This window comes from Corvus moneduloides, chromosome 23 (genome assembly GCF_009650955.1).
Source record: "Corvus moneduloides isolate bCorMon1 chromosome 23, bCorMon1.pri, whole genome shotgun sequence".
Taxonomy (NCBI): domain Eukaryota; kingdom Metazoa; phylum Chordata; class Aves; order Passeriformes; family Corvidae; genus Corvus; species Corvus moneduloides.
Window position 1 is genome coordinate 2037591 of NC_045498.1, and position 141356 is coordinate 2178946.

The following is a 141356-nucleotide window of genomic DNA, read 5'->3' on the forward strand; positions in this document are numbered from 1 at the left end:
AGTGAAGGACAATGCTGGCATGGTGTGTAATCATCCTTTTGCTTCTAACTGGGTTTTGAAACAACACACACTGTAAGCTATTTTTTTTTAACTATTTTTTTTTAATCAGCTTTTGGGAACTGCGTCTCTTTCCACCTCCAACAGCCTGAATCCCTGCCCATGCTTCTGGTGGCTTCAGCTGCTGTAAAGATGCCTGTAATGAGGAGAGGGAAGACCATCCGCTCCTCCCGCCTGAGCCACGCTTCCCAACAGCAGTTGCTGATAATCCGTGCCACGGTCAGCTGTGCAATCTGGAGATATTTCACCTTGTGAATGTGCTGTCAGGGGGACAGGATTGGGCAGCCAGAGTTCAGCTCTCCCCTTCTGCCAAGCAGGAGTCACCTGGAGAAGGTCTGGCAGGATTTATGGCCCATATAAAGGGGCAGGAGTTGGATGTTTGCTGTTATTATGGGCTGTATTTCTCTCCTTCAGCAACCTGCAGCCTTTACCCCCTCCAGCAGGTTGCTGCTGCCATCCCTTGCTGGAGCCTCATGGGGTGGGAAGAGCTGGGTTTGGGCTCACACAGCCTCATCCCCTCCACTCGGGGAGTGCACAGCACCATGGTGCTGCAGGCCCCACAGGGGATAGGAGGGGACTGGGTGGGACCACATGGCCAAAGCCCCCTGGGGCACCTGTGTCCTTCTCTTCCTCCTGCTGCCAGCCTGCCCATCCCCTTGGAAGGCACACCAGACCACACTGGGGGCCAGGAGCTCGGGGTTGGGAAGAGCTGCAGTAGCACAACCCAGTCCTGGACCCCTTCTCTGACTTCCAGGTGAAGTAATAAATGAACCTGTAATAAATGAACTACTTGTGTTAAAAGTGACACCACCCACCCCACGCCTGTGGGTATTGTAGGGCCAAAGCAGTCAACTCAGTCATTCTTGAGTCAAAGAGTAGGAACTGAAGACTGTGCCTCGGCAGTGTCTGTTCTGGATGTCCCCTACAGGCCTCTCTGCAATAAAAGCTACATCAGGAAGAAAATGACAGGACCATGCAGAGCCTGGAGAGCATATGGAGAGCCTGGTTCAGTTGCTGCCTCAGTTTCCCCCTCTTGGGCGCTAAAAATTGTCCAGCAGCAAAGATTCAAACAAACTATTCCCCGATAAGCATCTGTACCCCATCTCAGACCAAGCTCTCCAACCCATCTTCTTTTCCTTTTCCCTAATACAGCCATGTCCAAGGCTCTTCAAGAAGCAGCCTCAGCTTCACCCACCCCTCCAGAACAGCCCAGATCTTCTTCCAGGCCATTGCACCTGCTGATGGGTTGCAATCAATTTTTTGAAGGAAGGAGAGGAGGTAGCTGGGAGCTGTTTGGGTCAGAAAGCAGGTCCTTGGGATATAAAATGTGCTGATGGCAGCACCTCACCTTCCCACCTCCAGAGCTTTGTGGTCCCCAGGGCCATGGAGAGCCTTGCTGGCAGCAGCAGCACAAGGGGTCACCCCTGCACGGATCAGGAAGGAAGGAGTGTGGGCAACAAGGAGCTGAAGTGGCTAAAATGAAGCTAAAGGAAAATGAAGGACATTTAAAGACATTCAGCCGGCACAGGAAAAGACTCAAGTGCACCTTGAAGATTATAGAAAAACAGCAGATTTTTTTTCCCAAGATTGAGAATATTTATGTTCTGAAACACTGCCCAAAGCACCAACCTCCCCTTCGAGTGAGGGACTCTGTGCAGAGAATTGTGCTGAGCCAGGGGAGCTTTGCCCAGCACAGGGCAGGTGTCTTAGTGTGTGGCTCTGCCCAGGCACACACCAGGTGAGGGCAGCTCCAGGTTTCAGAGGGACCTGAGGAATCTGCAGCTGTGTCTCCACTGCCACGAGCTCACTGCAAACCCTGCTGGCTCCAAATACCACAGCGGAGCAGGAGCCACACGCTGAGAGGCTCCAGCAGTGATTCAGAGCAGCGAGGGATGAGGGACCCTTTCCATCACCTAACAAACGTGGCTGGACCTGGAAGCAAAGGAACAGCCCCAGCCCAGTCAAGGTGGCAATAAAGCCAGAGTCTGCATTCCCCTGAGCATCACCTGCACCTCAGTCCAGCTCCCTCCAGGTGAAGCACCTGTGCCACCAGCTCTGCAGCACAGCAGGAGCTTGGGCAGTGAGACCTTTAGAGGCAGCAGAGATATAAACAAGCTGTGGATAAGTTTGAAACTTCCAAGTCATGCCTGAGCCCACCGGCTGGGGTTGGTTCCAACTGGGTGTGTGAGAACATCCTCTCGGATGGATGAGCTAAAGGTGGGGATGCTCTGATGGTCACAAGAGCTTTACTACTTTTACCAGAGCTTCAAAATTGTCCTTCTCTCTGCTCGGGCTGGAAAAATGCTCCCATCTCCAGCTGTCCTTCTCAGTCCAAGTCCAAGAAGCAAAGGCCCCTCTGGTTTTGCAGAAGAAGCATCTCTCTGCTGCCCTGGGCACCCCGTGAGCACAAGATGGAGCTACCTCAGCCTCTACTTTTTAACCTGACTCAGAGGAGCTGCAAAACATAAACCTTCCCCACTCCCAAAGCAGCAACATGAGCAGTGCTGGTTTCTGGTGCACCCCTGGCTCCTTCACAGCCCTTTCAGCACTCACAGCCTGTTTTTTGCAGCTTCTCCTACTTACTCCATTCTCCAGGACAAGGAGGAGAGTTCCAGCCTTTGAGGACTGTTTCAGCTGAAGGGAAAACAGCACTTCATTTTAAAATCCTGATATCATTAATCCCATCAGTTTCAAAAAATAAGTTTTTTTCTACCCTACGTTTGAATTTTTGTTTCCCTTTTCTCTTCTAAGTGTTTCCTCCTCTAAGTGTTTTCTCCCCCTTCCACCATCCTGTGCCTTGCTACCAAAACACTGTACCCTGGAAAGGATGAAAGCAAGACCCCAAAACTGCCTTTTCTTCATGCCAATTTTGTCAAATTGGAAATGTAAAAGATAAGCTTCTCCAGGCTTTTTTTCCCCCTCATTTAACCAAAGGCACTGTGGCAGGGGAACATCCCTCTGAGCAGCTGTGCTTCCAGGCTGCTCAGCGTGTCTCCTACCTGTGGAAGCAGATGGAGGCCCATGGCACCTGTGAGGCGTTCATCTCCTATCTGTTGTTCTCTCTCTTTTTCATGAGCATCATGTGTTTATTCCCCCTTTTAGACTCTCAAGTCCCACTGGAGCTGCCCCATATTTTGCCTTATTTTGACTCTTCCATTTTTCCCACATCCCATCCATATCCTGATATGAACTCACACATCAGTAGATTGTTCTGTCTAGGATTTTTTCTATGGGCTTGTTGCAACTCCCTTACTAAAATTCCCCCAGGTTTTCAGCTCCACACTGCTCAGAGTGCTTCTCTTCCCGTGCTTAAGCTGCCACAGCTGCTCCCAGACAGAGTCTCTTGGAAAGTGTCTGATCTCCGAGCACCTCCTAAAGCTCATTTCATTCTGCCCTTCCCACACAGACACATCATATTCTTCTGGATTATCAGTGGGAAATCCCTGCTGGACACACTCCACAATGCCACGAGCAGCCACAAGCTCAGCTCATCACTATTTTTCCCCTAAAATAAAGAGCTCTTTAAAAAAGAGCAATTTTTTGATTTTCGGCCCCTGCATGAACACTACTCCAGTGTCTTCTCCACCACAAGATTTGGGTCAAAAAGGGACCTGCCCTTCCCTGACCTGCTGAGGACCAGGAGAGTTTTTCCTTCCTTCACATCAGGAGCACCCCTCACCTCCTGCTCATCTGGCTCATTTCCCTAATTTTTGGAAAGCAGGAGCAGGAACTCAAGGCACTGGCAGTGCCCATTCTCCTGCCTCCCATAGGCTCCAAGGCCCCATGTTCAGCATCCTGAAAATCTCGTGTCTCTGGCACAGTTCGTGACACTGTAATAAACACTGAAACTAATAGCAGGTATTTGTGAGCCATGTTTTGTTCTCTGCAAAATGTTAATAGAGAAAAATCTGCAGCACCATGCCAGGAAATCTTTTTATATCTTATTTCCAGGCTACCCTAATATCAATTTATATCTGCAATTCAATTAATGTTCTGGGAGAGGCAAATTAGCATCCCCGGGTCCCTCCTGTCTCAGCAAAGCAAGTTCCCATGGAGAGAGAAAGTCTGGCACAGCCTCTCCCAGGGGCTCAGAGTGGATCAGTGCAAGACCCCAAACACATAGAGATCCTCCAAATAACCAGGGGGTAGCTTCAGACATGCCCCAAAACACCTTTTGTATCATAGAACAGCACTTAACCCCCCCTGAAGCTGGTAGTGGGGTGCATGACACTTCACCTGTAAATCTGCCTGCTATTAAGTGCATCGTATTTGAACTCTGTAGATTTTAAAATATGATTCAGATCAGATGATGTCACTCAGCTGTGCATGCATCCGCTGGATTTTATGCTCACAGAAGCAGCAGGATGCTGCAATTTTAATTTAAGCAGAACTAGGGAGCTGGTCTTAAAAGATAATCAGGGCCCGTTCTGAGCCTTCTGAGGACACTGCCTCAAGTTGTGCTAGGGGAGGTTTAAATTGGATTATAGGAAAAAGGGCGAAAGGGTGGTCAGGCATTAGAAGAAGCTGCCCAGGGCACTGGTGGAGTCACCATCCCTGGAAGTGTTCAAAAAACACGTGGATGTGGCACATGGGGACACGTCTGAGTGGTGGCCCTGGCAGTGCCACAGTCCGAAGTGTAGGGGATAGGAAAACCCCACCTCCCTTCAAAATCCCTACACAGCACCACCCACTGCAGGCAGGGTGGGACCCTCTGCTCCACGCTTTGGGCAGAGGCAAAGCCCTGGAAATTAAAAAAGCTCCTCATGCAAGTCTCCTCAGCATGCTGGCAGCGTCCCGAGGAGAGCGAAGACATTACATAGGAAAAGCACTTTTGAAAGCAAACAGCTCCATTTCCATACTGAACAGCCGATCTCCGATCTCCGAGTTCATGTCCTGAAATAGCCCCGGAGCCATTTCCCAGCAGGATTGCACAGGAACCTCCCCCTTTCTCCAGCACAGTCTCTGTGCTCTTACCTGTATTGATGGGCAATAAATAACCCAGCGACACATCTGCAGGAAAACACAGGATGCCCTGGAAAACGCTCCAAGCCCAGGAGCTGCCCCTGGCCCCCGGTGCCCACGTGTGTGGGAGCCGTGTCCCAGAGAGCCCGGCCACCCGTTAATAATCGTAATGAACAACTCACAAATTAATTCACCAAAATGATTTTCCAACCGGCTTCGAGCTGAGCACGCAGTCAAGGATCTGCTGCAAGTGGTGATGAGGAAAAGGCAAATGCAAGGTGGAAATTGTTGCCAGCTGTTGCTCCAGGGAGTGGGCAAGTTGGGTGGGAGCAGCCCTGCTGCACCATGGTGGTGCTGCTGGAGCAAGGAGCCTGCAGTGGAATTCGAGCACTTCCCTGTAGAAGAGCAGTGGAATCCAAGCCCTTCCAGCCCCACAGGAATGACCAAGGGCTGGTCCTGCTTTCCCACCATCACTAGGTATAGGATCTACCCACCACAGAGAAAAGGAAAATGGCTGAGGTCTCTTGACCTGGAAGAGGCTCATCACATGCAAATGGGAAATAATTCTATTTAATTTAGAAGACATGAATGGGCTGTGTGGCTATTTCTGAAAAAAAAAAAAACAAACACAGAAAGACTGCAAAAATTAAAGCCAAAGTAACTGTTAGAGACCACTTACTGCAACTTTTATGTGTCACAAGTCTCACCCAAACACTCTCTGCTGAGCCCAAAGACTGTAGTGAAGCTGAATGTTTCAATCTTGTAAAACTCAGCTGTCAGAAGAAAGGGACCAGCAGGGCCACTGGAAGGGGTGGGATCCACCATGATCCCCCCCAGATGAACATGGTAAACCACATGCTTCAAGTGAGATGGAAGCCCTTCAGGTCCCTGTCAGTCTGAGGAGCAGGTTCCTCCCAGGGTTCGTGCTCCATTAAGAGACATAATAGACAATTCAGGGCCAGTGGAAACTCTCTGTCACAGGTGAAAGCATGGTCCACCATACTCCACCTCTGGGTGGGACAGACCTGCAATCATTTGGAGAAAGGAAAACGCAGAAAGGCAGGACAAGTGTTTCTGCAGATACAAACAGAAGCTCAGTGTGTGCTATTTAAACGCGATCCCTGCTCTAGGGCAGGAACTCATCTCTTCAGCCAGGATCAGTGTGAAGGGGGAGAGTCCCAGAGTGAGAAGCTCAGCTTCCCTGGCCCCAGTCAGGCCACCCCTGGCACTGACGTCCCTCCCCTCTCTGCACCATCCCCGTTTTCATTCCCAGCCTCTCCATCTCATTCCAACTGCTTCCACACGAGCAGGGCACACGCCATGGCAAAGATCCTTCAGCTTCCTGTGCCGAGCATGAAGAACTCCTTGACCCCAAGTCAAGGAGGTTTTCTAGCCCCCAGAAGATGCTTTTTTTTCCAGCCATCTTTGTGCTTCTACAAGCCCTGTCAGAGGCTGACAGCAGAGCTGCCGTGTTGTTCCTGGAATAGCTTTTCCAATGCCGTGTGAAGGATCTAGGTCACTCCTGACTCCTTGCTATTCCCCTTTTTATAAACCCAGTGTCAGGCAGATACACAGAACGACTCTGAAGCTGCCCTGAATGATGCTTTGTGAGACAGAATCTCTCATCTTGGGGTATGCATTTTCCAGGCTCTCCGGGGTGGATTGGTGGATGGCTCTTCAAATACAGCGGCTGGACTGGGGCTATTTAACAGTCCTGAGGGTTTGGCAGCCAGAACCTGCCCTGCTCGGGATTTTTGTCACCTGCAACCCTTACTGTAGATTTTATGATTGTCATCATCTTTACTAAAATTACTTCACAGCTCTGTCTTCCTAATTTCCAGTCCCAGTAGGAGCAGCACCTCTCCTTCATCTCAGTGCGTTGGCGTTGGTCAGAGGCTCTGTCACAAAGCCAGGCACAGCTGACATTTAACATGCATTACAGCATTTTTACAGCATTAATGATTTCCTTGCTGGTGCTGGCTCCTCAGGGATTTGTATCCAGCCTCCCCAATCCATGGTGCTGCCAAGGTGCTACTTAGAACTGCTCGGACATGGCCTGCACCAGTGTGGATATTTCCACCAGCCCAAATCTTTCACAGCAAAGCTCACGAATCTGTCCAGCCAGAGCTACTTTCCATACCAAAAGCCATTAACTGTGCCAGTGTGTAGCTGCAGGAACTCAATTATCCCTCCTACCATCTGATCTGGGTTCGTGGCTTCCTTTCTCAAACCATTATGACAATTGTGTAGATCCCCAGTCCTCTGGGATTTTCCAAGTTTTCAAGGCTTGCTAAATCTCATGGTTCCCAACTCAAGCAGCTTCCCAGCTGCCGCCTTTGTGTATCCCAGGTTTAGACTTTCCGGAGTGTCAACCTGAAAATATTGATGTCATTGGGCTTCCACCCTCCTTAGTTCAGCATGACAGATTTTCCAAGGAAAACCAGCTGAACTGGAGCAGTATTTCATAGAATCACAGAACCACAGATTGGTTTGGGTTAGAAGAGACCTTAAATGCCATCTCATTCCCACCCCCTGCCATGGGCAGGGACACCTCCCACTGTCCCAGGCTGCTCCGAGCCCCAATGTCCAGCCTGGCCTTGGACACTTCCAAGCATCCAGGGGCAGCCACAGCTGCTCTGGGCACCCTGTGCCAGGGCCTCAGCACCCTCCCAGGGAACAACTCCTTCCCAATATCCCGTCTAGCCCTGCCCTATGGCAGGGGGAAGCCATTCTCTGTGTCCTGTCACAAAGAAAATCTTCCCAGGAAGACACATACAACTTTCAGTCACATGTGGACTCTACATTCTGGTTTGTTGATTATGTATTCCTTCAGTTCGCTAAAGTAATTAATATTATTTTGCATTCTAAAGGGATATTCTGTTCTGAAGGGAATAGAAAGCTGCCACACTCGCTGGAGGGTGAGTCCAGCCAGCAGCTGATGAAGGAGCTGTGAGCTATTGGCCGTATGTTTTAGGAGCAAAATTTAGTCAGAAAAATTGAACGGAGATGGAGACTTCCTGGTGAAACTTTTTTTTCAGGTACTCAAAATGGTCACATCATTGTAAGGAGAGCAACAGCTGCAATCCATCCTATTTCACTGGAAAAGGAGGGGGGAAAATTGTAAATTGATAATCCCAAATTGAGATGTATGTGTCAAAGAGCAGTAAGGGCAAACAAATAGCAAGACATATAAATAATAACATTTTATATTGATCAGTGAGTCCAAGATGACCCTGAATCTGAGCAATGCCAGAAATTCAATGGGTGGTTTGAGAAAAGATGACTCAAATTTAATCAATACCTTGAGCTCTTTCCTCTGCCCAATAGTTTATTACGATTCTGAAAAATCTCTTGCTTGAAATTTTTTACAGTAATTCAAGAAGCTGAGCAGGTGCTGTGTTGGAGAAAATGGCAAAAAGGAAAGAAGGGAGAAAGCTCAAGAGGAGGCCTGAACATGAGATCTTCTAAATTAAATTAAATTAAATTCCTCAAACAGTTGGTTTCAAAGTTTGGGTGGGAGTGGAAAGGTCAAAAAGTGATGAGAATTTTCTCCCAGCTCTGACCTGCTGGGTGTCACGGGACAGGACTTAGGGATGTGATTTACACTCTCCCACATGCCTTGGGAAAGTTCCCTCCACTCTCCTGGCACGAACAAGGCACAGACACCGGATACTGAGCAGTGAGTGCCCAGCTCTCCCACGTCCCCGCTGCTCCATCCCCTCTGCCCCCACCCCTTCCCTGCACCCCAGTGCTGCTGGCTGGGAGCCCAACAGCAGCCACCACGCTAATGACCTATCACAGCAGCTTGTCATGTCCTGGGGAACGGCATCTCCTTCTGATATGTGGATCAAAGAGGACTCTGGAGCCGTGAATCCCTCCGGGAGGATGAGAGGTCGGCTCGGATTAAGACGTGCAGTAATTTGTGAAGGGTACGAACAGAAGAAATGAGCTATTAGGGGAAGGATTCGTGGCTGGCAGGATCAAAGAGCACCAGTAGGAAATGTTTAAAAGGCGCTGGGAACAAAGGGAATTCAAACCCATATGAGTCTATTAATAGACACAGGAAATTTATTAACAGCAGCAACAAATCAAGTGTTCAATAACTTCCTAAATTCTGCTTTTGCAGAGAAACCAGATCTTTTTTCATAAAGCTGATGAAGGACTTGCAAGACTGCTATTAGCCAAGAAATTTAAACAACATATCTCAAAATAAACTGATATTTTACACCAATACCTGGATAACCCAAACACAATCATCCTTAAAGTGTTGACAGAGGCATATAGCAGGCTTTGGAAATACCAGACAACTGCTGAGTTAGGACTGAGCTATTGTGACAGTCTGAAATCAGATAATTATGGGTTGTATATTGATATTAAATAATAATAAGATAATAATTTCATATTAGAATAACACAAGGATTACAAATATGTACCCAAGCTTGGTGAGGTGCTAAGCAGCAAAGGTGGGGTGGGATCAAGAAAGCAGCAACTCTGGGAAGAAGTTCAGGATGAGCAAAGCAGACCTGAACGGCAAGGAGTGACTCTGTAACAGAGGGGGCTTAGCTTAAATTTGGGTGTATATACTGACAGGAACAGGTATATTTAACCAGGAGAGGGGGTGCGAGCCCTGGACGTGACACAGTGACACCCTGGCACTTTGGACCCAGTCTTGGCATCCACCTGGGATGTGGAGAAGAGAAATAATTGCAAAGAGCCATGAGAAACAGGAGAAACAGATGTGTTATGATGAGAAAATATGTTCTTTTGCCTCACAAGGATATTGGGGGCTCACAGGGGTCTGCAGCGGGCAGCTTTGTCAGAGGGTCACTGTGCAATTGGACAGGGAAAGGCAGAACTGCCTGTAAATGTCTGGCACATGAGGCCAGGAGATTTCCCACTACCAAGAGAGCGCTCTGGTATTCACAAAGGTGATTTTCTAGGCCATGAAGTCTTCAGAACAAAAATGGGCTCTTTGGGGCAGACAGACCCAAAAATTCAACAGCTGGTCTCAATATGAGATTGTTTTGGGAAAGGAAACTTATGGCAGGCCCTGCAAAATGATGTGCTGATTGTTGGGGCTTTAATCTCTGTAAATAACCTTTTCCTCTGCCTTTTTGAGGCATGGGGAGGAGCTTCCCACCTCCTCTCCCCAAGAAAGATGTCAGGTCAAAGAACATATCTATGAGAGAAGCAGGAATACTGGGTGCACATGTTCCTTTAGATCTTCCTCCTCTACATCCATGCCTGTGCCCTCTTCTTCACCTTTTTATTAAGTATCATATTCAGGATAAAAAGGTCATGGACTAGAGGACATTAGGCTTTTTCTTTCAAGCAGAACATGCTCTATATTTTCATCCATGCCAGACTGAGGATCAATTTGTGACAGAAAACAAAGTTCATTAATGGGGACACTGCAAAGAGTGGGAACCAGCCTAGGAGGATATTTGATGCCAGATCGCTGCAAGGCACTCATGGGGAAGGAAGAGGGAGGGGAGAAGGGAAGACAGCAGGAGATTTTCTTCCCAGTCACATTTCCTTATATCCCGCTCCACCCTCTCCTTCTGCAGGTCCTGCTCCAGTGTGTCCAACACCCCATGCATCAGGGTACCGGTGCCCCTGTGAGGGGATTCCCTCCCAGCCGTTCATCTCCAGGAGCTGGCCCAAACCGGGCTGCAAATGTGCTGAGCTTTTCTGGCAACACTTCAGAATAAATTGCAAACCATTTCTGCAGCTCGTTTCCATTGTAGTATTAATCAAACTGAATTCCTGTGGTGCTCATATGGATATCATATGTAAATCCCACTGAACTTGGCTGCTGCTCATTCCACATTAAAGCCAATGGGGAAATTTCGCTCCTGTTTCCATCTTGCATCTCTGAGCTCTTGCACATTTATTCCATTCATGAAATCCTGACTACTGTGGACAGGAGGGAATACCAGAGTTGATGACACCCATGAGAAGCATTGGTAATGCTTGTGAATTTATAGAGAAGGTGCTCAGGTGCAAGGTTGAAGCAAACATTCTTCCATGTCCTACCTCAACCAAGTACTCCTCATCTTAAAACAGAAGCCCTCACCAGCATTTCAAACTGTCCATCCCTCAGTGTGAGTTTTTCAGAGCAAGAGGCTTTCCAGGCCAGTGCTGGGCCTCAGTAGTGGCCAGTGCCACCATTCAGAAGAAGACATGAAAAACCTCCAAACAGCAGCTCTGCAACAGTTTCAAAGAGTTTTCTCTCCCACTATTAAAAATCCCACCCTGTTCGATGAAGTATATGTCTTTATTTATAATTTTTTTTTGTGGTGAGAGACAGGCAAACACAGGTTTATTTTGCTCTGAGAGTACTGATCCCTTTTTTCTCTCTTTGAGAAGGGGGTCAAAGAGCTGTGGACTAATTGCTGGACCTCAGAAGCTAGCTGTCACTCAGGCAGAAGCCTTGGGCTGGACTTTCAGCCTTGCACCTGCTGAACCAAGTCCAGCATCTGAACTAGGACAGAGTGAGCACCTACAGGGTGTCTCTTGACTTCAGTCCAGCCATCAGTTTCAGTCCCTTGGGAGCACTGCAGCCTTCAGCCCATCACAGTGATGCCATTCTTTTCCCAGAGGAAAAGGGAGGAACACAGGAATGGGCTGAGGTGCTTCCAGCCCTTCCTGAAAGGCTGGGCAGTGGTGGGAAGGTCCCACCCTGGAGCCCTTGCCCACCCTGTGCTCCCCTGGCTGGCATCAGATTTGGCAGTGGGCAGTGAGCAGATGACTCACGGCTTGGCCTTCTCTCTGTCACTGACAACAAAGCCATTTACTGCAGGAAGCCACACATATTGCAGGGCTTTCCAGAACAACCTTTCCAGACTCCAGCGAGCCCTGTCCACACCACGGGTGTTTGCCTTTCCTTCTGATCTTCTGCCTCACTTTTGACCTAAGCCACTCAAGTTTCCATGTAATCCCCCAGAACAAGAAATCATTCAGGGGGAGACTCCTACATTAGCCATGTCACTACAAGTACTTTGGAAATTGTTCAGGTGCTTTTTCCCTGAGAGGACTTGTCGCACTTGTCTATGTCACTCCAAAAATACGTAAGAAAATATATTAGGAGAAAGCTATTCCCTAGGAGGGTGGGGAGGCCGTGGCACAGGGTGCCCAGAGAAGCTGTGGCTGCCCCATCCCTGGCAGTGTCCAAGACCAGACTGGACAGGGCTTGGAGCAACCTGGGACATTAGTAGGTGTCCCTGCCCATGGCAGAGAGGTGGAACTGGATTATGTTTGCCTCCTCCAACCCAAACCATTCTGTGATTCTATGGTGTCTCCCCTGTCCCAGTGAAATACCTGGGTCATGAGAAATCACTGCTACCCCCAGAGGTCTTTTAGATTTACTGACCGCTCACTTGAGTAGCTTAAAAGATGTGAACTGAATCTCCAAAACACAAGAATTTTGTTGGGATATTTTTTCTGGGCGATCCAGCAAGCAGAGCAAGGACAGGATCTCCTGCTCTGTGTCCAGCTGCAGTGTGACCTGGTTGCTATTTAAGATGAACAGCTTCCTTCAGCTGTGATCCCTACAGTGGAAGCAGGGTCCTCAGCACAGCAAACCCAGCAGCCAGGATACTGCACAGAGCAAATGGGAAATGGCATCCTCAGCTGGGAACCTGGAACACCGTGTCCCGACTGCAAGGGTGGGAGATGGCTGCACCAGGAGTAGGGTGCAGGGCTTGGGGGGAACAGAGGGTGGGCTCTGCTACAGACAGATGTGTTGGTGAGGCGGCTGTGGGGGTGTTGGTGCAAGGGCTAAAGGGATGGTGGGGGGACGACACTGGTGGGGGGCTGTGGGGACAAAAGTGGCTGTTGCAGTAGCCCATGTCACACAGAATCACCAATTGTTTGGGTCAGAAAAGCCTCTAAGATCAAATCCAACAGTTACCCTGGCACTGCCAAGGCCACCACTAACCCATGTCCCCAAGTGCCACATCTACATGTCTTAAATCCCTCCAGGGATGGTAACTCCACCACTGCCCTGGGCATCCTGTGCCAGGGCTGGACAACACTTTCCATGGCGATATTTTTCTCAATATCCAATCTAAACCTCCCCTGGCACAACCTGAAGCTGTTTGCTCTTGTTCTGTCGCTTGTTACCTGGGAGTTCCCAAGATAAGGGGCGACAGGGCATGATTTTGGGGTACCATGAGTAGGCTCTGATTGTTCTACAGGACAGAGAAGGACCCCAGCAAGGTCCAAGTCTGGTCAGGATGCTCATGGATGCTCATGGGGCCAGCTTGCACAGGATTCTCTCCAGATGGAACCTGGAGATGGTGTGTGCAGGTAATGAGGTACAACAGTGGTATGAGGGATCATTTTAGCTTTGGGACTCCTTTAGGGAGTCACAGGGGTCTTACTCTGTTGGGGGGGGGGGGGAATTTGGGGACACTGAGTCCCCAAATACATGTGTACATCTATGGTGTCTCTGGCTGGGATGGCACAGCAGGGAGAGGTCCTGCCCAGTCTGGGAGGAAAGAGAGTATCTGGGGGTTGCCTGTCCCAGCATTTGGCTGCGCTGCATGGAGTCCACGCCAATCCTGGCCAGCCCCAGTGGGGAGCCAGGGAAGGATGGACATGGCTCTGCACTACCCGAGGGGGTCTCTGGTGGGAACAGGGGGTCCCTCAGGTCACAGTGGGGCTCTGCCCTATGCCCAGAGCGTCCTGGTTGGGAACTGGGGCACCCACTCCCAAGTGTGGAGATCATGGTGGGGGTCTGCCCCATGCCCATGTGTCCCGGGTGGGCATGGGGGGGTCTATCCCAAGGCTGGGGCTCGTGACAGGGAGCAAGTCTGTCCTGTGCCAAGGGTCCGAGCACAGGGGAGTCTGCCCCCAGGTTGGGGCTCACAGTTAGGGTCTGCCCCGTGCCCAGAGGGTCCTGAGACGGCATGGGGAGGGCTGTTCCCAGGCTGAAGATCATGGCTGGGGGTCTGCCCTGAGCCTGGAGGGTCTCTTGAGGGCACAGGGCACTGAGGGTCTGCCCAGTGCCCAGAGTGCGGGGTGAGGACAGGGGTCTGTCCCTGCGTGAGGACGGGCCCGAGCGGGCATGGCCGGGGGCGGCCCGCGGGGCGCAGCGACGGTGCGGGGGATTGTGAGCGCCGAGCCGAGCCGGGCATGGCCGGGCCGAGCCGAGCCGGGCCGAGCCGGGCCGAGCCCGAGCCCGAGCCCGAGCGGAGCCGTGCCGAGACAAGCCGAGAGGAGCCGAGCCGAGCCGAGCCGAGCGGACCTGCACGGAGCCAGCCGAACCTCGCCGAGCCTCGGCCGATCAGCTGCCGGGCCCCGGCGTTGGCCGGAGCCGTGCCGGTGGCGGGGGCGGCGCGGGGCCGGACCGGGCCGCCGGTCCCTCCTCCCCGATCCCCCGCCGCTCCCCCTTCGCTCCCCCCCGTTCCCTCCCCGCCTCCCTGCGCAGCGCGAACATGGCGGCGGCGGCGGCGGCGGCGAGGGACTGAGCAGCGCCAGCGCTCGGCGGCCGCGCAGGTGAGGGGGCGGCCCGGGGCGGGCGGCTCGGCCGGGCCCGGTCCGGCCCGGCGCGGGGAGGCGCGGCGGGGGTCGAGCGGGGGTCGGGCTCGCAGCCCAGCCCGGATCTCATCCCTCCTGTTAGCGCGGCCCGGCCGCCGCCTCAGCGCGGTGCCCGGGCCGGGGGCGGCTGTCACCGCCCGCACCTGCTGGTGCCCGTCCGGGACCGGCCCTCCCGGCGGCGGGGCAGCGCCCCAGGGGCTCCCCGGCCTTACGGCTGCTCGGCCGGGCTGTGCCTCCCGGGGAAGCCTCTTCCAGGGCTTTGTTGTTCTGCCGGGTGTCCCCGGGCAGGGCCTCGGGCAGCCGCGGTACCGCCTCGCCCCGAGGCCTCGGAGCGGTTCTTGAACCGGCCGGAGCCGCCCCCCTCCCCGGCGCCGTTCGGTATCAGCCGGACGCTCCTGGCAGGAAAGGGGAAGCGGGACCGAGCTGCCGGAGGTTTGCAGGAGGTGGCCCTCGGCTGCGGGCTGTGCCCGGGGGGGTTTTGTGCCCCTTCTCCCTCACGAGCCCTTCGGGGCTCGGTGACACCCCGTTGTCACTCCAGTGCGTGGAGCTGGTCCCTGGTGCTCCGAGCAGGATCCCCATGAGATCCTGCTGCTGGAGGTGTCAGGGGTGACCTCGGGGACCAGCCGGAGAAATCCCATAACCACCATGCCTGGGGAAAAGCTGCGCCTCCTTCGCAGCCGCCCCGAGTCGAGTGCTGGGATAGAGCTGGGAGTGAGGCAAGATTTGAGCGTTTCGTGCACAGTGAGGTGTTTAAAAATAACCCTGGTGACGGCTGGCTCCTGCCGCGCAGGTTTAATCCGCAAGCTCTTTGAAGCTCCCGTGTAAAACTGTGGCAGCACTTTGGAGTCTGGATGACTGAAGGTAGAGCTGGCAAATCCGAACAGGTGGCTTGAGTTTGAGATGCACTGAGCAGCTTGGCTCCCTTGGGCCTCGGATTGTTTAGGTTCAGCAGCTGAACATGAAACTGATTATTTCGGTGGGGAAAGTTGGAATGTGGAGACCCAGCTCTGGGGTCCCTGGCTTTGATTTTTAGGCTGAGTTTCTGTTTACTGTTGTTGTTTATAGTAAAGAGCGTGCACTGAGTGGCTGGGAACAGCCATGTGGTCGCTGCAGTTCGCAGCCAGTAATATTGGGGGAAAATGTTCTCCCACTTCGGTTCAATGCCTGAGCGATGGCTGCGGCAGGCTGGGCCTCCTCCTCTCGCCTTCCTCTCCTCTTACTCTCAGCTTCTGCTGGCCAGACTGTGTTGTCCATATGTGTTTGCTGGGAATATTTGGAGTATGGAATGGTGGTTTCATTCCTTGTGCTTCATCTCAGGCACTGGCCTGTGGCTTGGTGTTAATATAGGGAACAAAACTTGGCTCATGGGGGGCTCAGCTTGGGACAAGCTGCCATGGGATACCGCCCTCATGTGCTGGTGGGTAGTTCAGGATCTGCCCAGTAGATGGTATGAAAATGCAGATGGAAATCAGGGAGTCCCTTGCAATGGGCACGAGGGAAATGCAGATATTTCTAAGCTATTTAAAGTATTTATTTAATTTAAAGTGTGAGTGCGTTTTATTTGAGAGAGTTGTGCTGAGCTTTGGTCCTCCTGGTTTGGTTATTTGCATCTTAGCAAGTGACAATTCTGCATCTTGATAATCTGCTTTTCTTGAGGCACTTCTGTGGAAACCTGCTGAATTTTGCAGGACAATATGGAGTCTTTAAGTGAAAGATGCTGTTAGGGTATTAAATGATGATCTTATTCATGGAGTAGCTGTGCTTCAGTCCAGAGGTGAGTGCTCTGGGATCTGTATCCCTGCCCTATGTCTAATTTAAAGAAAACTCTGAAACTTTGTTTCATAGCCTTATGCATTGGGGACCTCCAGAGATGTCCTCTTTGTATCCCATCTCTAGTTAAGGTCGAATAGACTTCTAAACCCTTCCTGAGTAACAGTTCTTCTTTTAAGGCTCTTCCTGCTGGCATTCCACATCCTGTGTAGCTGATGTATGCCAGCACTTAGGCCTCCTCATCATTGGAGAGACTTCTCAGGATGTTTAATCTAAATCTTTGTCTTGCACTTTAAACCTGTTCTTTTTCTGATCTCCAGAGCACGTGGAGAACACCCTACTCCCCACATTGCTCCACTTCTTACATGTCTGCAGCTCAGTTTGAAGCATTTGAAGACTTTTTTTCCTCTCCCCGAGCTGACCAAGATCAGTTTCTCTGTTCTTCTCACATGGGCATGTCAGCCTAGCTGACCTCTGCCTCTCACTTGGGTTCTGCTTTCATTCATACTTCACCTAAAGCGCTGTGGTCAGTCAGGGTAGGACTGTGTTAGTGGGGCTTCTGCAGAGCAGTTGTAATAAGTGGGCCCAAATGACCCCATTTTGGGTATGTCTCAGCACTGTTATGTGACAAGGAGTGCAGATCACATGTTTGCATATTTGTGCTTTTAACTGTGTGTTTGTGACAGAGGTCTTGGCATGCTCGGTGAGCTCCTGTTTGCAAGTCTGGAGTAGTGTACTAGCAACAGGCTGAGTTAAACCTTGGCATGTTTGGGGCTCATGTCTGAGCTGTAATGTTTGCATCTAGCACCCTGTCTTTTCTCCTTTTCTTTTCCTTGCCTGCAACTGAAACTCAGTTTTTGCAATGAGACAAGCAGATTCTGAGTCGTTTATACATCCATTTATGTTTGAAAAGTTTCCTAACAAGGAGGGGTCCCTGAGACATGCAGGAAGTTGTATTGAGGACAGAGCAGCAACTCTGGCTGTCAGCTTCTCTTGTGAGGTGGTTAATCTCCTGCATATCTGTAATTCAGAGACATGCCAAGGTAAAAATCATCTCCACAACTGAACTCTCAGTGTAGCAGAACTGTAACTCTGACCCTTCCTTCACCCCAGCACTACATCCTGGTGTAGCACCTGCACTCCAAGCTGGGACATGAACGTTTCATCCCACTTCATCTGCAGAATAACAGAGCCTAATCCTAAAGGAAATGTTTTTTCTGGGTTTAAGGCAGTTGTAAAGAACTGCTTTCTTACCCAGCTTAAATATCTACCAATTGAAGCTGTTATAAAACATTTGCACAACGTTTAAACTGATAGTGCAAATCTGAGAGCATCAGGAAGCACAAGAAAACTTCCCTGTATATCACCAGGTCTCACTGGGCTTGGAGTGAACAAATACAGTGACCTGGACTGGTGGTATCAGAATGGTATCTGCTGGGGACACCTGAGCCCTGGAGATCAGCACCTCCTCCTCTTGGCAAAGTTGTGCTCTGTCCTGGGTGGCACTCTCCCTTAGCAGAACGTTTCAGAGGTGGTTTCAATTGTGAGCAGAAGGATGGATCAGTACAGGGACATCACTGCAGCCTGGTTGGTGCTGAAAACCCTTAATTCCCAGAGATCTCTATCTTCATTCAATTCCCTTTAAAAAACAGTGTAATATTGAGCTCTTTTACCGAGGTTTCTGACATGCACCACCTCTAGCACATTTAGACACTGTGATATACTGTTTGTAGTCTGCAGGGTTCATTCAGGCATCTACCAAATGTTTCTGCCGCTCCGGCAGGGATTTAAGCAGAGTTTGTGTCTGTGCCTCTGCTCTTTCTGGGCTGAGTCTCACACTTTTATGCAGACTCATCCTGAACAAAAAAATCAAGAATTTGGCTGAGAACTGAAGGAAAAGATGAACGTCCGTTTCGCTGCCTCTGCTGTTTGCGTGGCAGCCTCGTCCAACAGGCCAGATGGACGGGTGATGTCTGAGCTGCTGTAGAGGAGTCTAAAGCACTTGGCTTCCTGAGAGCTGACTTGATCAGAGGAGGGAAGTCACCCCTGCAGCTCCACTGTCTGGTTGGTAACAGGTCACTGGAGATAAGGAAACAGAGCAGAATCAATGTGGCCATTGCCAACACAAGGGAGCTGACATGGGAGTTCAGGGCAGGACTGTTTTTTCCCTGGGACCAGCTTGTGCTTCTGCCCCTCTCTATTTCTTGCTCAGAAGTTTTTCTGTTTGTGTTATAAATTGACTGGTGTTATCACCAGTCAGAAACTAAACTCCTGCTGGAGGTGCCTGTTCCCAGCCGATGTGCTCGGAGTTACCCAGCTCCAATTAGCTTGTACGTTTTCCAGACTGCCACAGCGAGAACAGCCCAGAAACCTCCCCATGGCTCAGGTTTGTTTTCAGCAACAGAAACTGTAGGAATAGATGCCAGTGGAAATTTGTGATGCTCAATCTTTGCCCACTAAGTTTCGTGCAATTCCAGTTTCACTGGACACTGGGCCGGGTCCTTTCTCGTGGGTATCATGGCAAGGGAACAAGTTTGGTTCTCCCATTGCTGGAGTGACATCTGCTGCAGTTTGCTTGGGGATGGGGGGAAGTAGGTGCACCCTTCTGATTCCCCAGGGTGCTGCTGATGTTTGACTCCAGGAAAAGGTCCTGCCATGAAAAATGGGATTCGTGCCTGGGGGTAGCTGGAGGACACTTACGATGTTCGAGTTCAGTGTTGGCAGAGGCTGCACAGGGTGAAGCCCAGCTGTGCTCCACTGAGTGAGCCATGGTCCCATTGGCTGCCACTTGCAGTCACCTCCCTGTTGCCCGCCTGGACAAGGCAGTGCTGGAACTCCTGCCACCCGCGCCTGACCAGCTTTCATCCACTCTGCCCTCCCCGTGCCACTGCTGCACGGTATCCCTGCTCCTGGGCCTCCCTCCCTTCCCGTTTGGAGCAGCCCCTGCCTTCTCCCCCAACGCTGAGCCCTCAGCAGTGGGATGCGCATCCAGCTGTGTCTGCAGTGAGCAGGAGGGCAGCCTGTGTTCCCTGTTCCCCCTCGCTCCCTCCTGTCTGTGGGAGCCTCCCTGGGCCGCTGCCAGGGCCTGCCTGCCCTCCCTGTGTCCCTGCAGCTGTGGGGAGGCCAGGCCAGGCCAGGGGGCCGGGCTGGGCTGCACACACCGTGGGGGACACAGACGAGCAGCACTTCGGGGCAGGAACCCGGGCTTAGCTCTGGCTCCTGGTGGCACAAAACACCCCCACAGTGCAGCTGAATGTCCCTGAAACCAGCTGCTCTGAGAGGTGATGGCTCAGGGTGAGGGTGGCTACCCAAGCTCGGGCTGAACGCACTGGGGGGACTCTGCAGCATGTTGGGCATCTCCCAACAGTGCTCTCTCCCTGCGGTCACTGCTGCAGGGCCCCTCCCTCCCCACGTTTGCCTTTCCTGCCCAGCTGGCACACATAAGGTAGGAGAAATCTCTGCTCTATACTCGTTAGTTAAGTGAAGGCGTAGTGAGCAGGCAGAAGAGTTGATGGAGTCTGATGTGGACCGAGGAGGAAGTTGTACCAATTCCACTTTCTAAAAATAAGTTGAGTGACTTATTCATGCAGCCGAGAGACTGCTGCTCTCTGTACGCTGACTGTACGCTGTGGTTGCTTTTATTTTTTCTTTGTCTTGTTACAGCAAATCTTAGATGCACAGTCCGTTAAAATTGTGCAGTGGCTGTGTGATCAGAGAAGTGCCTATGGAGAAAGTCTTGTGGTTTCAGTGTTTCTAGAAGTGACCTTGAAGGATCACCTATACATAATGTTTCCTAGCGGTTTCTCTAAGGTGTTCTAAGATTTCCAGTGATGGTGATTCTGACTTTCCTCAGCAATCCACTCCGGTGCCTGACTATTCTGAGATTAAGGAGCTTTGACTGATTTCAGCCTGGTATTGCTGCACTTTAACCCCATCATTTTGACATCTCACCTTCTCTACTGGCAAGCTACCAAAGAGAAGAAAAATTCTGTAAATGTAAAAGTAATCATTATGTAGTGTTCAATCTTCTTTTCTGCCTTTCCCTTCTGTGCTCAGAGAGCATCTGCTGGCTCTTGGGCAGTGCTGTGGATTTAATGACACATGTGTGGCAGCTGGGCAGCCCCAGTCCCACCTCCCCCTGTTGTGTTGGCCATGACTAACAGTTCTTGATCTGTGCTGATGTCACTGAAAATAGGGTGCTTGAGGTGGCATGGGTTTTATTAAAATTGTAAATCATGAATTCCTGAGTTGTCTTACACTTCAGTAGCAAAATCTATTGTCTTGAACATTTTTAAAGAGTTTTTGGTTAGTGGTATATTTTATAAAAAGCAACAAGATTATATTAAAAGTTATATTATTTCAAAACATGTTTTGTTGCCCAGAGAAGCTGTGGCTGCCCCCGGATCCCTGGAAGTGTCCAAGGCCAGGTTGGACAGGGCTTGGAGCAAGTTGGGATAGTGGGAGGTGTCCCTGCCCATGGCAGGGGGTGGAACCGGATGAACTTTAAGGTCCATCCCAACCCAGGCCATTCTGTGATTCTGTGTGTGCATACGCCAGCTCTCCAGACCTGTGAGATTGGTGAGAAGTACCTGGCAGGTGCCCAACTCCCTGTTTTTTGTTGGTAGCAGGTCAGTGTGAGGCAGCGCTGACCCAGGAGCTGTGTGCTGCTGCCTTTGGGCTGATTGCAGTTGTATGATTTCAGCTCAAAGTTTCTGTGCCTGCCTTCAAAAAGACCAGGGAGACATTCTTATCATCAGCTGGTGTCCTAAGTTTTTAGTCAGACTCTTACAGAAAATAACTCTTGAGGTAGTACAGCATCATTGAAGAATGTTTTCAGGTGTGGTGTCTGTTAGAGTATCAGCTGCAAGTGAAGTACTGTAACCTGCTGATGTGGTAAAGGGCCATCAGCCACCAAGTGTTGTAATTGTTGTTCCTTTATATCTATGTCAGGAGTGGTTCCTAGTTCAGTAACAGTGTGTAATACATGGTTCCTATGTAGCTCCCTAGGTGATAGAAGTTTAGATCTTTCAGGTTTTGGTCCTAGCCATATTTCTGTCCTTGTGTGCAGAATGTAAAATGTCAATTTTTTTCCTGTAGCTGAATACCTGCTGTACCTCTTGTTATGTGCAGTTGACATTATCTAGCAGATACTGGCCACTAATGGGCAGCAGGTATCAGTTCTAGCCAGCAAAGCTACCACCTTGCTGCTCACCTGTAGCCCTTAACTCCTACCACGAGTGGAGTAAACCATGACAGCTGGCCGACCTCCTGGTTTGCCATGTGACTCCAGAGGTGAAGTCCATGTTGTCATTTCCACAGCCCCAGACTGGAGGGCTTTGGGTGGCTGCACAATGCCACGTGTCCCCAGCATGGCAGGAGGTAGCAGCTCACTTGATGGCGAATTGCTGTGCCTGGAGAGGGCAGGCAGAACTTGTTTCCATTGGGCATTATCCAAGCCCTGCACTGTAGATCTGGGCAGTCCCACTGTTGTTCCAGCATTATGGTGGGGCTGAGGGATGGCTTTTGAACCTCAGCTCCTTTTCCATCACCGTGAGCTTTGGTCTCGTCTTGTGCACTGCTGGCAGTCTCTAGTTGCGTTAGTTGTGTTTGTGTGTGTGTGTGGTAGTATCTGTTCAGCGTTAACCTTGTGCCTGACCAGAGGACTTGGTGTGTTCTGGAGCTGCTCAGTTATTTCATATTGTTGTCTGCTGGAAAATCTGTAAATGCCCTGTGGTATTTTATGGCTTTATAAGCTGTACAAAATGTCCATCAGGTACTTGAATGTCAAGCAGATACAGTCTCTAAGAGTGCCTTGTTTTCATTAGCTCCTTGGCAGACACTGAACATACTTGCAAAGCTGCAGGATGGACTTTTGGTTGCTTGTGGTCATGGTTTGGGGTTTTTTTATTGGCATCTACCGTGTGTTGTACAGAAAACAGTGAAGGGCCTCACAGTATATTTTTTAGTTGTCCAAACTTTTGGCCCTTCAGGAATGTAAAGCAGCCTAACAACTTTTGCTTTACATAATTAACAGCAATCTGTTCAGGGTTTCCTGCAGGAACTGGATAGTGATTTTTCCTCTCTGGGAGTAATTCTCCTGAGCTAATATTTCTATCTACGTCTAGACTGCTCTTTCTTTTGTTATTAAAATTGAGTATAATCTTGATGAACATGTTAGAATTTTTCTGTATCCAGACTTTGTACCCAGTAGAGGATATTTCTCCTATTTGAGTAGATACATGGTTTTGAATCCTGGGATTTTAGCTTCTTAAGTCACAGACGAGACCAGAGTTATACGCAGGATAAAAATAGCAAGCAGTAATTAATACCCATCCTCGGTGAGCCTGGCTCTTCTGGTTTCTCTTGACATGTTGCTCTGTAGCAATTTCCTTTCTTTTTCCTAAGAAATAGACCAATTAATATCTTTCTACAGGAGTGAGAAAATAAAACAAAGATGCTTGTTTCCTGCCTTAGCAGAGCATTCCCTTGGGGTACAGTGAGTTTGTGGGAGCTCTTCTCCTGGGCAGCCCTTTGCCTTGATTGGGCTGGAGCACGCCAGGGCCAGGCACCAGGAGGAATGGCACAGCCTCTCCCTTCACTCTTCCAGACATCCCTCTTTCCTTCTATCAGGGCTGGATTATCTCTGTCTCAGTGCTCCAAGCAGCAGAGACCAACTCCTCTTCCGCTCTAACAGGGGTAAATCCAGGTTTTGTGGCTCTGCTCCATACCCTGAGGGTTTGGAGATTTTATCTTTCTCATTTTTTTAGCAGATGGGGCAGATCAGTAGGAACTGTTTCTCATCTGTCCTTTGTTTCCACAAAAACAATCAGCTGCTGGAAGTGTTGGAGGGGAGTCTGGCTGTGCTGCATGGCAGAGAGACCCTGAGTTTTGTCAGTCTAAGGGTAGATTTTTATTTTCATATATATATGTATACACATTAAAGGGATCGTTTCACCTTGCCTTCTCTGAGAGGGCAGGTTCAGGAGGGCGGAGAGAGTTCTGTTTGGAAGGTTTGGGAAGATTGGCTGTATGGATGCCAGGGACAGGGATCTATGAAGGATTCAGCCTTGAGTGTGACTGGAGTCATGTCCACCCTCTGTCAGTAGGGACATGTCTGTGTTGGCGCTGGACCCCAGGAAGGTAAGAAATACTTAACTCCATGGAAGGTCATTCTTTTGCGCTGGATGAGGAAAGAGAGCACTTTAGGCACCCCAGGAACATGCTCAGCGATTGCTTTGATGCCATGTGAGGCTTGAGGGTGAGTTTTCATCCAGTGTGTTTTCCCAAGGGATATTGCTAAGCATTCCATTTAATTGTTAGGATTGGTTACAGAAGGAAAGCAGAAGGAAAATGCAATTCTAGGTGTATGTAACCATCATCATCCCCCACGCCTCAGTATTTAGCTCATTAGAGAGTGGTGATTTTGTCCCTCGCCTTTTCTTCTGGACTGGTTTGTTCTCCTCGGCTCCCTGAGCTCTCATCTCCCTCCCTGCCATTTCAGTGGAAACCCTTGCCCGTGCGTCTCTCCCTGGAAATCACCCTCCTCCTTTGTGAGATACAGGGTACTTTAAAGGATTGGGTCATCTCCTTCCCCTCTCTTTCCAAGGTTTTCCTCATTTACATTTCTGTTGTGTCCCCTAATTACCATCCCTCTGGTTTTTTATTCCCCCTCAAGCTGCCTTTCCCTGTTTGTGGTCTCTTGAGGATGTTCTGCTGAAACTTTATCAAACTTACATTACTAGAAATAGTTAATGCAAAATTTTCTTTGAGGAATTCTCGCATCCTGCTTGCAGCATCACTGCACAGTCTGTCGTGAGATTTCCAATAGAGACACAACTGGAAGTCGTCCTTTCCTTCTGGATTGCCTCCTGTTTCCCCTTGCATAGGGACATAGGAATACATTGTCCTCCCATATCTTTCATCCCATAAAGAGTTTATTTTTTAATAGAGTCCAGTAGAGAATTAAGTATAAGGTTGATTAAACATTTTATATATACATGTATCTACTGGGTGTCAACCAGAGACCCATGAAGAGTGTATGCACTGGAGCCCATTCTGGGGCCACATACATCACATATGTAACTGCTGTCTGGGAGAGCAGCCGTGGCTGACTCTGCAAGGGGGGCTGTACTTGCCTGTCTAGGTGTGATATGGAAACCATGTACTGGTTTTTAATGTAGCCCTGTTTAAATTCTTATTTAAAGGCTTTGAAGCATCCTATTGTGTGCTTTTGTGATGGGTGACTTTGTAATTGCCTTGGGCAGAATCCCATTTCAAGGTCTCCTGTAAGCCATCTGCTTTCAGTAACAGCTCTTAGCTTTGGCATGTGTCTCAGTGCAGGCTGAAATAGCCACATTGCTGCAAAACTGTCTTTACTGCCTGCATCGGTTTGGGCTTCCCACTGTGCCTTCGCAGGCTGAGTGCAGCCGCGGGGTGTTCTGCATCGAGCCTGCCCTTGGGGTGCACCCTCCAGCTTGTCCCCAGGTGAGGGGGTCCATGACCCAGCACAGGAGTGTGGGGTGCACAGTCCTGCACCTGTCCGTGTTCTGGGATTGCCATGTAAGGAAACTCAGGTGATTCCAAAACTGGCCTATGGCCTGGTTCCCAGTCACCAGGGTGTCAGGGTATGATCAGAACATGCTGGGATCAGGCTACAGAGCCCCCCATTTGTGATAAACCTTCTGTACTTGCAGATGTCCTCAGTGGATTGGGTACACTGCTGTGCCAATCTGCAACCCAGGCCATTCCTCTTCTAAAGTCAGGAGACTTTAACTTTTAGCTATGGGAGTCCTGCTGACACAAAGTAGCTGTAACACAGCTGGTTCAGTGTTAGAAACAGCAGCCTTAAGCACAAAGATTCAATTCCTTGCTTTGGCATGTTCTTCCCATATGGCACTGAAGTCCATCAGTCCTTTGCTTTTCTATATGTAACAGGCACCTTACCTGCCCAAAAAGCCAGTCTCTGTGTTAAGTTTTGTTACAGTGAGTTTGGGAGAGCTCCATGGAGGTACAGTGGTGGTACAGGTCAGAAATGTCTCTGCTTAACACCCAGGAACAGAGATCTGCAGCTTTTCCCAAAACTCCTTCAGAACACTTGTGGAGAGCAATGGTGTTGGTGGCATCTTTCACACTGGGATGTGGGACACGGGCATTGCTCACCTCAGAGGCAGAACCTCAAAGTGACTTCAGCAGTAGGACCAGCCATGAAGGATTTGCTGAAATAATTCTGGAGCACAGTGAAGCTTCCTTAACCCCAGCTGTTATCACAGGGGATTTGTATGATTAGCTAAATCTGTGCCATATCATCCTGTGTTCATGGTGGGCCACTCGCTGTCCCTGGCAATGGGAGGCAGCCCAGGCCTTGGCTCCAAGCCTTGAACATGGTACTGTCTGGGGAGGAGCAGCACAGGATCCTCTGTGTGCTGTGAATCCCTGCCTGTGTCAAGGGGGTTGGAACAAGATCCCATCTGACCCAAACCATTCCACGATTCCATGTTGCCCTGCATGGAAAGGCTTTAGGTTTGGCACTGTTACCTTCCTATTTGAGTGGGCAGGGGTTTCTAAGAAACTAATCAATACCAGTCTTAAAAGCAGCTCTGATTTTTCAACAGTGTGTGGACTTACAGTCGAGCAGCAGCCGAGCCCCATCTTCCCAAGGAGGATTTGCAGGGCTGGAGTGCTCACCCCCCTCACTACAGAAATGGCAGCCACGGAGCTGTAAGTCCCAGCTCATCAGTAAACATGTCTGTACTGAGAAAACTCAGTCTGTTAAGGGTCTTCCTTTAGCAGACTCAGCAGATTTAGCAGATTATTTTATTTGGCTTTTATTTTAAGCCCTTTCATCTCTCCATTTCTCTCAGCCTGGGTATCCTGTTCCTGGAGTGTGCCAAATATGTTGTCTTTATTGCAACCTCTTCAGTCTTCATGGAGAGCAAGATCTGCTCACAGTGATACATGTCAGGATGTTTTTGGTTTGATCCAAGGCCCATGCTGGTTTTGTTGGGTTGTTTTTGGGGTGGATTTTTTTGGATAGGGAAGGAACCTTTATTGAAATCCTGCAAGGTTTTATTTCATTTCCTCCATGATCATGAGCAGTGGTAACTGTTGTAGCTTTGCTCACGATGGTCCCTGGTTTTCATACTCACCCTGAGGGTGATCTCTTGAGCTTGACTCAGCAGTATCTGATGGTCCAGCTGCCATTTCCTGGGAGGATGACCTATCTCCTCTCCCCAGCAACCTGAAGGTGTTCAAAAGGAAGTCATGAAGTCAATATTTTCATCGTAGAAACATGGTCTATCCAAGTTTTTCACGTGTTTTTGTCTTTTAAAATATGTACTCCCGTGAGACTTGGCTCAGGGACTGAGGAAGTGTGTTACTTGTGATCACATCTTTGAGACACCTCAGTGTGTTAACACAAGAATGTGTTTGTGAGGAGCCTGTCACAAAGTCTGGAGTTTATCAGTCCACTTCTTACACTGTAGAAAGATAAAATTAATTCCAGAGAATGAGAGATGTTGGAAATGACAGAAAATCCTTCTGGTAGAAAGAGGAGTACTGGTTTGCAGCTGTCAGGTATTTCAGATCACACAAGGGGATCAGTACTGCAGATGGAAATACCAGCATTCATTGTACAGTGTTACTTAGAAATATTCCCTGCTATGAATGTAAGGACTCTCTAGACCTGATGAGGGGAGATGCTTCCAGAGGTGCTGTTTCTTCATCAGCCTTCGTTTGGAGCTGCCAAAAACGTGACTTTGCACAGACAGGGAAAATAAAACTCCAGTCTTGCCCAGGAGGATGGTAACAGGGAGGTGGAAGGAAATAAAATCATTGGTTAAGATAAATTCTGACTCACCTTTTCAAACGTGGAAGCTGCTCACTCCCAAGAGTTTCCTTCAGGTCCCACGTAAGCATTCATTTGGCATTTTGGTCTAGGACTCCTTGCCTGCATGTCTGGCTCTGAGAAGGCTGGTGCTCAGTCCTGGGAGCTGGTCTTTGGCTTCTGCCCAGGAAAGGGGTCAGTCAGCCAGCTCATCAGAGCATGCCTTGAGAGCAGGAACTGTGCTTTAGACCAGCAAAAGTTCTGGTGTCCACAGGTCAGGCAGAAATCTGAGGAGCCAATCCGGTGTGAAAACCAAAAGCAGTAAGAGGTGTCAGATCATGCACTGACAGCCTTTTGATTTCTCAAGATAGGCTGAAAGTGCTTTTCTTTCTCCACCATAGAAACTAAAAATGGCAAAAAATACATTAAATGAGAAACCAGGCTGAGTTCAGAAAATGTTCTTCCCCTAGAGGATGGTTGGGCACTGAACAGGCTTCCAGGGAATGGTCACAGCTCCAAGGCTGCCGGAACTCCAGGAACATTTGGAAAATGCTCTCAGGGACAGGGTGAGATTGTTGGGGTGTCTGCAGGGCCAGGAGCTGGACTCGATGATCCTTATGGATCCCTCCCAACTCAGGATGTTCTGTAATTCACATAACGTGCTCATCATGTGCCTGGTTTTCTGATAGCGTTGAGATGTCACTGGATGCTCCCATGGTCACATAGGGGCTTCCAGAATGGAGCTGAAACACGCCAGCAGAGAGGATGGAATGGCAGCACCACCATCACCCACAATAGGAAGGAGCTTAGAGTGCTGCCCTCACATTTCCTGAGGGAATTTGTAAGGGACAGCTCTTTACTGCTGGAAACATTGATAGTGTTTGATGGAAAGATAACTGTGAAGAAAACCTCAACTGAAGCAGGGGTTACATGGAAGGGATTTTTAGTGGCTGCAGTGGTCATGGTGCTCCAGACCCATGCTTTTGTGGGGAACAAATCAAAGACTGCAGGCACTTTGCATCGTGAGAAACTGTCAGGATTCTCTTGTGGCAGCCCCATGGGATTTCCAAGAAGCGACGTTCTCGCAGTCCTCTGTCAATATGCGGAGTTTCCTTTTTTTTCCCCCAATCCTAATCTGTGGAGTATGTATCCAACCTAATAAAACCATTTTTCAGCTTCGCTGTTGGTGGTTTTCTTCCTCTTCTCTCTGAAATCCTCTGGCCTGCTGGCAACGGCATTGTCCAGCAAGGTTTGAAGCCTGGCATGCTGTCAACAAACCTTCACATTCCCTTTCAATCAAACATGGTAGTGCTGAGATCCGACTTGGATTCCATCCCAAGGTTCACCATAATCATCCTTGTATAATAGGAAGTCCAAACAACCCCAGGAAATAATTCAGATGTGACTGGTGCCCTGAGTGGAATAAAGAAGTGCCTAGAAGAGACATTAAGAGCGTCAGCTCTAACTCTTTTCATAATTATGCGCTCTGAAGGAGCGGAGGCTTTGGAGATCAAGGGATTACATGCATCTCATGAGGTCTGGAAAGATGGGACAGCATCTTCCATCCACATTTTCTCTTTTTTGTTTTACTGATATTGCAGTTGCCACATTTGGTGGAAGAATATTGCAGAGCAGGCTCCCCTCTAACCCTGCAGTTCCCTTCCAATCTGGCTCAGGTAAATTGAATCCGTCTGCCCTTAGGGATGAGCTTTTGGAAGAGCCTGTTGGCAAGAGCAGTGGGGGGAGAACTTAATTAGATTAAGATGCATTTCTACAGTGTTTGTGCTGTGGGCTGTGCGGTGCTGGAGAGAGCAGCGCTCGGAGCTGGGGATGCCCTGGGATGCTCTTCCAGCTGCCTCTCTGCTGCCTGAGAAAAAGGAAAATGCATCGGAGGTGTAAATCACAGTGTTACCCAGCACAGGGCTTGCCAGGGTGTGAACAAACCCTGTCCTGAGCCGGTGTCCTGCCCCTGGCCGTGAGCCGGTGTCAGCAGCCTGGCAGGAGGGCAAGGGCTCAGCTTCTCCTTGCCACAGCACAGCAGCCGAGGCAGTGATGTGCTGGGCATGGTCTGGCTGGGCACCCAACCTTCATTCAGCTCTTGCTTGAGGCCTGGGTACCGATGGCCCATGGGTCTCATACTTTGATACCCGTACAAATGCTGGTTTGCTTTTCAATGCCTTTCTCATTTCTAAGGTTACTTGTTTACTTCCCTTGACAACTTCCTCCATAAGGAAGTTGCATGTCTGTTAGTTTCCAATGAACATTTCCTTCTCCCTGGTATATACTTGGCAGGTTTTTAGTTTTGTAGGTTTGTTCTGCTGCACTGGGAAGGGATAATTTGGAGTCCCCAGTTCTCTCTCTTCATGCTACTCATTATTTTATATGCCTCTCCTGTGGTCTCTCTCCTTTTCATTACTAATCAGGTCTAGTCTTTTCAATCCTCCTTTGTGTGATAGTTTCATTTTACAAAAGCTGAACTGGTTTCTATCAGCTCAGTTGATGTGATCTTACTCATATCAAAGGTGTTTAACAGCCGCAGTCCCGTGTACTCACTGCAAGCTGAACTTAAATTGTGTCAAGTTCTGTGCTGCTTTGCAAGTGCAAGTGGGAACGTTTGTTACAGCTGTCTTTAAATTTAAATTTGGATGTTTTAAATGAATTAAATATGAACATGAATAATGCAGCTGGTAACATAGGCTTTCTGCAATTAAATGCAAACTTTTTCATTTTGTCTCTCTGCTTTCAGGTTTTGCTATGCCGCAGTGTTTGTACTGACTCTGCTGTCTTGTAGGAGTGATGGGGAACTAGAGCCCATGACAGTTCAGTGGAGCCCTTGGCACTTTTGATATCTCGGTGAGTGAAAGTTGTTTGAAACTCTAGGAGAGGCACTTCATCTGCTACTAAAGGCAGCAAATCAGTTGGTCTTTTTACATTTTTAGGGTAGGATCCTGCTGAAATGAATTTGCACATTGATCTGCCCTTTCAGGTTATAAATTCTGGAAACCAACACTCCATAATGCTGTAGTTCATGCTTGGGAGATTATCTTGATCTCCACAAGCAGGAGAAACACAGCTTTTGAAAACAAGGGGAGTTTTAACTGTGATGTGCAGCTCCGTGCAAGTGTCAGGCTCTGGAGATGGAACATTGCAGCAGGTGCTGGGCTGTGGAAATCCCAAAGGCTTTATGTGATGCAACAGTAAGATTATGTCCTTTGTGCCATGGATCAGCCAACAGGTCCTCAGCAGGGGCATGTTTGTGTCTGAGGTGATTCTGGAAGATCTGTGTCTGTGGATAGCCCATTTTTCCCCCTTGGATTCTGGACTGTAGCTATTTATTACTTTCACGTTTTTTCAATCTTCAGTCCCTGAATGGAGTAAAGGCCACATCCATTGGTACTGCAGTGCTCGTGTCCTGCAGTGCCTGTGAGCTTGTCTGTTCTGCTGTTGGCTTTCTTCTCTCTGCACTGAAGTCTCCTTACAAGGCATTTCAGCCTTGTCAAAACCTATAGAGTGATTCCCCTTGCCATCCAATCCGTTGTCAGTGAGATAAAGTCCCTGGGTGTTTCAGGTTGGAAGGAGCTTTTGGAGGTTGTCTGGTCCAGTGCCACACGCAGACAGAGATGGGCTCTGAAGTCAGACTCAGCTACAAGGTTAGATCAGGCTGGCAGGGGAGGGAGCTGGTGATGTTTGGAGTATCTCCAAGGGTGGAGATTTTATAGCTCCTCTGGGCAACTGTAAATTACAGTCAGTGGAATTCATCAATTCCCAAGCCCTGTGTTAGTAAAGCCCAGGGGCAGCAGAGGGGCAGCTCCTATTTCTGTTCTCTGTGACCAGGGACAGGACCCAAGGGAATGGCTGGAGCTGTGTCAGGAGAGGGTCAGGCTGGACATCAGGGAAAGGTTCTTCCCCCAGGGAATGGGCACGGTCCCAAGCCTGCCAGAACTCCGTTTGGATAATGCTGTCAGGCACCCCCCAGGTGGGATTGTTGGGGTGTCTGTGAAGGGCCTGGAGTTGGATTTGGTGATCCTTGTGGGTCCCTCCCAATTGTGATTGTACCAGTTTCAGGAGGGCTGGGGTACACAGTGTCTGTCTCCATGGCTGAAGAAGGGCATCCCTGCATCCCAGGGCAGGAACTGGTTCCTGGGGTGCAGTGAGGCTGGTGGCTCCCATCGGGCTGTGTAGGTCCAGCTGCCCCTGCAGCAGGCAGGCTGAAGCCGTGCATCATGGGGTTTGGTTCTGCCTCTTCTCTAGGCATTACATGACTCTGAGCACACTAATTGTTTTGCTTTTTTTCTTTTCTTTTCTTATGATTTTGCGGGATTTACCCACGTGTTGCTGTCCTGTGGTGTGAGACGTACGGGAGATCTGGGTGGTGCAGAGCTGTGGTGGAGGCTCGTGAAGGCTGGCAGGAGTCCAGCAGGGGCTGTTGCATTTGGGCAGTTTCTTGGAAGCGTGTTTTGGAGTGCAATGTCCTTGCGCTGGCACTCATGTGGCTCTCAGCAAAGTGGGACTCCCCATGCCGCTTAAGTCTTCCTCCTTTGAGGAAGAGTCACCATTCATTTATTAATTTAAATAGGGCATTTACAACATCTGGTTCTTTTCCATGACATGAGATCTTGCTGAGAGCCTGCTGCAGTGTTGGCTGAGGAATACCAGCAGTGAGCTCTGTGCTTTATCAGTATCACAGAATTATAGAATCATTAAGGTTGGAAAAGACCTCCAAGATCATCAAGACCAAACAACCACCGTGTCCACTACAGAGCACCAGTGCCACATCCAGCCATTTCTTCAATACACCACCACCTCCTTGGGCAGCCCATGCTGACAATGCTCTCCATGAAGAGATTCTTCCTAATGTCCAACCTGAACTTCCCCTGGCACATCTTGAGGCCTTTTCCTCTTGAACTGTCCTTGTTACCTCAAAGAAGAGACTGATCCCCACCTGTCCGCACCCTCCTGTCAGGGAGCTGTAGAGGGTGAGAAGGTCCCCCGAGCCACATTAGGGTTATTGCCACTGTGAGGATGGAGGGTGCAGAAGTGCACCCTTGTCCTGGGCCACAACCGTCCACAAACCCTGTCTGAGCAGCTCAAACACTGTCGTAATTTTTTTTCTCCCAATACTTCTGCAGGGAAGCAGTCACACATCCCTCCCAGCAGGACTGAGGTGCTGAGGCTCAAGCAGCTTTTCAGAAGCCCTCAGAGGGGCACAGGAACTCCTGTGCCAAACACATGAGATTTATGTGTGGGGGTACTTGAGAAAGTCCCGCTCACAGCAGAGGGGCAGAGCCAGAGATGGCGAATGCTTGTCTGGTTATATATAAACGCCTTTCAGCCTGGGTTTTAATGTCTAGGGCACTTTTCCTGCCAGGACTGCTAGACTTTAATAAAAATGACAGAAGAAAATTATGAAAAGAAGCTTTAAAAGTTGTAAATAACCTTTCACATGTAGGTTACCTTCTGCTATTGAAAGGGAAACCAACTTTACTCCTTTCACAAGTGTGTACAGACACACACGCTATTTAGGAGAGAGGCAATAAGTGACTACTGTGCACCTTTTGATTTGGATTAAAAAAACAACCAGGAATTTCTTTTCCTGTAGTATTTAATACTCCTTCAGTATTTTTCTTCTCAGAGTATTGCTCAGTGTTGCATGTAAAAGGGCTGTAGTTTGTAGAGCTTTTATAGAAAATTAAACTCTATTTCTCTCACATTTAGAAAAAGCCTGGTTTTTAAAACCCCAACTTCTTGCCAAGTTGGATCTGTAAATAACCCTTTAAAGCAGCGACTCAGTGCTGCATCCTGAGACAGCTTCCTCTTCCATTCTCCTCCTGACTACCCCACTGTGAACAAAATGGAATTATATTGATACAATTAATCTTTCATTAGTTAGTGGAGTGTCAAAACATGCTATTCCTGGCTTTCCCAAGGGCCTGTTTGTGGCTCAGCCATTCATTTGGATGTTTTCTGGCAGGGCTTGGCAAGGCTTGGTGGGTGCAGCAGGCCCTGCCGTGTGAGAGTGGTTGTCCTGGAGCGCTGGGTCCCTATGCATGTCCAGCATACATCTCCCAAGAGCTCTGATTTTTCAGGAATATTTCTTTATAACAAGAATGCAAATGCCTTTGCTTGTTGGGAGCAGTCCAGCCAGTTTTCCTCCAACCAGGAAAAAAAAAATGCAGCTTAACTTGGACACTCATGGCAGTAATAACAGCAAAAGTATTTCCTGGGTCATTGTCCAATTTCTCATCCTTATTCCCCAGAACTGCTGTGAGCAATTTGAATTGTAAGTGGCAAGCTGGGGATTGCTGTGCTGCTTTGCCAGAGTTAATGTTATGTTTCCATGTGTTTTCTTTCATAAATTCCAGCTCTGCCTCCCTTTGTTAGTGAGTGGGAGCAGCCCCTCCTTCCACACACGCTCCAGACCCACTGTAGGGTTAGCAGGGAGACAGGCATGTGCTCCTTGTGCTTATTTATGCTGCTCCTGCTGCCATGAATTTGACGTTGTCCACAAATTGGAGAAAGTCTTGTAGTTTCAGGGGGTGAAATGAGCTGTGTGTGTTCTGTGTTCTGTGCAACCCCGGGTGATGGAACATGTGTTTCCCCCCACTGTGTGATGAGTTAATGGTGCAGATGACTGTGTGCTCCAGAATGGGGAATTTTCTCATCGTTATTTCTTTTGTCCTAGACATCTTCAGTTCTGTAAGAGCAACCCAGTCCCAGGATAAGGACAGCAGCAGGTGGTAGAATGCGGAAACCAGGCCCTCAGAAAGGTGAGCAGTGATGCTTGGCACAGCCAAGGGCCCTGCAGTGAGCTGGCGTGGCCTGGAGGGCCAAGTGCCTCAGGGGACTGGCAGTGGGGTGGGAGCTGAGGGGGTGTGGTTGGAAGGCCAAAACAGAGTTGTGTGTTTCTCCATCAGCATGCACAGAGCAGTTCATCAATCCACCCCTGTGACGGGAAGAGGAGAGTCCCTTTTTGGGGCATCCCTGCAGCTCGTGGGGCGCAGTGTCAGCAGCGAGGGTGCCCTGCAGAACCCACGGCACCATCTGGCAGAGCTCCCAGCATGGGGCAAACTGGCTGTGCTGGCACAGGCCTCCCCCCTCTAATGAGGCATGAAAGCAGAGACCAGCCTACCTTGTGGAGAGGAAATCTGTCAGGAGGTTACCACTGCCACCGAGTCCCTCGGCCCCTCACACAGCACGTGCTTCCTGGGTCCTGCATCCCCAGCCAAAAGGGTGAAGCCGAGCAGGCTGCCTGCAGCTGAGCTGCTCTGGCTTCTTGTGCTTGACAAAAATATTGATTTCCTTTGGTGCTGTGCCATGCATGTGCGTTGGACTGGAGTGATCTCATCACATGCGCTCCGGAGGAGGGGGGAAGGGAGAAGCGAGAGGATGGAGCATCCTCTGCAGCTCTTTGTTCACATCTGCTCCACACTCCCAAAGTTTATTGCAGGAGATTTCTATGCTCGATTTCTCTCCTCCTTTTATTTTTTTTAAATGTCTCCTTTGCTTCTGTCGTGGTTCATCTTACAGCAGCATTATCCTCTTCCTAACACTGCTTGTCCTTTAATGAAGTGAAAATAAATGAAGGAAAGCAGGGAATGGGGAGACCCTGCTGCGAGGCAGCTGGAGGGCTTGGCAATAAAGGAGGCCGGTTGATTAGTCAGCAGCGTGGCTGAGGCCCGGGCTGGCTGGATTCAGCCTCACTCACAGCTTGTTCTCTGTGCTCCTGGAGCCTCCAGCCAGCCTGCCTCTGTGACCTGTGCTCGGAATGCCGTGCCATGGGTTGCAGAGGCAACATCTGCACTGTGCACATGTGGGTTTCTGTCCTACTTACCTGCTTTTTTAATAATGCATTGAACTTTCACTCTTTCTTTATTTGTCTGCAGAAATTCTTGTTTCTTTCTCTCTGCTGGTTTTGTATCCTCCTTAATGAGGATTTTTGCATGTTACAGGTTAAGAACAAAATGTACCTTCACCTGCAGAGTATGGCGAGAGGCTCCTTTGAGTGCATGGATGCTGTTAGAGCTGTCCTGCAGCACCGAGGGGAGCCTTACCCACCCACGGGGCTCTTTTGCTTCTGACTTAAATACTTTATGTCCTTTATTCTTGCTTTCTTAGGGAGATGGCACAATACTGTGCTTCATGGTAATGCATTTATTAGGAAGGGTGTCCTTCAATCCTTTTCATTCCTTTATGTCTCTCCAAGGAGGCTCTTTGTCTGGTCCATGTCTAGTGACGCCGTGGCCACACTCCATATGTCCCTCGTGTTCATCTAAGGGATGCTGATCTGGCATCCCTCTGTTGGACTGGAGGCTGTTGGAGGTAGGGTGGGCATCCCCCACTTCTTGCTCTGTCACTCTCCAGAGCAATAAAACCTACATACCATCCTGTCCATTGTGCTGAAAAGAACATGTCAAGAAGAGAAGATTGCAAAAATAATTGTCCAAAAGCAATTCCAGACATGTTAAAACACCTCAGGCCACTTCAGAAGCAGCTCTTAGCCTGCCTCTTCCAGCTACTTGTCAGGAGATTTCAAAACTTTTCCTTTCACAAGGAATTGCTTTTTGTGGGGGCAAGGCACATTTTGTAGGGCACTACCAAGCTGTTGTCTACAACAGCCCTAAAAATGCTCTGTAAAATAAAGGAGCTGGAGTGCAGCAGCACTCCCAGGGTGCCCAGGAGGTCAAGGAGCTGGCTCAGGGTGAGCTCTGCTGTGGCACAGCAATCTTCCATCCCTCCTTTGGGCTGGAGGCTGCTGGAGGCAGGGATGAGCATTCCCCACTTCTTGCTCTGTCACTTTCCAGAGCTGTCTTGAGAACTTAATTTTTTTTTGAGCTCTGGGACCCAAAGCTGTCATGGGCAAAGACAGCTCAGGTGAGCTGCTTTGCAGAGCTGGTGCTGCTTTGCTGTGCACTCTTCCGAGCTGCAAGGGACCCATGGAAACCTGGTGTTGTGCATGGACAGAGCACTTGTGCAGATTTTCAGAGAAGTCCTTTCCCAGTCACCACAAAGGGTTGAGGCTGTTTGTGTGGAATAACCTGGAGTTGATACATAAGGAGCCATTCTGCACCAAAGATTCACATGAGCCAATTTAGTGGCAGTTACGTTTGTTCCTCTCAAGCCCTTTTTCTCATAGCTGAAATGATGGAGCTCTAGCAGTTTGCTGTTCTTTGTTATTGCTTGTCACTGAGGGAAAACAGTGGCTGGTGGACACTAAGCAGGGATTGAGGTGCAAATGTAGATACCTCCTGTCAGGTACGTGCATGAGCTGTGGGGAGGAAGGGAGCACGCCCCAGAGATAGAGGCAAATCATCCGTGTTATGGGGTCATGATAGGGAGGTCACTCCTCTCCTCTGAGTGCCTGTAAAGCAGACAGTGTTGAAGGGTGCATTGTCTGGCTCCTTTCCCTGACACAAGCGCTCTGTTTCTTGTCTCAGCCATAGACTGGAAAGATGGTAAAAAGCACAAGTACAGCCGCCCGTCAGAGTCTCCCTCCCAGTACCAAGGTAAGAGAGCTCCCTTCTTCCTCCCTGCTTTTTTTCCCCCACTTCTCCCTTTTTTGATTTCCTAAGATTTTTTTTTTGACAAGTGCATGGTGCAGCATCAGGATTGGCCATCACCTGCAAGAAACTCTGAGCAGCTCATCACTGCCCAAAGCTTGGGCACATCCTTGTAGAGTTTGGGCCTGGAGAAGAGAAAGGTCTGAGGAGACCATAGAGCTGCTTCCAGTGCCTCAAGGGACTCCAGGAGAGCTGAAGGGGGACTTCGGACAAGGGCCTGAAGTGACAGGACAAGGGGAATGGCATCACACTGTCAGAGGGCAGGGTTAGATGGAATATGGAGAAGAAATTCTTCCCTGTGAGGGTGGGCAGGCCCTGGCACAGGCTGCCCAGAGAAGCTGTGGCTGCCCCTGGATCCCTGGAAGTGTCCAAGACCGGGTTGGACCAGGTTTGGAACAACTTGGGATGGTGGAAGGTGTCCCTGCCCATGGCAGGGGGTGGGACTGGATGGGCTTTAAGGTCCTTTCCAACTCAAACCGTTCTGTGATTCTACACAGTGAGGGGGTGAAACTGCAGCGTCTTTCTGGCACGGAGCACTCTGTAATCCAGGCTGGAAGGATTTCTGGTCAAAGCTGCATTGGGACACCTCTGAGGAGAGCAGGACAGACCAGACAGCACCCTGGTGTTTCAGAGTTGTTAGTTTTGATTCACACATTGTCACCTTTTATTGAGCAGGACAGGGAGCAGTGGGGCTCACGTTACCGACTGCAGCTGTTACCGATGGAGCGCATACAGCTGGATTGATGGCTGAGCAAAGTGCCTGGGACTGGGAAGGGTGGGACAGGCAGGAGCTGTGCCATGCCCATGGGAGGGCTGACCCCTCGGGAGGCCATGCTCAGACATCAGGGACAGCCAGTGTCACCTTGGATCTGCGAGCCCAGACGATGCTCTGCTCATTTTCATACCGAGCTGGCTCGGACTGTGCTGCTTTCATGTGCTGCCTTGGTGCTCCTTAGCAGCCACACATATGGGCTGCAGACTTTAGTGGGGAAGCCTTGATCTGGGTAGGGCACGTTCTCCTTCACAGATGTGACCTGAAACGCGCATGTATTGTTTCAGTTGGATTGATGACCCCTAGGGAGCCAAAATGCTAATGGAGCCCAAACCAGACTTCAGTTAAAGATATAAACAGAAACTCCATCTTCATTTAAATTCTGGGCAAAGGATCAATGTTAAATGCAACATGAAGAGAATCAAAACATGAGGGTGCAGAGCTGCATTGTTCACAACTACTGCAGTTTGACCCCTTGGGTGTGTGGAGTGTTTTGTTTGGAGTAAATATTTTTGAAGGTTAAGACATCAGAGCCCAAATCTGACTCTTTGCCTGGAAGTAATATCTGCCTTTGGCGTGAGCACACGACAAGCAGCTTTCCCAAGGCAAGCACAAGTGACAGACAGTCACCCCAGTGGCATTTCCACAGCCAAGTCACAGGGAGTCACACGGGTTCCCAATCCTTGGCTTTTGTTTGGCTCACAGATGTAGTTGCAAAAATAGGGTGTTTCTCATTAAAGTGTCTTTCTCTCATTTCTTCCTGTGAAGAAGATCCAGTGTGCTGGAGAGAGCTGGAGGGGGACTTGGGACAAGGGCCTGAAGAGCCAGGATCTTCCCACTGCCAGAGGGCAGGGCTGGATGGGATAGTGGGAAAAAATTCTTCCCTGGGAGGGTGGGGAGGCCCTGGCACAGGGTGCCCAGAGAAGCTGTGGCTGCCCCTGGATCCCTGGCAGTGTCCAAGGCCAGGCTGGATGCAGCTTGGAGCACCCTGGGATAGTGGGAGGTGTCCCTGCCCATGGCAGAAGGTGGCACTGGATGAGCTTTATGGCCCCTTCCAACCCAAACTATTTTATTGTTTGGTTCTGTTTATGTTACCTGGAGGAACGCAGTCCTCTCCAATGGAGATCCTTCCAGTGGTGTCCTCTGCAAGGCAAGGGAGGGAACATGAAAGAGCAGGCAGAGACCAGCTGATTTTAGGGCTGGTAGGACAATTTGCATATTGTTCTGGAAACCAGCAGCAGTGGTATTGCTTTATGGGGCAAGAGAGGGTTTCATTCCCTACAGTCAGCTCCTGCTCCCTCACCAGTAAAAGGGACAGCTCAGGACTGGCTGAAGTTTTTTCACGAAGCAAAGTGATGCACTGACAAGTGGAGAAAAGCCATCAGTGTTTTTTGACCAACACTCTGGAAACAGGGTTACCTGCCCAGGCCAGATAAGAAACAAGCATCTTGCACCCTAAAATGTCCTGTCACTCTAGGGTAAGGCATCCAATTTATTAATATGGATAAGAATACTGAGAAAATATAAAATACAAGGCCATTGGTCAGTGCTTAGAAGAAAGCCAGGTAAGATACTCTCAGTTTTTCCCTCTGGCCTTACACCCTCCATGCCCAGTGCCTGTAGAATGGCATGAGCAGCACCCGGCACTTTGGTGTCCTGGCTCTTTCTCAAGCACAGAGCTCGGGGCTTGTGCTCTGCTCCCCCATTAAAAAAGCCCCAATGTATCCTGCTTTTCTCTATTCATTGGCAGCTATCCCTCTGTTGTAAAAAGAACAACCTCAGCTTTTGTGTTGTGCCTTTTTTTTCTGATTCTGTCTGCAGTTCTTAGGTTGAGGCTGATTGTATTTGGTAAAGTTTAAGCGTACTTTGAAATTCCTGCTTGAAAAATATTGCATCATGAGCTAGATACTATTACTGAATTAATTTAAACCCATTCCTTCCATTCTGTGTGGGATTTCCTCTCATGCTAAGGGTGTGGTGGCAGCTTCCAGCTGCAGTCTGCAGTTTTTACCTTGGTTTCAGAGTAATCCTGAAAAAGAAGTCCAGGTTTTACCTGTGCTTGCCCTGCCATCTGTGTGTAAGGGGGTGGCTGGTAGTGAACAGAGAGGGAGGGAGGGAAGGCTGAACACTGCTGTATCAGTTCTCTTTTCTTAGAAGTCTTTCCACTGCTCCTGCTTTTCCTTGCAAAATAAATCACCAGAACAGTTAGTCATAGGAATCAGAGAATCACAGAACATCCTGAGCTGAAGGGACCCACAGGGATCACGGATTCCAGCCCCAGGCCCTGCCCAGACACCCCAAATCCCACCCTGGGCATCCCTGGCAGCGCTGTCCAAACGCTCCTGGAGCTCTGGCAGCCTCGGGGCCGTGCCCATTCCCTGGGGAGCCTGGGCAGTGCCCAGCAGCCTCTGGGGGAAGAACCTTTCCCTGCTCTCCAGCCTGAGCCTGCCCTGGCCCAGCTTCATGCTGTTCTCTCAGGTCCTAGAGAAGCTGCAGTTTTAGTGCTGTGTGTGTCTTCATACAGTGGTTGAATCCCAGCAGGCTCTAGAATTAATCTCAAATAAGTTCCATGTCCAAACACTATTTTTAGATGCCTGCAGCTGTCTCAGAAATTCCCTGCTCCTGCTGGGGTTGTGCAGCGTGGATCTCGGCTGTGGGGGTGAGCTGCTGCAGGCAGCAGAACAGCCTGGCTTGGTGTGGAGGGAGTGAAAAGTGGAAAGATTAAAACCATGACAACTTTTAATAGCGATGGATTGAAACCATCTGAGGGGAGGGTTGGGTTTTTTTAAATAAAATTGCCAAGCACAGCTGATCCTGTTCAAGCTGCTGGCTCAGGGCCTGGGGCTGAGACTGGTACTGCTCACCTGGTACTGTCACCTGGGCATCCTCTGTGCTCCAGGGATAATGGCCTCTGAAGGGCTACCCCAGTCTGAGATGAGCCCAGATCAGCAACCAGAGTTAAGGGGTGGGATGCATAAGGCATTTCCAGGCCAGGAGTGCCCAGCTTGCCGTACCTGGGTGTTTACTCCACGTTATTCATACAAAGAGTTTCATTGACAGAACCAAGTATAAAATCGTATCTTCAATTAAAGCAAAAGGATTTTGGTTTTGTGAGAGCATCATTGCAGTAACTCACTGAATTTCTTCATTCACCCAGTGTGAGACTGTGGCTGAAAGGAAAATATGTGCCAGTGGATGGAGCTGAGTGCTCTGGGACATGGAGAGTGCTGTCACTCTGTAAACAGCAATATCCAGCCAGTGTGGCAGTGGAACTGTATTTTTTCTGTTCATTTTCCCTATTTTTGACAGTGTACTAGTCATCTGCATGGGAGCTGGTGAGAAAGCAGTATTCCTTGTATTTATTTGAAGCTTGTAGATTATGAAGGCTCCTCTGTGCACGAGGCAGCACTGAAGCAATGTGTGCTGACCTTACTGCCTCAATTTTCAGAGGTGTGGTGTGTGCTGCAGTAGCTAAAATGGCTCTTATTGTAGCTTTTATTTTGAAAATAGACTGATTAAGAACTTGCCTTGACTCGGGGAAGCAGTGGCTGACTTTAATTGTGCTGCCACCAATGCTCTTGAAATGCCTTGAAAACAGTGGTCTCCCGGGAGCTGTTTGGATGAATGCAAGCGAATGTCATGCTGGAAGGTTCCTCTCCCAGCTGCTCAGTTTAAATGGCAAAAGTCATGATTTGCTCGGATCACAGGAGCTTTTAATTCCTCATTTAATAACAGGTTTCCCTGGGTGGCATATTGTTTTTACCCTTCCTGCTGTCCATGAGGAAGGTGCAGGCAAGGATGAAATGTGCTTCCCGTGGCAGCAGCACTCAGTGGAAGGAGGCTTGGTGTCGGATGTGAGGTGTTGAGCTCAGTAAATTCCTGTTTGGAGGATCCCTCCTCCCATCCTGCCCATCCTATGGACTCCATGGCACTTCAGGAAGTTAATTGCTGACCTGTCCACTGATTGCTGGGGTTGGGCTGATCCCTGGCCCATGGGGTGGGCTCTGTGTGTGCTGGACCAGGGGGACTGTACAGTCACCACAAAGCAGGTTCCTGTTCTAAATCCATGATTTAGAATCATGGGATCACAGAATGGCTTGGGTTGGAAATGACCTTAGAGAGAATCTTGTTCCAGCCCCCAAGCTGGGCTGCTCATAGCCCACAGTGACTGTTCGTAATCCCCAGACTGAGTGATGTGTTTAATGAATGGTTTTTAAGGGACAGTTGTCTGGAAGACTCCGCAGATTCCCATCTGTGCTGGATGTTTCCCATTAAGTTGTAGGTTGTTATCCTGACTCTGTGCAGCCCCTTCTCGGCAGCATGGAGGCAGGAGGATGCCGAAGGCAGCACTGTGCTTTGTTCTGCCTGTCAGTTGCAGTTGTAAATCTTCTGTGCTCACAAACATCAGAGGTTCTTGATGAAAACATGTTGCCTGTGAGCACCTCCTCTGTGAGAAGTGCAGAACTGCCGGCTCAGGAGTCTGGCCAGCTCTTTTGCTGAGAATTTTGCTCATCCAGTTCCTATTTGAATCCTTTTGTTTTTACTTCTCAGGTCACTTCACCTGGGAGAAATACCTGAAAGAGACATGTGCCATCCCAGCTCCTGCCCATTGTTTCAAGCAGGTAAGAGGGTGACAACAAGAAAGGTCAAGGTCTATGGTCCACTGGGGACCCCAGAGTTCTGTGCCTGGGATAGGCCTCTGGTTTGGCAAGGGCAATACTTAAGGATATTGGAGACTCAACAGCAAATTTAAAAGATACATTTAGAGTAGCACAGAAGATTTTCCTCTCAAATGTGCATGTTGGGAATATGAGTATGCTGTTACTCTGTCAAGCAGAGGCCCTTGGAGAAAGTGTCCTGAGTAGGATAGGATCCAGCTTTTGGTGGATCCTGCCCAATAAGGAGATTTTTGTCAGAATTCAGCCAATTTTTGTGACAGAATAGCAGCCCCTGGGCAGCAGGTACTGAGCCCAGAGGTGGTTGTGCTGAGTACAGGGGGTGCAGGAGTGAATCAGTGTGGGGCACCTGGGTCCGGGCAGAGGGGAGCGGGGAGCATGAGTGTCTGTTGTGTGGGTCTGGGATTGGCTGGGTGAGTCTTCCCAGGAGAGCGTTAATCCCCTGTACTGGGCACTGATGGGGCTGCACCTCAAATCCTGGGATCAGTTTTGGGCCCCTCACAAGGGGGCTGGAGCGTGTCCAGAGAAGGGAATGGAGCTGGGAAGGGGCTGGAGCCCCAGGAGCAGCTGAGGGAGCTGGGAAAGGGGCTCAGCCTGGAGCAAAGGAGGCTCAGGGGGGCCCTTGTGGCTCTGCACAAGTCCCTGACAGGAGGGGGCAGCCGGGGGGGTCGGGCTCTGCTGCCAGGGAACAGGGACAGGAGGAGAGGGAACAGCTTTAGCTTGTGCCAGGAGAGGGTCAGGTTGTATATCAGGAAAATTTCTTCACTGAAAGGCTGATCAGGCCTGGTGGAGTCCCCATCCCTGGAAGCGTTCAAAAAATTGTAGATACAGTGCTTGGGGACATGGGTCAGTGGTGGGCTTGGCAGTGCTGTAGGAACAGCTGGAATCGATGATGTTAGAGGTGTTTTCCAGCATTAATGATTCTGTGATTCCAAGGGAACAGGCTTTAATTGCCCAGATGATGCGGGATGGAAGGATGGGGGTTTGTTACAGACCCACCAGGGCTTGCTGAGCTGTCTGTGGTGCCTGTTCTGTGCTGTGCCTGGAGGGGCTGTCAGCCTTCAGTAGACTCCATTTGGCTGCTCTTAGTGCTGAAGCTTTGTGCCTGAGCTGGTGCAGTACTGTCAGTCCTGAGCTGGTGCAGTACTGTCAGTCCTGAGCAGTACTGTCAGTCCTGAGCTGGTGCAGTACTGGCAATCCTGAGCTGGTGCAGTACTGTCAGTCCTGAGCTGGTGCAGTACTGTCAGTCCTGAGCTGGTGCAGTACTGGCAATCCTGAGCTGGTGCCATGTACTGGCAATCCTGAGCTGGTGCCATGTACTGGCAATCCTGAGCTGGTGCAGTACTGTCAGTCCTGAGCTGGTGCAGTACTGTCAGTCCTGAGCTGGTGCCATGTACTGGCAATCCTGAGCTGGTGCCATGTACTGGCAATCCTGAGCTGGTGCAGTACTGTCAGTCCTGAGCTGGTGCCATGTACTGGCAATCCTGAGCTGGTGCAGTACTGGCAATCCTGAGCTGGTGCCATGTACTGGCAATCCTGGCTCTGACTGGCCCTCTGTTCCACTCTTTGCAGTCCTACACTCCACCTGCAAACGAGTTCAAGATCAGTATGAAACTGGAGGCCCAGGACCCCCGGAACACCACGTCCACGTGCATCGCCACCGTGGTGGGGCTGACGGGCGCCCGCCTGCGCCTGCGCCTCGATGGCAGCGACAACAAGAACGACTTCTGGAGGCTGGTGGACTCTGCTGAGATCCAGCCCATTGGGAACTGTGAGAAGAATGGAGGGATGCTGCAGCCTCCACTGGGTGAGCTGGAGTTCAGCTGTCCAGCAAGGGTGAAATCGATGGTGGGGAAAGCTTGGGGATTTTTATAGATCTGTGCTTGGGACACAGGCCCATGGCCTGCCCCTGCCTACTCTGGGATACATAAACCACACCAGGTCTGTATTTCCACACAGACACTGTGACATGGACAGAGAGGTCCTTTAGGGTGTAGATGAAAGAGGTCTCTGCAGCAAGGTGAGCTGCTTGCCCTGGTTGCAGCTCAAGCTCAGGATTGTGGCCCAGAGAAGCTGTGGCTGCCCCATCTCTGGAAGTGTCCAAGGCTAGGTTGGACAGGGCTTGGAGTAACCTGGGATAGTGGAAGATAGTCCCAGCCCATGGCAGAGGAGTGAAACTGGTTGATCTTTAAGGTCCCTTCCAACCCAACCTACCCTGTGATTCTAGGATTCAATACCAGCTGACCTGGACAGGAAGCATAATGTCTGAAAAGGCTCACAGTGATTAAAGTCCTGTCTCATGTGAAGGGACACTTGCAAGAATTCATACTTATTTATTTCATTTTGCTTGGCTACAACTTTATAAATAGCCTGGACAGTCTAACACTTCTTCCAGTCTTGTCTTCAGTTAAACACACACCACTTTCCATTTTCTTTGATGCTAGCCAAGTGACAAGCTGATTTGCTGGTTCCTTCCTGATAATCAGCAAGATTAACCTCCTGCATTCCGCTGCCCAATAGTTTGAGTGTCTTCATAAATCTTTCTCTCCATTAGCATATCCCCAAATAATATTTTCAAGGCCAGGTTGGACAGGGCTTGGAGCAACCTGGTGTAGTGGAAGGTGTCCCTGCACATGGCAGGGGGTGGGATGAGATGAGCTTTAAGGTCCCTTCCAACGCCAACCATTCCGTGGTTGTGCTGCCCATCGCTTCCCGAGCCCTGTCCCGGCTGCGGTGCCGGGCCCAGCCCGCGGGGCCGTGGCTCGCTCCTGTGCCGTGCCGGGTGTGGCCAGCAGAGGGCGCGAAGCGCGGCCAAAGCAGCCCTGCCTGTGCCGGGGCACCGGGGCGGGCTCGGGGACGGCTCGGGCTACTCCGTGTGCCCGGCCCTGGCCTGTGTCGCCTGCTTAACCCTACGCCAGACAGGAGGGCAGGGTTGGGTGAGATACTGGGAAAAGTTTTTTCCCTGTGAGGGTGCTGAGGCCCTGGCACAGGGTGCCCGGAGAAGCTGTGGCTGCCCCTGGATCCTTGGAAGTGTCCCAGGCCAGGTTGGACAAGGCTTGGAGCAGCCTGGGATAGTGGAAGGTGTCCCTGCCCATGGCAGGGGAGTGGAACTGGATGATTTTGCACCCAGCATAAAGACAGGTAACAGAGCTAGTGCTGCAGTTGTCCTTGCTGCCTGCAGAGTGCAAGGGCTGAGAAAACCCAGCAAGGTTTTTCTGTTTCCTGTAGTATTTTCCATGTGCACACATCTGCTGCTGCTCTTTCTTTACATAGATCATTCCAGTGACAGCACCCAGGGAGCGGCTGGAGCTGGGCCAGGGCAGGCTCAGGCTGGAGAGCAGGGAAAGGTTCTTCCCCCAGAGGCTGCTGGGCACTGCCCAGGCTCCCCAGGGAATGGGCACGGCCCCGAGGCTGCCAGAGCTCCAGGAGCGTTTGGGCAGCGCTGCCAGGGATGCCCAGAGTGGGGCTGTTGGGGTGTCTGCAGGGCCAGGAGCTGGGCTGGATGAACCTTGAGGGTCCCTTCCAGCTCAGGATCTTTTATGATTTACATAAAGTCTTTGCCACTCTGGGAGCTGAGCTCTCCCATCCCCTGCAATTGTGGCTACTTGGGTTGGTTTCCAAGCTGATCTGACAGAGTTCAGGGCTGGCAGTGCGACCTGTGCTGAGCATTGCAACCTTGGCAAAGTTTTGCCATGTTCTTGGTCCAGGTCTGGTGCCAGGATTACCTTCAAAACCCCACAAACACAGACCAAACACAGCTGAGCAGCAGAAATTGCCTGTGCAGGAAGATACACATTTAGCAAAGAAGATGTTCTGTGATAGCCTTCTGTTGGTTGTGTAGTCATAGTCAGCGCCATACATACTTCAGAGCATGTGAAACTGATTTTTTTTTCTTCCCATAAGCCCCCTCTTGTTATTTCTCCACTTTTTTCACAGCAGGTGTCAAGCCAAAACCTGATATCCTTCTCTGTAATGCTTAAATCTGTTTCCCAGCCAAGTCACAGGCTCTATTTCTTCGAAATAACTTGCCTGCAGCTCACACTAGAGGTGGAGGAGGCCACCCAGAAGCTGTGATTCCCTGTTGAGGAAGAAATTCCATAGCCTGAGTGTGCACTTGCTGATTCATGTCTCCCCTGCAGCAGGATCACTGGAGCTGCCAGCACTGACGCTGCACAAAGTGCTCTGCCTGAATTGTCAATGGGTCAATGGGATTGTTATGATAAGTGAATATTGCAGTCAGACAGCTGTTTCCAGATGTTTATTTTCAATAACACAATGCTTTGCATTCAGAATACCTGGAAAAAGTCCCACCTGACTCCGGCATGGGAGGAGGGTGCTGTGGCATCACAGCTGTGTGAGTTCCCATCAGAGCAGACATGTGCTGCCAGATCCATTGACCTCCACAGTCTAAAAGTCTCCATCTCTGCTTCCCTCTCCTCAGGCTTCCGGCTGAATGCCTCCTCCTGGCCCATGTTCCTTCTGAAGACTCTGAATGGAGCAGAGATGGCTCCAGTCCGGATTTTTCACAAGGTATTTCACTGTTTGTGCAGATCCTTCTGGCAATGGCCCCTTCGCTGCAGAGCACCAAACTCAGAGCTGGTGTCTCATGAGAGATGTGCTGGTCCCAGAGGAGGTGCCATTGCACAGCTCTGCCTCGGTGCTGCTCTAGGAGAGACCTGTGTCCTCTCCAGCTGTATTGTAGCAATGTCAAGATGCAGCCAGAGATCTGCCAAGGAAGTGCCTTGGCTTCAGTGCTCGGGCTTGAGGCAGGAGCTGGTTTTTCACTGGAGCTGCAGGTGCTGCTCAAAGTGGGGAATGCAAGGTGGGAACATCAGCACTGCTCTGAATGTCCCACTCCCTGCGTTTGGTCCAGCCTAGGGCAGAGCAGTGAGTAGTGGACTTTGCTGCCTGTTGATTAAAGGGCAGTGGCTGTGTAGCCCAGCCAGTGTGTGCACACCTCTTTGGGTTCAAACGCAGCCCACTAGCACCCTTCAGCTGTTCATGGAGGTGAGTTTGCTGGTGAGGGCACAGCCCTGGTGTGGGGAGGCAGTGGCTTATCCCCTTTGAGCATATATTCCACTTCTTCTTGTAGGAACCACCATCTCCTTCCCAAAACTTCTTCAAGACAGGTATGAAGCTGGAGGCAGTGGACAGGAAGAACCCTCACTTCATCTGCCCGGCCACCATTGGGGAGGTGAGAGGTTCTGAGGTCCTCATAACATTTGATGGCTGGAGAGGTGCCTTCGATTACTGGTGCCGATATGATTCCCGGGACATCTTTCCCGTAGGCTGGTGTTCGCTGACTGGAGATAATCTGCAGCCCCCTGGTACAAAAGGTAAGGCCCACGCTGTTCCTTAGCTGTCTTTCTCCTCCACTCAGCTCTCAAAGAGCAGCAAAGCAGGCAGAGACTGGCAGCAAGGACATCTGGGTGCCCTGTCTGGTTTTTGTGCTGCTTCATGCATGGTAAAGGTACAGGTGATCAGACCTATAGCACTGGAACAGCCTGGCACCAAGGTGCTGAGGAGCAGCTATCCATAAAGATGGGCAGGATGATGGCTCTGGGGAGGGATGGTGCTGTACAACATTGCTGAGGTCTGCTCCTCCCCAGGAATTTCCTTGCAGTTTTTCCTGCGCCTTTGAACCACATTTTCCTGTGGAGTTTTTCTCAGAGGGACTGGAATAATGAGAACTGTGAATTGCAGGACTGCGCCTCTTTGTACTTTGGGCAGTTTTCTTGCTCTGCCTTATGCTGTGAACATGGACGAAGCAGGTGTGGAGCAGGTGGTACCTGCCGCGTTCCCAGGACTGTGATTGCTGAGTAGGAGCAGCACTGGGGAGCTTGCTGCCTTGCAAAGGTCTGAGCCATGGCTGGTTTGATTCTCAGATGTGTCTCAAGCTTTCTCACATCACAGTTGTGTTTGGGCCCGGGGGGGCTGTCACTGTCCCCAAGCACATCCCTCTGGCATTTGTTGGCTGGCAAGCCCTGCACGTGCTTGTCAATGAAATGAGGGGCGGGAGAGCAACCTCTCTGCCAGAGCTGAAGGATTGCTTAGGAAAGGCATTTCTCTGATGAGACTGTTCCTCTTAGAAATCCTGGGTCAGCTCATGCTGCCCTGTCAGGCTGGCGCTGCCCTGTGTCCCTGACGTGGGCCAGGTCTGCGGGCCAGGTCTGTGCTCGGGGCTGCAGGGCTGGTGTCAGTGGGCTGCCTGAGATGATCTCCCATGACCTGTGTGCAGGCAGAGCTGTGGGCTCCCCTTGGGTGGGGATGATTCCTCTTTATCTTGGATTTCTTCATTTTGCCTTGATGTTCCCAGCATCTCCCTCTCTTCTTGCTGGTTGTTTGTGTCCCACTTGCTGCTGCCCTGCAGGCTCTGCAGAGCACTGGGGCCCTCTCGGCCAGTGCCTGACCCCTCCAGTGGTGCCCTGCAGTCAGGGGCTCTCACCACGCTCTCTCCAGGGTGCCTCTCAGGTGCTGCATGAGTGGCTAAAAACATGTTTGTGTTGTGTGGGAGCTTTCCTGGCAGTAACCTGGGGGTGGAATGTTTCAGGAGCACGGTGGAAGCCGCCTTCTCAGGAGAAGTGGGAACCTCTGTCTGACCCATGGCCCCAGCACAGGCAGCTCTGCTCCTCCCTGGCCTCCCCTTGCCAGGGGCTGAAGCTGTGAGTGAGCAGAGCCCAGTCAGTTATCCAGAAACAGCACCCCATTGTGCCATCCTGGGAAGCTTGTGCTTTCCCCCTTGGCAGGTGGCACTGACAGCTTCTCCCTTTCACATTGGCTCCATGTGCAGTGACTCTGCACTTCCTGCTCATGTACAAAAACAGTGACCCCAAAAGTCACATCTCCCCACTCACAGGCAGAGGCAGCCCTCACTCTCAGGCAGATTTCTGCTCTCTTTGTCCTTTGTTTTCAACTTGTGGGACAAGAGTAGGGGTTGCCAGGGGTTGCATGAGCCATGGTAAAAATGCCAGGGAGTTGAGATCAGCCTTGTCTTTGTGGCTTTACTTCTCCCTCTGTGACTGTCTGCTCCCTTTCCTGCCCAAGAATTTCTGACTTCCACTTTGTGGGTTTAAACCAAAAGAGGAGAGTACTGGGAAGTTTCTCTTTTTTAATGAAATTCCTCCTGTGTTTCCTCACTCCTCAGCCCTGCTGTGGTGGAGGGTTGATCACAGTCCTCCCAGACCTGAGCGTGCTGCTCTTGGCAGGGTTGGAGGACACATCACCACAGAGGACTCGCCCTTTCCTTGAGCTCCAATAAACCTTCTCCATGTGCCAGCCTAGAGCCTGCAGGACTGTGTGGTGGAGTCGGGCAGTTTCCCTTTCCTGGTGGGAATTCCTCCTAAAGAGCACTGGAGAGACATGCAGGGGATCAAGTGCTGCTGTGCTAGTACTGGTCTGTGCTCATATACTGGACTGACCGTGTGAGGTCCTTGTGGAATCTTGTGAAGAGCTAACTCCATGGAAGGTGAGGAATCCTGTGAAGAGCCAACTCCATGGGGAATGACGGCTTCCTGGGGCTGAGCAAAAAAAAGCCTCGTGGAATGAGCTCACGTTCAAGGGAAGCAGAACTTCAAAGAGGGCAGGCATGTTTATTTAACACTGGTAACTCCATTCAGCTCTAATCTGACTCTGCTGCTGGCTGCCAGCAGAGGTGGAGGAGTGCAGGGCTTCTCCCAGGCATGGTCCTTCTCCATCTCTGAGCCCTCCCACTCCCGGCAGTGTTTGCTTAGCTGGAGTGGCTGGGCAGGGAGCTGGTGGAGCTGGGGCCCAGCCAGCCACTCCGGGGAGCTTTCATGAGGGCACGTGTGTGTGTTAAGGAAGGAAAGGGAGGTCAAACAGCGCCGAGGAGAAGCCTGCACACCCACTTGGTAATTCCATTGCTGCCTGCTGGCTGTGCAGCAGCCTGCTGGGAGAGCTCAGTGGCCAGATGGCTGTGGGCTCCCAGGCGCCTCCTGGAGCTCCTGTCCAGATGCAGCACACCTTGGAGCTGGGGGATCCAAACCAACACACACCACACAGGGGAAATGTAGTTCTGGGAGTGCCTTCGCCCATGGTGGGTCCTGGCCCTCTCTCCACGTCGGCTATAGGCTGGGGATAGATGTTGGCTCTGCTGGACTACAGAGCAGGGTGGAATGTGGAAGAGTTCATCCTGTGCATCCTCAGCTTCTCCACCTCAGCCTGGCAGCCATTGGGGGGGGCAGGTCCCAGTGGCTGTCCCAAAGGGTGGGGAGTTCTGTGCGTGTGCAGCAAACTTCCCTCAGCATCCCTCCCACACCACTGGGGTGCTCCCAGGGTTGTTCGTTGGCCAGGAATCCCTACTCCACTCCTCATACATGGTGTACAGCATCTTACATGTCTTTTCATGCCTATTCTACATGTGCTTTTTTACCCTTAAATACATATCTGGGCTTTTAGGAATGTAAAGTGAAGTGGACTTTCTGTTCAGCTGAGCTCTGGCTGGGAGCCTGGAGCTCTGCTCAGAGGGTGTAGAGTCAGAGAACATCCTGAGCTGGAAGGGACCCACAAGGATCATCCAGTCCAACTCCTGGCCCAGCACAGCACAACCACAATCAAAGCTGAACATCCTCTGCTGTTCTTTCTCACTTGTTTTCTCCAGGTACCTCCCAGGACCATCTCTCAGAACTCAGAACAATGGGTAGGCTGGTTCAGTGACAGCTGCTGCACTTCCCTTGCTCAGGACTTGTGGGGTCACTTCAGAGTTTCAGAAATTAGGGGATTTTAACTGTTCCTGGAAGAGCTGCTTGCATGATTGCTCTTACTGAGTCAAGCACTCATCCTAGAGAAGTACTGACTGAGAAATATTTATCTGTCACAGCACACAGACATAAACCAGCTGAATTAAGGTTACATGGGGCTTCCTACAACGTTCTGGTGCACAGTGGGGTCAGTTTCAGGATGAGGGCAAAGCAGAGGAGAGAGAGATGTCTCCCCATCTTTAGATACTGCAGCACACAAAAGCGAGGCCGGAATACATTGTGTGCACATTGCTAACAACATGGATTTTTGTCAGCAGAAGACCCTGAAGGTGTGTTGGGTGGGGAAGGAGTTACCCACATCTTCCAGGTGTGTGTGCTTTCCCACTGGAGTTAGATAGTGATCCAGCTGGCATTACAGCAGGTACAGAGTAGGTGGCTGATGTTCCTCAGGCCAAGAACTTCAAGGTTTAGGTGTTTGATGCACATAAGGAGTGCACGAGTCTGTGCACTGTAGCAATAGTTGGTGGAATGGTTGGAAGTGTAATTTGGGAGGGAAGCAGAGATTGAAGGAGGAAAATGTGTATGTCAGGTGTGGTGGGTTGTCCTGGGAGCAGCTGAGCACCCCCAGCCACTCACTGCCACAGTGGGATGGGAGAGAGAATCAGAAGGGTAAAGGGGTGAAAACTGATTGAGGTACAGTTTAACAGGTAAAGCAAAAGCTGCAGGTGCAGGCCAAGCCAGACAGTCACTGCTCCCCCCCGCAGGCGGGTGCTCAGCATCCCCAGGAGAGCCGGGTCCATCCCATGGGCTGGGGACTGGGAAGACAAACACCCTGGCTCCATCCTCCCTTCTCCCTCCTTCCCCAGCTCTACATGCAGGGCATGGAGCTGTAGGGTCTGGGGCACCCCTGGGGCAGTGGGGTCTCAGCTGTGCCCCCTCCCAGCTCCCTGTGCCCCCCAGCCCAATGCTGGCCATGGGAACAGAGCAGAGCTGGGCTCTGTGCAGGCCCAGCCCAGCCCAGCTGACCCGTGGGGTGCTGTCAGCCCTGCCTGGGGCACAAACCCCAGCACAGCAGCACCCGAGCTGCTACTGCAGAAGGAGAACTCCAGCCCAGCCAAACCCGGTGCTTTGGAAAAACTTTTGCATGCATTTTACTTCTTCTAACCATCCTTCTGCTTGGGAAGCCTGTGGGCTCTTAGGACAGGTCACTGCCATAAGTGGAGAGTGGATGTGGGAAGCTGCTTTGGAGAGTCCCTCCCCATTATAAGCAGTGCAGAAAATCGATATTTAGGATCGACCTAAAGAATAAGGGTGGTTGTTTAGTTACTTTAAATCATGGCTGGGGAGAAAGAGAGAAGGAGATGCACACAGAAATGGAGGTGCTGCTGCTGAGCTTCAGGGAAACAAAGAGGAAAATAATTGTGATAAAAATCGATGAGAAAAAAGAGAAAGAGATAAGAGGCTGGTTAATGATTGTAGTTTCTGAGGCCACCTGCTCTTAGCAGGGAGGTGGGATGAGGGAAATCCCCCTCAGCCAAGGCATGGTTCTGTAGAGATGAGTGTGTCTGCCTCTGTAATTCATGGGAAATGTGGGAGTTCACAGCTGATCACAGACTGGAAGAAAGCTCAGTTCTTTGCAGTCAGGGAAGCAAGCACACATTGGTACAGGATCCATGGAAAGTTACTTTCCTTTCTGAAGTGGTTTGTGGGATGGAGAACTGTGAGGCCCTGGAGGAAGAGCAACTAAAGCAGCATCTTCTCAGGTACTTCTGCATGGAAGCTTCGTGCTCTGAGCTCTTCACCTGAGGAGCTGGTGACTGAAGGGTCCCTTTCTGCCAGGTAAAGGCACGTGGGCTGGGAAAAGGGCCTGGGCAGGTGGGATCAGGGCTTCCTGCCTGGACGTGTGATTGTGGGCTCAGGCATCTGAGAATTCCCACAGGATCTGTCTTTGCTCAAGAAAGGGCTCTTACTTAAACACCAGCTTTAAGTTTTGAAGAAGTGTGGGCATTTTTCTAGGGTTTGTGCCACAGTATCAAGGTCTTTAGCTGGGATTTGGTCCAAAAACTGTGAGACCTTTACAGGACCCTCTTACAGCTGAGTGCCAGTGGCTGTGTGCACAATCCCAACAGTGCTGCTGCTGGGGGATGCTGTGGCAGTGACAGTCTTCCTGGCCTTTGAAATCAGCTCATTTTCTCCGTCCTCAGAAGTCTAGATTTAATCCATACCTGTGGAAGGACCTTCCCCACACACACACATATGGACACCTCTTTCTCTGTAACAGCGTCCTTTAAACCTGCTCCCACGTTTCACGTGTTACTGCTGGAGGGCAAGGAAATACTGTCACCTTGAACACAAGGATGCAGGGACACACCTGCCCGGGGACACGGGTAAAGCTCTCAGTGTCTGTAGCTCAGAAGGTCCCTGTGCTGTTCCTCCATTTGGGCTGTGCCCTTGGCTGATGCTGAGTTGCTCTGGAGTTCCTGCTGGGTTTGCTATTCCCTATTCCACCCTTCTGGATGCTCTGTGACAGAAGAGGGGTGACTCCGTGCTGTGGGAGAGGGGCAGCAGTGAAAGCGTTAAGATTGGGCGGGCAGAGCTGGAAGCTGCTTCAGCTCTGGAATTTGGAGGACTGGAATTGCTGCCTTGGCACGAGCCCAGCTGGCAGAGAGCCCCAAGCCCAGGCAGGCAGGGCAGAGCTAACACAGAGCTCGTCCTCTGCCACCGTGCCAGTGCTGGTGGGAGCTGGGCGAGGGCTCTGGGGACACTGGTCAGTGCCTGCACAGGTCTGTGTGGGCTGTCAGACCCTGCTCGCTCTGCCTGGGCTCGGCTGCTGCCTCCTCTGCTGGCAGAGCAAGCAGATGTGAATAGCTGCAGATAGTTACCGTGGGGATAGGCTGAAAAGGAGCTCCATCCAGGCCGGGCTCACAGCTCTGTGTTACCTCGGGACTGGAGCTGCCTGCAGCAGCTGCTGCAGTGACTCCAGGGGGTTACAAGATTCTGGCCCTGGATAGAAAGTTCATTAAGTTCTTCATTTCTCATCACCATTGCTGCCATGTGATTTATTGTTTAACTGCTTCGTCTCCTCAAAGGAAGATGATGATCAGCTGCTAGGTTTCCTGCCCAGGGGCAAAGGTAATGTGTATTTTTTTATTTTATTTTGGATATTGCCTGGTTTCTCTTCCTTCTTCAGGGTGAGAACATAGTGGTGGGAAGAGGAGCCTCATCAGGAGTAGTTGGCAGGGTAACACTCAGGTGAGCGCCTGTGCTTTCCTGCTTGAAGGACATGGGAAAATACTAATTACTGTCTCTTCAGGACTGAGCTGGGATTTGGAGCTCCCACATCAAGCTGGATGATGTTGCTTTGCATTGACATGGCCGGTTTGGGGTCCACACAGGTGGGGCTTATGCACCAACAGCAGCAGGAAGGAGGGTCCACAGAGGAGCTCAGGTTTTTATCCATGAGTGTAACTCACAAGCAGCCCTGGTACCTGGGTGGTGCTGCTTCTCAGACTGCTGTTGGAAGATCCCAAGAAAAATCTCTTGAGCTGTTTGGAGCACAGAGCCAAGGCTCTTTGTAGTGACGCTGCCTCGGCTTGGATGTGTGTCATGGAAGATGTGTGGGGTTGGGAGGTTCGGGGCCTTGGATAAGGGAGCCCAGCACTGTGGGAGGCTGTGGGATGCCAACAGTGCCTGTGGCTCAGCAAACACTGAATCTGTGGCTCAGTGGGAACCATGGCTTGTCAGAGACCTGAGATTGCTGTGTGATGTCTTGGGGCTGGCAGGAGCCTCTGAGAAGAGGAACTGATCTGGGAAAAGCAGCTTCCTCTGGTCCCCTGCCTGTCCTTAGTCTCAGTGTCTAGACCTTCCTCTCAACTTGACTTTTCCTTGTTTTATTTTGAAATACTTCATATCCCAGAGAAGCTGGGTTTTGTTCAGGATGTTGCCTTCCCTTTTCCACCATGCTTCCTGGCCCAAAATGGGGTTTCAATATCTCAGGGTGTTACTGAGTCTTGGCAGGAGGTTTCAGCAGGACCCTGCTGTTGGAAGCTCCCTCTCTTTGGTTTAACAGCACTGGTCATCACTTTATTTCCGCAGGGTCTCTGACCAGTAACAACACTCCTGTTAACTGGGACATGGTGCAGGGCTGTGCCTGTGCAGGCTGGAAGTCTGAGTGCTTTCAGGATGGAGTTGGACAGCCACAAGGAAGAAGAGTATTCCAGGGCTGTTATTTATGGGGGTCTAAAAGTGCCTGACTCAGGAGGTCCTGAGCTGCTGGTTGCAGGCAGGGCTGGTGGCTCTGCCCAACCATCCTCTGCTGTGAGGTTCGGAAGCAGAGTGAAGTGAGCTTAAAGTATGGCCAGGGTGACAGTTTGTGTAGGACAACCACAGGAAGAGCAGAATTTCCCATCAGGATGAAAGGGTTTAAACGCTCAGTACTACGAAGCTTCACTTCAAGGATTTCGGGCTCCACACCTTGTTTCTGCCTGTCACCATATTCCAGCCTTGATGACAGGATCTTGGTCCCTTGTAAGGGTCCTGCTTCTCATGTGGGCACGTGCTGGAGAAGCCAGAACGATCGATCAGTCTCCTCTCACACAGGTCTGTAAAGGCTGCACACAGTGAGTCCTTAATCCCTTCAAGTTGGAAGGAACCTTAAAGCCCATCCAGGCCCACCCCCTGCCATGGGCAGTGACGCCTTCCACTAGCCCAGGCTGCTCCAGGCCCCATCCAGCCTGGTCTTGGGCACTTCCAGGGATGGGGCAGCCACATGGTTGTGGTGGTTAATGGGCTGGGTGTGATTGGAGCAAGGTGGGTGTAAATGGGAGAAACAGCCCCATTTTGGTGGGATTTTTGACAGTGATTCTATGGAAGCAAGAACATTACATCATCTTTTCATGACCTGCTGGGGAGTTTCTTCATTTTTTTGTTTCCTCCTCATTTTTTGGAGAGGGGAAGTAAATGCTTTTGAGCCCAGCTGGCTCCAAACCCTGGCTTTGGGGAACAGGCCTAAGTTGCCAGTGTGCATTTTTATGGAATCCAGGAGCTTCATCCTGAACACAAAGCCCCACTTGTTACAGAGAACAGATCTTTTGCAGCTTGTCATTGTTCTTCTCTTGATCTTTGGTATTTTTATAACTTCTGAACTTTAAAAAAGAACAGAAGTTGGAACAAACCACACCCCCTGAGCACTCTCCTCATTCTTTGAGCACTGATAAGTTGAAGGTGTTCTACTAATATTTAACCCGGAAGCCAAAGCTAAAAAAAGAGCTTCAGAGAAGATCAGAACAAGCAGAAACCCCAGGAACTGCCCTGAATAACCTGAGTAGGGCAGGAATACAGAGCCATTCTCAGTGGGGTTTTGGAAACCCCCAGCAGTTGCCTCCCAGGGGCAGAAGATGTGATCAGCCAGTGTGGCTGTAGTGGTCTCTCATGGCACATGCTTTTACTGATGAGCATCCTTGATACAGCTGTGTATAAATAGCAGCAGAGCCACGCAAACTTCCCAGGGGGCTGCAAATCTCTGGAGAAGCCAAAGCTCTGTCCTGCTGCAGGTGTGGCTCAGGTGGGCTTGGGCATGGTGCCCAAGCTGAGAGCTCGACAGGCAGTGGGCTGGTTGCTCACTAAGATTTGGCTCTGGGGTCTTGGCGAGGACCAGACATGGCAGCCATCGCTGGTGCTTTTGACAGTGCCCTGCAGGGACAGGCTCTGCTGTGGCCTCTCTTGAAGCACTGAGTCTGGAGGAGCTGCAGTGATGGCTTTCCTCAGGTGTGGAAATCAGTTGGTTTTTGTTGTCACTGTCTGTGTCAGGACCAAAGGTGCCAGTTCTGCTCATGCTCACTCTGCCAAACAGCTCCAGGGGTCACAGGTGGGCTCTTCTGTTGCTGCTGGGTACCCACTATGTGCCCATGGGCACTGCCATGCAGGAGACAAAGCCTGGCTTTGGGGTAATCAAATCAAGTTTGAAGTTCAGATTTCTACTTGATTCTCTTCTCGCTTGGGCAATGCTGTTTCTCTTGGAGCTTCCTGGTTGCCCCTCAATCTCTCCTTTCACCCACTGGTGCATCCCCTTGGTCAGGAGCTTGAATTTCAAATCTGCTGATGTGTTTCTCAGGCTGGAGCTGCCCAGCTCAGTTCTCATGTCCTTTCTGTAGTTCAGAATCTCTGTTTTAATTCCAAAGCTGCTTCACAGGTGATTAAAACAACACACTGCTTCAACAGCTTTGTTTTTTCACTGAAGAGCAGAAGATGAGGCTGTGATAGGGGGATCACAGCAAGCAAGAACCCAGGTTGTGTTGCAGCCAATTTATTTGGAATAAGAAATGGTGGGATGGGACAGGAGAAAAACTGCTGATTTGGGATGAGAAGAGGGTGATTGTAGACAAATCTGGCATTTCCTTGCCCTCTGCATTTGAACCATAAGCTGCAGGAGGCTCACTGCAGCTCCTTGTTGTCCCACCTGGGAGCTGTGTGGGAGGAGGAGCCGTGCTCCAGACAGGCTGGGGGAACTGGCGGCCCCTGTGTCAAGGAACATCTGGCTGGCCTTGAGAACTGGACCCAGAGATAAGTATCTGAGCACTGGAGAGGTAAAAACCAGTGCACAAAAGTGTGTGAGCTAAGGCCACCAGCTTTGTATAACTGGGCTGCAGTGGTTGCTGCACACTGGCTCCTACAGGTGAGTGTTTCTCTGAGGGTGATGAGGACACTGTGCAGAGAATAAATGGCAGCCGTGCTGCAGTCTGGGCTGTAATTCTGCTGAGGGCTGCCTGTGCAATCCACATGTGCACACTGAGTCCCTCGAGCCAGCCCTGCCGTCCAGAACTGCCATTCTTCTCCAGGGTGTAAATGCCTGTGCCAGGTCTGTTCCCAGCAGGATCCTTCTTCTCCTTTGCTTTGCCTTCGGGGAGCTGGAATGGAGGATGGCAGGGAAAAGAAGGGCTGAAGAAGCAGGAATGTGTTACTGCTCCTCCAGGCCTCAGATGTGTAATTGGCAGCCTGAGAGGTTTGTGGCTGGTTGTGCAGATGTTCCACAGTAAATGTGCTGAGGCATGAGGTGCTTTGAGCTGCTGTTGAGGGAGAACTTGCTTGGCAGCTCCAGTGGTGGGACAGGAGGCCATTTTCCCTGTCCAAGTGCCAGACTTTGCAGGGTTTTATAGGAAAGATGTGTGACTCGGTTTCCCCATTCATTTCCTAATGCTACTCAGTGGGTACAGTGCACTTAATTTCTTTCCTGTGTGGGGGAGTAATGAAGACTTGGGTTTGGGACTAAGGAAATGTGTGTGCTCAGCACAAAACTGAACACGACTTTTGCTGAGGACAACAGTTTGGGTATCCTTGCTCTGCACAGGCTGTCACTGTGTGTCTCTGATCATGAGCCAGCCACTTCTCTATGTTTATTTTGCCCTCAGCAGAGCAGGGATGGTGCTGACCCCGGGGCAGTTTGGGGGATACATCTGTTGTGTGGCACATCCTGACACTGTGCTGTGTCTCAGAGCACTTCCCCTCACTGAGGAATATCTGCACATGGATGTTTATACCCTAAAATGCATCAATAACTGCCAAGTAACAATAAGAGTTACTGCCTCTGAAAGGATGCTGGAAACTGATTAAAACCATTACAAACTGTTGGATGTTGTGTGCAGAAGAGCCAAAGCAGTGTGAAGGAACTCTCAAAATGCTCAGTGTGACCAATGAGTTTTGATAGGACCAGTGAAGGGCAGTCTGGGGGGTCCTTGTGTGCAGCAGGCAAGGCAGAGCTGAGCCCTGGATGAAATATCCCCAGAAAGTCTGGAACTCTGTGGAAATGAGAATCCAGGCATCAGCTGCATGTTTGGGGACTTTTTTGCTTGATTTGAATCAGTAAAACGAGGATTTCTATTCAGTTGGTGACATCCAGGGTTCTGGTCTCTCATTTTTCCAAAGTGGAAGCTTTGTCTGTGGCTCTTTCCTGCCGCTGCTCTGCTGTTCTTGTTCAGTGAGCATTGCAGCCCAAGTTCTCTGTCCTGAAGGAGCACGAGGCAGCTCAGAGCCCAGGGTTGTGCAGATGAAGGCAGGAGGGGGTTTCTCCACACTCACTGCTTTCTGTTTATCACCTGCTGTGTTCTCTCCCTTAAACTCAGTCTCTGCTCATGGGCTGCCACAGTCCTGCCTGCCCTGGAAGGGTGAATCCTTAGACTTTCTGAGCTCTCATCCCCTGATCAGGTCGCTCATGCATGAGCAGTGTGGATCCCGGTGCACCTCCCTGTATTCCCCGCATAGATATCTCTTCTCTTCAAGAATGAGTCTTTGCCCCTACCTCTTGTAATCCTTGATTTATGCCTTTAGAAACCTTTCTTCTTATCCCATGGCTCTGGAGGTGTTGTCAAAGCCTTTGGTGAGGATCTTGGAGGTAGATGAGCTGTGTCACATCCTTCCACGTGGTCTCTGGCCAGTCCAGACCCCTCCAGGTTTCTGTTGCAGTAGCTGGACTGATGCTGCCCAAGTGGCTCAGATTCCTCTTGGGGGCTGTGTTATTGAGTTAAAGCTTCTGTTTTGTTTTGGAAAATGTTTTAGCAGATGTACCTTGTGCTTGGGTAGAATTATCTGCTTGGGTTTAGCAAGTGTCTGGGTGAATGGGGCAGACGGAGATGCACCAAGGGCAGCCTTGGAGATGGAGAGGTCTCTAGGGTCCCAAGTTCTGGTGTTTAGTTGTGCAAGCAGACCCTGTAGGTCCAGAATAGGGTTTTTGTCTCCAGCTCCAGTAGCACCAACCGCAGTCTCCAGCTCTTTTCCACGTCTCTGTGTGTGGTTACAATCAGAGGTGGGACATTTGGGCTGCTTTGCAGTTTGGTGACTGCTCTGGCACTTGAGGCAAGTCACTGAAGCTCGGGTTGTCATGTGCTGCCCAACACCTCTGAGACGTGGTGCAAGGTGCTGGGAGCACCTGCCAAGGTTTGCAGGATCCCTGCTGTGCTGCTTCAGGGAGCACTGGGTGTAGTTGCCAGTACGGTTTAGGGCACACGGGAATGCTGCTGTGAGACTGAAAATGTGACACTTGTGCAAATAGCAAACAGCAGTCGCTGGTATCACTGTGACTCTTGAGACTTTTTTTCCCCAGTTGTTTTATTTTGATAAATAAAACAACTGGAAAAACAAATAAAACAACCCTAAAAAATGGCACAGCTTGTGCTGAGGGATGTACAGTGGCATCTGCAGTGACAGAGCTCATCCGAGTGCATGCCAACAACTAGGAGAAGTGCTGCTCCAGACCATGCAGATTTCTAAGCCTTTTAGAAATGGGACACTGATGATGAATGTTCAGAGACTGTCTCAGGTTCAATAAATGTGCAAGGCATTGCTTTAGTTTGAAGTAACAGGTCTTCATGTACATGTGGATGTCCTGCCCAAAAAAGACATCATAATGCACCCCCGTGGTCAGGATGAGCAGGATGGAGAGTTTTGGGGACTGTGGGTTTGGGTTTCTTTGTGTGCTACTGTGTCACCACTGGCCAGGGGATTAGTGGATAAAAGAACCTTATTTCAGTAGTCAAAACCTGCAAGTAGACAAACCTTGTGTAAAAAGAAAGTGTATCTTAGAGAGCTGATCGTGAGAACAGGTAGAACACACCAAATCCTGCAGCACTTGGATCCCTGCGCTGTGTGGGATATCTCCTCTAGTCTCTGCTCAAGCAGGCATTTCCAACTGGAGAGCACGAATCCCTGCAAGAAATACTGAATTATTAGAATAATTGCCTTCTCACCTTTAAATTCCAGGATTTGGAGTCGTGTTCTTAATCCCTGTCTTTGCAAGGAGCCCATGTCTCCCACCCATGCTCCAACCCTTTCTCCTGCGTTGTGTCTGCCACATCTGCTCAGAGCTCAGGACAGTCCATGTCTGGAGCCTTCCCAGGGCTTGTATTTCTGTCCCAGTTGTGCTCATGGTGGTCAGTGATGACGGTCTCTGCTTTGGGAAGAATCACAAGGATTTGAAGCTTTCACCTTTTACTCTGGTTCCTGTCCAGCTCCAGCCTTCAGGATGTCTAGGACTGAAATGCCTCATGCAAGGAGGGATTCAGCCAGATCTCAACAACATTTCTGGTCTCTGACAAATTTGCTTATCTTAAATGGGTCTCTTTAACCCACCTCTGAGTGCTGCTTCTGCCCATGAAGTGCTGAAGATGGGACAAGGGGCAGTGAGCACCAAAGGACCACTGGAGGGGTGGCCTGCAGGACATCCATCAGAGGGGCTTTGGAGTGGGCATGAGTGGTGTGCTCAGAAACCTCCCCCTGCACTTCAGGATACTGCAGGGCCACTACGGAGATCTCCAGGGAGAAGAACATGGCACGGAAAATGGGAATTTGGGATTTGTGCTCCTGCAGCTCTTGGTAAATGACCCTGGTAAATAAGAGAGAAAGGCAGGAAACCCTTCTGCAACTTCAACTTTTCTTTGTTCCATATTTTTCTACATGTTTTGACTTTGTAATTCTTGTCCCAAGGACATAATTTTGTCTTCTTCAAGCTGTGACAAGCCTGAGATAAGCTGAAGGGTGACAAATGCTGCTTCCTAGCATTGACTAATCCTCAGAGTGTGGATGGCAGAGTGTCCTGTAAGTAACAGTTTCAGTCACAGTGTGGCGGGCAGCTGCAGGTGCCATCTATCAGCTGACAGGGGATATTTTGGCATTAGGAAGTAGAGCCTGAAATCAGGAATCCTCTGTCAAGTCTCTGTTTCTGCAGAAAGCTCAGAACTATTGTTTAAACTAATCCTTCAGGGATGAATGACATCATCAGTGGTGCTCAACTTCTCTTCGGCTCTGAGTTCAGCCGTGTTTGATCCTGCATCTTCAGGGTGATGTTTCTCACTTTGGCAAATGGATCCGATGCCAGCCAGCCCAGCAAGGAGCCAGCCTCCCCCTCTGTGTCTGCCATTGTCCTGGATGCCTGTGTGATCCAAAACAAGACAGTTCAGCCAGCAGAAAATTTCCAATGATTAGTTTTCTGTCCCCTTAATGAGCTGAAGTAACCATGAGTTCAGATCCCTGAATAATTCAGGTCAGAAGGGATCTCAGGGTTGCATGGCTCAACTCCTCCAAAGCAAGGCCAGCTCTGGAGTTGGTTAGATTGCTCAGAGCTCAGGTGAGCACCAAAGCTGTGGCACAGAGAGATGCTGCTTTACTCAGCAACAGCAAATTGTTGATTTTTTAAGTAAGAGAGGCCCCACTTGATTTTCTGAAAATGTGGTTCCTCTCAGTAGCTTGTACAAGGAAGAAGAAAGTGAGAATGTCTCTGGCAGCTGCTCACTGTTGAGCTGGCACTGTCACCAGCTGAATCACAGAACATCGTGAGCTGAAGGGACCCACAGGGATCACGGATTCCAGCCCCAGGCCCTGCCCAGACACCCCAAATCCCACCCTGGGCATCCCTGGCAGCACTGCCCAAACGCTCCTGGAGCTCTGGCAGCCTCGGGGCCGTGCCCATTCCCTGGGGAGCCTGGGCAGTGCCCAGCAGCCTCTGGGGGAAGAACCTTTCCCTGCTCTCCAGCCTGAGCCTGCCCTGGCCCAGCTCCAGCCGCTCCCTGGGTGCTGTCCCTGGCCCAGGAGCAGAGATCGGAGCTGCCCCTCGGGAGGAGCCGCAGCCCCGCTGAGCTCTGCCCTCAGTGTCCTCTGCTCCAGCTGGACACACCAAGAGCCCTCAGCTGCTCCTCCTGTGGCCCCTCCTGACCTTCCAACATCTTTTTGGTCCTTCTTTGGACACTCTTTGATAGCTTTAGATCCTTAATAATTAAGATGTAATAATAGCAATAATAAGATGCAATAAATGGAAGCTTTTGGCAGGTAAAGGAGACTTGGGTGCAGACAGTGGTTGGAGCTGTGAGATAATACTGCTTGCTGGGCACAGCTATTTTCACCTCTGGAGCTCTGTGGGTGCTGGGGTGAATGCAGGCAGGGTTGAGTGCTGGGCACTGATCCCTCCACAGCAGTCCCATGTTTCTGGACCACATCTGCATGACAGCAGGGGCTGAAATGCTATAGAAAAATAACAGGCACCTGAAAAGAAGCTTCAGGCTCCTTTAGGAAGCATCCAGTCACTGGAGTGGTGCTGGGGGGCTGAGGCAGAGTGTGGCCAGCTGTGTTTTGGGGGCTGCACCATTGATGTGTGGGTGCAGCTGGTGGGAGGACTCTGCTCTGGAGCTCTTGGTGTCTCCTTCTCACACAGCTCAGTGCATCTGGCAGGGCAAGAGAAATGTATTAACACAGGCTGGTGTTTGGTCAGATTCTGGTTCAAATCCAACAAAAAGCCAGGCAAGTCTGCTGGATCATGGGAGGATAAGACCTCATTTCATTAAATCACTCCGGGTCAGAAAAATTGCATTGCATCAGTCTGATGGAATCAGCCCCAGGGAAAACATCAGTGCCTGTCCAGGGCTGTGCTCAGGGCTGTGCTCAGGGCTGTGCTCAGCAGTACTGCTGGGCACACAGCACCAATCCAGGTCACAGTCTGTGTCTCTCTGTCCTGAGCTGGCTGCACATTTAGATGTAATTTAGCCTGTTTGGTGAACAGCGTCCCTTGCTGTGGCAGCTCCTCCACCCCTGCAGAAGCTGCAGCAGAGCTGGAGCTGTGCTGCCAGGGGCACAGGGTGGGAATTCCTCAGGGTGGCTGAATGACACGAGAAGTCCCATCAAGGGATCTGCATGCACCCAGTTATGGGCTTTTATTCCTCAAATCCCAAAACCAATTCTTCAAGCCTGTCAAATTACTATTACCTGTACTGTCTTTACAGCTGAAGTGGGCAACAGATTTTCTTGCATTTATTTCACCAAAAGATGAAATAATTTTTTAACATAAAATTATACAGTGAAAGCTTGCACCCCAGGACTTCATCTGAGAGCAGTCTCCTTTTTCCTGGCACTGGGTTCCCAGTGATGTGGTCCCAGCCTGGGAGCAAAGGGTGCAGTCCAGCTGCTCTGCCTACTGCATGCCAACTTCCCAAATGCACCATTCTGTGGGTTTGTTACTAGTAAAACTGACAGCATGGGTTTGCTTCACAGCTTGTCTGTAGAATTCTCAATTTCTCCTCCAGGTTGGAGAAACCTCAGCTTGGTTTAGACACTGAGCGTTGAGCAGATCTCAGACGAAATGCTTCCCTGCCCTGGCTTCCACATCCCTTGGATGTTTAACAGTTTCTTTGAAGTATGGAGAGTTTTAGAATCATGGAATCATGGAATGGTTTGGGTTGGAAGGGGCCATAAAGCCCATCCCATTCCACCCCCTGCCATGAGCAGGGACACCTTCCACTGTCCCAGGCTGCTCTAAGCCCTGTCCAGCCTGGCCTTGGGCACTTCCAGGGATCCAGGGGCAGCCACAGCTTCTCTGGGCAACCTGTTCATTTTATCTGTGTTTATTCTTGTTCTGTCAACTCATGGGATTCTAATAACGGGTTTACAAACATTTCTCTGCTGAGATCAGTCATTGCACACCTGAGGCCAGAGGCCCCACGATTCCATGATCAGCACCGGCCTTACATGAGCCATGCTTCCCTGCAGCTCAGTGTCAGATGTCACCTGGAGCAGGTGACACTCCTGAAGTACCATCAGTTGTAAGAAGTGCCTGAGCTATCATATTCATTTTCTTACCAGCAAAATAATCTTGCTGTTAATATTAACAGCTCAGACAAGGAGTAGTAAAACCCTATTTCTCCCACATTTCCTGTGTCTGCCTGACACAAAAAAAGTCTTTATTTGGGAAGTCAGGTAGATCCTGATGGCTATGTGCTTCTTCCCAGCTTCTGATACAGAATGCTAATGCAAAAAAACAAGGAAATAAAATTAAAACTAAACCTTTCCCTGCCCATGTGACAAGCAGAATGGGGCTGGATCCTGGATGCACCATGTTATTTGGGTTGGAAGGGACCTTAAAAGTCATCTCATTCCAACCCTCTGCCATGGGCAGGGACATCTTCCACTAGACCAGGTTGCTCCAAGCCTCGTCCGGTTTGGCCTTGGACACTTCCAGGGATGGGGCAGCCACAGCTTCCTTGTGCCAGGGGAATGAGTCCTTGCTCACAGTAACTGCTCATAAAATCCTCATTAAAGAAATCTTAATAATCTCTGTATATACCCACAGTTGTGCCATCCTGGTATCAATCTTTTATTGCACTCTCTTTCCCTGGCTAAGACTTTTTTTCCTTAACTACAAAGCCCCTGACTTCAAAAGTGTTTGCTTGGGTTTTTTCCTAATTCCTTGCCCCTATGTTGAATACACATTGAGGTTTCCAGATATGAGAAACAAGACATCCTAAAGATCACTCCGCAGTTTTCAAAATGCAGCAGGATTTTGTTTCTTTTTAGCAGAAATTTAAAACTGAAGCCAGCACATCTCTAGCCTTTAGCAGGCTTGGGAAAGATGATTGACCAAATTCAGGGGATTTGTGGGCAAGTATACCAGAAACCTGGTTTTGTCATGGAAAGAGTGAGAAGATAAGAAGGAGCAGACTTGCCTCTGGCAGTATGAGGGAGGAGCAGGGCAGCTGGTCCAGCTGAGATGAGCTGTTGCTCAGGGCCAGGAGCAGTAATCCTTGCAGGCAGCGAGGCTCGAGCTGGTCCCTTCCACTGCAGTTTGCTGGAAATTTAGGGATGGAACAAATTTGACGTCAGCCTTGAGAGAGGGGATTTCCAGTGTTTGCAGCGCTGCTCTGTGACTGTCAGACAGGTCTTGACTGATCGCTCCCTAGGAATGCTCTCGGAGCCTTTTCCGTGGTTGTTGGCAGGTCACCACTCGCAGAAGGAAGATCTGTAGGTGCCAGTTATTTTCAGGAAGGAAGGTATGGCTGCAAGCATGATCCTTCTGGAGCTCAGCCCATCCAGGTTAAGCCCCAGTGTCCCCCAGCTCGAGTGCTGACCCGGGGTCCATGTGTTGGGTTTTTACTCTGGCATGGAAAGCAGTCCCCCTGCCCAGGGGGCTGGGAGTACTCCAGGTTTTTCCATGTGACACTGTATAAAGATGGAGGCTGCTCTTGTTTTGATTCTCGCCTGATTTAATTACATTTGCTTTTTCTCTTTTTATTTCAGTTGTGATTCCAAAGAGCCCTTTACCTGCCTCCGAAGTAAACTCGGAGAAACCTAGCATGCACAGTAGCACAAAGACTGTTTTGGGGCATCAACAAGGGCAAAGGCGTCGCAAAACAGGGAAGAAGCGTGGTCGAACGACCAAAGCGCTAATCCACCACCCCATGCCTACACCCTCCAAGTCAGTGGAGCCTTTGAAATTCCCCAGAAAGAGAGGCCCCAAGCCTGGCAGTAAGGTAAAAGCTGATGCTGATGCAGGCGGGTGAACAGCAGGTGCTGCAGGTCCTGCCATGGGATGGTGCATGCGTGTGTTTGTGCACGTTTGTCTCAGCCTCTGGCTGTGTGACTGCAGCAAGTAGGAGACCGGAGGGGTACGTGGGCTGGGAGTATCCTCAGAGTCCAGCCCCAGAGCTGTAGAGAATGTCTGTGTCCTAAAAATCATTTCCATCAAGAACCCATGTCTTTGGAAGCACATTGGCTGTGGCGTAGCATGGCAGATGCTGGGAGCACAACAGGATGGCCAAAGGCTAGAATAAGCTCTCCCGTCCATTGTGTGTGGCTAGTCTGAGTCTAACAGAGGTGGCAGATCCCAGGCTTGTTATTTTTCAGGATTGTGGTTTGTAAAATACACACTTATTGCTTACTAGGTTCTTGAGACACCCCATCATCACCATCAGAAATGTGTCATGTTCCACAGTGCCTTGTCTGTTGGATGCAGAGGAGAGTGTAGTGATCATGGGTGGTAAAGGAGAGCAGGGGTAAAAGGAGAAATATCTCCTCTTTTTCTGCAGAGGAAACCTAGGACATTGCTGAACCCAGCACCCACCTCTCCAACAACCAGTACCCCAGAGCCAGACACAAGCACTGTGCCCCAGGACGCTGCTACAATCCCCAGCTCTGCCATGCAGGCTCCCACAGGTAAGGAGGGTCTTGGACCACAGTCTTGACAGGATTGCACAGTTAGGAACTGCAGCAGGCAGACAGCAACACCCCAAGAGAATCCCATTTCTTCCTAAGCTGGTAAACCAGCAATCCTTACCACTCGAGAAAGGCTGGCCTGAGACAGGCACATGAGTCCAGATCAGCTGCTCATTTATCTCTCTCTGTCTATGTGGAAATAATGAAGTAGGAAGATTGCAGGCCCACCTGTTGAGTGCAAGGACCCCTTTCCCCTGCATGCTGGTGACTCCACAGCTCTCCAGGGACACTTGTGGCCCTTTGTGCCCAGGGGCAGTCGGGTGTACAGCACCCCTTGTGAGCCCCGAGCGTGAGCTCTCCCACACACTGCCAGGCACAGCTGCTGGAGCTGTGCAGGGGGCAGATGAGGTGCTGAAGGACTGTGATCTGCCCAGCTCCAGCCAGGATGTCAAGGCACAGAGATACAGGAGGGAATTGGGGAGGAGGAGGAGCAGCAGTGAAGAGTGTACGCACTGCTACAGCTGAGGATGAATCTGGCCAGGAAAGTCGAATGCAAAGCTGCTTTTGACATGTTGAGTCAAGCACTGGACATGGGCTGAACCCTCTGTTTCCCCAGAATGTAATTTGCCGGTTTTCAGAGGAACCTAAAGAAGCCAGTTTCCCTAAAAAGGAAAGGCTGTGGGAACCCCTCGAAAGTGGGGGCTGCATTCCTTCTTCCCCTCTGAACATCACAGCCACCTTACCTGGCTGGCATGGAAACCACTTTATGGTCTGACTGCAGGGGAGAGCATGGGAGAAACAGCAGCAGTTTGGAAGGTGAGCATGAGGCAGGAAGATTTTGGAGGTGATTCCCCTCTAGAAGCGGCTCCACTGTGAGGATGCAAGTTAGGCAGTCGTGGTGGATTCACTTTGTGAGCGGTTGGACAGTCTTAAAATCTCAGCATCTCTCAGGTTGGATTTTAGGCATCTGTTTCTCGCTTTCTTGAGTGGGTTAATGGCAAACACATTTCTCATCTTGGCAGTTTGCATTTACTTGAACAAGAACGGCAGCACTGGGCCCCACCTAGACAAGAAGAAAGTTCAGCAGCTGCCAGACCATTTTGGACCAGCTCGAGCTTCTGTTGTCCTGCAGCAAGCAGTACAGGCCTGCATTGATTGCGCTTATCATCAGAAAACAGTCTTCTCCTTCTTAAAACAAGGCCACGGGGGAGAGGTCATCTCAGGTGAGAACGGGCCCGCAGCGCTTTGCCTCCAGAGAGGTTGTTGCAAGAATTCTCTCTTTGGAAGATGTCTGTCCTGAAGCTCGCTGCAGCCACAGGCCAGGGGCAGACAGAAGAGTTCTGTCTTCTCTTTCTTGCCACACATCTGTGTCAGTGAAGCAACAGCTGGCGGCTGACTCAGAGCGGAGCAGTTCCCATGGCCTGCGGGCACAGCTGCTGGAGCAGGCAGTGCTCAGTCCTGGCATCAGCCTGGGCAGCAATCCTGCTGCACTGCCCGGCCCCCCGCGCTGCCCCAGCCCTGGGAGGAGCCACAACAGGGGGGATTCCTCACCTCCTCACGGAAAGACAAGAAATACCCCGGGTTTTAATTTTCCTTTAAGCCCGTGCGTAGCCGGATCTGCGAGCGCAGGCCCCTCCTCGAATCCGTTCCGTTCCCTCGGACGTGGCTCCCCTGGCGCTGCTGCCCCGGCCCCGTGCTGGGTGCAGCAGGCCGGTCCTGGCCTGCCCCGGCAGCGGAAGGCAGTGGCTTTGTTGGCTCTAGACAGCCCAGCGATGCCGAGATCCAGGAGCTGGCTGTGCGGCCCTGGGCGTAGCCTCCCGCCTTCGCGGGGGGTTCACGTGTTGGGCTCTGTTTGTTTCTGTCTCCAGCTGTGTTTGATCGGGAACAGCACACTCTGAACCTGCCAGCAGTAAACAGTATCACCTACGTCCTCCGCTTCCTGGAGAAGCTCTGCCACAATCTGCGCAGTGACAACCTCTTTGGGAACCAGCCTTTCACTCAGAACAGCCACATGCAGCGCTCACACGAGTACGACCACGACAGGTATCTACCAGGTAGGAGCTGGGGCGGGGGCGGCACTGTAGGGACCCAGGTGCTCCGTGTCTTAACCCAGATTTTATCTCTATCTCCGGAGGAGGCAGGCCTGTGTTCCAGAGCCCTCTCACAGGGTTCATTACATCACACCCAGTGTTGTGCACATGCCCACAGGGCTCTTGTTGTGCAGGATTCCAGTTGCATTTCCTGCCTGTTGGTTTGGTTTCCATCTCGGCTGTAGGTTTCCGCTCATCCGTGCTGTCTCCTTGTCTTCCCTCCTCTCCTCATCCTGCAGTCCGTCCGGCTTCCTGTAATCTGATTATGGTGACTTCACAGAGCTAGGAATTCAGGTGAAAGGCTGCATGAGAAGGGAGAGTGATAACGTGCAGCAGGTAAACTGGAATTAGAAATTAATTAAAGCAGAGTGGTTTCCATGCTGGCCGTGGATCTGCTGCCAGCAGCCAGTGCATTCAGCCCTCGGTGACAACATGGCCTGTTCAGGGGTGATGCTCATGCAGCAATCCGAGGCAGAGGTGGTTTTGTTTCCCTTGGCGTGGCATTGAAGCAGCTCACCCCAGCAAGACAGTTCATGCCACAGTGCGGATTGTCAGGCTGCAGAACTGCTCTGAAGGAGAAGCAGTGGCAGCAAGCCTGGGGTGATGGCTGCCCCACAGGCTGTCTGGGGGCTCTGGGGGAGCTCCTGCTTCAGGAATGTCAATTGTGGAGAGGATCAAAGCTGTCTGCACCCTCTTAGGTGGTTGACAAGTGCTGATCTTTCCTGTCTTGCTTTCTTCTCCCTCTAGTCAGCAAATAGCTGTGGTGTTGTTTGAGGTCTTTCCAAAGTTAATCCTTTCCATAATTATGGCTCTGGCAAGAAAAGCAAAAGTTGTATGAATGTAAAAGGGTGGGAACTTAGGAAGAACTGTATAAGGAGAAGTTGTTAAGCATGAGGTGTGGGGACAACAACCAAATGCCACAGTGCTTCCATTCATTGCACCTCACAAAGCACCTTAGGCAGAGTCTAGAGAGCGAGAGGATCTTCCCATCCTCTGCTTCCTCCAAGGCTGAGCAGAGCCTTGCTGGAGCCAGCAGGGCCAGGAGCAAAAGCTGTGCTGTGAGAAGAGGAGCTGTAGGAAATGCAAGGACAGGAGCAGCATGACTAGTTACTGGGACTGGAGGCTGTCCCCTGAGGAACCCTCAAACAGAAGAAATCCCCATGTTTCAGTGTGGGGGTACCCTGTCATCATGAGACGGAGCAAATACAGAGTGGGAGGGAAAGCACCCAGGTCTGGGCATGGATGAGAGGACCCTGTAGCTCACACACGGAGTTTCCAGCCTCCATGAGAGGTCAGTGGTGGCTGTGCCAAGAGTTGGGCTGCTGGGCAAGATGGAAAAGTATAAATCAGAATTCAGGGAAACTCAGGCAGAGCACCGGATCTGACACGATGCTGAGACCTGCCCATCCTGAACTCTGATTCAGAGTGTTTGCAGCACTTAAAGAAAAACTGACCACAGTCCAAAGAAGTGACAGCACCTAGTCCTGCACTTCATCCTGATGTCTCAGAGCTTTTTGGGCAACACCTTTCTCAGGCACCTGAAAGAAGGTGGTGAACATTGTTATCTACACATTACAGTGGCTTCTGGTGAGGGCAGGGAAAGAATGCCAGTGATTCTGGGTGGTATGGGCTGGTCATGGAGGAATGAGGGTGCAGTTGTACATCCTTAAATCACAACAGATGTCAAGGCTGCTGTGGTCTCACCTTCAGCTCTACATGTCCTGCCTTGTTTCCTTTCCAGTACAGGAATGTACTGTATGGGGCTGGTTCTTCCTGTGAATGGCCACTGGTTAGGACTGGGAGCTGGTCTGAGTTCCCAGAGCAAACTGGCTTTGCAGGAGCACCCCTGTGGGTGCCATGGAGAACTGGTGTGTGTGCTTGAGGCAGAGGGAAGGTCTGCAGCAGCCCTTAGGTCAGCAGTGTCCTGCCGTTCTGCCTTACTGAGTAGATGGAAATAAGGGGAAACAGACGAAGTTGTACATCAGGAACAGCAGGGAACTGGGCAGCTGATTGCTGTTCACAGCAACACGAACAGGATGTAACCTGGAGCCATCTGAAAACACAGGACTGGAGAGACCTTCTGGACCACTGAGCCCTGGCTCCTGCTGTTACAGCACCACAGCACACGGTGTTTCTTGGATTAAATCTGGAGTTGCCAGTTTTGCTTTTCCACTGGAGACTGCCCCAAGGTTTTTTGCTGAGATTTTAGAAACTATGTTGTAATTTCCAGTTGTAATTTATTCTTGGTCAACTTGGTATCTATGTCTCCTGGTCTTAATATTGTCTTTAAGCTTAACTTGGTTCTCTTTCTTCTGGAAGTAGTTGCAGAGCTGTTGTAGCCCTCAGAGGAGTTCATCTTTTGGCTGCACTTGGCTCTCCTCAGCCAATGTTGGTTTGACTTAAACTTTATGGGGTGGCCAGAGTGCCACCCAGCACTCTGGGGAGGAGCTCACGGGGACCTGGTGCCACAGCACTGGCACCACCGTGGTCACACGAAATGTCTCTGCAGTCACTTTTAGTCACTGTGTCCTTGTAACAGGTGATGATCAGCCTGTCCTGGTCACATACCCCGTTCTTCTCATCCACTGTTGTCACCTGCAGGTCCCCAGCTCATGGGACAGTGCTTCAAGTGCACATCTGGATTTAGCTGCTGGATTTTCCTCCTTGGTGGTTCTTGGTTCTATAGATATCCCTCCTGCCTGATTTTAAATGCTGCTTTGTCAGGCCTGACATGGGAAAACATCAGCAGATTTCATCAGTGAATCTCTAAAATTTCTGCCACAGCTGCTAATACAGTTATTAAATGACACTGGGCTCAAGGATGATCCTCAGGCAGATTCATTGGTTGCTCCCCAGTCTCATGTTCCCTCTCAGTGTGCTGCCGACAGCTTTTCCTCTCCAATCAGATTTCTGTGCATAGAACAAGGCTCCTGTAATTCATGCTCTGTCTCAGCTGGTGGCTCTCTGTACCTAACATCTTGCTGAATTCCAGGTATGTGAGGTTGATTTCTCCTCCCTCATGTGATAGATCAGCATTTCCCCATCGCAGGGAGGCCATTGGGTCGGTTTCCTCTGATGAACACCTGCCATAGAATGTGCCATATGTATTTCCTGCCCTTTCCTTCAGAGCCTGCCACAAGCCTTGTGGTGCTGCTGAGGTCAGACATAGGCATTTTATTGTAAAAATGTTTTTTTCCACCCTCTTTTTCCAATGTTGGCACCACATTTCGAGTTGCTCTCAGTAATGTGGTGATGAGTTCTGATAGAATTGACTGCGGCAGACCCAGAGCTTCAGGTGCACTGTCATTCTTGGCTTCCTCTGCACCCTCAAGTCTCCATTTTGAGGACATTCAATTGTTTGACTTAGTCAATGGTGGATTTTTTCATTCCTGTCCTTTTTTTTATCCTTAGAGCCTTGCCCCCAGTGCTCAGCATGGCTGCAGCTGGAAGTGAATCCCAGAATGGTTTGGGTTGGAAGAGACCCTTAAAACTCATCTCATTCCACCCCCTGCTATGGGCAGGGACACCTTTCACTGTCCCAGGCTGCTCCAAGCCCTGTCCAGCCTGGCCTTGGACACTTCCAGGGATCCAGGGGCAGCCGCAGCTTCTCTGGGCAACCTGTGCCAGGGCCTCCCTACTCTCACAGGGAAGATTTTTTTCCATATATCCAGTGTAAATCTACCATCTTTCACCTTACAAGTGCACTGAGTGCAGGGAGATGTCACAGATGCATCAACACCTGAGCCAGGTGTGTAGGTGTGCTCTGCAGCCAGGGAGGAGGTGCCAGTGCAGTCAGTGCAAGGTACATTGTCCTAAAGTAGAAGCCCTGAGTGGCCTGACAAGATGAGGTGAGTGACTGTCACTGCTCGAAAAGGCATCCATCGCCATGGCCTTGGGATGGCCCACAGCACCATCCAGGCAAGGCAGGTGAGCTGCTCTTCCTCCCACCAGCCTCCCAAGGCAGGGGAGGTGAGATATCCCTTCCAACTGTCCTGTCATTTGGAGGCAAGGAGAATCCTTTTTCCTTTTCTCTCAATCCTTACTTTTCTGCACAGCATCCCCTCTCTCTGTTCCCCTGTGCTTGTTCCTTCTGTAGCTGAAACCCAGGCCTGTCTTTGCCTTTGCATTGTCTCAAAACACAGAATGAGTTAAAAACCTCCCTTCATCCCTGCGCTCCCCATCCTCTGAGGTGCATGGCTCCATGCTGAGCAGGGCCTTTTTATCCAAGTAAATGATCTCCTTGTTGTCAGCATCCTTCTCAATGTGAGCATCTATCCACTGAGGTTTGGGGTCCTTCCCTCTCAGATTATTTCCTCTTTGATGATACATATTCATGAGGTTTCTGGAATCTTTGAACTCAAGGCATTTTCTTTGTATTCCTGATGACCTGAGTGCAGTTCTGTCTGTTACTCCATTTCTTTATTTTCTTAAAACTTGTCCTTTAAAACCAGAATTCTATTTCTGGTTTATCCTCCCATTAATTTACACCGACCTCACTTCTGATTCCCGGGATTAACGTCTATAACCTGACCTGCTGTGTTTGCATTACTTTTAATGTCAACCACTTAAAAAAATATAACCCAAACCAAACCCTGATGAAACCTTTGTAGAGCATCGCCTTGTGTTGTGGTTCTGTGGCTGTTGGGTGAAGAAGGTCGTGCAGTTTGACACGGGGCTATCCAGCGACATTACCAAGAGCATGTGTTCCCCTCTCTGGGCTGAGTGTTTCTTACAGGGACTCGTCCTGAGGATGGAATTTGTTTTTCTGACAATGTTACAGTGATTTTTGGTCATACTCCTATGGAGTCCCAGGGCCTCAGTGCAAGCAGCTCTTTCATTTCCCTGAAGGATGTTAATTGAACAGGTACCTTCTCTACCTTTGTGTTTCCCCTTAATCAACTCAGCTGTGCCCGTCTGGTGCTTCCCCCCACCTGTACCTCTGTTTGTTGGGCATTTTGCATCTCCCTTGGTGTCGGTCCCGTCGGTCCCCCCCGTACCTGTTGCCCCTCCTGCACATGTTCCTGCCCTGTGCCAGCTGTTGGGGCTGCTCCGGGCTGGTGGTGGCTCCTGGCATTTGTGTAGGAGCATTGGACCCCTCTGTGCCCGCACCCAGGAATGCTGTGAGCTCTCACGTGTCACCCGTGCTCAGGGTGGCTGGAAGGGCCCAGCTGGGAGCTGGTGGCCTGTGTGGGCAGGGGGCAGCTGGAGGGTCACCTCAGCTGGGACAGGGTCTGTCACCCCTGTGTCACTTGCCTGGCTGCTGTACCCATCAGTGTCAGTGCTTCCATTCCTTGTTCACCCACCCACTGACGCCGTGTGTGCAGAGACGTCCCAGCCCATCCCAGCGTCCCGTCTGCTGGGTAGGATAGGGAGAGTCCCGTCCTTGGGCTGTGTTTGGAGAGGAGCAGCAGTGACAGCGCCTGGGGGGTTCACAGAGGGGGGAAGTTGAAAATTGGAGTAGAGTTTAATCCAGAACTGTGCATGGCACAGAGGGTTTGCAGATCATCCAAGGGTTGTTTGCCAGTCATCCAAGGGTTACGTGTGTCTGAAAGGTGATGAGTGGGGTGAGCAGGAATTGTGTGGATTGAGCCAAGGCATAGAAGGTGGAGAAACGGAATTAAGTCAATTAGAGGTGATATTTGGATGAAATATGGCAAAACACGGCAAAGATTCTTTGTTAGTTTTCTCACCACACTTTTTCTGTGATAAAACCTGCAAACTCTGCTCTGTTGAGCCCTGCCAGGTGTGCTGGATTGCAGCTCGAACAGGTGGTGGGTGCCCAGGCTGACGATGCACACAGGGCTCAGGGGACTCTGTCAAGACTGCATTTCCCAGGACGTCTCCACTCCTAAAGAGGGCTTGTTCTCTTTTCCTAGACAGAAGCAGTTCGTTAGACGGCTCTCTGCAGGGACCAGGCCGGGGTACAAAGCGCTATTCCCAAGATTCCCCTCCATACAGTGCTCCTCTCTCCCCCAAGTTACCAAAGAATGACCATCACCCTTTGGAAGGTGAGCACAGCATCTCTTCCCAAAGCTGGCTGTTCCCAGTGCCCCGTCCCGGCTGCAGCAGGGTCAGATCTGCTGTGCCAAACCGAGCTGTGGCTTCAGGGAGCTGCTTTGCTTGGCCCTGGCATGGGTTGTGCTTGGTGTTCCAGAGGGGAGTGGATGAGCTGCTCTGTGCTGAGGCAAGTTTCCTGCACAGATGTGTCAGGCATGTGGAATGCAGCAGGAATTCCTTCTAACCCTGACAGTCATCATCTCACACCGTATAATCTGGTTTAGCTTCCATCACTGCGCATGGGATTAACAGTGCTCAAACTGCCCAGCTGCCTCAGTCAATCTGCCCCCGGGTTTTTCCCTGAGGGTTTGCTGCAGCCTGTTGTCCAGATGCTGATGTGCAGCTCTATGGCCAGGAACCTGCTGCCCTTTCCCAGGATCTCATCTTGTTCCTCAGAGTCCTCCCTAAAACCCCCGTGGGGTCTCACTGGCTCCACCAGCACAGCCACATCATTCCCATCCCACACTGCTGCTGCTTCCCAGAGTCCCTTGGGATGCCATTGGTGCAGATGTGCTGGGCCATGTTCCCAACAGCAGCTGCAGGAATGTCCTCTTTGGTGTGTGATCCACAGGTGTCCCTTGCATGCACAGGTGGGGGATTTCCTGAAGGTCCAGGTAGCCGGAGGACTCCCTGAACTGAGTAATCTTTAATTAATACACTCCGACTTTTGTTCTGAACTGCAAACTCTTCATAATGCAGATTGAAGATTTAATCTTACTGAGGCCTTTTAATTAATGGATGGTGAAATCTGCCAAGGTGTTAGTCACGATTCTTTGTGACTGAAATCCCTGAAAAATTGCTGGAGACTCCTGGGTGGGCTCGCAGTTCAGTGGCTTCATGCTCTGTTGCTGTCCCTTTAGAATCCCCGTTTCCCTGGTTTTGCTGGGGTTGCTGATCCCAAATGTGAGTGCCAAGCCTGGCACCTGTGGGTGATCTTGGTCTGCATCCATCACTGTGTCCTGTGCTCTGCAGGATCACTGACCCTGCCTCTAAGCACAGCTGGTCTGAACTTGCCCAGAGAAGCTGTAGCTGCCCCTGGATCCCTGGAAGTGTCCAAGGCCAGGTGGATGGGGCTTGGAGCAAGCTGGAGTAGTGGAAGGTGTCCCTGCCCATGGCAGGGGGTGGGACTGTATTACTGCAGTAAATATCACTGTATCCCGCAGCCGTAGGGAGGAGGAGAGAAATCCAGCAGGCAGGAATTGTGCAGCAAGATTGATTTATTTAATTCTTTTACAAACTCTTTTATAGACTTTTTCTTCATAGTCTAATTGGACAAAGGATCAGCCACCTCCTGGGGCGATTGGCTAAAATCCTAAAACATCCATTGTCAAAATATTTTTCTACTGTACCATAAACAAAGCTCTGCAAGGTCGCAGGTGTTCATAGTTTATAGAACTCTGCTAATATCTTCTGAGAGAGAAAAGTCTCTCACGGACTTAGAAAATAGCAAGAAAAATTCTTGCTAGCAGCATTTTTGTGTCCACAGGACTGGATGGGCTTTAAGGTCCCTTCCAACCCAAACCTTTCCATGACTCTGTGATGGACAGTTTCTAGTGACCTCATTATCTGCAGTGATTAAAACTGTAGGTTTGTCACAGAGCTGAAGCGAAGACAGAGCTGGTGTGTGGCACTGCCTCATCTACTCCAGCATATTGACAAGTTAAAAACTGTTCCCTGAGGCCCCTTCTTGTTTCTCACCTCCAAATGGGTGCTGTTCTCCTTGATTCCTCTCTGATCCATCAGCCACTGCATTTGGGTAACTGTTGGCACAGCCCAGCCCCTCCTCCTCCCCCAGCAGGTGGGACACGCAGTGTTCAGCCTGTTCTTGAAGCACTGGATTGCTCCAAAGGTTCAAATGCCTTGTTTGGGTGGTGAATATTTCACACTCTGTATTGTCAGTGAAGAGAGAAGGCTTCCATAATGGCTAATTCCAAGGAGGAGCCTTCATTAGGTTTCTACAAGATTGATTCTTAGTCTGCTTCAAAGTCTATTCAGTTATCCCTTGGCCTTCGAATGGGTTGTGCCATCTGGATGCCAGAATTCTCCAGCCTCTTCCAGAAAAACACAGACAAGTGGGCAGGAAGTGTATCTGCCTGTGAGGGGGCTGATCCTTCCTGCAGCAGCTTGGTCTGGTTCTGTTCTCAGTCCAAGCAGGGAGCAAGGAGGTGCAGTTTCAAATTCCATCTAGAAATTCATTCTTACCCCACAGCTAAAAGCTGTAACGAATACATCCTCCTCCACCGTGAAATTGAGGTGCAGGCAGGAATATTTGCATTTCACAGGATATATTTTAAGAATATGCACCTGAAATACTCAGATATTGAGTATTTCTTGAGCAAGGTACATCTTCCCATGGGGGTGAACTCTGTCTCAGGCAGCAGCTCCTGAACACTTCCCAGTTTGCTGTATGGAAGGCTGTGAGCAGCAGTGGGACATCTCCATTCACCCTGCATTTGGCAAGAAGCAGAGACACGAGGAGGGGGTCTCACATCTTGTATTGTTTTTCCTCTTGCATCCAGTGGCATTCGTGTGGCTTTTTGCTGAAACACTGCAGTCCCAGCACAGTGGGGACCTGCCTTCACAGCCCATCACTGGCTGGAAGCAGTGGGTGTTCAGGAGTAGTGCAAATCACATTTGTGCTTGTGGCCAAACTCCCGTGTTTTAGCAGCAAAATGACACCGTTGAGTCTATAGCACTATTTGTTTAATTAAACTTTAATTATCTGCTCCCTGCCTCTCCACCACTAATTGTGGTGTGTTTCCCTACAACGTGCCAACTGCCAGCCTTTAGTTAAATCCAACAGTTTGTGTAAGGAAATCTGCCTAAGGATCAGCCACCTCCTCCTCCAACACCGGTTATCAAGGGTGAAGGATCCTGGATCGTGCCTGAGTGCAGTTATGCCCTGCCACTTGCAGGAGCATCTTGTCTTCTGCTACAGGTGATTCTCAAGGGCAGTAATCGTTCCCCTCTTGTCTCATCTCCATCTCCCTTCCCTGGGGGTATCATTCATTGAGCAGTTCCCTGTGTACTTGTATTTTTAGGAAAACCCTCAATCTCTCTTGCACTGACCCTGCCACGAAGCCCCCAGCTCTGCTGCAGTGTTACAGCCCAACCAGGCACTCACCTGTGCAGGGATAGGGAACCTGGGGATCAATGTGTGCCTTCGGTTTTACCTCCTGGGCAAAAAAACATCGTGCCCCTAGGGCCTCACCCGTGCCCTTGGGTGTGTGATCACCAGCATGTGAGAACAGGATCACATGTTTCCAGAATGCATCACAGTGCACTCCTGTCATGACAGTGTGTTGATTGTTGAGTGAAGTCATTTCTGAGGGTGAGTTTTGGATCCTCAGCCTTGCACTGACAGGAACCTGTGCATGTGCTCTCCCAAACTGGGCCCTGAAATTCCTTCTGCTGATGCCAGCCCGCGCTGTGAGAGCTCTGGGCTTTTTGGGAGCACAGACACGTGTGTTTGCCTGACCCAGCACATCTGGGTGAGTGTCCCAGGACTTCCTGGCAAGCTGAAGCTCTCTGTCACCTCCAAAGGTGCTGGGTTTCCTTGGAGGGCTGAGATGCACAGCTTGGACCTGTTCCCATGCCCACAGCCACTGTCCTGTGACAGCTCAAAGGGCTGCGCCCACTGACCCCTCTCCTGCCTCTGCCCTTCCCTGGCAGTCAGCACCCTTCCCCAGATGTTCAATGGGAAGTGTTTTGGGGTTTAAACAAAACTGTCCTGTCCAACAGGAGACCAAATGTAGTTGCTTGGAAGCAGCTACAGTGGAAACCCATTGGTGTGAGTGACACCCACAGGTGGGTCTGGCTGGGCAGGGGATGTCCACCCAGCCCAGGCCAGGGCAGCTAGCTCTGATTTGCACCCAGTCTGGGGCTGAAGTGCAATGGTGGGAGTGCAGGAGGAGTTTGAAGTTATTCAGGAATAGCCCTGAGTCACCAAACCATTCTTTGTGCATCCAGAGCAGGTGAGAACACAGCTGTCCATGCAGGAAGCAAGTGACGTGTGGGCCAGCACAGGACAGGTCACCAGGAGTGGTACATGAGTACAACCAGCAGTTTGTACATGAGATTTTAAGGCTGTGCTGCTGTTTCTGGGCACATCCCAGAGACCTAAAAGCAAAGAAAGGCAGCAGTGCCTCAAGTGCAGAGTGGCAAAGCCCCAGATGGGAGCAGCAATTACTCAGGTGATAACCCCACACCAGCCACACTGGGCTGGCCAACAGCCAGACGAGGGTGTTCATGTTCCCATTTCATATCCTTATGATGTGAAGCCCTGGAAGGTTGGGGCTGGACCAGCTGAACTGGCCTCTGGGGTCTCTGCTCAAACACAGATAGCAGGACATGTGACACCAGAGATCCCAGCTTTCACAATAGTGCCACGGTTCATAGAAACCAGAACAAATAAGGTGTAGCCAGGAGAGGCTGCCCCAGTCAATGGTACCCAACGTCCACAGCACTTGGGAACCGCTTCAGGCTCTGGCAAGCTGCACTTCCCTTCAGTGGAGCGTGGCAGCATCAGCTCAGGAGCGAATTTGGGAAAATCTCAACAGCTTTTGGGTCTCCCAGGCCGCAGACCCTGCACGCTCAACATGGTCCCAGTTCAGCACAGCAGGGCTGTGCTGGCTTCTCACCTGCTGCTCCTGTAGTGTGAAGTCCCAGGGAAGGAGCCCAGGGCCTGGCCAGTGCAGTGGCTCAGGCTTCTTCACCCTTGTCACCTGCCGTGGTGTTCGAGTGGCAGCAGCTCAGGGCTGTGAGCTGCCCTCAGGGTCCCTACGGACGCTGGTGGAGGAGCTGCAGCTCCCAGCCACATGTGCTGGCAGGTCTGGAGTACACAGGCAACGCCCCTCACCCCCTCACCGTGGAGCTGCTTCCCTCCTTGGCAGGTGTTTCATAATAAAGAACTCAGGTATTTGAGGGTGACTCATGAGGCACAAGGACCACCTGGGCTGAGACTCAGTTGTGCCATAGTAAAACCTACAAACGTGCAATGAAGCTGTCACAGTGTTACAGCAGAGGCAGACCTTGCTGGCTCAGCCAGCACAACCTGTCACCCTGGACAGTCTGCTCAGCCCTTCCATCCCAATAGTGCCACAGACAGCTGCAAATTCAGTGCATTTCTGGAGCAGGTGAGGAAGCCGGTATCGCTCTAATACCCTGCCTGGGGAGAGCCCTCAGCCCAGGCCCTCCTGTGCATGTCCCAGCACAGGGAGTTGGCCCAGCAGGAGGTCAGGAGGGATGAGCAGCTTGTTGCTTTTGGGGCCAGAGGACCAGCATGGTGTGGGAGCGTTGCCTGGCCTACAGCTCCCTCCTGCTCTGCATGTGTATCTGACACCCCAGTCCCAAACACCGGGACCATTTCCTGAGGATGTGCAGTGTGTGACTCCTCGGGCAGCGTCCCCTCCCTTCCCTGCTCAGGACTGTCTGTGAGTCCTGTGTCCATTGGCATCCAGATCGGACAGCCCTGCCCTACCCTGCAGTGCCCCTTGGCCAGGGAGGGGCTCAGGGCAGTCAGGCCACAGGGCTGGGCCACAGCTGGTGGTGGCACGGACAGAGTAGCTGAACAGCGGAGCTGCTGCTCCAGTCTGGGACCATTGTCACTATGCTGGTTGGACTGGCATCGGCAGATGGTGACACCGTTTGCAGATTGGCAAACTGGTGAACACCAGGGCTCCAGCAGTGCCTGCTTTGATCCCTGTGCTGGGGAGAGACCAGCAAGGGGTCGCACCCAGCGAGCACTGCCGCTGCTGTGGCTCTGCCTCGCGTGGGAGCGTGGGGCCGTGGCGTTCGGGTGCACTGACTGCAGCTTGGTGCATTCCAGGTGAAACCTTTGTCCTGGGAGATGGCCTCCCAGGGCCCTTGGAGCCTCGCCTGGACCCCATGGACTCTGCCTTGAACTCTGTCAATTCATCCAGCCACAGCAGGAGTTCCAGAGACTATCGCCTGCCAGGATACAGGCACCTGCACCAGCCCTCTAGCCTCAGCCAGGGCAGCACCTCTGCCCTGCGCAGGCTTAGCTCTGGGGGTAAGAGCTCAGAACAGCCCTGCAGTTGTAAATTGGGCAATAAAGGGCTATTCTAACTCCAGTTACGCCTTTGTGACTTCAGCAAGTACCAGAGGCTGGGCTCTGCACAGCCAACCAAGTCTGTTAGGTATGATGGCACCTGGCAGGTGGCAGTGTGGACAAGTGACATTGCTCCTTTGGCTGGTGACTCGGGGGACCTGGAGGTCGGTGGGGAGAAAGGAATAGGCAGGAGCTGAACTGTGTCCAAGTGACAAATGGGTGTCTGAGTCCACAAGGATGGATTGGGAATGGTTGGGCAGTCAAAAGTTGCCTGGTGGGGCTGGGAGGATGGGCAGATGCATGGATGGCATTTGTCTGTATGGAGGAAGAGGGGCAGAAGAGCTGAACTGCTCATTGCAGCATGTGGGGTTGCAAATAGTGTCATTTTAGGTGCATGGCATCAGTAAAAGCCTCTGAAAAGCTCAGGCTGCTGGTGCCTCCCCCACACATTTGCAGGCAGCTGAGACAAGGGGCTGTGCACGTTGGGAGCAGGACCAGTGCCAGCTCAGGCCGTGCTTTTGGACAACGGGATGTCACCTGTGGGTTCAGTCCGTCAGAAGATGCAGCCAGTGAAAACATAAACCAGCTTTGCCGTGTTAAATGTGCTAAAGGTGTTGGGAGGGGAGGAGGAACCATGCGTGGGGAGAGACGTGGGAATGGCAGGGGGATGTTCTGCTGAGGTGGGAAGTGTCAGCCGATGGACAAGGAGGAGTGAGAGCTGGGGACAAACAAGGGGAATGGGGGTTGAGAGAGGGGACAAGGGCTCAGTATAGAAGGCTGCCCAGAAAAGTCAGGCTAAGGAGAGGGAATAAGGCTTCAGTGCCAGACCTGCGCCGCAGGAATCTGGGGCACGACTGGGACGTGCCCCTTGCTGTGTCTCTGCCCTGCTGTGGGAGAGGAGCTGAGTGGTGGACTGAGGGGGAATGACTGCGGGGCGCTGCCAGGGACCCCCAGTAAGAGCTGTGTCTGCCGTCCCCAGGGTCGGACAGGTACCTCGGCTCCCGGGACGTCTCCCGGCTCAGCAGCCGCGACCCCTCGTCCTGGACGGTGGAGGAGGTGATGCAGTTCATCCGTGAGTCGGACCCACAGCTGGGCCCCCACGCTGACCTCTTCCGAAAACACGTGAGTGCCACGGTTCATGTACAAATGTGTGTGTGTGTGTGTACACATCTGGGAGGGGGCAAATCACACAAAAGAAAATCCAGGAGTGTCAGAACACGGCAGCACTTCGGAACAGCTGGAGTTTTGTGGTTAATAAAAAGATCCTCATAAATCCTGGTCATGCCCTGTCAGGGCTTGGATCCTCATCAGAACCCCTCAGGGGCAGCCTGGGTGCACATGGAGCCTCTGCAGTGAATCCCAGTGCTGAAAACACAAACTCTCCTCCTCCTGGAGGCTAATACTCACCTCGTGGCAAATTTCTTCTGGCAAGAAACACATTCCTAATGGGATTCATGGAGTGTGTTGCTGCTCAACTCCTGTAACAGGGAGTCTCTTAAGGCTCTGGTCCTTGTGCACATCTGTAAGTGTAAAACAGCTGCAGACACAGCATGGAGTTTGTACCATTACAGCTACAAGAGAGGTTTGGCAGCTGCACATCCTGCCCCCTGCAAGAACCGTCTTCCCTCTGCCCTATTTGATTAAGTCCATGTTCTGGTGCTGCTCATGAAGAGCAGTGGGAGCAAACACCCAGTGCTGTGTCCTGCTCTGGGCTGGGCTGACACAACACTTCTGGTTTTAATTAGTTCTATTTTAGAAACACCAGTAATTGAGAAATGTTTGTTTTAATTATGCAAAAGCTGCCAAGGGATGGAAGTGCCCTGGATTGGCAATCTTGATGAGAATCTTGCTTTCATCTGTGGAAGGGGAAAACAGATCAAACCTGGTACTGGAGACCCCTGGAGATCTCGCCAACCTGAAAGTAACTGAGCATTGACATAGGACAGGATTTTCTGTTGTTCAGAGTCATGATTTTTATTTTTCACTTTTAAGCCCATTAACATTTTCTTCATGGAAAACTGCCCAGTGCAAAGCTCTGGACCCAGCCTGGACTGGGTCATGGGCAGGAGTGCTGCAAGGGACCGCAAGACTTCGACTTGCAAATGCCAAGTACAAAGCTGTTCCCTGGTTATTTTAAGCTTCATGATCCATCCTCTCCTTAGTCTCAGGAGGGACACATCTGGCTCTGCTGTAAAGCATCAGATGCTTTGAAAGCTGCTGTGTTGGAATCAGCCCCAGTGGGGATGAGGAGCTCCACCACTCTCTGCCAGTGGCTGGGACTGTGCTGTGAAGCTCCAGAAATAGAACCACAGAATCATTCAGGTTGGGAAAGCCCTCTGAGGTCATACAGTCCAACATTCCCCCAGTACTGCCAAGGCCACCACTAAACCGTTTTCCCAAGCGCCACATCCATACATTTTTTGAACACTTAGAGGATGATGATTTCAGCCTGTGCCAGTGCCTGACCACCCCTTCAAGGAAGAAATTTTTCCTAATACCCTGTCACAGAGCACAGGCTCTTTGGGTTTCAGGATCTGTTCCCTCACCTCCGTTTTCAGCTGTGACTTCAGGGCTCTGTGTGTCTCAGCAGGGCTGTCACCATTGACGCATCCTCTGCCAGATTTCTCCTGTGCTGGGATGACAATGCCCTGGAGTGAGCGATTGCTCCCCTGCATTGCCACTGCCTCTGTCATTCCCCTGTCAGTGAAACCTCCCTTTTCCTTCCTCCCCACCTCCCTCCAGGATGTGCTGGCCCTCTGGAAATGGGTCCTGGGGGTTGATCACCCAGCAGAATTCCCATTGCGCACATGGGTCCAGCGCTGCAGCAGGGTGGATGTAGGGCTGCCTGTGCTGTCCATACTGGGGTGTCCCTACTGGGATGCTGCTGAGCAGGGCTCTCACACCCAGCCCTGCTGTTGCATTTTGGGCACGGCCTGGCTCGGGCAGAGCTGGGGCTCCCAGGTGCCATCACAAGCACTGTCATTCCCCTCCCTGCAGGAGATCGACGGGAAAGCCCTGCTCTTGCTGCGGAGTGACATGATGATGAAGTACATGGGGCTGAAGCTGGGGCCAGCCCTGAAGCTCACTTACCACATCGACAAGCTAAAGCAAGGCAAGTTCTGAGAGGACTCCTGGCAGGATGGATCCTGGAAGCTCCGCTCCCGGCCGTCCCCACCCGCGCTCACCTGCCGACAGGTTCGCATGCACACACCCCCTTCCGCCGCAGACGGACACTCCCGACGCCCGGCCGGGCCCTCGGGGCCCCGCCCCGGCCAGGCCCCGACGGGAGCTCAGGAGGAGCCCGGCGCAGCTGGGCTTTGCACCAGACTTGAGCTGTGGGTGTTGGAAGCGGAGGGTCTCTCCCTGCTGCCCAGCCAGCACTTCTCCGTGGGCTCACGGTCCTGCTTTCCTGGGATGGAGCAGCGCTCCGGGCAGTGCCAGTGGGGACTGGGCACATGCAGCCACTCCTCTCACACTCTCCGTGGCTCAGCGCTCCTGGCCATGCCTGCTCGGGACAGCCCATGGGGGTGGCTCTGGGCTGGGGGCCGGACGAGTCTGCCCAGCCTCCAGGGGCTCAGTGCCCCCAGCCTGCTTTCAGCTCTGTGGCACCGCAGCGAGCTCAGAGCATGGACCACCCCGCCCCGTCTTCCGCACTGGGGGAGCCCGTCCACCTGTCTCTGCCTGCCCCCAGCTCCTGAGCTGGCTCCAGCTGGGCACACCGGGCCGGGGTTGGAGGCCTCCATATTTATTCCAGACTGGGGAGGCCGTGTGGGAGCGTGGAGCGAGCTGGGAGAGCTGAGGAGCAGGGCTGGGCCTGGCGTGCCCCCTGGCACTGATGGCCCTGGGCTGGTGTCGGAGGCTGCCTGGATGCTGCAGGACTTGGCTGATCTTTCTCTCCTTTTTTTTTTTTTACTTTTTTTTATTTTGGAATTTTTTTTTTACTAAGGAGTTGTCTGTTTCAAACGATGAGATGATTTTTCTACCTGTGTTGAACTCGCAACTCTTGGTGGTTTTCAGCCAGAGCTGCTAAGGTTTGTCTTCCCAGGGGCCCTCCTGCTCCTCTAGAGTTTCGGTCTGTCCAGCTCAGCGTGTGTGAGAGGGTTTTGGGTCTGGCCAGAGCATCCCGGGGTGGTGACCTGTCCCGCCATCGCTATTCCTGTGAGGGCTTTGCCCTGCCCGAGGCACCTGTTGGTCTCAGGCAGTTTAATGTATTTATTTTTGATGGCACTTGAGTGGTTCCAGTGGTCCCAGACATGTTTCTGCAGCTGCACAAGGAGTGTCGGAGTGGAGCCACCAGCTGTGCCACCACGGTGTCCCCTGGGCAGCAGCTGCCACCTCGGGGCTGCCACCTCGGGGCAGGGGCTGCCCGGACCCTGGAGCATCGCTGGCACCAGCCTGGCCTGAGCTGGGACAGGGCTGATGGGGCCTGGCTGACAGGACAGGGCTGACAGGACAGGGCTGATGGGGCCAGCACGGGCTGTCCCTGGTGTGTGCCCACACATGCACCTCAGCACAGACCCCCCCACACACACACTCCCTCTGCAGTGACCAAAGGGCTGGGACGGAATCTCCACTGCAAGCACTTCCTTCTCCTGTCCTTAGCTCACCCTCTGCATCCGGAGCCACAGCTCACACCCTCCCCAGCAGCCTCGAGGGCCTGGCCAGCAGCAGGATGGGCCCCTGTGGTGACCAACCCTCCAGGCTCTTGCACTGAGTCAAGTTTACCCCTAAGGGGCAAAGTTTCAAAAAAAAAAAATACCCCAAACTCCAAAGTAATAAAAAGGCAAAATGGCTTTTTGTCCTATAGCGCAGCCTGGCTGCTGGCCCGGGGCTGGGGGCTCTGGCTGCTCTCGGAGCCCCTCGCTCACAGCATGACCAGGGACCCCTCAGTGTGACCCAGCGTCGGTCCCGCTGCAGCCAGGCCCCGGCGGGGTCAGCCAGTGCTTTCCTCTGCACTTACTTTACGTTGATTTGTTTATAAATAAAAGGATACCAAGTTCCTCGCCGCGGTTTGTGCACTGATGGCAGCACCGGGCTGAGCCCCGGCCGTGGGGCAGCACAGGGACAGGCAGTGGGAGAGTGGGGTGGGAGAGCGGGGCCCGGGCGGGGCTGAGGGAAGCGAAGCGGCACTCGCAGGGTGGCAGCACGGAATGGCCCGGGACTGGTTCGTGAGGCCGGCGAGGCACATCGTGTCCTCCCTCTGTCCACCAGCCCCTGTGGCACCCCCAGGCTGACACCCCCGCCTGCCCTTCGAGTGCTGCCTGGTGCTGACAGAGGCTTTGGCAATTCCTTGCTCCAGTCTGGAGCTTGAGGGGGGTGTTGGGGCAGGGGCAGCCCCTGGCTGAGCCCCTGAACCCATCGCTGCCCACACCCTTCAGAGCCCTTCCTGGGGCCCTGGTGCCGGTAAGGGAGGTGGGAAAAGAGCCCCTGCAGCCAGACAGGGGTGGGAGCTGAGTCCCCCACACTGCTCCCCAACACAGACCACTGCCATGAGCCCAAACCCACATGAGCCCCTGAGGGCTGCCAGGGGCTGCTCCGTCCCACAGGGAGAGGGTTCCTCGCACGGGATGGGCAACCCAGAGGGGCCTGAGGCCGAGGGGGCCTGGCCAGGCCCCACACCTGGGGCTCAGCAGGGCTGGTCCTCCGTGACAGGGCTGATGAGTGAGGGGCGATGGGTCTCACCGCCATGTGCTCTGAGCCGCGGGTTTGTGTCCCAGCTTGAGCTGCACCTGGAGCACCTGGTGACATCCTGCAGGGGCTGGTGGCAGGAGAAGGCAGGTAAGGGGCACCCAGCCCCAGGGAGGGCAGTGAGGTGGGCACTGGAAAGTCTTGGCTGGTCCTCGAGGTCCAGCCCCAGGTGAGGGGGCAGAAGCCCCCAGGTCTCTCCTGCAGGCCCAGCTCTGCTGCCCCGGGGCTCCTGCCCAGGTGACTCACCCCTGGGGCCACTTGTCACAGCACAGGGACCCAGCCCAGGCTCACAGGGTCCTTGGGCTCCACCGTGCCAGCACCGTCCCCCCAAAGCGCCATCTCCTCGGGGACTGCAGCAGAAGCGTCTGTGCCCACGGCCCCTGGCAGCAGAGCCTGGGGGCAGCTGGATCCATGGTTTGGGCTGGGACTGTGCTGTCGGGGCACAGCAGCGCTTTGGTGAGGTCCCAAAGCCACCAAATGCCCAAACCTCTGCACCAAGCCCCATGGATGCCCAATTTATTTGTAAAATTTTGCTGCATCTTCTTTAACTGCTCATTTCTGTTGCTGTTCCAGCTCAGGAGCTGAAGTGCAGCAGCTCAGGGTGGGCACCAAAACAGAGCTCCCCATGCCACTGGGGTGGAGTGGGCTCAGGGCTGCCGTGGGACCAACAAACCCAGGAGCTGGACAGTGGGAACAGCCCAGTCCTGCCTGGGCTGGGCACCTGGGGGTGCCAAGTCCTGGTCGGGGGAGGCTGTGCCATCACCCCAGCTCGCCCCTGAGGACCCTGTAACCGGGAGATGCTGAGGCAAAGGCAGAGCCCTGGGAGCAGCCAGGGCCCAGCAGAAGCGGGGAGACAGCCTGGCCCCAGTGCTGAGGATGAGGAGTCAAAGGGGAACAGCATTTCCCCCTCCTCATGGGGAGTGGGGACAGGAACCACAGGGTGCCCTTGGGTGACAGTTCTCCCAGGACTTGTCCCAAGGGAGTTGGTTACTGAACCCAGAGCCAGGGCTGAGGCTGCTCTGGGGAGAGCAGAATTGGTGGGAGTGACAGCCCCACATCACCCCATGGCCCAGGGACACAGCTCTGGCCATGGGCCTGGGCCTGCAGCGGGCAAGAAAGGCTATGGCAGAGTGGGGGACAAACCCTCCAGGGGTAGCTTGAAGCCTAATTCCTTAGGCTGAGCCCAGGTTCCCCAGGTTTCTCCACTGCTGGAGGGAAGCTCCATAATTTCAGACTTTGGAGATCCACATCTAAACCCACTGTGAATACAGCTCACAAGTTTTTGCTAGCTTAGAGGGGATTAATTCAAGGTCAGGCACTTTTGTGCTCCAGTCCTTTCCCTCCCTCCGAGCAGGCAGAACAGAGTGAGCTCAGGGCTCTTACTCAGTTTGTTACAAATGAGCATTTAATGACCGAGTCAGTTGCACAGTTTTGGCCAAAACAAACATTTCAGGAGAAAAAAACACAGTTGTGCTGCAGCTGAGGGAAGATCTCACCCTGCCCCCAGGAGTAGCCAGGCCAGGGCAGGACTGGGCAGTAGCAGAGCGCTGCAACTTGATCATTCCTGCACAACAGCTGGAACTGGCACACGAGGAATGCTCGAAGCTCTCCAGGCTCACAGCAGCTTTACAGGGAATATTTAAAACAACTGAGGACTAAAGCATGGGGGGTGGGGAGGAGGTCACTGAGGAGGGACAGGACAGGGTTTGGTTTCATGGCTCAGCCAGGTCTGACCGTGCAGCTCTCCCCAAACTCCACCGAGCTGCTGGATTCTGAGTGTGCGACATCTCAGACAGCGGAGACACTTTTCTTCCTTTCCTCTCAAACACCAAGGGCCACGCAGGGCATTCCATGGCAGCAGCAGGCAGGGAACCAAAGGAGTTCAGCCCCCTCAGCACTGCACAGCTGGACAGCAACACCCACCACCCAACCCGGGTAACGCCGAGGGGAGGACGAGCCCCTCCCTCAGGAACAGCCCTTGGGAATTGCGGGAGCACAGGACACACAGCTCCAACGTGGACAAAAAGGCAACGAAAGGCTCCACTTCAAATCCATGAAAAAGCACCAGGAACTGCTGTGTCCCAGGGCAGGGACACGGTTCAAGGCAGCAGTGGAAGTGGCTCAGTGGTTCACTCTGTTCTCACCTCCCCCTTGATGCAAGGGGTCGGAGTTTCCCAGCTCCAGGAGTGCTGGCACAGGGAGGGCTCGCACCGACCCCTCGGGTCAGGGCTTCCCTGGCAGCTTTGCTCTCCTGCCCCCCCAACCTGATCCCAGTTAATCACATCCCTGCAGTGACACGTCAGCCAGAGCTGAGCGTGTTCCAGAGTAACACAATTCCAGGAAGATTTTCCTGGTTACAAGTTCATTGTGACAATGAATGCACCAAGAGCACCAGTGCCAAAGATTTGTAAATACTACTGAAAAAAAACCCCAAACAAACAGAAATCATCCCCTCCCCCTTTTGCCTGAAAAAAAGAAAAAACAAACCAAAAAGGCTGCATGAAGCTGCATGAACCAAAAAGACTCATGAAGCATGAATAGCCTTCTCTGCAGCACAGCCCAGCTCAGACGCTGAGCCAGCCCCCAAAATCTCATGCCATCCATAATTTCACCAGTAAGCGAAGACTGAGGAGGGAGCAGGAAGACTGGAGAAAGAACTCCACTGTCAGTGTCCAAGGCACCCTGATGCCAAGCACTCCCTGCACTGGGTAGGACATGTGCCATGGGATTCCCCTCAACACATCAAATCCCACACCCCAGTTTGCTTTGACCTCCAAGCAACTGAAGGAACTGAAGGAAGTGTGGAGGGGCCTCTGTGAACTTTCCTCCACAAATAACCAAGATCTACATAGAAAATAAAGGAAGGACAGAACAGCTGAGGAAATAAGGGACAGGATCTCAGAACAAAAATTATAAACCCATAAATTAGGAAAGCCCAAAGCTGAGGGTGTTGAAGCTATTGCTGTAAGAACACCTGGAAAACCTAACAGTGACTCCTCTCTGCAGCAAGGACACACCTGGAGAGGGAGAGAGAAAAGGAGCAGGAGTTACTCACAGGGAAGAGCCAGAGGCTGGAACTGCACAGCCCTGGAGGCAGAGTCTGACACGTGGGCCCTGGCAAGAGCCTGTGCCCAGCTCAGGGGTGTCTGCCAGCTTTCCAGGGCACTGTGGCACCACCAAAGGCTCCCCTGGACACATGCTCCTTACACACACACCCACGTCCACCCAGAGCACGGGGAGCGAGCAGCGCTCAGCCAGGACCGAGCCCCTGCTCTGCCCAGCACTGCCATGGCAGTGCCAAAGGGACACTGTGCTGCAGCCCTAGGAGAGCTGGGCTGAGACAAGCCCCAGGGACACTGCCACCCTCCCCACAGCTCTCTCATGTGGGGACAGCCTCAAAGCCACCAGATGTGCCACATTAGGGAGCACATGGGATACTGTCAGTGAGACCAAGGTTCAGAGTATCTTTAGGATAAAAATTTACAGAGAGAATTCTTCAGCTCTTGGTGTTGCACCAGCTGTGGAACAGCCCAACACCCAGCAATCCCTGCATCTGGTCCCAGTCCTGTGCCCAGGGATGGGGAGCACTCCTGTGACACACTGGGGCTGGCCCTGCTTTCCCTCTGCAGTTCACTCTGGAAGTGTCTGTTACACAAAGGGAAGGGGGAGGAGGGAAGGGCTGGACCTCTTGAGTGCCCTGGCACTCAGCAGCAGAGCCCTGCTCTCCCCCCAGAGCTGTGTGCACAGATGCTGCTCAGCTCCTGCAAAACCCCCACACAAACCAGCCAGAGCAGGGGAAGTCACATCCATGATCACCTACTGCACAGGGGGATACCTCAGATTTAAAGTCTGCCTGTTCTCCTGGTGCAGTCTGAGTGCCAGGTTTTAGTGTCTCCTTCCCTGAACTGTGTACATCCACTTTTCACATCCCTGTAACACCTGCAGCCCTTAACAGACCAGAGCTCGAGCCCCAGGTCTGACAGGAACTGCTGTCCCAGGAGATGGACACAAATGGATACTTCCAAAGTATTATTTTACAGTAGTGAGGGACTACAAAACACTGCATTTCCTAAACCCAGGAACCCCTTGCTCAGCTCTGTCCTCATTTCCAGGAGTTTGTGCTCCACTGGTGCTTTTATGTGAATTTAACCCCAAACTGGTGTGTATTTGTATTTTATTGTGGGTCAGTTTGCTAAGAGGACACCCACCCCCAGCTGTAACATAGACAGAGGCACTACCCAGCCCTCAGCACAGCTGGAACACATGAGCACCAGCACATCTCATGGTGTGCCAGCTTCCTACCAAATACTGTGGAAGTCAGATGCCAGGAGCAAAGACTGGGCAAGGAATTTTTTCCAAAAGGAAGAGGTTGAGATCATTAAACATTACCAGGAATCAGTCGTGATTTGCTGAAGGGAACTTCAGCTCTGTTATCTCCAGGTCAGGGGAGCTGCTGCCGCTCCGGTCGCTGTAGGTGTCCCTGCAGGAGGAAGAGATTTGGAGATTTGGGGTTAGGGAGCACAAGTCCTTTAAGGACTGATAATTCTGATGTGGGATGCTGCAACACAGGGAAAACTTCAGCTCCTCTGCTGTGAGGAGCCATTTCAAACTCAAATGTGCAAAAGCAGAAAATTAAAATATCCCTCAACCCTTGGAGGCATTGAAATGAGGGTCCCTCACACATGAAACTCTTCTGGACCCCACCTGACCACTGTGATGTTAACACTGACACAGGAATCCCGTGGTGCAGCTGCACTGCAGCTCAACCCACAAAGCCAGCACGTTCCTTTTGGCATTGCATTTGCCTGGGTTTGATACAGGCACTGCTAATTCTCCCCTGCACTTGGTCTGGTTTTCATTTAGTGCCTACCAGGACTCAGCAACCCCTCCAGGTTCTCTGTGAGGAGAACAGGTCAGTACCAAATTGTTGTAATTGGTTGCACAGTCCCAAGTGCCAAACAGAACTGCAGGCACTGGGGAACAGCAGCACCAAGTAACTGCATCATTAAATCCACCCAAAACACCACTTGCTTTGCAAACTGAAACAAAGAAAGCTGAAGTCAGCAGAAAAAAATATGAGGCTGCAACAACCAGGCCCTGTTCTTTAAACCAGCAGCAGGAACAAGCTTCTTATGGACGTGCCTGTACGTGGGACTTGTGTGAGGAATGTGGGGAAAAGCCCATGAGGTCTCCAGCCATGTAAAAGAGCAGGCCCAACCTGTTTCCCCAAACATCCTGACTGACAGCACAAGGCTGCAGATCTCCTCTCCCTGAAGCCAGGGCCTCTCTGCAGGACAGCTCTGTGGCCCCACAATCAGCCTCAACACACCAGACATGAGCTTTCAAAAAAAGAGTGGAAAGAAGAGGTGCTGCAATACCAAGTTATCCCCAGGAACTCTGTGCCAAGAGGATGCTCCAGGTTATCCTGCAGGAAGCAGCACTGCCTGTGGCAGCTCTGACTGGGGTCTGTCTTAAACCCACCTGGGTGAGAGCCTGCAGCCCTTCTGTAGGTAGTGGGTGAGTCTCCCTGCAGATGCCAGGAGGAGCCCGAAGTATGGGGGTGATGGCTTGATGGGCCTGGAGAGGAACTCGGGGTGATACTGAACACCAACGAAGAAAGGATGCTCTGAGAGGAACAAACAAAACATTCACATCAAGTCTCTCAAGCTTGTGGCTGAGCTGCAGGTGAAATCCCAATTCTGCTGAAGCCGTGATGACAGCGAAGTATCATTTCCATGCCTTTTGTCCATAAATGGACAGGGACATGGGATTCTATTTTTACCATCAGTTTATGGATGGAATCATTCTGAGACAGTCTGAATGGGTCCCACACAAAAACTTGCTCCATTACCCTCCAAACACTTTCCCTTGTCCATCCCACACCCACAAACCAACTGCTTAAGGACTCACCTTCCAGCTCAACCACTTCCATCCGCTCTCCCTCCTCATCCTGCCCCACAAACTTCAGACCTTGCTCTTCAAAACACTTTTTCAACTCTGGATTGACCTAGAAAACCAGAAGCAAGACAAGCCATGATCTCTTGAGTCTGGATTACACAGGAAAGCTCGATACCCACAGGAGCATTTTTACCTCAAATCTGTGTCTGTGTCTCTCTTCCAAGAAATCATGATCTCCATACAGCTTCCCTGCACCAGAAGGAAGATGTTCCTTAGAGCAGTGATCACAGCTTTTAACACATTCATTTGAACAGCATCCTTCAGAATCTGCCACTTCTGGAGAGGATCAAATTTCCTAACCCCCATTCCCCACCTGCCATTCAAGGATGCTTCAACAATCCCAGGTCTCACTTCCCCATACCGACCATACATGCAAGCCATTCCCAGGAAAGATTTCCAGAAGAGGGAAGAAGGGCCTTACTCATGATTGAATTCTTGGTTTGGAAGAGTGTTCTTCTCTTGCCAAGCCTCATTGTCCCGCCCATTTGCCCAGGATTATGTTCTGGCATGTCTATGACCTGTGGAAAGAATTCAGAGGGAAGTGGGAATCAGGGAGGAATAATAGTTCCAGGCAGACTCTGACATGTTAAAAGAAAAAAATCCCACCAACATTCGTGCAAAAAACCAAGGAAACCAGCCCAAGGAACACTGTCTTGACAAGGCAGAGCAACAGAACCAGGTTAGCTGGCCAAGCTGTTCTGGTACAGCCTGCACAGAACATACGGGAGGTTTGTGGATATTCAGGAAGCTTTCACATAGGAAACGGCCTCAGTCAGAGTCTACACAGATCACACCCACCAATACTGTGCTGTTTACTGAACTGCATGTGAAACAAGCAAATTTATGGAAACAAAATCCCCAAAGCAGAATTGCTTACTCTCAGATAAACAACATCATAAGCTGCTTTTTGTTAACCTCCTCACTTTGAGTAGCATTTCAAATTACAGCAGAAGCCAATCATTATGTTCCTGGACAAGGAACACAGAGATTTCCACAACCATTCCCAGGAATTCAGGACTGTCTGTGGCTATCATACAACAGTTCGAGTTGGAAGGGACCTTAAAAGCCCATCCAGTGCCACTCCCTGCCATGGGCAGGGACACCTCCCACTGTGCCAGGCTGCTCCAAGCCCCATCCAACCTGGCCTTGGACACTTCCAGGGATTCAGGGGCAGCCGCAGCTTCTCCTGGCAACTGTGCCCAGGGACGTGCAGATAAGTCTGTAAGGATATCACAAGAAAGTCACCATAAACTCACCACTGGATGAGAAGTTTTGGGGTCAAACTCTGTTGAGTTGGCATCTGCAATGTAACGTTCAGCAATCAGAAACATCAAGTCTCTCAGACCATGACATCATCACCTACAGGACCTGCCCCAGGTACAGCTGCTTCTCATCCCCAGCTGTGCTGAACCCCCCCAGGCACAGAACACCCCAGGCAGCAGGAACAGGGCTGTCAGCACTGTTTGGTATCAATTTCAAAGGACAACCCACTCTCGTTCAGGAAAAGCCCACATTCAACAGCTTCAAATACAGAAGTAAAGGCGCAGAGGGGGAAGGGAGCAGAGTGGTCTGAGAAACTCCTTTTTTCTCACCCTCACTACTGCTGAAAGTCAGAGTCAGGCTGAGAACTCCATTTAGCAATCTCTGAAGGGAGTTCTGTTAACAGGGACCTGCTCAATTCAAGCAGTGGGGCTCAGAAGGTAACTCCACTCACTGAAGGAGCTGCAACTGCTGGCTGGCTGAAGTGGTTTTTGGGCTTCATTCCCCCTGGCTGCAGTGGGAATTTGGGATGCCCAGCACATGTAGGCCACCAAAGTGTTTCATTCAGGAGCTGAACCTCATGTTAAGCAAGAGGAAGCTTTCTGTCATTATAAGCATGACTTACTCCATTGATTTTTATTTAAATATGGTAAGGAAATTTTTACTTTGAATTAGCAAAAGAGATGAGGATTTTTACAGGTCTAGGGGAAAAATTAAACCTACCTATAAAAAATGTAAAATCACAGGTATTACTCAAGCAACCCAAGAAATGACCAAAAGGCAGGAAGGGTTTTGTGCAATTACCTTGCCAACCAAGGACACTGCGTGCAAACTCCACCACTGCCAACTGCATTCCCAAACAGACTCCTGTGGAAGGAAAGGCAGGACACGGATCAGGTCAGGACAAGGACCTTTGAGCCCACGGTGCAAAGCACACACACCTTCAGAGAGTATCCTGAGTCAGAGGAAAACCTGGATGAGGCAGATCTTTGACTGGGATTTAGGGATCTGCAGTCCTGACAAGCTTTACTTCCCTCCCTTTCCCATCCCTCTGCTCACACACCAGTTCAGTCTCTCACCACAGGCATTTCATACTCACATATTTCTTGGTGCCAAGACCACCACAGCCTGCTCTGAAACATTCCCAGACTGCTATCCCCTCATTACAGATTCCTTGTCAGCACATCCCATCCAACTCTGACCACTTCAGAGCTAACCAGGGATGAGGCTGCATTCCCAGCTCAGCTGAGCACAGATCACTGCCTTCCTCAGCCAACTGCCTGCAAAACTGCTCATCCCAAGCACCAGTGAAAACCAGGGCAGCTCTTGCTGCAGACCTGTTAGGCTGTTACTCAACCTCCTTTCCTTTGCTTTCTTTCTTCTTATGGATGAAACATGTTTCTCACCTAAGAAGGGTTTTTTCTGTTTTCTTGCCCAGGAAATAGCTTGAATTTTGCCTTCTGTCCCTCGAACACCAAATCCACCAGGAACCAGAACTCCGCTGCATGAGGATGAAAGGATTCCATTCAGCATGGCTCCCCCAAACCACATACCCACATATCACCTCCCAGCCATAAAATCTTGGGCTTGCAAGACCTCTCTCCTGAAAAGGGCTCTCAAGTAGCCACGTGGCAAGGCCTGGCTGCAGCAGTTTCCACATGACTTCACATGAGCTGTCACACAAAGCAGAATTTACAGGGAAATATTTTATAAATGCCAATTTTACCTTCCCAAAGAAAGATCCCAAATACAATGCAGGTTACCATATTGAAATGGTTCATGCTGTGGGACTCACATGCCCTGCACCAAACACGTTTGCAAACACATCACCCAGCCAGGCCCACGCTGAGGAAGCCTCTGGCTACAGTGTCAGGTTGCCCTAACACCAAACTCTGCAGGAGCTTCTTTCTTCTGATCCCATCCAAATCCTGCCACCCTGAGGGGTAACAGGCCCTCGTTCTTGTTTTTGTGCTAACTCTTGGCCCTCCTCTGCATACTAACACTTTTCCCCTTCTCACATTTTATTTCTAAAGAACTTGTTACCCCATACACACCTTCCATTCTCACTCTGGCTTTAACAGCCTCTACCAGTACCTTTCCTTTCTTCTGATTTCCTCTCACTGTTTCCACCTGATCATGCAGGTGTGCATATCCTCACCAGCATGATCATTTCCCCCTTTCTGCTCCCTTTCACCAACTCCCGCACTTCTTTAACAATTCTCCATTTAACATCTTATCCTAAATCCCCCTGAGAGGTGTTTGGGGGCCTTGTCAGAGTGTGCTGGTACAGTGGCTAAGAAAACAGTCTCCAGTGAGGCCCGTAACTCCAAAGCCAGCAGCAGCAGCAGGTTTATCAGACATTCTCCAAGGAAAGGGCCAGAGCAGAACTTACTCAGCACCACAGAGCTTCTGCCATGCCTCGTGGTACCGCACAGGCTCCTCCTGCAGAGTGTCTGGCTCCAAGTCGGCAGAGTCAATGTACTGGGAAGAAATCCAAAAAAGGATGAGATGAGATGAGATATTGCCACAAGAGTGTACAGGATCTCGAATTCTCATTAAATTAGGATAGCATCATTCTTCCTGGATAGCTCTGCATTTTTTTCCTAATGGATACTTAAGTTTATTTCTGGGCTGATTTCCCATCTGTTAGCCAACGAAACTACTTTCCTCACCACCCTACTACTGGTGCACAAACAGAACCCATGATTCCTCCATCCTCCCCTCTCTGCAGCTCGGCTGTAACATACACCAAGTCCAAGAGCCCCAGCCTGTAGCACAGCAAGGTGGGAACATGGGGCTGTGCAGGCACAAACCACCACACAGAGAGAAAAAAACCTACCACTCTCTCATCAAATAAACATCTTCTTCAAGAGGCACTGAAGAAGAAATAGGATATGGTGAGGCTGCTGTAATTAAAGGGCGTTATGACAATGGAAAAAAACCCTGCAATTTTTCCATTTTCTCATCTCCAGTATTCCAGTACCCCTGAACTTCGGGACGTTCTGGCAGGCTGCTAAACCTTTAAAATAACCATTTTGTCTTTTTTTTGGTTGTTTTTTGGAGGTTGCAAAACTACCCATCAGTTCTTTAACTAACTACTGTTAGTTCCTGAGCATAAGATCTCCATGCACAAGGCTCACAGAGCTCACTTCACTTCTGAGCCACTCAGACACAGCTGTGCCAGGGGCTACCCACAGATGCATGTGCAGGGTTTGCACTTCACCTGTCTTTTCTTCTACTGATTTTGGAAGTTGAAAGGTAACCCAGACCTAGATCAGTACTGTTAAAAAGCAACCACCTATTTCCATGACTCCCTGACATAATGAAACTGCTAGACATTTAAAAGTCTATTGAAATGAATATAAAATTTCTGGCAACAGGTATCTATTTCACCTCTTCAGAGCATCCAGCTACCACCAAGACCCCAAAAAGCACCTGTACAGCCAAACCAGCATGAAAACCTTAATAAAGCCTGAGGCAGGATCATCATAAAACCTGAGTTTTATGATACACAGCAACAACCCCAAAAAAGGATCACTTGCAACAACTGTCAGAGGAATTAAAGCAGAGTGCCCTCCTCCAATCCATCTACCACTGTCACAGCACACAATGCTGAGCACTGAGGAGTTTCCATCCATTGCAGACACCTCATACAGATCACAGCATGAGAGGCTGGTTTGCTCTGAAGCTGGTTTAGGCCTGGTAACAGCTGTTTTGATGCTGTTATGATCAAAGCAGCTGTTTGGATGCAAGGACAATTTGGATGTTCACCAGCTGAATCTGCCTATGGGTTTGTGGAAATCTGAATTAGGATGGGCAGCACTGTAGGTGGAAGGAGCATGGAGGGAGTTTTTTCCACACACACACACAGACCCATCCCTACCTTAATGTCAAGTTTGTGGTTGATGGCCAGGGCAGAGTGCTCCAGGGCTTTGATGACAGATGCATAGGAGTCAGAAAACTTGGTGTACTTGCCCACAAGTGCAATGGAACATGTTTCAAGTAGACGGTCGTACCTACAGAACACACAGGTTATTCCAGCAGTAACAGGAGAGGGATGGGAATCACATTCTGTTCAGCTTTTCAAGGAACAATCAGCTGTGCTCTTCTAAGTCTGTCCAACAGAGCTGACATCTTTGGAAAGAGTGACCTTTCATAATAATTATGATTTAGAAACATCAAAGCAAGATCAAAACCAAAACAAAGACCAAGGAAAACAGTTGCAGAAAGCCACATATAAATTAACTCATCTCTCCTGATGATGAAAAGCCATTCTGAGCAGATCCAAACCGCCGTTTCAGGAAGCTGTATTAGATTCACAGACTGCAGTGAACTCCTAGGAGAGGATCAAAGCACAGCTTGGCGTATGTTTGTACTGCACAGCATCTTCCCACACTGCTGCTGACTGAGTTCATTTCAGCAGCTACAAACACAGAGCGCATTTCTCGAGTCCTAAGGATGTGCTGCCTACATTTTCAATCCCCAGCACCTGGCAGCACGGGATTCACACAGCATTCCTGGCTACAGCCAAGAGTTTGTTTAAAGTTTCTCTCAGAACTGCTAAATACCTTCAGCCCAGCTGGGGACCAAGGGCTTTCCCCATCAAAAGGAAACGTTACTGACAGGGCTGGCTTGTGTCAGGCACACAAATAAAGGAAAGCATGAAAGCATCCACATCTTGACATCTCTTAATTTCTTATAAGAACAAACATATTTAACTCATGTCAAACATATTGACACTCAAGTCCTTTCTGAAAAGACTCTATTCACTATTTCCCCATGAACATTGAGTCTACTCCTCACAAGAAAAAACCCCAGTGTCCAAGGAGTCTCAGAACAGGTACCAAACATTTGTCTCACTTGCCTGAAAGCACATGCAAAAGTGCCTTTTATTGACACTCCTGACATCTCCATACAGCTACAAAAGGATTTTAACACTTTGTAATGTTACTGAGAGGTTTTCTTATAGAAAGGGAGGGCAGGGCTTTTAATTACTTCAAGCTGGGTTTGACACAGACAGTACACTTCGAACACAAGATAAGGATCTCACTAAGTTTATCTCACAGGATTTTATGGAAGAAGGCTGAGGGAATTGGGGTGGTTCAGCCTGAAGAAGAAAAAGCTCCAGGGAGACTTTATGGCAGCCTTCCAGTAAGAGGATTTATGAGAAACAGGGGGACAGACTTTTTAGTAGGGTCTGTTGTGCCAGGACAAGGGGTGATGCTTTTAATCTGAAAGAGGGGAGATTTAGGCTAGATATAAGGATGAAATTTTGTACAATGAGAGCGGTGAGGCACTGACACAGGCTGTCTACAGCAGCTGGGGATTCCTCAGCCCTGGAAAAATTCAAGGTTTGGGGATGGGGCTCTGAGCAAAAGGAAAAAACAATGTGAGCATGTAAGAACACCTGAGAACAGGAAATAACACCCATCATCTCACACAACCAGCAACCAAGAAGATGAACCAGTCTTGGAAGTGTGTTGCAGTGTGCCCAGCAGTGCAGCTCACCTGTCAGCCATCTCCTTCCACTTCATGAGCATCCTCCTGGGCTGCCTCTCGATGGGAAGGTCCAGCCTGTGCCTGAAGTAGTCCACGACTCCCTGCTCCTCTAACAACAGAGGAACCCGGTAGATAGAGGAGACATCATGAACACAAATGACCTGTTCATAAAAGAAGGATGTCATTAAAACACAGGCATCCAGTGCCCGTACAACCATTTCTACTCAGACATTCAGTGTTCCTGTCTCTATCAGAAAAGCACGTGACCACCTAAACTTCCAGGCAGTAACATGTTGAATAACATAACATATCAACAGCTTAACACTGCTTTCCTTATGCTTGAAAAGGCCATTCTTCAGTACTTCCAAGGCATTACTGCTCCCTGAAGCCCTTGGGAAGGGCTATAACACAGTAACCCAGCAGCAGGAAAGTCAGCTGCCCTGCACATTACATGAGCAATACACAGCAAAGTTCAAAGAACACTCCAGGGAGACTCCTGTGATACAGAATCCCACATGAAGCTACAGTCATACTGCCACAGGCACAGCTTCCCCCTGCCCACCACCGTCCTTCCTAATCAGGGCTCCCAGTCTGACTGAAACCCAGGGAAATCTGTGATCACTTTACAGGGTGCCCCTCATCAAATTTAGGATTAAACAACTATGAGGAAAGAATTCTTAGGTCAATGAGGAAAATTTACATCAACAGTTCTAGTTCACTGAAACAGGAAAAGATGGCTCAGGACAACTGTCACCTGCCCATTAGTAATGAAGCTGTACTTTAAGGATCTAAAACACACTGGCACAACTTTTTAAAATCCTCATTTCTACTGACTCAACTGAAAGCAGAGTTCAACACTGCACTAGTCAAACCTCCTTGGCTGCACATTTTCCTTTTACCCTCAGTGCTGTTTACTTCTCAATCCAAGTGCAAATGCAGTCAGAGCAACAACTACATAGAACTGCATTAAACTTCCTGGAAAGGGACAAGAGCCAACTTATTTTGAATTCCTGGCCAACAAGAGGTAGATATTTTACTGATGACACATCAACATTATTGCCAGCAGTGCAGTGCTTGAAATTGCAGGACTCAAGTTTGGTCTTGTTGTAGAGCAAATTAATAAAAATTGCTTGACAGAACCTGGGATTGTGGAGTGATACTCAGTCTTTCACAAAAAGACAACATTTTTCAAGCTCCAGCTGGATCAGAAAGCGCTAACATTCAGCCTACATACTTTTGACTATTTTCCAAGGTCCCCCTTTGACTGTGTTATGAGTCTCAGTACAGAAAGAATCGTGCTAACATGGAATTTGTGCATATCACAACTTTCAAGTGAAGCAATGCTTCTCCCAAAGCTTGGGGAGAAAAATAATACTGTGAAAAGAGCAGTGCATGAAACACAGTCATATATCCGTTAAACCTAGCTTGGGGCAATTCTTTCACCTCTAAATACTGGAAAATCTCATTCTTCTATGTTCACAGAAGGAATGTGGAAGTATAATTAAGGTCAAAACAGTGATTCAGAAATCACCTTGGATTCCATAGGATTCTCTAAGCTTACACCAACTACCTTATAAGAAAGCCTGGGTGCTGACACAAAAAGAATTGGTTTAGCAACAGGTCCATGTGTCTGGAAGGTAGGTAAGACAAAGCAGCAAATGATTTATGCAGCTACCAAAACACAGAGCTGGAACTGCTGCGCTCAGACAAAATTCCCCTCAGCATCTGACAAAGAGCTCCAGTATTTACTGCAAGGAAGCACAGACAGCAATCCTTACCTGTTCTGGTTCAACATGACAGAACATGGAAATCTTTTCTTTTACTGAGGTATCCAGTGGAGTGGAGCACCTGCAAACAATCTAACAGAGCAGCAACATCAGGGTTGTGATGCAAAACAGAAATACTCAGGCATTCACAAAACAGACCTCTAAAAAAGAGCTGTCTTTGTGCAGGCTCTGTGATTTGAGAAAAAAAACCCACAACTCAGTTTCTTTTTCTTTTTTATCACCACTGTACAAGAGCTCTCAACTGAAGCATTAATTAGACAAGACTGCTGTTGCAACATGCCAGATTTTTACACTCAAAACCGTGCAACACAAACCTTACCAGATCTGGTGAGAGCCCGAGACCCCTGAGCTCACGAACACTGTTCTGGGTGGGTTTGGTCTTCTGCTCCCCTGTCGAGCTTGGCTGGTCAGAGAAGAGCAGCAGTTGGTGTATCAGATTATGATCAGCAGCAATGATTCAGCAGGTTAATCAGGACTCTCACCCATCTTGTGAAAACTTTGACTCAGTTCTTGGACAATTCACATGAACCTCGTGTACCCCATTTTAATCCCCAGGACTGCAAGCAACCAGCAGGAACCCAAATTCCAGTCTGCCCACCAGAGTGCAGGAAGGAGAGGGACAGAGAGCCTAAGGTTTATCCACTGCTCCCTCCAAATACCTAATATTTTATATTTCTAACTCTCCTCTGTAAATCACCTGGCCTGAACAGAAGGGGGAAAAGGGAGAAGAGAACAAAGATTGATCTGCACTCTGTAATTATCAATTTGCTCTGTCAAATTCAGTTCAGCCTGGCACAGGGAATGCTCATGCTGCATTCCTGCAACTCCCAAGCCTTTATTACACATTTATACACTTTGAAAAGCTCCTGTTCAATTCCTGTGAGACTTTTCAAATACAAAATGATATAATCTCTGCATTTCTGCCAGAAGTTTATATCCACAGAAATACAGAAGTAGAAACACTTAGAGATACAACATTTCAGAAGCACCTGCTTAGGAAGCAAATTTTGGATTGAGGAAGCCTCTGACCACCACGTTTTGGGTCCTTACCTGGGGAACCAGACTGACATGAATGTTACAGAAATTCTCTCTTTTGGCTTTGAACTGGAACTGGCGGAAGGCCTCGATGAAAGGCATGCTCTCGATGTCACCCACCGTGCCCCCGAGCTGGGAACACACAGACAGAGGGAATTCAAGTTACTGCCAAAACAGCACCTGGTGAAGCTGTACACTAAAGATGTACAAATACACAGAACAACACACAAACATCTCCCCAGCACATGCCTCTGATTGCCTAAAGGAGTATCAACACTAACAGAGCTTCCTCCTGAGGTGCACCACCAGTCTCTGCTATGACCCAGGACAGCACCCAGGGAGCGGCTGGAGCTGGGCCAGGGCAGGCTCAGGCTGGAGAGCAGGGAAAGGTTCTTCCCCCAGAGGCTGCTGGGCACTGCCCAGGCTCCCCAGGGAATGGGCACAGCCCCGAGGCTGCCAGAGCTCCAGGAGCGTTTGGGCAGCGCTGCCGGGGATGCCCAGGGCGGGATTTGGGGTGTCTGTGCAGGGCCTGGAGTTGAACTCTATGATCCTTGAAGGTCCCTTCCAGCTCAGGGTATTCTGTGATTCTGTTCTATGCAAAGCACCAGCATTTGCCAGCTGTATGCACTCCTTCCACAGCCTCCAATCTGTTCCAAGTACTATTCTACCTCCATAATTTCCCCATAAATCAAAAAGCCACAAGAAAAACAGCTTTACATATGGGCAGCACCTCTCCAGAAACATCAGCTTTACCTCTATTTTCTCTTCAGAGAAAGACTTAAATGTTAAAATTATGATTTATGAACCTTAGGTGGCACTGAGAAGCAAAATTTCTATATAATTCCTAAAACTTAACAGAGTGGACACATGAAGGAACAGAGACAAGACAATACTTGGAGCCTCCCAGGCCCTGTCGGACAGTCCCCCCTCGGTACTTCAGATCTGGGCTTGTGATGCTGGCACAGAAATTGGCACCCAAGCTGCAGGCAGAGTCCAAGTCACCATGACCTGACAAGCTCCCTCTCCTGTGTTAGCATATCCCAGCAGCCAGCTCAGCAACATCAGAGCCTTCACCCTGCTCCATCTCCTTTTGGCAGCAAAATGTTCCATAAACACACGGAAAACTGCCACCACTAACTTGTGCCATCCCCTATCACATGTCTGTGCTTGAAATGGTCACTTCAAGGCTCCTTTTACTGCTGAGGAGGAAAGACAACTGTTTCCAGAGTGGGGTTTACCTGCCCTCCCTCCAGCCACCAAGGAAGAAGAGGGCACAGCACGATTAACTCAGACTGGCATATTAAGTTACAAGAGCTAAAAAATTAATTCTGTAGGTTAATTCATAGAATTTCCTGAGCTGGAAGGGACCCACAGGATCATCCAGTCCAGCCCCAGGCCCTGCACAGACACCCCAAACCCCACCCCGGGCATCCCTGGCAGCGCTGCCCAAACGCTCCTGGAGCTCTGGCAGCCTCGGGGCCGTGCCCATTCCCTGGGGAGCCTGGGCAGTGCCCAGCAGCCTCTGGAGGAAGAACCTTTCCCTGCTCTCCAGCCTGAGCCTGCCCTGGCCCAGCTCCAGCCGCTCCCTGGGGTCCTGTGGGGCTGCTCCTCATGAGGCAGCTGTACTTTGCAATTCAGAAGAATAGAGTAAGTGAAGTTAACAAGGGGAATTTTTAACCCATTCAATAACATGCAAGTTGAACATTTCTGTAAAGAAATATGCAAAATATGCATACAGATCAGTATACTGCATACAAGAAGCAAAACTATCTACTTTTTAAAAGTTACAAACCTCAATCACACAAACTTGGGGTTCAATGCCATCTTCATCCACAGGAATCCGTGCCTGTGTCATTACCCATTCCTGTATGGCATCTGTGATGTGCGGAACAACTGGAAAGGAAACCCAGGCAAGGGTTAAAGCACCCCCACATGTTTCTCCCCCTTAACTCATTACAGAGCAAATTACTGACAATCACTAGCCAGTGCTTCCCATAGGGCTTGAGCAGGAATTTGTGTCTTTAAAGAACTATGCATTTTTGAAGTGATTATTCTTGGCTGTGATTTTCAAGTGCCTTGGCAGGAAATGGAACCCTGCCTCAATTTAAACACATGTAAGCAACATTTCCTTTAAGCTGAAAGATTCAAGCACAAATTGTTCTCTCTAAGCAGAGAGTCACTCTGTTTTTAACGTCCATAAAAGTCCTAATGTCAACCAACTGTGGAGAATGGTTAAAAAGGGAAGGGACTGATCTGTTACTCACAAATCCTTTGGGTTTTCTAATGACATGAGTTAACAAAAGCATTAACCATTTTAACCAGCTAACAAGCAACCCCCAAGTGTATTGGTCTGAAGTCTGTTCACTTTCATCACTGACTACATTAGACAGCTGGACCCAAGTCCAGCACAGTCCAAACACAAGCAGGATGGTGCAGAGCCTCAAGTGAAGATGAAAGACAAAAGCATCCAGCCAGGACAGAATGCATTTCTAAGCACCAGGAAAGAAGTTTTGCATCACCTTGGACCGTTTTGCCAAGATAATCTCCCTTCCTCTCCTTGTTAATGACATACTGGTAGATCTTCCCAGTGGTCAGGTTGTTGTCTTTGGTGAGTCGGATATCGAGGAAGCGCTCGTAGTTCCCAAGGTCCAGGTCCACCTCCCCTCCATCATCCAGAACAAACACCTCCCCTGCACACACAGAAACAGGCACAAGCACACATAGCAGGCATGTGAAAGAATTCAGTTTAAGGAAACACCTTCCCTGATTGCCACAGCAAGTTTAGGAGTGGCGAATAAAACTAACAGCCTTATATAACCGAGAGGACCAGTGCACTGGAGACTGAACCCCTCAGGGCAGCAGCAACAACAGTCCAGAGCACATCTGTGCTGGGGGCACAGCAGCCCCACCAGCCAGCCCGGAGTGCTGGCAGGCTCAGCCTGCGGGGCCCGCAGGCAGGACCAGGCACAAAGGCTCCTACAATGGAAATGATTCACTGCAACCCAAGGCAGCCCCGGGGCCACCCGGCAGACGCCGATGCTGAGCCCGCGGGGCACTCACCGTGCTCGTACGGGGAGAAGGTGCCGGCGTCGATGTTGATGTAGGGGTCGATCTTGATGGAGGTGACATGCAGCCCGCAGGACTTGAGGATGGTGCCGATGCTGCTGGCGATGATCCCCTTGCCGATGCCCGAGATCACCCCGCCCGTGACTAGGATGTACTTCATCTGCCCCGCGCCTGGACGCGACAGACACCGGCTCCGCCTCACCGCGGGCTCTGCGAGGAGGACGCGCCCCGGGCCCTGACATTCCTGACAACGACCCCCAAGATGTTCCCCCGCCCGCCGCCGAGGGCCGGTGCCCGCTGTCCCCCCGCCGCCGAGGGCCGCTCCCCTCCCCGCTCCTCCCGCCAGAAATTCCCGCCACCGCCGCGCGGAACCTCCGGCGCGCCGCCCGTGTGCCCCCGCCAGGCCCGCGGGATCCGCGTGGTCCCGCTCTGCCGCCCCCCCCCCCGGGCTGCCCCGATGGTCCCGCCCGCCGCCCTCACCTGTGGCCGCCGGGCACGCGGACGGCGCGCGCGGGGGGGGAGCGGGCGGGAGATGCGGAGCGCGCGCGGCGCCGCTGCCGGCCGGTTCGGCTGGGAACCGCATGAGGCCCAGCTGCCCCTCTGCGCCTGCGCGGGGCGGGGCGGGGGCGGGCCCAGCGCCGGGGCGGGGGCGTGGCCGGACCCCGAAATAGCCCCGCCCCCTGCCCCGCCCCCGCCGCCTCAGCGCCTCACGGAGAGCGGGGGCGGAGCGGTCCGGGCGCTGCGCGGTGCCTGCACCGCCGCCGCTAAGCCGTGTTCCCAAGTGGCACATCCACACCTTTCTTGAACGCGTCCAGGGATGGGGATTCCACCACTGCCCCGAGCAGCTGTGCCAGGGCTGGACAATCCTTTCAGTGAAGAAATTTCCCAAATATCCACCCTGCCCCTCCCCTGGCCCAGCCTGAGGCCGTTCCCTCTCCTCCTGTCCCTGTTCCCTGCCAGCAGAGCCCGACCCCCCCGGCTGCCCCCTCCTGTCAGGGACTTGTGCAGAGCCACAAGGTCCCCGCTGAGCCTCCTTTGCTCCAGGCTGAGCCCCTTTCCAGCTCCCTCGGCTGTGCCTGAGATGGGTTCTGTCACTGTTGGTCTCCTTTTCCAGTGTCCATGCGTCCTGCCAGCACATTTCCCCATGGACATGGTCCCCTGGGTGTTGATAGCTCTGTGGGCAGAGATGTCTCTTTGTTTTCCTGTGGGCTCGGGCTGTCCCCTCGCTGCTGGCACATGGTGACCCTCCACAGGAGTGCACAGGAGTGAAGTGCCTGCTGCCTTCTTGGAGGAAGCATCTGCTTTGAGAATTGCCTGGCCATGCTGATTTGTTCCTTTATGAAGGGCTCTTCTTGCTTTCTTCTGTTCTGCAAATAGCTCCTAAGTGGGGAAAAAAAAAACATTTCCAGCTTTTCTGCAGAATGGTGGTGATGGGTGTGGTGGCAGTGAAATGGGTGACAGCAGGCAAGGGCTGTCACTGTCACTGCCTGGTGGCACAGCCTTATGGGGCACAGGGATGCTGAGCTCTCCCTGGACTGGGTTTAGACAACCCAGCTTTTCTCATTTCATGAGTGAGGCACAAGACATGCATGTTGTGGCTGAAGGGAAGTGCATTCTCGGGGAGATGTGTGTAACCTCGATGTGAGCATTAACTTTGGGACACACAAATTCTTTTCTCAGTGCCTCATTAAAGGCCTCAGGGGTCAGACATCCCATGGTGCTCAGGAGAGAACTGCACTCAGTGGGAGCTATTGTGACCATTAAATGGTGTGGAATAACAGTGACCCAGAAAAGTCAGATCACAAATATCTCAAGTTATGCAAAATTACATCAACTTTTTGCAGAAGTGGGTGAAGGTGTGTGTGGGTCAGTGTGTGTTTCACCCTTAATTTTGCCCTCACAGTGTCTTGTTCTCAGCTCTCAGTAAAATACAGACTGAATATTTTCCTTTCAGAAATGTGAAATGAGATGAAGTGGATCTGCTCTGTTTATTTAACAGGATTTGATTCACAACAAAACAAATTAACTGTAAGACATTGCTGGGAGGACTGGCATAGCTCTGGGAAATGTTAATGTGTTACTGGGATTATGAAAGGAATGAATAGACTGGAATCCTCAAACACTGACTTGAACTTCCTTGTAGTTTAGGGGCTTATTTGTACAGGAAAAAGCTTATTGTGATGTTACATGTATATAATATTAATGACAGTGATAATAATAAATTATATAATATGTATAGTATATATGGAGTTATTCCAGTCAGGACATTCACAGCCTCCTCGTAGCATGGTCTCTCCTGAAGGTGACAGTATGACCTGTTGCAACAAGACTTTGAGACTGAGATACCAGTTTCAGGCAGTGACTCTTTATAACCAGTGAAAGAAGTGGCTAAAGATGGCCCTGCACTGGAATGTTCCTGACAGTGACAGGATATCCAGGAGCTTGCAGACCCTGTGGGGTCTGGCAGCTGCTCAGGCTGGCTGTCACCACACCACTGGGCAGCACTGCAGAGAAAACACTTTGTCTTTATTGTTCCCAGTGTTGCTTAAACGTCACAGGTGTCTGATATTTACATTTAGCACCTGTCTCACTCATATCATGTTGGGTGGGTGTCAGCTCATGCTCTTCTGACTGATGCCTACTCCAAATGCCCTCCCTGCACATGCCCCAGGATGGCAGCAGTGTGGGTGAGGACATCCCTGCCACCATCCCCATCCACCCTGACCCCATCCCTTGTTAGCAGCAGAGGGCTTTGCAGGAGAAGTCTGGTATCACCAAGGACAGACTGGACACTTGCAATCACAGAATCCCAGAATGTTTTGGGTGGGAAGGGACCTTAAAGATCATCTTGTTCCATCCACTGCCATGGGCAGGGACACCTTCCACTGTCCCAGGTTGCTCCAAGCCCTGTACAACGTGGCCTTGAACACCTCCAGGCAGAGCATCTCATGAGCTGCCAAAGTGCCCTGGGCATTTCTGCCTCTGAGTACTTGTGAAAAGCATCTTGGCTGATTTTTAAGCACAAAATATTGCAGATAGCTAAAAATCAAGGCATGAGGGCAATTGTCATCTGCCCTACTCCAGATTCACCCTCACTTCTTACTCTGTGACTGCTGAAGGGGTGATGAAATAGTTCCTGCTGTGATCCAAATGTCTTCTGTAAGGTTTCTTCAGTGGTTTGGGGTGGAAGCTCTTTCTTAGCAATGCAGGGGTGTACTATCTGAGGTAGGATGCTGGACTTCCTTCTCTGGAGGTGACTGTAAAAATCCCCATTTTTAAGTTCTCCTGACCAACTCCCATCAGCACACGGATCAAAGCCAGGATCCAGTGCCAGCCAGGCCTTGGAACACACTGGGGAAGCTGTTCTACATTTGGTTTCCACTGTGTGCTGATCACTGGTTTCACTTCATGATTAATATAAACTTCACAGGGGTGATGTGCAGTCACTGGCAACTGCCAGGCACTGTCCAGTCCCATTTCCACACAGCAGGAAGGCTCCCTGTGAGCCTTCTGTATGGCTCCTCGAGGGCTCCATTTGCAGGATTAATCAGAGTTTGTGTAAAATGTTCAAATCCTTTTACAAGTCCACACTTGTGCTCTGAACTTGATCAAGTTTTCATCTAAGTGCAAAGTAAACACGTGTTATGCTGAGCACCCAAAGGGTCTGGGCAGATCTTGAATAAGATACAAAATAATGTAGGAACAAGAGCTGTTACTGCATGTACATCACAGACATTGTGCTCTGGAGCACAAGTCCGATGAGGAGCAGCTGAGGGAACGAGTGACAGGACAAGGGGAAATGGCCTCAAGTTGTGCCACAGGAGGTTCAGGTTGGATTTTAGGGAAAATTTCTTCACTGAAGGAGTGGTCAGGCATTGGCACAGGATGCCCAGGGCAGTGGTGGAGACACCATCCCTGGAAGTGTTCAAAAAATGAGTAACTGTGCCACTTCATGATGTGGTTTGTGAACATGGTGGGATTCAGGCAGAGGTTGCACTTGATGATCTTGGAGGTCGTTTCCAACTTTAGTTGTTCTGTGGTTCTGTGTTCTGTGGCAGCTCTTGCCTTCTCTCCTTGCTGCACTGTGTCCTCTCAGAGATCTCCACTAGATGGTGGAATGGACCAGTAAAAGAGTTTGTGCGGTAACAAAGGGACGTGGTCAGGCTGTGGTGACACCCGTGGGGACCTCAGAGCTGCTCTCAGGACCAGATCCTGGAGCACCACACGTGCCCTGTGGGTTAGGGGGCATGTGGCAGCACCTCTCTGCATCAGCCTCTGCAGTGCCATCCCAAACCCCCTGGGACTGAAGAGCTGTGATCCTTCCTCATAGCTCTTGATTCTTTCAGGCAGGGGGGTTTCACCTTCAGGCCTCTTCCTCTCTACTTCTTTTTCTCCATGGAGAAGAGCTGCCTTTTTCCTAGGAGGCAAGGAGCAAACCCACTGATGTGCTGCAGGGCTCATCCATGCTAGGAAGGGAACGTTTCTGGCCAGAGAATGTGAATGAGAATGGGACAGTGTGTCACCAAAGGAGGGGATGGGGCTGGGAAGAAAAAGTTTTGCGGGTACAGAAGACGTGTGTGATGGGGATTAAAGCTCTCAAGTCTGTGTGATGGAGCCAGTGCTGGCCTTGGACAGAGTGCTGAACTGAGACCAGCTCTCAGTCCTCAGCCCTGAGAGGTCATGTCACAGTTTTGTGCCTCAGTTTCTCCTGTGTAAGATGGAGTCAAGGATTCTGACCTTTTGGGGACAGTCTTTTGTTATCTACAATGAAATGGGCGTCAGAGATCTCTGTTTTCATTTCTGACTCTGCTGGTGACTTGTGGGATTGTGTCCTCTGTACCTGGAGTCACAGGGAGATGAGGCTTTAGCTCCACTCATGACACTGTCCAGGGTGAGGGGCTGAGCCTGCACTGTCCTGGTTCCCTCATTTCAGTTAGAGCTGCATGTCCTGCACACAGCAAAGGGAGATGTGCCAGAGCCAGCTGCTGCTGAAGGGGTGACGGGTGCTGGTTGAGCTGCTGTCACTCTTTGACCAGCCTGGTGAGGGTGCAGGCCTTCATGTCTGCAGAAAGACTCATGCAGATTTGGTGAGTCGAGAAGCTGTAGAAATAGGTGTTTTCCTTTAAAAAATGAAGTTTCCTTCTCTGAGGGGACTGTGCTGGTGGGGGTTTTGCCAGGAGATAACCTGGTTTAGGGGGAAGTGTCCCTGCCCATGAGGGTTGGAATGGGATGACCTCTAAAGTTCCTTCCAACTCAAACCATCCTGTGATTCTATGATTCTATGACCCCTTTTTTCTGAGGAGAGAAACCACACAGACCATCTGAAGCCTAAGGAGTGTCCTCAGCTCCTCCAGCACTCTGTGGGAGTGCATTTCCAGCTCGTGCATTCTGGAGAGGCCAGGCCAGCTGCCACGCAGTGTGTTACGAAGATGTGCAAGGACAAGAGGCAGAATTATCAAGAGCTGCTTCTCTACCTGCGTGACTGAGCAAAATTTAATTACCTCTGCTCCCAGGAGAGCTGCCTGGCCCTGGTACATGAACCATGCGATTTAGGTTTCTAACTATTTGCCAGCTCTGTGAGCCCTCCAGCTTGTAAAGTGCCTCTAGTGCTAGAGACCAGGGAAAGCTGGGACAAGGATTTTGTAGTGAGTCATCCAAGAAAAAGAATGGTGTAGGAAAAAGAGACATGCTACCCACAGGAAGCATGCTGGTTGGGTTTTGCATTCAGTCATCTGCCTTTAATGTTTTTAGCCTGTCATATTTCCATAGGTCCATTTTCACCTGCCTCTTTGATGCTGTGAGCTTGACTGTCTGTGGGATTTCTCTGGTGCCCAAATCTTCATTCACTGACTGTTGTGTTTGTATTTTCAAGTCTTAAATTTTATCTGCTGCCAAGTAACGCCTTTTGTTCTTATTGACCAGGGAGATTAATTGCTCCCTTTCTTTCTAGCAAGCAACAAGCAACAAGGAGCCATCATAAAATTATCTCAGAGAGCTGCTCTTCAGTCATGGTTGGGGAAATAAACCAAGTGTTCAAGAAGAGGCTTGGGCCAGAGAGCTGAAAGGACAAGGTCAGAGATCTGCAGGAACATTTGTTGAGATGACTTCACCCTGGGATGTCAGGGTGTGCCTGTAGGTTCTACAAACAAACCCAAGCCATCCCTGCTACTTGTGACCTTGTCAGTCATACTTGTCTTGCTGTTGTGATGAAGCAGGACAGGTTGCCTGTCCGGGCATTTGGTAAATGGGCAGAATTGCTGTGGTGGGACCTGCACGGGGGCAAGAAAGTCACTGCCAGGCACAGAACAGGGTCTCAGTGCTTTGAAAAATAATGCAGTCACCCAGGGAGGGTCAGGTTCAGCAAACCTGAAGAGCTCTGCAGGGCAGGAACACTGAGCAAAGCACTGAGGTGCCAAGAGGCAAAACAGGTTTTGGCCTCACTATTTGCTGTGCACAATACATTAACAGAGTGTGGCCAAGGTTTACTTTAACACCAGCCAGGTGTGCCAGGCCCAGGGCAGGAGGTGAGGCACTGCACAGACACATGGGGAGGGGTCTCGTCTCTCCCAGACAGTTCATATCCTCAACAGAAAAGTCAGGGAAAAGAATAAATGTGATTCTCCATAATAATTTTCCTTAAATTAAAATACACACTAGGGTCACTGTTCCCCCAGCACCCTTTTGGCTCTCAACACATCTCACTCAGCCTTGATCCAAGAGGGATGTTTTCAGATACTGTATGACAAAGTCCAGGACAGAGCTGAGCCCCCTCCCCACACAGGGGTTGAGAACCATCTGCTCAAGTACAGGTTATCACACATGGAGGCCACCACGGCTAGAAAATCAGGTGGGACCATCCGTAGGAGACGTGTGTGTCACAGCAAACCACTGTGAGGGAGCACCAGAATCCCAGAGGAGCTTTGAGGATGTGAAATTATACCCATCCCTAATCCAGGATGCTTTTGTGGATGTGTCAAAGACTGGAATTTTTTTTAAATACTGTTTCTCTGCCACGACTGTGAGTGTACATTCAGCTCACTCACCACAGGAAACAGCTCAGCTGGAGTTCATTTAAACCTCTGCTCAAATGCTTCATTTATCTGTCTTTAAACCTGTACTGACAATATTTGCATTGTAATGTTTGAACTCTGCTTTCACCTCAAGATTTGCCTGGTAGCAAAGGTGATTTCTGCATAACCAGAGAACATCTGAGTCTTCCCATTACTTTGGGAATGGTCTCACCTCTATTCAAGGCATAAGGGAGCTGCTTTTTCCCGACACTACAGGGGAAGGTTTGGAGCTGCAAATAGGTGCCAGGGTGCAAGAAGTACATTTTAGGGACTAGGATCAGCCAGGAAGCTCTGGGAGAATGTTGGGTTCTCCCACAAATTTGCAGGTGCCTCTTTGAAAAAAGAGGGAGGAGGACCTTTTTTACAAGCAGATAGTGACAGGAGATGGGGAAATGGTTTTAAACTGGCCGAGGGAAGGGTTGGATGAGATATCAAGAATTAATTCTTCCCTATGAGGGTGGCGAGGCCCTGGCACAGGTTGCCCAGAGAAGCTGTGGCTGCCCCTGGATCCCTGGAAGTGTCCAAGGCCAGGGGCTTGGAGCAACCTGGGCTAGTGAAAGGTGTCCCTGCCCTGGCAAAGGGTGGAGCTGGATGAGCTTTAAGGTCCCTTTCTATCCAAGCTATTCCATGGTTCTATAGTTCTATGACCTAGGGATGAAGGCACTCAGTGTTTTGCTGGAGGTCTCATAGGATTTCTGCCAGAGTTAAGGGGTGAGAACAGATCTCCATGTTTCACTCCGCAACACAAATCTGACAAGATCACTCTCATGCACAGAACAGCTGACACAGACTCTCACCCAAGTTTCCCTTTCCCTCAGGTTTTTTTTTGCCTGTAAAAAAGGTGGAATCCTTCCATTTTAGGAGCAGAGCATATGTGATCACCAGCAGAAGAGAGTGGCCACCAGCACAGTGATGTGTGGGAACTGTGGGACCTGGCCTTGGCCTGAGAGCAGCAAAGCACAGCTCAGCACAGGCAGAAGGAGCCCCACTGACAAAGTGCTAAGCAAACAGAGGAACTGGTGTGAGGAAGGCAGCATGAGCAGAGGGTTGGAGAAGTATGGAACAAATATGCGGGCAGAAGAGTTTCCAGGCCAGCGTTGCTGGCTGAGAAAGGTGAGGTCCCACAGTGTCACTCCTGTGAGTCTCTTCCTGGCAAGCTGGGTGAGAGGAGGAAAGACACAAAGGCTTCAGAGAGAGGATGAAGGAAATGCAGGTTGACACAAAGCCCTGAGAGAGGAGGAATGCCCTGGGGGTTCCCTGGATGGACTTCTACAGAGGCGAAGCTGAGCTGGCAAAGAAACCTCGTAGGGCAGCTGAGCTCATGCTCTGCCCAAACCACGTGCAGGTCTGCTGTGCTGCAGGAGAGATGGCAGTTCCATGGGCACACCATGGGGTCAGCATCCAGTGGGGTGTTTTCTGTCAGCGTCCAAAGTCAAAGAAATCCAACAAAAAGCTTTGCATCTAACAGCCAGCCTCTGGCTGCAGCAGGTAACAGGAACAGGGTATCAGCAGAACTGGGGTGGTTGTTCCAGGAGCTGGATGGGCTTTGAGCCACCAGATTAAACACATAAAACCCTGAGTAAAACATTTGGGTGTGTGCACTGCAGGTGCAGTACAATACATGGTATGACTGAGCAGCACAGCCCCTGAGAACAGCCTGTCACCACCAGAGACATCCCTGTATCCACTCCGAAGGGACACAACAGCTCCACAGTGCAGGGATGTGCACTGGGATCCACAACGGTCCGAAAAGTCGTTTACTCCCTTGCACTGATTTTTTTGGAGTCTTGCACTTTGAACCTGATTCTGCAGGTGGCCTCTTCCTCCTGCTGTGTCATTTAGTTTCTAGTTTTGAAGGGGCAAAAATTTGAGGGATTTCAATCCTTTTCTGAGTGCATACATGCTTTGTTGGTTGGTAGTGAGAGTGTCACACAACCAGTGTGAGATGTCTCAAAAGGCACTTCATGGAAAAGGACAAATCACTCATAGTTCATGCAGCCCTAAGGACACCAAACCCTGCTGTAAGTGCTCTTTAAAATCTTTATGAAATGTGTGAGAAATACAGTGACATTCAGTTAGCTGAATTGCAGGATAATTTGAACTTCTACTTAATTCAATCAAAACTCCTGAAATAAAACCATCTGTATTCTTGACACAAACCCATTTGCACTCTACTTCTGCTGGGCTGATGGAGATGTGATGAGTTTTTCACTTAGAGGCCACTTCACAGCTAATTTTTATACAGTTTTTGCTTAACTGACAATAAAGAAATACTCACACACTTGTGCTACAAATTCCTGCCTCAATTTATAACATTTCCTTGCACAAAGTGAGTCATTACAGAAGAAACCCTCAAGTGCAGTCAAAGGGTTTGAGTGCTCTCTCCTGCTGTGCTACAGCCAAACTAAAGCTTCCAGCTCATTTTGTTGAACATTCCTGCACACGCAGACGGGACCTTGTGATGTGTGAGCAGGTTGTAAACCCAAATCCTTGCCGAGAAGAGGCCAACATTGTGAAAGGAGGAGCTCAAAGGGGCTGAAGGTGTGAAGAGAGAGGCAGTCCCTGCGCGCTGGGCTCCCACACCAGGCAGGGGCAGTGCGAGTTACACAACCCTGACAAAGCTGAGTGTGGGGGGTAAGAGGATTTATTTCTTTCAGTCAGGAGTGGGAGGAGCTGGGTCAGGAAGAGAGGGAAGTTCTGCACAAGCACACATGGGTTGTTTGCAGGTATAAACGGGTGCCATCCATTGCCTGTGTTTCAGGAGCCCTGGGAGCACTGGGAGTGTAAAAAAAAGCAATATCCACCTCACGGGGAAGCACTTGCCATTTTTATTTGTTCTCTGCCTCTTGATCTCTCTAGCAGAAGGCTGAGCATGGCGTCAAGAGTCCAGCAGTGAGGAGGGGATGTGCCATGAGGGCAGATCAGGGAAGCTTTTGTCTCTGCCATCACCCTGGGGCTGCGGTCGTGCTGTGCTTGCACGGGGGCAACTGGATGGGCCGGAGGAATTTTAATCCTGAATGATTTCCACATTCCTTCCAGCCTGCCAAAGGATTCTGCTGAGGCATCAACTGCCTTGTCCAGCTCAGCCTGTCCTGCATCTGATAAGTTAATTGAGGACTTAATTGAGGAATTAATTGAGGCATTCTGCTGGTTACCACAACATTATCAGTCAGCTTCCCAGAGTTGGAGCTTTCCAGTCTGTTTGGACTGAGTCCTGTAAATAACTAAATACCATCAACCTCCTCCAAAATCCCTGGAGTGGTAGCCGCTGGAAACTTGAGGGATCAGTATCCTCTTTGCCAGCCTTTCTTTGAGTGCTGTTTTGCTCAGCTGCAGGGAGAAAGTTCACTTTGGAAGCAGAAGTGCTGAAAAGTCTTTTTTCCTTCGTGTCCTGGTTCTGCAGCTGCAGCTGGTTGTGCTGTTCATTAGCTCTGATTCTGGCATTTGTCTTGGCGGTCTAGGAAGATGTTCAGCTTTTGTTCTGAAAATCATACAATACCCAGAGAGATTGCCATCTCTGTTGAGTGCATTTGTGCACACTGGAGATGTAAGATGTAATGCAGCTGGAAGGTAATAACAGCACTTCTGTTAAATCTGAGTTCCTGAACTATAACATTTTAAACTGAAAACTTGACGTGATTAACCCTTTGGGGCCCATTCTGGCCTTACTCAAATTGGTGTGAATGGGAGTAAGGTAATGGGATAGTCATGGGACAAGGAGGCAGAGGCAGCTCTGTGTTTTCACAGAATCACAGAATCCCAAAACAGCTTGGGTTGAAAGGGACCTTAAAGCTTATCTCATTCCATGGACACCTTCCACTACCCCGGCTTGCTCTGAGCCCCCTCCAACCTGGTGGTGGATGCCTCCAGGGGTGGGGCAGCCACAGCTTCTCTGGGCATCCTGTGCCAGGGCCTCAGCACTGGGAAGAATTCAGGAATTCAGGGAACAACTCCTTCCCAATATCCCATCCATCCCTGCCCTCTGGCAGTGGGAAGCCATTCCTTGTGTCCTGTTCTTCCAGGCCTTTGTCCAAAGTCTCTCTCCAACCTTTTTGTAAGCCCCCTTTTTTCCGTTTATTAGACTTTTGTAGACAACTGCAGAATTTTGTTCAGAACAATTTTTAAATCTTTGCTTTCCCTTTTTTTCCCTCATCTCTTAATTATTAATAGTGTACTCCAAAGAGCCAGAAACAAGGAGCAGACACTTGGAACTTACCAGATCTCTGCCATGGCAACTCATCTGTTTAAGATGAAGCTGACCCCAGGGGTGTTTTGTCAGCATTAACAAAAATCTCATGTCCTTGTAGAGAGTACATTATTCAAAGTGCTAACAGGCTTTTCATACCTAAAGCTGTGTTGTCCTTCCAGCAACATAAAGGTCTTGCTGGTTTTGCCACAGATTGAGACACCATCCCCAGCTGCATGAATCTGAATGATCCAAAACATTTTGTCTTCCAGAAAGTGGGAAATGGAAATTAAAACCTTGCCAGGATGTTTGTGGGCTCTTGCTGTGCATCTCAGCTTGAGTGATGAAATTATCAGCCTCAACCTTTATGATTTCTAAGGGGGTGACATAGGACTTGGCTTGGAGCTACTGAGGGTGAGACCAAACTTCTCACCAGATCTCCAAGATGAAGTTCTGTATCTTTGTCTCAATGATTGTGGACACTAAGAGAGATGCCACTGAACTATGGCAAGTTCAGATCCAGTAGAAGTGGTATTTCCTTTCAATTCTGTACTTAAACTGGAGAAACTGGTTGTCAGCCTGATCTGTTGTAACTCTTTCTCAAGCCTGATCTCTCCAGAAAACCAGACTAACAGTTTTATAGAAGCAGAGCAAAAGTAATAAAAACATTTGTGACCTTGTTCACAAGCCCAGACACTTAACCTGGCAATTATGGACATAATATATTTTATCTTGCCAAATAATAAACAATTAGATTATCCTTATCAAGAATGTCCCAACACAACAACCTCCACCAGCCTCTGGACTGTTGTTCTCTTCCATGTTTCTGTTATTTGTTGTCAAGAGAGCCAAGACATGGGCAAATGGGACTCTACTCCTCAGAGCTAACTTTCCATGCACAGTCAACACTTCTATGCTCTCCAGAAAATGGCAAGTACCAGGAAATTTTAGGAGGGTCAGATCCAAGCAGAGGCAGGGGTCTAGACTGCTGTTCCTCAGGCAGGTCTGGATACCAGGACCCAGCTGGTCCAGAGGTCAGAGCACCCAGGCCTGTCCCATTTTGATAGATGGTTCTGTGTCATTTCCCTTCTCTGCCTAAATGGAGTATTGCCTTTCTCTCATAGCTGTGACCTTATCATTGCTTCAGTTGAAAAGTTAAACTAAGTGGATTTTTTTTTCTCTGAAAGGAAGTGAGAAAAGTGGTGGCATGCCAGGGAATCCAGGCTAGCACTCTGAATGCTCCAGCCATGGCAGCAGTTTCACAATCCTACCGAGACATCAGAGAATCCACAGTGAGCCACACTATTTCAGGAACCAGGTGCTCCTACAAAAGTGTGAGTTACTCAGGGTCCATTCCACAGGTAACCATGGATCCTCAGCAATTTTAGCTGGACACCACGTGGTGTTTTTCCTGTTGCCCTTTGTAATACTGTGGTATCTCAGGCTGGTTTGGGTTGGTAGGGACCTCAAAGCCCATCCAGCCCCACCCCGCCTGCGGCACACCTTCCACTGTCCCAGGTTGCTCCACGCCCTGTCCGACCTGGCCTTGGACACTTCCAGGGATCCAGAGGCAGCCACAGCTTCTCTGGGCAACCTCACCATACTCATCTGCCACCAGCAAAAAGATTTTGGCTCTGTTGTTTTTGTAACTGCAATTCAGGTGTCTTCACACTGCCATCAGGTTGTCCCTTATCCTTTCATCTGGACTAATGCAGCCTGGCCTCCTTGGCCTCTCCTTGTTGGTCACATGCTGCAGGCCCTGACCACCTTGGTCTCCTTTTGTGGCCCCTCTCTGGTTTCCCCACACCCCTCTCCACATGGCAGCCCTGCACCAGGGGCAGCGTTTCAGGCATGGCTTCAGCAATGCTGAGGCAGGGGTTGGTTCCTGGGCTCTGGAGCAATGGCTGTGTTGCACCAGGGTGGCACCATGGTTCCCTTATCTGCAGTGAGAGTTCAGCATGTGGGGGTCACACCAAACCTCATGTCCACCACAACACCCAGACCCTTCCCAGGCTGCTGCTCCACCAGCTGGGTCTGCATGGGGCTAAGGGATGGGATTATCCTGCCCCACAAGTTTGCACCTATCCCTAGGTGAGGTTTCTGTCAACTCACTGCAAGGTCCCAGTGGTTGATCCCATCTCGTTTGACACAACAGCCACAACTCCAGATTCTGTATCATGCATTTGCTGGGGGTGAGATCTCTGTCACAGTTCGGGTGTTGAAGATGGGAACCCCACTGTCCCCCTGGAGACACACACTTGTCACTGCCCCCAGCTGTCCGTCTGTGCTGAGGGCTGTTAAGCCCAGGGGTCTGGCTGCTTTCCAACCCCCCACGTGCAGGTTTGCCCAGCCTGCAATGTAGCAGGTGAAGACCATGAAGGTGCCTGAGCATGATTTGCCCCTCAGTAAACCCGTTCTAGCTCTTCATGGTCACTTCCCCATCCTGCACACATTTGGATAAGGACTCCAAGAGGATGTGCTCCATGACCTATCTTGGCATAGACAGGAGACTGGCCCATAGTTCCCAGTCCTCTTCCTGCCCCAGCTGATGCAAATCCAGCAGGAATGTAAAATCTTGCCCGACTCTGTCCCTAGGCATTTCTTCTGGCTTCAAATCATAAAGGAATGCCACTCTGATGAACACAGGCAGAGTATGGCCCCAAAGCTCTTTTGGGTCAGAGGTGCTTTTCAAACCAACACTCCTGTTGTTGTGCCTCTTTCTCTTCAGCTGAGCAGCTGCTGCAGCTGTGCTTGTTCCAAATTGCAGCATGATGTTAATTTTCTCAGATCTGTCTATCGAGGAGGATTTCATTTCAGTTGGCCAAAGACAATGCACTGAAACAGCTACAGCCGAGACAAAGATGGAAATTAACATTTGTAAAGGAAGAAAGGGACAAAAGAAATGTTGGTGACAAGGAAGAAAGTGAAACAAAAATGAAATCATTGTCATTGTCTGACTACAAAAGAGAAGGGGTCCAGAGGTGAAGATTCCTGCCATGCCAGCCTACTGCCTGGGACTCATTCCAGAAACAGTTTGTCCAGGAACAGGACATGGCTGTGAGCGCAAAGGGCTGCGTCTCCCACCATCAGTCCATGAGAAGGGATTGCTTCAATGATCGTTCCATGGTACTCACTATCAAAGCTGTGCATTCCCCATGTTAGGCAGGTTGTTTTAAAATGTCCCCCCAGGAAGAAGGAAGATGCCCCAAATGACTGCCAGGTTGGTTTGCAAGCTTCGGACTGATCCTTAATCTTCACCCGTCACTGGTGATTACTTGGGAGCAGTCCTAATCCCTCAGCTGGGAAAGGTCACTCCTACCTTCCACTGTTGTCTGTTGAACACACAAATTCCTCCTCCTTTTCTTTCCAGGAGGTCTCTGAGGGGGCTGTGGTCCCACTGATATCCCTAAAGTCACATCCATGGCAGGCAGCCGTGATGGCACACACCAGAGGCTTTGGCACCCCGGCAGGATGGGTGTTCTCCTGCAGGTCAGCACTTAGGGCCCTTGTGCTGGTGCAGCTCAGAGCCTCTGGCTGGAGTCAGAGAACAGTCAAATTGGACAAGTTCTAGCAAAAATGTAGGTACCAGGCCTAGAACATGTGAGTGTCTACATGTACAACTATTACGCTGAGTGACTCCAGGCTGGGAGTTGATGGGTGAACTAACACCCATGAGGGCTGTCCTGAGAGCTGCAGACACCAAACACTCTTGCTGAATACCTGCCCTGAAATGGAAAAAACTCTTCTGGAAGGACTTGGCTGTTTCCTAAATGCTTCTATGGCTCAATTCTCATATTTCCTGGGCAGGTACCATCCTGTCTTCATATCCCAGTGCCTGGCTGGCCTGGCTGGTGCCCTCCCAGTGCTGGACATGCCTCGTGCTCATGCTCTCTGTGGAGTCCATTTGCTTGTGAGAACCTTTCACGAGGTTATTTGCTCTGCATTTGTGCCTCAAATGTCACCTCTGAAGTCTGAGATGGGCCCGGGAAGGCAATCCATAGAGTCCTGCTTTGGGCTGGTTTGTGTCTTGTGTATCATCTCTCTGAAGTGTTAAAAATTGAATGCTCCTTACCATGATTGTCTCATTCTTCACAGAGAGGGACTTGGAACACGGGCATAGAGTGACAGGACACAGGGGAACGGCTTCACAATTGCAGAGGGATATTGGAGAGAAATTCTTCCCTGTGAGGCCCTGGCACAGGTTGCCCAGAGAAGCTGTGGCTGCCCCTGGATCCCTGGAAGTGTCCAAGGGCAGGTAGGACAGGGCTTGGAGCACTCTGGATAGTGGAAGGTGGGCTGGAATGAGATGAGCTTTAAGGTCCCTTCCAACCCAAACCAGTCTGTGATTCTGTGATTCTCCAGAAATTTAAACTCTGGTATTCTGAGGGGAAGAGTGCACCAGCCACTGTGACAGATGGAAGGGTTCTCCCTGATTGCAGCCCTTGCCATAGCAAGGGAGCTGCCAGGGAGCAGCAAAAGGGGTGTCAGGTCCTTGACTGGATCTTGGGATTGATTGAGCCCTAGAGACCAGGAGCTGCAGTGTTCAGGGACCTGCCCACACCCACAGGAGTCTCCAAGACAGGAGTTCAGTTTGGGGCACATGGAGGAGGCTGTGCATGTCCTGCTGTGGATAAGTCACACAAATCCGGGTGAGGCTTTTCCATCTCAGAGCATGGTGACTGGTCAGAAGAAGCCAGCTCTTAGTGGCCCTCCCGTCCCAGCCTGCTCTTCTGTCCTGGGTGACAGAAGCTCACCATATGCACTGGAGCAGGTGCTTCATCTGTTCCAGGAGAAACACCCTGAAATTTGGAGGTTTGTTGCTATCTGCAACAAAATCCATTTTTCTGGTCTGGGTTGGCTGTTGTCTGTCTATCTCAGGCGACAGCAGTCACTGCTCTAGTTCAGAGGTGATGCTTAAATTCCTCTTCCCAGAGGCAAGATCGGGTTGTCCCTGAGCACTGGTGGTGTTTTGGTGTTTCAGTTAGGGGGAACAGTTGTGGGCCAGGATCCACACTGGACACGAGCGGACTGATACGGGGATAATGGTGAAGTGCAATTGCACTCTGTCTGTATTTCTTATTCCCATCTCCCAGTCTGGAGCTGACTCGAGGCTCTGCCCTGGAGCTGTTGCCCAGCAGGGAGCTCACTTCACAGCCCCAAAGTCAACAGAAACTTTGGGACCTCCAAAAAAAAGGTCTTTTTTTCAAGATGAAACAATTCTTCAAATGGCAGCTAGTACCTGTAACTCGGCGACAGTTTCCCCAGTAGCAGGCACAGGCTCGAACAGCGAAAGCTCAGCCAAAGGACAGATCTGAGGGTTTTGTGAGGCTGGGAATCAGCTTTGTGGGAACCGCAGGGACTCATTTACAAGTAATGAATCATGAAACAGCAGGAAGCGAACGAGCCAAGAGAAAGTGTGAGCTCTGCAATTAACTCCGGAGTGCTGAGGTGAATAACAAAGCGATGCGATACCAGGGCAGAAAGCAGGTCTCCAAGCTGGGAGTGTTGCAAGACTGATTTCTGTAAACCACAGTTTTTCCAAGCAACTTTTAGTCAAAGAAATTGCTACTTTCTCTCGAACTGAAACAAATCCCATGTGCGTGCATTTATCAGGCAAAACAGCTGACAGCTTTTAACTCAAATTTAAATTTATGAGTGACCCAGATCAGCAAAAACCCGGAAACCATCTCCTTGAATTGTCCTGCTGGAGGTCCTGTGCTGAGCCAAGGTGAGCAGCAGGTATCAGATAAGCCCGTGGGGCAGGGGAAGGATGGGTTTCCACTGTAAGAGACACTGGTGGGTTATCAGTTTACAATGAAGATGAAGGAAAACGTGTGTTACTAATTTTCCCCTGGATATGGGGAGAGGTTGGAAGTGCAAGTGAGAAGGCAAAGGACCCAGGACAGCACAACTGGTGTGTGGCAGAGCCACCACGAGTGGGACCCAGGGCTGGTGCACAGGACAGTGTGTGCTGTTCCCAGCCCTGTTATGGACACATGTGGTTACACACTGCCTGGGAAGGGAGAATTCTCTTTGTACGGATGCTGGAGATAGAGACAAAACTGCCTTTTCAGGACAACCATCTTTTATTAATGTCACCCAGGTCGGAGTAATCCATCCTCTTTGTCTGAGGCACTGTGCCAGGAGCAGCCGTGTCACAGCAGCTGGCTCCCCTGCAAATCCTGGTACAGTCAAGTGGAAGTGAGGAAATTTCTCCAGCAATCATGAATTTCAGCTGATAAGCCCATGTTTTGTGTTCCTTTCTCCCATTTTATGTAGCCCCAGAAATACAGATGAGCATAAACCACACTGTCACCTCTCCTGGGTAGGTTAAAGTTCAGTGTTACCAAACTGTCTCTGCGTGAGGCACCAGACACCATCACCCTCTGGACAAAGGGATGGAGACCAGCAGGGACACCACAGCCTCACTGGATCCAACAAAGATCCAATGGATCCAAGAGTGTACCCCTGCTATCAGTCCAGACATGGCCCAGGGCTTTACCTGCTGTCCCTTTCTTCCTGTTCTGTATCCCTGGAGTTTGGGTCACCCTGGCCCTTCACATGCCCCCATTCACCCTTCTGCTGACAAACATCAGAGGAGCTGCTCTCCTTCCTTCTGTGCCTCTCATGTGGAATAACTGGAGCAGGCACAGGAGGAGCAGAGACTCTTTCTTCTTGTGTCCCTGGTGCAGCATCCCCTCTGAGAGCTGCCAGTTCACATGCGCAGCTCCAGTATTTGCCTGGGCTCTGTGAATAACCACAAATGCCACTTGGCTGGAATAATTGCTTCCAAGCATGCAAAGGACGGAAGGCACAGCCAGAGGCATGGCTCAAAACTTGTTGGAAGTAAGTGTTCAAGAGATCTGAGCAGAAACCCTGAGTGAAGTCAGCATTTGTGGCCTCAGCTGTGCAGGGGTGGCAGGATTGTCACACAGGGTCCATCACACCAGCTCATGCTGCTTTTGCACCGTCTCTCTGCCCCAGTGACCCCACCGTGCTCACTCCTGATCTGGTGACTAGAGCTGCTGCAGGACAGGCACTGGGGGTGGGAAATGCCCTCTTCCCTTTGGATTGCTTTCAAAGTGGCATCCATGAAAAGCAGTGATGTCCCATGCCTGGCATCTGGGGACCCTCATTCCTTTGTGTTTGTTTTCTCTCTCTGCTTCTTCTCTGACCTCTTTTTGTTTTCTTTGCACCCCTTGCTGGTTTCCCAGACCCATGAGGAGAGCAGATCAAACAGATGGGTGCTCTGGGCTTGTCTCCCAAGCATTGGGAGAGCTGAGTTAGGCAGAGTGGGGAAGGTGGTGCCTGTCAGTGTGAGGCACCAAACCTCTGTGCAGATGCTGTCACTGAGCAGCAAAGCAGCACTCGCTCCCTGTAGCTTAATCCCCTGACCCCAGACCTGTACCACTGCAGCCGCAGGAGTAATTCTTGGTGTTTACATGGGTCAGCAGCTAGACAAGGACTTGACTGGGATTTTCCCAGCGGGTCACACGGCTATTTGCTAATCAGCAGTAGCATAAACATTGCCAGGCTCCTCATGGGTCACTTGCTAGGGACAGGCTAAACAAACCATCGCCAGAAGAAAAGCAGCATGGCTGAGTGGATGGGATTTGAAACTGTATTGGAGTCCTGAGTCTGTGCCCTGGAGGGGTTTCAGGGCTTGTGAAATGGAGAGGTAGTTAGCTGGGAGGGTTGGATCTCAGCCCGAGTGCTGGAGCGGGCAGGAGGGTTCACATGAGTTGGGCCCCATGTGAGCACATGAGCTTGAACCCAGCAGGGATGGCAAAGAGCCTCCCCCTCCCTCAGGCTCACTGAGCCAGGCAGTGCTCCAGGGAGCTTGGTCATAGCAGCTTCAAAGCAGCTGCTCTGCTTTGCCCCCACCATGTCTGTCTGTTTACCTGGAGATACAAACTATCCCTGGAAATGCCACCTCAGCTGCCCGGGCAGAGGGCAACAGTCATGGAGGAGTGAACTCCACGCAACAGCAGCACAGAGGAGACCTGGGCTCCCAGCCGGCAGCTGCAGAAGGTGATGTTTGTAGTTCTTGATGTGTTGTTCCCTTGCCCGTGCCATGGCACAGCTAAATACAGGAGTGAGTCTGGCACAGAAGTCACTGAGCTCTGCAGAGTGTGACACCTCCTGGAATGGGGTGACCTGACTGTTACTGGCACCTGGAACACAAGATCGAGGGCACAGCCTGGGCCAGGAGTGTGTAAGATTTCTTATTAGAGCTCCTGGAAATGTGAGACAGCAGAAAAGTCTGTTCTCCAGAACCATATGAGCAAGACCTTTCCCACAGGCATCCTGCTCCAAGCAGGGACACTCTCCTCACCCAGGAGCTGAGTCTCAGGGCTGTCCTGCATGTTGGGGCAGGGCAGTAAGGTGGCGAGGGAGGAATCTGCCTTCCCTTCACCAGTCCCCACTGTCAGCCAGAGAGGAAGGATTCAGGATTCAAAAGTCCAGAGAGAAAGGGAGTAAAAATTAAGAGCGCAATGAAGAAGGGGCTCTCTGTTGAAGGGGAAGTCCTGCCTTCCCTCATTCCCCTTACATGGAAGCAGTGAGTTGCTGTTGCCATCAGCCCTGGGGTGATGTGCAACGTGGCAGAAAGAGAGGAGCAGAAGTGTGCAGGAAATTGCCCTGGAGGAGAGGGATGGCAGAGAAGGCCTTGCATTCTGATGCCACCTGCCATCACTTCAGGGTGACAGTGATGACAAGGGGACATGCACTGCTGCCCAAGCAGCCATCACCTGCCCAGGGGCTGAGCCAACCTGGCTGGGCAGGAGCCAAAGGGCTCCTGCCTGGACCCTGCAGGTTTTTCCAGCACCTGGGCTGTGTTTCTCACCAACAGCCAACCAGCCAAGCTGGCTGGGAAGAAAACTTACTTCTGGTTTCCAGACCAGGCACCTTTGATCTGGAAAAGTCAAAGGGGTGCTGCCAGCTTCCCAGGAAGTCATTTGCATGGAGTCGCTGTGGGCAGGCCCAGGGTGAGCCTCCTGCAGGAACCAACCTCCCTCAGTGCCCAGCTGGGAGGCCACAGAGGCTGAGCTGATAATGCAGGAGGGAATGACAGCACAGCCCAAGCGGAGCATGGGGGGTGCTGAAGGACACAGGAACAAGTGTCACACACGGCATGTCAGGTGCCACAAGGCTTTACCAGCACCTGCTGAAATGGGAGGAGAGGATGGGGGTGTGTGCACGTATGCATGTGTGTGTACAAGAGGGGCACAGGGAGGAGAGGTGACCAGGATTCAATCTCTGTGGTGATTTAGCTGGGGGGTATCAGCATTCAGTTCCTTTTTCCCCCCATGAGGTGTGGCTGTGCTACACTTGCCCAAGGGGTTGTCACCTCCTGGTTGAATGCCCTTCTGAATGGGACTGCTGGGAGCTGCCTGTCTGTGCTGAACCTGACCCTCACCAACACAGATCTGGGAGCTGGTGCCATCCCAACAGGTTGATATGATGCTATTATGGACCTAGGAACCAACATGTTTTATCAAAGCTGTGTCCAGTGAAGGACCAGTTCTGCTCTCCACTGCGCTCTGGAGGAGCCAGGAAGGATTTCATTGTGGTGGGTAATGGACTCATAGAATCACAGAATGCTTTGGGTTGGAAAGGACCTTAAAGCTCATTCTGTTCCACTCCCCACCATGGGCAGGGACACCTTCCACTGCACCAAGGTGCTCCAAGCCCCGTCCAACCTGGCCTTGGACACTTCCTGGGATGGGGCATCAGCAACTTCTCTGGGCAGTAATAACCTCCGTAAGAAAGAATTTCCTCTTTTCCTCCCTCTGCAGCTGCTTCATACCTTCATACCCAGGGATTTAGGGTTTATCTTTGTATATTGCTGTCAAACAAAATGTGAAACATGTTCAGAGTATGTAACATCTTGATTTTACCTTCTTTCTGCAAAAGTCCTGGGATCAGTGTGGTGGGTGGTGATGGATCTTTTGGCTCTCTCTTCCATGCTGATCATTTCTGACCTGTCCTGGTTTTGCTGCATTCCTCGACCCACTGTGGTACTGTGCAGCTCATCATTCTTCCACCGAGAGCTAACACAGAAACAAAATGCTCCCAAAATTCAGGTTTCTGGAGATGATCCCTAAGAACTCTGCCAGAATATCTGTGATATGAAAGAAAAACGGAGCAGGTGAGCGAAGCTGTGGCTAAAGCAGGCTGTGAGCTCCCACAGGGCTGGCAGCGAGGTGGGAACAGCAGCGTTAGGTGCCCTTGTGAATGGCTGCAATGTGGGTTTGAAGCCAGATCTGTTTTGCCTCTCAGTAAATCTGCCTGTGTGGGGCTGAGGAAGCAGGGATGTTATCGGGGGTGGAAAGCATCTTAAGCAAGTACCACAGGGCCCCCATACAGACCCAGAACCAGCTGTCCCCATCCTGCGGTCCAGCCTGTCCCTTCCTGCCTGCCAGGCCCTGCAATCTGCAGTGCAGGCAGACCTCAGGTTTGCAGGCTGAATCTACAAGGGCAGCGTTGACCTAATTAGTCTCTGAAACAAACAGGAGAGAAAGACTTGCTGCCGTATGTTACAGAATGAAATCCTCTCCCTCTCCTTTTGCTCTCCTGGCCCCGGGGATTCATCCCAGGCAGGTGCATCTTTGATTGCAGCAGGTTTTGAATCCTCTTCCCTCTCCTCGCGGGGATGCCACATGCTGTCTTCTGACCTCGTTAGCTTCTCCTCCTGTTCCACTTCCCCGCTCTGCACTCCCAGCCCCACCGATGAGCTAATTACCACAAAGCAATCTGCAGGAACGCGCTCCTCGGAGCGGGGAGAGGAGGGAGGCGCTCTCAGAGACTCGTGGAGGGGGGAGCAAACTGGGGGAGCAGGAGCTTAGTTTAGCAAGGCTGATGTTTGAGCTCGTACCAGGCTGTCCCCCTGCGCAGGTCAGTGCCAGGTGTGGCACAGGGGTGTGCAGGAGACAAAGTGCTCCACGTGGGGATCTGCAGAGCGGGCTGTGCTGCCTGCCCAAAGGGCCAGCTGGGGCTTGTGTGGGCAGGGACTTGGTGTGCCTCAGCTGCATCCAAGGCATGGATGTGCTGTGCAGGATAACCTGAACTTCCAAGGCTGATATTCGCCAGTTAACCATCTTCCCTCAGCTCCACATTTCCCTTGGACTGACTCCTGCAGGCGACAAGGCAGGGCTGCACACTGTCCTTGGGCAGGCCTCGTGCCAGGTCCCTTGGCCCACGCTCTGGACAGGGCACTGGTCTGGGCACCGCTGCTGCCACATTGTGCTGCCAGGAAAAGGCAAGGTGTTCACTCCAGGAATGCACACCCACAAAATGCACTTAATGGGCTTCCAGTTTTCAGCTGATCTGTGCTCCACAGCAGAGCTGGTGTGTTGTTAGAGCATGGGCAGAGGTCCATTCCTCCAGCACTGGTTGATAATGAGAAAACTGGAGGGGGCTGGAGTTTGGGTTAATTTTGGCCAGATGAAATGACAAAATTTTCCTCTTCTTTCTTAATCAGTGAGAGACAATTCAAACTGGAGAAAGAAAAAAAACGGCAATTAAGCAAACAACCAGATCCTGATACCTTTTGCCTTGTTGTAAATCTAAAGCAAACCCATCACAGCTGGTGGAACTGTATTTATATTGAGCTGGTGTGAGTGAAATTAATGTCAGCTTCAGTAAATTAAAAGCAAGACAAAGGATGAGAAAAGCCAGTCCCTCTGAGTGTGGCTAAGGAGTGAATTGAGGGAGAGGGACAGTAGGTGATTCTCAGGAAGGACATCTTCATTGTGAAGTCTGTTTGGGAGTGAGGGAAGCCATAAGGTACCACTTTACCCAAGTGCAAGGCCATGCTGTCACTGAGATTGTGTCCGTGGGGTCTGACCACTCCTGCACAATTCCATGACTTGTGTGATCCCAGCTGATGCCTCTCTCTTTTTTCTGATTTCAGATATCGTCAGGATCCAGATCAGCAAGGCATCAAATGCACAAAGAGCAACGACACAGCTCAGCTGGGGTGTCTTGGGGTGACTTGATGTTGTATTCCCTATCACTGCACTATGGCCAGAAATTACTATATATGCCTTTCTATGCCTTTAAACTGAGCCTGAGAGGTGAGAGAGAAAAGTGTACTTTTTCAAAGCAGTTTGTTTTCATGTTCCGAGGTCGCAGAGATAAAACCTGTCTGCTTCTGCAGAGCGAGGGTGGGGAAGCAGCCTTCTTGCTTTCCAGCCAGCTTTAGGCCAGTTTTTCAGCTCTTTTTTCTCCAGAGAGTTGAACTTTTGTTTTCCTGGGACTCCGATTTTTTCCCTTTCTCTCTGCTGGACAGTTTCAATATCAGAATACATTGGGAGGACCTTCCACCGAGGCCTTGGCCCTGGAGGTGGGCCCACCACCTCATCCCAGCTCCAAGGAGGGGGAGAGAGATCTATGGAAGGACTCTGAAATTTTCCCAGGTTTTTCTCTCCACAGCGAGAGGTTTCATTATTTAGCATCATTATCCTTTTCCTGTGTGTTTGTTAAATAAATAGTTTTTATCTCTTTCACTTTCCTTGGAGGAAAATTCAATTTTCCCGAACCTGGTGGGGGAGGGGTGGTTGTGACCTGCCTTCTCTCAGAGGATGTATCTCTAAATTTGGCCAAACTGGCACATGGGGTCTCACGTTTTCCTGGTGCTCCTTGGTTTTGAGCTGCAGAAGTTCCTGGATAAATTCAGCCTCAGTTCCTCTCTGAATTCACCTCAGGGTACATTTTGCTGGGTGTTTGCTTTCAGGGTTGAACCAGCTTTTAAAGGAAGGGCTCTTGCTCTCTGCTGCTATTCAGTTTCCTTGTCTTTCAAAACTTTCCATTGCTCTCTCTCTTCCCTTTTTCTTCTACTTGAATTACTTGGTTAATGGAACCCCCACCAGCCTCTACCCTTCTTAGACATTTTTGTGTATCACATGCAACGTGAAAAGCAAAGGTTGCTCTAATTGCTTGCATGTACTCATATTCACTTCTCACCTCATTTATTTCAGATCTAGTTTTCTTTCTGTTCATTTATATTCTCTCCTGTAGCTTCAGGACTGAGGGCCACATCCAGCAGTGGTACAACCAAGCCTGACCCACTGGTGCACAGTTGCTGAAGGCCTGGCACTCTGTACTGGTTCTCAGCTTTGCTCTTCTTGCATCTTTTATATTCTGCAAAATAGTCTAAGATTTGTGTCATGGTGCTTGCCTGAGATCTGAGCCTCACACTCCTGACAGCAATTCACAAGGGACTTTTACACCTTGGACTCTTTTTGCTCATCCCAAAAGCCATTCAGCTACATCTTCCCCCAGTGACTTGCTCAGAGGTCACTGAGGCCACTGAGTCTCTTTCTCGTGGTGTTTTGTGCCTGTTCTTACCTCTGTCAGTACACAACCAACCAAGGAAATCCTGCAGGCTGCAGAAGCAATGCAGGAGGCCAAATCACACATCACACCTCTCTGGTGACAGGTTATCATAAGGAAAAGCCTTCCCTGAGTCAGTAACAACATCCTCATGCTCTTGCAGGGTGGGGGAATCATCGCTGGGGCTTTGGATCCCCCAGCACACCTGTTTGCTCAGGTGGGTGTGCTCTCCTCTGTGGCCATGTAAGCTGTTTCCAGGCTGAGTCCTGGCCCAGGGTGCAGGTAATGAAGCCTTTTGATCCAGCCAGGATTGCTCCAGTGCTCCTGAATGCGCCCCTGGCAGAGGTGTCCTGGCAGGGCTGCTGCACTCAGTGGGTCAGGGTTTCCCTCTGTAAATCCACAGACCATTTCCAGGGGTTGTGTCCAGGATGCTGGACACTGGCTGTGTCCTGTGACATGCCCACACAGCAGATGCTGTTCCTGGACACAAGTTCAGGCTGTTTGAGAAGCCTGGCAGCAGCAGTGTCCACAGAGCAGAGCACAGGCAAAGTGAGCTGGGAACAGACCTGCAGATGCAGGAGTGGAAATGCACAGGCTATTCCCACCTTGGAGGACATCTCTGTGTCCTTGCCAGACACATCTTCACCTCTGAGCTGTGTCCTCTTTACCTCAGGGCATCTTCTCTCCTCCCAGTCACTGGGACTCCCCTGCCACTGCAGTTGGAGGTGGGTTTGCTCCTCACCTGAGGAGCCTGACCAGCAGTCAGCGCCTCTGGCAGCCTTTGGTCCTTCCTCCAGAGGCTGGAGATGCTGAGAAGGCCACCAAGGCCCTGTTAGCCTGTGTTCAGCTTGTGTTCAGCTGCCTCACAGGCAAGCCCAGGCCCCCAGTGGGCACATCGGGCACCCCAGGGCTGCCTGCTGACTTGAAACTGGTCTCAGCAGCACTGGCTCCATGTTTGTTTTAGTCCCCCTGCTTCCCTGAGGGTTGAAGAACCCTATTAACCCTTTCAGGTTGAGAGTATCAGAGAGGATCAGAGATCCTGCAGGTCTGCTTTCCATGGCCACCACGCTGATGTGAGCCTCTGTGGGGCTGTGGCTACCCTTGTCCATGGTAGCTCTGCCACCCAAAGCTGCTGGAAGGGGCACAGAGACCCACAGCCAGTGGTGAACAGAGCTGAGCAGGGAGCACTGGCCCCAGCTCTGAGACATTCCTGCAGCCTCAACCCCTGAAGCACAGCCAGGTAAGATCAGCTTCTGGAGGGGGCACTGGGTGCAAACCACCCTTAGCTGGAAGATGTAAAAGTGTCTCACTTTCTCATGATGCTTGAGGAGGAGGTGCTGCTGCAACACTGATATTTTTGGCATGGAATAGCTTTCTTCTTCTTTCCTACCAGCTCATAATGACTCAGCTTTGAAGTCCACACTGTGCTGTTGCTTTGTGGGTCTTCTGCCCTGGCAGAAGAAGGGGAGTGTGAGAGCTGCCCACTTGGAAGGCAGCAGCACAGGGTGCAATTGCACCATCACCAGTCCATCCCACAGCAGGCATAGGGCCTGTCTCTCTCCTCATAGGCTCTGGAAAGGACCTAAACTCCAAACATGACCACAAGTTAGGTGGGATAAATGCCTCCAACACTCCAGCTTTGCTCCCATCAAAGTGTTTATCTGTTGCTGTTGTTTCATAGCCATTTTGGTATTTGGATGCACACGAATGGGAGGTGACTCAGCTCTTCCTCCCCAGGCTGTTTGCAAAGGGTGCATCCTTTCCTTGACAAGCTGATGATAAACCCTCCAGGCCTCTGCAGGACATGATGCTCCTAAATGCTTCTGGAGCATGTTCATGTGTCAGAGTGAGGGCAGGAGGCTTGTGAATGGGCATCTGACTAAGTGAACTATCAAGACTGGGTGGCAGATACCTGCAGGGGGATGCTGGCACACTCTGTGATGCAATCATGCACAGGGAGATGCCCGTGTCACCCAGCAGGTCCCGTTGCAGAAAGCCAGCCCCTCAGTGGGCCTGTCTGAGGAGACCTGTGTAGCAATGAAATCTTGCATTTCTAAGGTGCGTCCTTCCCCTTGGAAGGGCAAAGTCACCCGTGGTGGTGTGTCAGAGCCAGCAGCCTCCAGATGCTGTAGGACTCTTCTGCTTTAGGGGCTTCAGGTGTGCAAACCTCTGATGCTGATCCTCAGGAAGAGCTCCAGCCCATCTTTGAGCTCAGAAAGTGTCCACAGAACATCACTGCAAGACAGAGAGGTGAGGCCATGGTGCAGGAGGTGTGTGAGTCTTTGTGAGTCTGCAAAATGTCCTGACTGCAGAGCAAGGTGCCACCATCACAAAACATCAGAGCTCTGCGGGTGTCGTGGCCTCCCCTCTCAGGCAGCTGCTGCAGGCAGATGTGGTCACACATCTGGCCACACTGACAACACAGAAACCCACTGGAAAACCTCACCCATAGACATCAGCATCCATGGGATTCATGTGGAGTGTTTCACAGCACTGACCACTCTGCACATCCCTCAAGGGATGGGCTGATGGCTTTTTCATCTGGCCCAGACCCCTTCTCCCAGCCGTAGGGCAAACACAGGAAAGTGTTTGCTTCACCATCAGCCTGACCTTTGTGAACATACTCCTGTTAATGCACACACAAACAAACAAACAAACTTGTTGTCCTCTCTCCCACACTGGCCAAATCAGTCACCCCAGGTATGTGCACTGGGTTTGGCTGGGCTGGAGTTCTCCTTCTGCAGTAGCAGCTCGGGTGCTGCTGTGCTGGGGTTTGTGCCCCAGGCAGGGCTGACAGCACCCCACGGGTCAGCTGGGCTGGGCTGGGCCTGCACAGAGCCCAGCTCTGCTCTGTTCCCATGGCCAGCATTGGGCTGGGGGGCACAAGGAGCTGGGAGGGGGCACAGCTGAGACCCCACTGCCCCAGGGGTGCCCCAGACCCTACAGCTCCATGCCCTGCATGTAGAGCTGGGGAAGGAGGGAGAAGGGAGGATGAAGCCAGGGTGTTTGTCTTCCCAGTCCCCAGCCCATGGGATGGACCCGGCTCTCCTGGGGATGCTGAGCACCCGCCTGCGGGGGGGAGCAGTGACTGTCTGGCTTGGCCTGCACCTGCAGCTTTTGCTTTACCTGTTAAACTGTACCTCAATCAGTTTTCACCCCTTTACCCTTCTGATTCTCTTCCCCAGCTGCCCCTGGGACAACCCTTCACAGAATGGAATTTCTGGTCCCTTGACCATGCCCTGCACATGCTGAGTCTCTGCGTGATGGTTGCAGGGTGCTGACAACACCCTCCGATTTTTATGAACACACAGCTGCATTTAAACACATTTTTTTCTTCTTGTCTCTCACTTGTAGGTTTTTCCTTTCAAATATTCACTTAATTTTCCTTTACTTTTGCAGCCAACCTGTTTCAAGGCATGGATGAGAAGCTCCATGGGGTCCCTGTGGAGGTGCTGGAGACAAGCACTCCCAAAACAGAGTCTGTCATTGCCTTTTGGTCATTTGTCCCAGATCTGTGTGCAAGGTGGGAAATGAGTGACAGCTGTGCTGCTGGAAACTGGGGAGATCATAATGCTGGGTTTCCCCATCTATTGTAAAATTTCCTTGGATTCTCTGCCAAATACCTGGGCTTGAAAAAAATCCTTGAATGAGAAATTCACAGCAGATCCTTTTGTAAATGGACAGCGGGTTTCAGTCAAAAGCAGGAGGATGAACCTTTGGTGAAGGAACTCAATGGGTACTGAAGTGTGCAGGGTCCTCATTTTTCAAAATGTGTCCTCACATTTTGAAAAACACCTAAAAGACACAGATGCTTTAACTGAAACGTGTCACCTTCAGACACTCAGACCCAGATACTCCAGCACAAGGGGGTGAATAATTCCCCCTTAGCTTCACAAGGCTCAGTGGGACTTAATTCCCAGGATAACTGCTATCTCTAACACTCATGTTCTCTGCCACCACAAAGCCACCACATGTCCACCACTGGAAGAGCAGAAAAAAAAAGCCTTGGACAAGTGAAAGCACTGCTGGAGTCAGGACTGGAGCTGTGGTGATAACCAGGGCATCCAGGGGAAGAATTTGGCAGTGAGCAATTGGTTAACTGGAAGTCTCTTGCCACTGTTCCCTTTTGCAGTGAGGCCCAGATGGGACAGCTGAGTGTCCCTCCCCTTGGACTGTCTTAGCTGCTGTTTGGCTTCCAGACAAGTTAAGCTGGGACACTTTAGCCACTTCAAGATTACAAATGTTAATGACTTTCTATTCAGGAGCACTGGCATAGAAGCCAGTTTGATGACCAGCTTTCCTCTGGGCAATCTATGCAATTTCTTCAGTTAATCCCAGGGACGTGCTGGATCACACACAGGCTCTTGGCTGCCCCATCTCACTGGGGCCAGGCTCCCATGACACACAGGATTTGTGTCCCAGTTGTGTTGTCCTGCAGTGGAAGAGACACAGGAAAAGAGAGGCACATGTGGCCAAAGGGCCACAGACCATGGAGAAGCAACTGCCAGTGCCTTGGAGGTTTGGCTCCCTGGGCCAGCGTGGCTAGAGCATGGATGACGACCTTGAAGAAAGCTCTTGGGAAGAAAGCTGGAGCCTTCAACAATGGCTGAACCCCTTTCCTCGGGAGCTGCCTTCAAACTGGGGTCTGACCCTTGTGCCCAGACTGAATCACATGGCTGAGTCACAGCCATGCCCACCCTGGCCATGGGCCCCTCTGAGCCAAACCCTGACCTGAGAGCTCAGCATTGCTCCATGAGTAACTGGATGGGGCTGATGTCTCAGCTGCATTGACTCAGACCCATAACTCAGCTCTTCAGACCACTTGACATCTCACCCCTTGATGTGATGTCCCTTTAAGAAATTTTTTTTCCACTTTGAGTCCTCTGCACTGCCATGCCATGGGCACACGGATCCATCACTGCAGGACAAGTTGTACCAAGGAATGTGGCTTCACTATCCCTGGTAAGTCACCAGCCAGGCAGGTTCCACCACAGGGGACATTATTTGTGACTTGGGTTTTGTTGGAGAGGCTCCAGGGCAGTCAGGAAGACACCTTGGATGTTTCATTAAGAAGCATCTGCAGCTTATTTTCCTCACATAGGTTTTGGCACCAAGGAGGAGGAGATGGAGGTGGGGAAGTGCTGGCATCACTCCCAACAAGGCTTCCCACAGCTCAGGGATTTTCAGCAGGTTTATGGAGCTGAATGTCTGTGTGTCTGACACAGAGGCAGCACAGCCTTGTGCTCAGCAATGTATTGCTTATTTTTCCATTGACAAAATGATGATTTCATTATAAAGGCTATGATTTTACTTGTAGCCAATGATTCCCCAAACCACAGAAGTATCAAAATATTTGAAAATGTTACTGCACAGTTAAAAGAAAAGGTGACCCATCATTTGCTGCTTATTTTCCAAATAGCAATGGAGGGGTGTATGCTTGGAAAATTCAGGATGAAAATTCCAGGAAAATGTCTTCTGCTTAAAAAATATAAAATTTGCAACTGGGGATGTGATCACTGCCATTGGAGAAGCTCTATCCAGTAATTACTGGAAAACGGGAATGAATATTGGCTTCACATTGTGCATAGGCACTGCAAAACACACAAAAAAGTTACCATTTGATTTCCAACGTTTTGTTATGCCAATTTTTCATCTGCTTTTCTTATTTTCCCAAGTTCTTCAAACTTCCAGAATTTACTGTTACAGATTTAGATTTTTACAGACTTACATTTAATTTTACAGATTTAATTTTTCAGACTTCAGCACATGGAAATCATAGAATCATAGAATAGGCTGAGCTGGAAGGGCCCCATCGGGATCATCAAGTCCCACTCCTGTCCCTGTGCAGGACACCCCGACAATCCCACCCTGTGCCCATGCCTGAGAGCGTTGCCCAGTGCTTGTCCAACACTGTCCAAATGACCACAGCCATTAGCTTTTTCCAGACTATGACACTGAAAAGCTTTTAAATAAGTTTCTCACTATCACAGATTGTTTTATATTCACCGAGTCTTGCCTAGTCATGGTTTTGCTGTTTTATTTAAAGGGTGACAAAGATGAGAATGATGGAGTTTGGTTTACAGGGAGCAATTTAGATTCCTTTGTGTATGTTCCACTTCAAACCTCTGGTCTTCCCCTTTCTTTTTACACAGGGACCTTCTTGTGTTCATTCTCATCTCAAGGAAGGGTGGAAATGACACTCCCTTGTCAGGAATGCAAACCTGCTCAGGGTGATTCAACTAACACCAAGATAGGAATCAGACACAAACCCACTGCAGCTTGGAGTTTTATGAATTAGCTGAAAAATAAGTTCTCGGAAATGTAACAAACTGACATTGGGATACATTTACAGGAATACATCGAAGCTTGACATAATTTAATTGTATTCCAGTCCAGTGGCAATACATAGTTGAGAGAAAACCATGTGCTGCATGAGGGATTTTTGCTCTTCTGCAATATCTTGTGGAAGAAGAGGCAGCACTTACCCTCTTTGAAATTGTCACTTATTTCCAAGGGTTACTGAAAGATACCTTGATTTTTCAGCAAATCTTTTACTTCTGGTATGTTCCTCACCAAGCAGAGAAACTGAGGAGCTCAAGGCTTGTTTATAAATGCCAGCTCTGCTTCAGGCATGGAGATGTCAGGACTGCTCCAGAAGGGGTTTCTTGCCCAGCCACCCTTTGCAGGGGCACAGAGACATTGAGGTATACCTGGCTTATAGTTACTCCTTTCTGCCCTGCTTGGCACCAGAGTTTATCCAAGAAAACACTAGATTTTATTTCCACAAGACCGTTGTGTCTGGCAGAGGGAGTCTCTGTGCACAACACCTGCAGAAATTCCTGTCAAAGCAGTGAAATGCTGCTGGCAAAGCTGATCCCGTCCTTTAATGGTCTTTGTAGGGATCAAAGGGTCCTTTGTTAATGGACCAGAATCTTTCTCCTGGGCCAGAAGCAATGAAAGAAATGGCAGAACCGTGTACCCTAAGAAGAGGTCGTGCTGAATAAGCTCATCATGCTCAATGACTCATTAAACACTTCCAGCTCTTCCAGAGGATCTCGGTCCTTCGGCACTGGGCTAGTTCCGTCCAGGAACTGGATTAATTTCTGCGGTAGCCGGGAGGAGGCACCGTCAGGACCTGAGGTTATGCTGTACCACTTCAGCTCATTGCCGGGGGCGGGGGATGGGAGGCTCTTCCAAGGAGAATGGGCTCCTTCCAGGCAAGAAAACGCCGGGGGAGACACGGGTATTGTTATTGTCCGGGGAATATTTTCATGTGAATTGTTTCTTTCCTTGTACCCTCTGTCATTATTGTTGTTGCTGTCACTGTTCTTTTGTTAGCTCATTGCTGTTTACATTAAATTGTTCTAATCTCAACTTGTGATCTTTAAAGTTTGCGCCTCCAATTCTCCTCTCCAATCTGCCGAAGAGGGGAGGGGGAAAGAGGAGAGAGCAGTGCTGGTGGTGGCCCTCGCTCATCCCCAGTATCCCTCGTGTGATTTCTCCGACCTTGAGCGAGATTTCTTCTCCTCCCCCTCTGTGCAGGTGTGATTTAAAGGCACTGGCTTTGCCACGGCCATGGTTACAGTTTTGCCCAGTTTTAAGCTCCAAGGTGCCTGAGTCACCTTTGCAGGTGCCAGGCAAGCATCAGTCCCTCAGGCGGCTTTGGGAATGCTTCTCCCAAAGTTAGTGCAGATGGCAACAAGCACTGTCTTGCTGGTGCGGGCCTCGATTCCGCCCATCAGCTGAACAGAAAAAGCTTTTGGCTGTGCACATCAGGAGGAGGAAGAAGTGTCTGGATAGGGCAGAGGACCAGGGAGAGCAGCACAGAACCTAATGTGGCTCAAGCCTGCTCTCCTCAACTCCCAGTCCATCTCTAGTCCCCATGGCTCTCTTCTAAAAACCTAGAGGTTTTCTATAGCCTTATTCCATAGCTTTTCTATAGATTTTTTATATTTTTTTTTTCTGTATTTTCCTCACTACAAGAAAGACATTGAGGCACTGGAGTGTGTCCAGAAAAGGGAGCAGAGCTGGGGAAGGGCCTGGAGCCCCAGGAGCGGCTGAGGGAGCTGGGAAAGGGGCTCAGGCTGGAGCAAAGGAGGCTCAGGGGGGCCCTTGTGGCTCTGCACAAGTCCCTGACAGGAGGGGGCAGCCGGGGGGGTCGGGCTCTGCTCCCAGGGAACAGGGACAGGAGGAGAGGAAATGGCAAGTTGCACCAGTGAAGGTTTAGGTTGGAAGGTAGGGAAAATTTCGTCATGGAAAGGGTTTTCAAGCATTAGAACAGGTTCCCCGGGGCAGGAGTGGAGTGCTCATCCCTGGAATTGTTCAAAAAATGTGTGAGGGTGGCACTTAAGGACATGGTTTAGTGGTCACCATGGTGGTGGTGCTGGCTTGATGGTTGTACTCCATGATCTTAAGGATCTTTTCCAACTTAACAATTCTGTGATTCTTTAGACACTGTTCCAGGATGCACATTCCCACTGGGATGTCTGGGTTACATGGGGACATCTCAGCGTGGGGGTGGTGCTGCCATTGCTGCTGGTCAGCAGCAGCACTCAGCAGCACTGCGTGGTCTGTCAGCAGCAACCCCTCTGTCAGCAACAACGGGAGGAGACGAAGCTGGAGCAGCCAGTGACACCTCTGATAAAAATCTTCAGAATGAAATAATGCATCGGGCTGACAGGAATAATCCACACCTTTTCTCCTGGGCAGGTGAGGCTCAGCACAAACTCACAGCCTCTCCTCCCTCCGTTGCTGTGCCCGGAGCCCGGTGTGCCGCATCCCGTGAGCTCTCCGGGACAAAGAGCTCTGTCATCGCTGGATCAGTGTGTCTGTCCTCCCCCAGAGCTGGCACCACGTTCAAATGCTGCAGCTGGGAGGTTAATCAGCAACTGCAGAGGGAGTTCTCAGGGAAAAGCACATGTCCCTTTCAATTAGGTTTGCTCACATCCACTGCAATGAGTGGAGGGCTGTAACAGTCAATTATTCCTAGCAATCAAATTGAATTTATGCTTGTCATTAAAGAGTCACCATTTGCTGCCTCTTCAGGAGCTCTGATCACTACTGTGTTATCATTCAGGGGTGCTGAATGACTCCTTGTTCATGCTTTATCCACAGCCAATCTTCAGAGACGTCATTTGTGTGCTTTTTAAAGCCATTCTCGTCACAGGACTTGGAAAATACCCCCCAGTCTGATATATTGGAAAAATGGCTCAGTGCATAATGTGATTCATAGTCAAGAGGAGAAAATCAAAGCGCTCCAGCTTGTTTCCTCCTTTTGGTGCCAAACCCAGTAACTTCAAGTAAGCAGGAAGGTCTGAGTGGGCTGCAGTGTGGGGACAGCACCACAAGGACCCCCAGGAGCTCGGAGGGAATTACTTTGTGGTATAGCAGTTGTGGTCAGGTCAGAGATGTCAACACCTCCTTGGTTCTTCAGCTTGGCAAAATGTTGTGTTGGAACTTTTAGAAAGAAAGTACAGACTTGGCAACACAAATTATTTGTGGATATGCCTTATTTTTGCCATGTTCATATTTAAAAAATTTGAAGCCCAGTGTACCAAGGAGATGATTTCCTGCAGGGGTGTTCTGCATCTGCATGTGAACCGACCTCGGCAACCACCAAGCCACGGCTGAAATGCAAAGAGTAGATTTATTTCATTACCTTGCTAACAACCCTGGGTGGCAGAGGCACACAGGGACACTGCACACACAGGGACTCTGCACACACACGGGGACACTGCACACACAGGGGACACTGCACACACACAGGGACACTGCACACACACAGGGGACTCTGCACACACCCAGGGACACTGCACACACCCAGGGACACTGCACACACACACGGGGACACTGCACACACAGGGGACACTGCACACACCCAGGGACACTGCACACACACACGGGGACACTGCACACACAGGGGACACTGCACACACCCAGGGACACTGCACACGCACAGGGGACACTGCACACACAGGGACACTGCACACACACAGCAACACTGCACACGCACAGGGGACACTGCACACACAGGGACACTGCACACACAGGGGACACTGCACACACACGGGGACACTGCACACACAGGGACACTGCACACACCCAGGGACACTGCACACACACGGGGACACTGCACACACACACGGGGACACTGCACACACAGGGACACTGCACACACCCAGGGACACTGCACACACACAGGGACACTGCACACACAGGGGACACTGCACACACACGGGGACACTGCACACACAGGGGACACTGCACACACCCAGGGGACACTGCACACACCCAGGGACACTGCACACACCCAGGGACACTGCGCACACACAGGGACACTGCACACACAGGGGACACTGCACACACAGGGGACACTGCACACACAGGGGACACTGCACACACCCAGGGACACTGCACACACACAGGGACACCGCACACACAGGGGACACTGCACACACACAGGGACACTGCACACACACGGGGACACTGCACACACCCAGGGGACACTGCACACACCCAGGGACACTGCACACACACGGGGACACTGCACACACAGGGGACACTGCACACACACGGGGACACTGCACACACAGGGACACTGCACACACACAGGGACACTGCACACACAGGGACACTGCACACCCAGGGGAAAATGCACACGCAGGGACTCTGCAGACACCGGGACTCTGCAGACACAGGGGACACTGCACACACAGGGACACTGCACACACACAGGGACACTGCACACACAGGGGAAAATGCACACACAGGGACACTGCTCCATCAGGCTCAGCTCATTCCAGCAGCGAGAGACACAGGGACACAGGTGCTTGTGAGAGTGTGTTATCTCTACACAGGAATTCTACTCAAAACAGGCAGAGAATGAACAACACCAGGCACAATAGATGGAGTTCTCCCACACATTTTTAGCATTCTTAGCTGCAAGGTCAGCTTGAGCTCACTTTCTCCTCCTTCTCCTTCTCCTCACCAAATCTTCCAGATCTAACCTTTTCCTCCCAACTGTCTGCCTCTTGTCTTTCTTCATATAATAACATTTGGCAGTTTTGGCTAACGTGGATCACATTACACAGAGAAGTCAAAGTCCAAAATATGAAATTCCTACATGAAAATTTGTATCTGCAGGAGGCGAGTATCCACCAGTTTTCCTCCAGTAAAGGCTACATATCAAACAAACATTCATTAACACTTTAAATTTCTGAAACAACAGTTAATTAATCATTTTCTACTGTTTTCCACTAGGAAAATTCATCCAGAAGTTGAAATATGGCTATTATTCATGGGAACATGTTCATTTTGTGAGGAACCGTTGTGTAGTGGATACCTCTGAGTACTAAGAAGAGATGAGAAAAGAGCTAGGAGAAGGTTAAAAAATGACAGCAGATTCTTCTGAGGTTAGGAA

At 50.7% G+C, this 141356-nt stretch overlaps 2 protein-coding genes across 9 annotated transcripts; one reads left to right on the forward strand and one right to left on the reverse strand.

Annotated features, from left to right (window-relative positions):
• Positions 1–14412: 14412 nt before the first annotated feature.
• On the forward strand, positions 14413–84304 carry SCMH1 (Scm polycomb group protein homolog 1). Of its 7 annotated transcripts, XM_032132063.1 has the most exons (16): positions 14413–14520; positions 29901–30007; positions 33837–33921; positions 36589–36657; positions 42035–42105; positions 43732–43966; positions 46601–46689; positions 47252–47495; positions 65922–66154; positions 66710–66836; positions 67859–68059; positions 68705–68890; positions 74803–74934; positions 80811–81014; positions 82033–82175; positions 84051–84304. In XM_032132063.1, the coding sequence occupies exons 3-16, from the start codon at positions 33897–33899 to the stop codon at positions 84174–84176; spliced, it is 2085 nt and encodes a 694-aa protein (XP_031987954.1). In that variant the 5' UTR covers positions 14413–14520; positions 29901–30007; positions 33837–33896; the 3' UTR covers positions 84177–84304. The 7 variants fall into 7 exon arrangements, with proteins under 7 accessions (XP_031987954.1, XP_031987958.1, XP_031987957.1 ...); XM_032132067.1 differs by lacking the exon at positions 80811–81014; XM_032132066.1 differs by lacking the exon at positions 74803–74934.
• A 3820-nt stretch (positions 84305–88124) lies between these two features.
• CTPS1 (CTP synthase 1) lies at positions 88125–105915 on the reverse strand. Of its 2 annotated transcripts, none has more exons than XM_032132072.1 (19): positions 105827–105915; positions 105341–105517; positions 104800–104970; positions 104073–104173; positions 102296–102412; positions 101565–101648; positions 101237–101317; positions 99468–99619; positions 97843–97975; positions 96352–96440; positions 95366–95460; positions 94764–94826; positions 93956–93999; positions 93121–93217; positions 92833–92888; positions 92652–92748; positions 92223–92367; positions 91131–91221; positions 88125–89758 (listed from the first exon to the last, which is right to left on the reverse strand). In XM_032132072.1, the coding sequence occupies exons 2-18, from the start codon at positions 105504–105506 to the stop codon at positions 91137–91139; spliced, it is 1776 nt and encodes a 591-aa protein (XP_031987963.1). In that variant the 5' UTR covers positions 105507–105517; positions 105827–105915; the 3' UTR covers positions 88125–89758; positions 91131–91136. The 2 variants fall into 2 exon arrangements, with proteins under 2 accessions (XP_031987963.1, XP_031987962.1); XM_032132071.1 differs by having other exon boundaries at positions 105341–105556; positions 105827–105872.
• Positions 105916–141356: the final 35441 nt, after the last annotated feature.

Coding starts and splice junctions, on each gene's coding strand:
- CTPS1 (XM_032132072.1), bottom strand. CDS start 105,506: ATGAAGTACATCCTAGTCACGGGCGGGGTGATCTCGGGCATCGGCAAG. Junction 94,827..95,365: donor ACAGAAAAAACCCTTCTTAG/GTGAGAAACATG, acceptor TTCCTTCCACAG/GAGTCTGTTTGGGAATGCAG. Junction 92,749..92,832: donor GACACAGACACAGATTTGAG/GTAAAAATGCTC, acceptor CTGGTTTTCTAG/GTCAATCCAGAGTTGAAAAA.
- SCMH1 (XM_032132063.1), top strand. CDS start 33,897: ATGCGGAAACCAGGCCCTCAGAAAG. Junction 68,060..68,704: donor CGGGGGAGAGGTCATCTCAG/GTGAGAACGGGC, acceptor TTCTGTCTCCAG/CTGTGTTTGATCGGGAACAG. Junction 68,891..74,802: donor CCACGACAGGTATCTACCAG/GTAGGAGCTGGG, acceptor CTCTTTTCCTAG/ACAGAAGCAGTTCGTTAGAC.